Source organism: Homarus americanus, unplaced genomic scaffold (genome assembly GCF_018991925.1).
Source record: "Homarus americanus isolate GMGI-L3 unplaced genomic scaffold, GMGI_Hamer_2.0 scaffold74, whole genome shotgun sequence".
Classification (NCBI taxonomy): Eukaryota; Metazoa; Arthropoda; class Malacostraca; order Decapoda; family Nephropidae; genus Homarus; species Homarus americanus.
This window is the reverse complement of record NW_024716951.1, coordinates 3059702-3197201: the sequence shown is the minus strand read 5'-3', so window position 1 is coordinate 3197201 and position 137500 is coordinate 3059702. Positions and strand designations below refer to the sequence as shown.

Here is a 137500-nt window from a genome sequence, read left to right as displayed (position 1 = left end):
TCACAGCTGGTGGATGGCTGGTGTGGAAATTTCTCTCTCTCTCTCTCTCTCTCTCTCTCTCTCTCTCTCTCTCTCTCTCTCTCTCTCATCTTGTTTACGAGTTTCAAGAGGCAGGAGGCTGAGTGTGTGTTAAACTCGAGTGTATGTGTGTCGGTGTTAGTGTGTATGTGTGTGTGTGTGTTGGGGTGGGGGGTGGGGGTGTTGGTCCTTTGTTAAAGTATAGGGTAGCGTGTGTAGGGGGGAGGTCTTGTGAGTGTGTGTGGGGGGAATGAATATTGTATCTATATCTCCGTGGTTATGTAAGTAAGTGTGTGTGTGTGTGGTAGAAACATTCACACGGTCCCTCCGGTCTTGCTAACCCTCGACAAGCCAACCTTTCTTCCCCCTTCCTCACGAATGCTCAATGAGTAGTCAGTCACCATTACGCTAAAGATTTTTTTATTTTAACAAACTCTAGCCGTAGTACACTTGACCTTGTGGTAGAAGTGAAATGTTAGTTACGCAAGGGTATGAGTGTGTGTGTGTGTGTGTGTGTGTGTGTGTGTGTGTGTGTGTGTGTGTGTGTGTGTGTGTGTGTGTGTGTGTGTGTGTGTGTGTGTGTGTGTGTGTGTGTGTGGTGTGTGTGTGGTGAGTGTTGTAGATATGACTTGGACGAGTTGGTTCCTGCTTCGTCCGGCTGTGTGGTGGTGGTGATGATGTGGTGGTGAGGGATGGTGGTGGTGGTGGTGATGGTGTTGGCTGTGATGATTTGACTAGTGACTCCCCAGGTTCGTGATGGTGATAATGGTGATGATGGTGGTAGTAATGGTGGTGGTGGTAGTGGCGGTGACAGGTGTACTAATAACCTCGTTGTGGTAAATGGCCAGCAGGTGTCCAGGTGTTCTATCTTGACACGGCAGAGTTTATGAGTTGTGACATGAATTTAGATGATGTATTCCTCAACACAATGCGGTACAATGAAAAAATACAATGAAAGACAAAATACAATGCGATACAAGGAAAAATACAGTGCAGTACAATGAAAAACAAAATACAATGAAGTGAAAATGAATAATGAAACGGTATTATTATCATGATTTATCCCCTCGCCTCCCCTCACTAAACTTAAATAAATTACCTTGATGTTTAATAATTGTAGTGTATGATAATGAAGCGACATGACCTGATATATGATGTATTTGACGTATAATGACCTTCAGCTATAATGACACCAATGGATAATGAATCTAACGTTAATGAATTGTGACTTATGATCGATGTCTGAATGTTTGTTGACGGTTCATCATATGCGAGTATAATGTTATGTTATTAGTCTGGTAGTCATTATAAGCTAATTATTTCCAGTGACATTTATAAAAATATCTTAACTGAAGTAATAAAGGTTAGGAGGTTTTACCAAATTTTGGAAGGTAACAGTATTTGCGAAATTTATGGATTTTTAGTAGTAAATTTGTCTTGTGCAGCACGTGACACACACACACACACACACACACACACACACACACACACACACACTTGAAGGAACTAAAAATAATCTTTGTTCAAGGTCTACACGAGAGTCTTATCACACACGCCTACCACAGTCCTTTGATAATGAAGAAATAAAAATGAAACGGGAATCCATTTTTTTCTTGTATAAATAGAAAAATAATAACGAAATGATAAATATGATACAATAACGTGTTTTTACAATCAATAATATTTTTTTATTTCTACATGGTTATTAAATTGATAGATAATGAGAGAAGTTAACCATCCTTAATTATAAATGATAAACAGTATTTTCTTACTTAATCAAAATACGAAGGAAAAATATTGATACTTTTGATATAATTCGTGAGCCTATCAGTTTACTGCGATAAATAATAACAACATTAAATAATTATCTAGTGTATCACCTAACTTGTTTATATCATGTTAAATAGGGATAATTCTTCAAGCTTAACTATAACATGTTTACATAATAGGGAGAACTTTTTTGTTTTAAGTTAATGAAAACCAGCTCATAGTTTGGGGCCTGATGTGACGGTAGGGTTAAGATTATCGTCAACTAATATCATGAACTAATATCATGAACTAATATCGTCAACTATTATCGTCAACTAATATCATCAACTAATATCGTCAACTAATATCATCAACTAATATCGTCAACTAATATAGTCAACTAATATCGTCAACTAATATCGTCAACTAATATCGTCAACTAATATCGTCAACTAATATCGTCAACTAATATCGTCAACTAATATCGTCAACTGCTCCTTCAGAATAATTGTATACGTCTTTCTCATACAAACACCACCACAGGAAACAAGTGTGGTAAGTGAGAGAGATAGTGGAGTCTGGTTAGGGTTCCCACGGCAGGATATTGGTCGAGGTGGTTTGAATGTTGCTGGTTGTTGAGACTACTTAACGACCCTGTATTAATGACGTTATTGAAAGTGTGATTATGACACCAATAAAAAGTGTACGGTTTCTCTCACACACACACACACACACACACACACACACACAGGTAGAACTGCAGACCCTCACCTTGATATAGATTTTCCCAGGTGTAATTAAGGCACCTGGAACCATAATCTTCGTTCTGGTAGCATGACAAGGTTACGACTCGAAGGAGGTGGTGGAGGAGGAGGTGGTGGAGAAGGAGGTGGTGGAGAAGGTGGTGGTGGTGGAGGAGGAGATGGTGGTGGTGGTGGAGGAGGAGATGGTGGAGGAGGAGGCTGGAGGTGGTGATGGAGGAGGAGAAGGAGTTGGAGAAGGTGTTGGAGGATTTGTTGGAGGAGGAGGAGGTAGTGGTGGAAAAGGTGGTTAATATTACGTCCGTGTTGTCATTAGGTTAGGTTAGGATACGTTAGGTTAGGTTAGGTTAGGTTAGGTTAGGTTGGGTTAGGTTAGGTGTTATTTTTTACTAAGTTAATATTAGGTGCGTGTTGTCAAGGTTACCTGTCTACTATTTTACTCTGCGTGAAGATTTACAAGCCAGAGTTACTGTATTTTCCTGCTATCTCCCAGGTGTCTAATTTACCCTTGTACTTGACCCTTTCCCCTGTTATGTAAAGATATTTACCTGTGTGTAGTTGTGACCTTAACCTAACCTGTGTTTAGTTGTGACCTTAACCTAACTCAACCTAAGATAACCTAACTTTAACGTAATCTTACCATAACCAACCCAACCCAAACTAACCTAACGTAACCTAACTTAAACCTTACCATAACCTAACCCAACTTATCACTGGGGCGTCTTAATTTACACCTGTACATAACCCTTCCCGTGTTATGTGATTATTACCTGTGCGTAGTTTCAAAGATTATGTACCGTGGTTTATTATGTACCGTGGTCGTCTTTAAGGTTACCTGTGCTCATAGTGAGGCCTTGTGGGTAGTTTGTTAGGTATTTACATGAACGGTATCTAAGAATACTCCGTGGAGCACCTGAAGATTAGACACCCTAGCTTATTTCACCATAAGATTAAGTATTTTAATGTTAACATGACTTAACCTAACCTAATTTAACCTAAACTAATCTAACCTCACCTCCTAGATAACGTAAAGGTGTGTAATCAACAGGAGAAGAAATAAACTAAGGTGTTATGTTATGTACTGACTTTATAACACTCGTCGTTATAGACACATTACTGACCTAATAATCATCATAAACATTACGTCATAATAGTAATATGAACCAGTAATTACCACGTCGGAAGTTAACTGTCCTCGTAATTATGTTGTTATCATTCTCTTATTCTTGTTAATGATAAAAATAATTGTTAGTGGAATGTCCAGTTTTCGCGATCATTCATAATATGGGTCTAGGTTAGGTTAGGTTTGGTTAGGTTAGGTTAGGTTAGGTTAGGTTAGGTTAGGTTAGGTTAGGTTAGGTTAGGTTAGGTTAGGTTAGGTTAGGTTAGGTTAGGTGGCAAAAAGGTTGAATCAATTAAGCAGGTTTCTCTAATTAACAAAAAAAAGTGACAGCGGATCCGAACTACACGAACAAAAACACAAACATTGGCGCGACGAACAGTGTGGGAGCCAAGAAATATATAATTATCATTCATTACTGTATCTATCCTTCTAACGTGTATAATCTTCTATCATGGTAAAAGTGTATAATCTTCTGTTCGTATTTTATTTCATATTTTCCGGTTTTTCCTTAAGTTATCGCTAATTTGGATTCGTCTTGGTATCCTGATCGGTTTAATACCATTGCGGTCATTTGTAAATAAAGACATGAAAATAATATATAACCACAAAATATTACAAAATCCAGAAACAAACATGACTGTGGTAGCGGAACACGATATGAACACGAACCAGACCCGTATTGTTCATGTGTATAGCTGATAACACAAGTACATTAAGCCTGACTCGTTAAATCCTACACGAGTGACTGCCTTTCCTCACTAACCTAACCAAGAATACGTGAGTTTGATAAAGCATTGTGTTGGCCTTGTGTCTGTATATGTAATTTGGATTAAACACGTGAAGACAGTAAATTTCAAAGCATCGGTGTAGAGAAGAGGCATATTGCTACATTCCTGTGTGTGTGTGTGTGTGTTAATGATCATTTCTCAAGGATAATATCGTCGCTGGAATTTCATAGTTTGTAGGCGAGTGAGTGATACGGGGGACTGGTATTGATGTTTTTAAATACGTTCAAATCCTAAAGGAAAAAGTACGACCACTGAGTCAAGATTTACCTTAGATAATTAACGAAGAAACGAACAGACTTACCCAGTTTCTGTTCATTGTAGTGACGAATGAATGAGTTTTCGTGTCTTGGGACGATAGACGGACGAAAAACCCTTTCTTACATCGACCTTGGAGGAGTAGACGAATATATGAAATACTTTGTTACTCTAGGCTACGCTACTCTCTCTCTCTCTCTCTCTCTCTCTGGGACACCACCTCCTCCTCTCCTCTCCCTACACCACAGGTTCCCCACCTCTCTCCCCACACACCCACAAAAAACACACATTTAGACACCCAATTTATCAGGTAATTTCCTTTGTGGTCACGTAACTAAACAGAGAAGAAAAAAAAATCTTGATTGTTGGGCAAGAAATAGCTACATGAGACACTATACTCCCTCCTACTGTCTATTTTAATCTATCTCGGAAAAATATCTCCCCCCCAGGTAGTTGATCTCGTCAACAGAAATAGCCCGGCTGCCTATGTTGGCGCGTTCAGGATTACTGAGGTTGGCGTGTTTGGCCTCAAGAATGGCGTGGGGGTGATGGTCAGTCTTCAGGTCACGGGCGAACCAGTTTTCTTTCTCCCCCTCGGTGTTTTTGTTTTCTTTATTCTTCCCTAATGGGAGGAGGGGTGGGAGGTGGAGGAGGGGCATGGAGGTGGAGGAGGGGCGGAGGTGGAGGAGGGGGAGGTGGAGGAGGGCATGAGGTGGAGGAGGGGTGGAGGGGAGGAGGGCGTGCAGGAGAGGCGGGTGGGAGAGGGGGGGTGGAAGAATGATTGTCCCGCTGCGGTAGGGATGCGCAGAGCTGAGCCAGCAGACCAGACATCAAAGTTCCCGATGTTTATAATATTTGTTTTGGGGTAAAATTCTATAAATCGCTTGAAAATATAACACAAGATTATCGTTTCATCTCGTGTTGGCTTTATATTTTTCTTATTTTACTTCACTATTAACGAAATTTTAACAAAATCAACAAAAATGCGATGTCGTTTAAGATCCGGGCAAGATATTATCGTTTTTACTAGAATTACCTTTTATTTATTTTTTCTTATTATTCTTTCTTTATCATTATCGTATTTATTTTACAGGCTGCAGGCTGCTGCTTCTATCACCGTTATCAAAACACCAATCACTATGCATCAATTAATAGAAGCACCAATTAAAACCATTAGAACGGAGGAGAAAGATCTTATCGTTGTTCTTCCCAAAAAAAATTACTAACTCTCAAAAACAACATTAACGAACATCTGGCAACAGGATAAACACATGATAATAATATATGAACAAATTATTATATTATAAGTTTGATGGAAGTTTTGTTAATTTTGATTTTATAAATTAAACCACCACATATAGAGATTATGGGAAGAAATGGGGAACTTTAACAGGTTGGGACTCTCTGTCTCTCTCTAACATAAAACACACACACAACACACACATCCTGTAAAAACCTGTAGTGTTACTCTACTAAATCACAAGCAGTTCCCATATATTACAACAAACACCATCTTTAACACACATTAACTTAACACCATTGACTGTCATCACCAGGTACCAGTGTTATTCATGGATACAAGTGTCACCCCACCTACCCTATAATGCTTGTAAAAATGTGGAAACTGGACGTGTTTTGGTTTTGTTTTAGTATTTTATTTTTCTTCGTGTTTATAGTCTTTTATTTTCATTTTTATACATAGACAATTGTGTTTTGTTTTATAGCGTGAGTTAAATTTTAATCCAATCTTGTGTATTAATAATGTTAATAATGTTGAATTTCTGTCATAATGTTTACTGAATAATATAACGACGGTGTTAAGAATATATTATGTTGACTTGGCGTTAATTAATAAATAAATTATGTTTTATTACAATGTTGCCAAGACGTGACTTGGGTCATTTTGTAACTAATTTTGTTGTAGTGAAGATCTGACATTATTACTTATATATATATTTTAGACACTTATTGATACCCGTTACATCACATATATCTAAGTCAGAATTATCCTAAGAAATGACAACTTATTTTCTAGGAATTTTCGTGTATAATTACAATAGACGAAGGAAAATATTATAGTTTCCCTATTAATTAAACGGATTATTTTTTTCCCTCGTCCATTTTCTGTGACTAAAGACGGGCTGGGGTAGGGGGGGACTATTAAGTGCTCCTCCTCCGCTCCTCTTCCTCCCTGTCCTCCTGGTCTTCCTCCTCCTCACTCCTGGGGCAATTTATGACTACCGCACTAATAAGCGTTGAATATGCTACACCTTTTTTTAGTCCCACCGCCTCGCCTCTCCTCACCACGTTAAATTTAGGTTCACATTCATCACCACAGCAGGATATTTCAAGGACTCATGATGACCAAGTATTAAATATCCTAACTCTTCCTGAAGGTCTTAGGTTATGTTAGCTTCAGGTTAGGTTAGGTTAGGTTAGGTTATGTTCGCATTAGGATGGTTAATCTTAAGGTGAGATAATATGTAAGGGATAATAGCTTAATCAAATATAATAAAACCAACTAATTTTATAAACAAAGAAGACAAAACAAAACAACTCTTTATAATTGATTACATTAAGGTAAACTTTGGTATAATATAACTATAAATCTTTCCCTATAATAAATGTAACTATTATGCTTATATATTATACCTGATCACAAGATATAAGGCAGTTTATTGAGGTCAGTCAATTGGAATCAGTAGAGGGTTGAGGTAACATCAATAACATAACACGGAAAGGGGAAGACTCTCTCTGGGGGGTGAGAGGGGAGGGGGTCACAGGGTCAAAGACACTATTATATATATAAAAAATAATATGTTAGAGTTAATCCTTACAGATATAATGTTAGTTTATAAAATGTTTGGGTTCGTAAGTTTGAGTTACTGGATGTTTAAAGCACAGTTGGATTATTTACATTCATACTTTGTGAGACTTTGAGGGAAGCTAAAGAAGAACACAGTTGGTTATTTACGTCCATAATTTCAGAGACTTTTTTGTTGTGTGTTCTAGCCAGTGTTATTATCTACAGCTTTAGAAAGATATTAGGAATGGCTTCTTGTTGTCTCTCTCTCTCTCTTTATATCTGTCTGTCTGCCTGTCTCTTTAATTACGTCTAACATTTCATTATCTTTGTTCACGAGGAGATTTTGCTTTCACTCAGTAGCCTGACCAATGATTTAAATGCAGTCATTCTTGCTATTATACACACGTAAGACAACCAAAACAATTCTTACTGCTGACAATTAGGAGATTCTTGGTTGTGGAAAAGAATTTACATTATTCAGTCACCTAACTAAACCTATACCACGCGAGGCCACCAGGATTTTTGGGGGAAGTAATTCTTGTCATTATTGATATTTATAACAAGAAGGAATTTTTGAATGTCATTTACAAGTTGGATTAAAATTGTGACGAGCTAAAACTACACTCAGGTGTATGCTAATATAGGCTCGAGTAGTGGTAATATATGTATAGATGGGTTGGGGGGGGTCAGAGGGACAGGTGAGAGGACTGATGGGGTGAGGGACAGGTGATTGGAGGGGAACAGGTGAGAGGACAGGTGATTTGTGAGGGGAACAGGTGAGATGACAGGTGAGTTGTGAGAGGAACAGGTGAGATGTAAGGAATACAGGTGCGGTGTGCCTCATTAACCCATATATCAACACCTGGGCTTCTATCAGTCATTAGTAGTCTACCTGACTGATCACAAGTAGAACCCCATGTACACGAGTCAACCCTCAGTCAGTAACCAGTCCAGTCAGTTGCCATCCTAAAAAACAGTCAGCTAGTCGGTCATATCCAGGTGAGGTACTTAACCAGTCAGTTAAAAGCTCGAGCATGAGACTCAGTCAAGTTAGCCAGTCTGTCAGTCCACACCACACAGTCTGTCAATCTGAGACTAGTCATGAACAAAAAACAAACTGTACTGCGTGTGTGTGTGTGTGTGTGTGTCGGAGGTGGCGTAACTGACCTATGCTGCTTCTGATGAGAGGTCAGGTGAGTCAGACTACGCCAGCATAATACTGATAATAGGTGGACAAACCCAGGCTTTAATCGCCCGCTGACACGACATGTGGCTTTATACATCGGCCTAATTGACCCGTCCTGTGTGTGTGTGCGCGCGCTTCATTTTGTCGGTATGTGTGTGTATATGTGAGGGTAGATAGATGAGGTGTGAGGGCGGGAGTGAGGAGAGAGAAGTGAGGTGTTATGAAGGTAGAGATGAGAAGGGAGAAATATGACACACGAGTAAAGGAGATTAAAGATAACGAAGAAGTGTAAGGAAGAAGAAGATAATGAACGAAGACCTTGTAAATCCCCCTAAAACACGCCTCTTGTCTCTACACATTAAGACGTAAATCATAATTGACCTTAATGAGAATTCCCTGACTATTACCTTCAGCCTCGTCTAAACGTTAGCCAACACGTACAAGGTAGAGAGCTAGAGTCAACCTTCACGTACAGAGCTCAACTAGAGTCTATAGAGCTCCTACTATACGTCAGTCCTCACGAACAAGACACAAGTAGCCCCTTAGAGTTTCCATCACTACACCAGGAGAGACAAAGAGCCATTGAGCCCCCCAGAGCGTGTTCCACCGGCGTATAAAAGAGAGGGGCAATAGAATGTTGGTGGTGTTTACTGTGTGCTCCTCCTCCTCCCTAAGTCTGGCAGCGACCTGGAGTAACATGCGAGGTGTAGAACGTCACGTCATGACTCCTGCTGTGCTCTGTGCCTGCTGCTGTGCTCTGTGCCTCCTTCTGCTGTTTCTCCTGCTTTACCTTATGCTTCTGTACTTCACGTCTCATCCTGCTGCCCTACCACACACCTTACCTAACATAAAGACGTCTGAATCATATACAATATATATAACCTGAGCCATAAAACACCAAATGCAACCTATAGTCGGCTTATAGAACCACCACTCCCTATACGTATAAATAATATATAAGGCACAGTAAAGGAGACGGTGGCATAATATTGGAAGGTCTTTTAGGGTGCCGCGTGACCTAGTATTGGGGGGGAGGGCATAAGACTTTGTTGTTTCCTGGATCTTGTGGTATTAGCACGTAATCCTGGGGCTGGTGACCTCTGGGCTAACCTTAGGGACTTTTGTTATTTGACCTTTATGACCTCTTAACCCCAAGGCCAATAAACACTGAATTCATTGACCCCGGTTTGCTTGACAATATTTAATCATCTGGTGATATAATCTGGGGGCGCTAATCTTCAGGTGAACCCTAATGGTGTTTGTTTTACTTATGTAGGTCGTGTTGGGGGGTGACGTCAACATAACCCACTGAAACATTAATTATTTTTACACCTACACGCACACGTCCACAAGAGTAATACCATCAAGGAATTAATTTAACCTTAACCCCAAATGCCTGAAGCCATCAAGCACAAAGAAAACTTCGAAATAATAGTGTTGTTTACGTTTTCATAATCCATTGGTGTTCGTGAGCGGGAGTCGGATTCTAATGAGTAATGGCGAACGAAAACAAACGTCAGAAAAAAAAACAACAATGAATCGTAAGACCAAAGATAATATTTGCTATTATGTTCTTGCATGAGTTATTACATTATAAAAAAAAACCCCACGCTACGGGGTAAATCACTCACTAGAAATGTTCATGTGATTTAATAGCAATTTGGAATATTTGCTTGACGTGTCCTTGAAAGAATTAACAAAAAGATGTGATAAGATAGATTTTTTATTTTATTATTATTATATTTTTTCATAGTGTTTGAAAGGATTTGATTAACTTCGAAGGCATCTGTTGAGACACGCAGACGGGAGGGGTGGAAGTCACACGATTCCCTCAGGTCTGTAGTCTTGTGCGGTAATGTACAAAATAGCAGTAACCTTGTCCTTGACTACAGTAAAAAAATGACCTTGACCGCAGTAACATAATTTAACCTTAACCGCAGTAACAAATAATATAACCTTGACCGCAAAGTAACAGATAATTAAACCTTGACCGTAAACAGATAATTTAACCCTGACCGCACAGTAACAGATAATTTAACCTTGACCGCACAGTAACAGATTATTTAACCTTGACCGTAATAGAGAGCCTTATCCCACTGACCGTATAATAACAGTTTACACCCTGACCGTACATAATAACAGAAGTTTTAATTCCTTTACCGCATAATAACAGTAGTTGCCTCTGGTATAAAAATGGTACAAAACAGATGATTTGTTCCTTAACTGTATATGAACGGAAGATTGACTCGTTTGATCTGTTAATAACTCTTCCTCATTTCGTGAACAAACCTTGGACACATCCCTAACATCAAGAACATCCCCTGAACACATCCCTAACACCAAGAACATCCCCTGAACACATCCCTAACACCAAGAACATCCCCTGAACACATCCCTAACATCAAGAACATCCCCTGAACACATCCCTAACACCAAGAACATCCCTTGAACACATCCTTGAACAACAAGAAACATCCTGAACACATCCTAACATCAAGAACATCCTCGAACACATCCCCAACATCAAGAAACACATCCCCTGAACACATCCCTAACATCAAGAACATCCCCTGAACACATCCCTAACACCAAGAACATCCCCTGAACACATCCCTAACACCAAGAACATCCCCTGAACACATCCCTAACATCAAGAACATCCCCTGAACACATCCCTAACACCAAGAACATCCCTTGAACACATCCCTAACTTCAACAACCTCCAAACACACAGAAAATATTTAATGAAGGTGTGGACGAGCTTCCCCAATGTGCATGAGACCAAGTGGTTCTATCACATGGAGGTAAACGAGAAACAACCAGGTATTTCCGCATTCTTTACGAAATGAGGTCAGAGGTCAAAGTGTGTGTGTGTGTGTGTGTGTGTGTGTGTGTGTGTGTGTGTGTATGTGTGTCAGCCCCTCTAGGATGCAACAGCGGGACGATATACTGTGTACTTTAAACACATATTCTACGTTATTAAATGCAATATTCGACCATTAAAAATAAAGCAAAATTCCATCTCAAGATCGTAAATACAATTTGGTTAGATATGTCGTGGATTCTAGTCACAAACTGCTACTGTATACACTCTGCGCATGAGTATTAAGACGGGCTCATACTCTTGCGTGCGTAAGTTGTTTATTTTGTTTAGTGGATATAAGGCGTATCAGATTCTCCCGCGCAAAAAATGAGAAACGGACCGGAGTGTGTGGCCTCTCTCTCTCTCTCTCTCAGAATCTGTTTATTACTTTTTATGAGAGTACGGCCACAGGATGCAAATTTATGTATCATTCATTCTCATATTTATTCATTGATTTTAGCTTATTCACTCTACATCTTATCTAGAATGTGGTTATATAAGAGAGAGAGAGAGAGAGAGAGAGAGAGAGAGAGACGCCATTTCATTTCCGCAGTAGAAATAGGAAGCAAAGCGCCTTAAAGTTGAACACACACACACACACACACACACACACACACAGACGTCATCTTCGCGTGTGGGAACTGAGAACACAAAACATCTCTTACCGCTCCACACTTTATTTCAACCGCAAGGGATTATCTTTTTTGGTGTGTGTGTGTGTGTGTGTGTGTGTGTGTGTGTGTGTGTGTGTGTGTCGCCATCAGTCTGCGGTCGTTCGTAATAAACACAATTATTTCCCAAATCATTCCCAATTAAGCGATAACTAACAAGGTTTCAGGGGGGGGGGGAGGTAAAATCGTGCCCATTAATCAGCTAATAGGGACGTAAATAAGGTCGAAGTCTGTATTTATGTCGAGTAAATATATCTATAAACTTTCACTGATAAACGTTCCCGAAGTTAACATAAAGATCACTGAGTAAAAACAACGATTTGGATTTTTTATATTAACTAGATAGAATGTAATGGTATAGCTAATTTATGTCTCTAAATGTAATGGTATAGCTAATTTATGTCTCTAAATGTAATGGTATAGCTAATTTATGTCTCTGAATGTAATGGTATAGCTAATTTATGTCTCTGAATGTAATGGTATAGCTAATTTATGTCTCTGAATGTAATGGTATAGCTAATTTATGTCTCTGAATGTAATGGTTAGCTAATTTATGTCTGAATGTAATGTTAGCTAATTATGTTCCCCTGAATGTATGGTAATAATTTATGTTCCTGGAATGTAATGGTATAGCTAATTATGTCTCTGAATGTAATGGTTAGCTAATTTATGTCTCTGAATGTAATGGCATAGCTAATTTATGTCTCTGTAATGGTATAGCTAATTTATGTCTCTAAATGCATGTTAGGTGAAGATAGGAGAACGGGAGCTCCAGGTAAAAACTCAGGTGCTGTTCACGCCTACTGTGAGGTGGTACCTGCTTGTGGGAGACTTGTTACTCTCATCTTGCATACCTGTGGGTTACCTGATCTGTACACCTGTGGGTTACCTCATCTGTACACCTGTGGGTTACCTCATCTGTACACCTGTGGTTATCTTATCTGTACACCTGTGGGTTACCTCATCTGTACACCTGTGGGTTACCTCATCTGTACACCTGTGAGTTACCTGTGTGTTGGGCAGATGGCATTCCTCGGACTTGTCTTCATGACGTCAATGACTTCGTTATACAGTGCCGTGGATAACGAAGTAAATTTTTAATACGAGTTTTAGTACAGATTTTAATTCAGTTTTAATACAGATTTTAATTCCAATTTGAATTCAAATCTAATAGCAATAACATCCTTTTTATATCATTCATACAGACAGATTATATAGAGACCAATAGTATTTCCCAGGTATATCGTCTATTATATTTCACTAATAACAGCACGACAAGTAACATAAAATATTTCATTCCTTTTAGAGTTTTAATATTAACGATTTACGTGAAACTTAATCTATAATAAATTCGTGTGTGGAGTCATTCTTTAGTGTAACAAAAATACCTGCCTGGAATCCTGTACTAATCTGCATAATGTGTGTGAGTGTGCGTGTGTGAATCTACGTTTATTTGTGTGTATGTGAATCTGTGAATGCGTTTATGTGTGTGAATCTGCGTTTGTGTGTGTGTGTGTGTGTGGTGCTAGTCAACCTGTCATTGCCGGTCACATAACACCTGTATTTATGTGAATCCGTGGCGTCACTGGGCTGGGATAAACCTCGGCAGTGGTGAGAGGAGACACGCAGTCCCAGCTCTTCTTAGTTTGGTGGCATAAAATTATATTATTTAGTTATTTTTTAAGTATTTGTAATAGGAAGCAAAAAGGTCACATGAAAATTAGACACCCTAGCCTGTTGCAACTGATGATTAAATACTCTAACCTAATGTAGCTTAACCTGACCTAATCTAGCTTAACCTAACCTAATCTAGCTTAACCTAACCTAATCTAGCTTAACCTAACTTACCTGACCTAATCTCTCATGTCATCCCATTTTTAATCAGAACAAAAAAAAGAGAAAAATAATTAATTGGTTCAAATAGTCATAATAATAATCATACACCTGGATAGTAATCAACTCACCTTATGGGCTTACCTGTGTGAAGTCCACGAGGAAAAAAAATTAAGGTGACAAAGTAATATTAAATGTAAATCAGGTGAATCCAATTAGTATTACCTGCACATTAATAACCTAGGTCTATTAAGTAACTGTATTGTAGGTTAGTACATAGGCCTTTACCAATCATCAGTAATTTAATATTTATGAGGGGGGGTTGGGTATAAAAGCAAGGAGGGGGTAGGCAGAAAAGCAACACTCACCACGATCACTGAAGACTAAAGCGATGGGCGAGGTCGATGCTCTCACTCACGAGTTAGGTAACTGACTGAGAGAGTTAGGGACGTCACTTGGGGTTTTGTGGAAATGGGGCGGAGCGTAATGCCAGCTAGGGGGAGGAGCCAATGTGCGTGGAGCTGACCAAGGTGTAGAACAACAACAACAACAACAACAACAACAACACACACACACACACACACACACACACACACACACACACACACTTAGAAATATTAGTGAATCTTCATAAACACTATTTCGTTCTTGTTAACAGTGTGAGGGAATTCAGGGCAGGATATCGTTCACAGTACAGGGGATTAATTAGTTCAAGACACACAGGTAATTATAGTGATTAATATACGATTACATAGACCAGTTTATTACTCAGACAAAGACAAACAAAAGTTACTCGTGTGTGTGTGTGTGTGTGTGTGTGTGTGTGTGTGTGTGTGTGTGTGTGTGTATATTGTGTCAGTCTTTCCTCGTATGTCAGGTCCTTGAGTATGTATAACTGTATACTTGATCGCGTGTATGCCTTCCCTCCCTTCCTTCTCCCTTCCCTTTCTTTTCTTCCTTCCTTCCCCTCCCTCCCCTCTTTTTTGTTCGCCTCCTTCCTTCCTTCCTTCCTTCCTTCCCCCTGTGTGTATGATGACTTGTATGCAGTATGTTGGTCTTTGTGTATGCAGCCTGTATTAATGACCTCATGTCTCCCTCTATACTATCTGGTGAATACTCCCCCCCTTTGCGCTATACAACCCCGTGTGTGTGTGTATGCTTTCTCCCGTGTATATGTGTATCTGTCTGTATACTAGATCCATGTGTGTATGCTGCCCTGTGTATGCTGCCCTGTGTATGCTGCCCTGTGTATGCTGCCCTGTGTATGATGCCCTGTGTATGTGCCTTAGTTGGTAGAGCACAGGAATACAGATGGACTAAGGTTATTACGAAGGTGTTTTTCTTAAATGTTTCTACGGTAATAAGAGAGACGTAGATTACTTGATGGATGAAAGAGAGGTGGATGAAAGAGAGATGGATGAAGAGTGTTGGATGAAAGAGAGATGGATGAAAGAGAGATGGATGAAGAGGTGGATGAAAGAGAGATGGATGAAGAGAGAAAATAATTATGGGAAGTGTAATGATGACGTGATTATCCACCTGTTAATTAGGCCGTAAATCACACCTGAATTTTTTGATAATATAGAATTTTTTTTTTCAATCAAACAAACAAACAAACAAAAAACAAGTATACAGAGCCCGCGTGTGTGTTTGTGGTGTGAAGACAAACCAACAAACTTATTATGACGTATGAATCAGATTAGTTGTAAACATGTGTGTTGCCAGAGACCACGAAGAGAGTTAGGCATGACAGGAGCCCAAGGTCGGCATTGAAAATCACATTAGTGTCATGCAGAGTCTGTCAGCCATTCTCCCCTACTCGTGGTTGGGGGGTGAGTAGGGGAGGTGGAGGTGGGGGAGGAGGAGGTAGAAGGTGGGTATATTTTATATCTTCCCCAATTTTTCATGCTCACGACACGAGGATAATTTGTGCATCACCTGTCCACGTAAGAATCTTGATGCTGTCACACACACACACACACACACTGCGATGATCTGGTTTTGTTACTTCCGTGTTAATTGTATTTTTGGGGGCTGGAAGCACTTTTTATCTTCAACTATGATATTATCGTGATTAATGACATGAGTAAATGCAGAATAACATGTAAGGTGGTGGTGAATATTCATGTTATATATTTAAAGTCCGCAGATATTATTATTATTATTATTATAGTGAGGATGGAATAAGGTAGATGATATATAGCAGACGAGATTGGATAAATATTCACAATTATAATGCCAACATTATTAATAAGGATAGATAAGGCCCGCTGTTCCTCCCTTATCATGTGAATTAAGACCTCTACCTACCTGTGTCTTTCACCTGTTCACCCAGAGTATAAGGTGTTAATTAAAAAAAACACAGGTGTAGTGAACGAAGGTAAAATAAGAGCAACAAAAGCTGGGCCAGAATATTGTTTAATTATACTGGAATTTCCTTCACAAAGGAGTGTTTCAAATATCGATAAAAGTTAAGTGAAAAAAAAAATTGAAATAAAAATGTTACAACGAGGGAAGATTACCTGAGTTATTCTGTTATTAAATCTAGATTAACATTTTTTGCTGAGGCGTCACGTTGAGGTGGGGTGAGTTTTCTTTCCTCTAATTTTAATCTAATTTACTCTACTTTACTCTACTCTACTCTGGTTTACTCTACTGTACTTTATTCTCCTCTCCTCTCCTCTCTACCACACCTCACACACCCTACCCTCACCGCCTTTGTCCATCCAACAAGGAACTAGTGTCAGGTGTACTTCTGGGAACAAGAGACAACTGCCTTGGGTATATGGGATTTCCTGGAACAAACAATTACTTCCCTTAAAAAAAAAAAACACACGAATTTTATTTTCCAAGAAGCTAAAATTTCTGCATTGTATCAACCGAGTGTAACTTGTGTAGAGGGTTATTAGTAGTGTTATTAGTAGAGTGTTATGGCTTTCAAGGTTAATTACTCTGTTGTTATGAAAGAATGTTATTGGTCACAGCTCTGATGGGGCTGGGTGACAGGTAAGAAGATTAATAGTCACACAAACCTGGTCCATTACTGAGTCTATTTACGATTTATCATCAATAATAGAGGAGTTGATCGGTATATTATTTTCTATATAGTGTGGGATATCTGACCCTGACCTCTACCCCCACCCGCCCCCCCTGACCCACCCGCCCCCCCTGACCCACCTGACTTCCTCGGAAACACTCTGTTGCTCCTGTGACAATAACATTCTTTTTTTTTTCTTAGGATCATCTGCAGTTTAGACACCCTACCCTATTTTTCTATCCTTCAATAACTAACTAACTAATGTCTATACAGGAATTCTGAGTATCTCCATTACTTGATATAATAATTGCTTAAATATGAGGAATGTAGCTTTATATCATGAAGAACTATGGTATGTTAATAATACACACACACACACACACACACACACACACACACACACACACACACCCACCCACACACACACACACACACACACACACACACACACACACACACACACACACACCCTTCCTTAAAGTTTCCCTTACGTGGTCAGAATGAAATACCTCATCTCAATACCTGTTATGAGACGAAGGTAACGAACACCTGTGCTTTGAGTAGTCGCCGAGTGCCCCTTGGAGTAGACAGGTGCCCCTCTCATTTTCCTTCACACAGACGGTAATAAAATACCATTGTAACTTTCTTATGGCTGGGTGGGTGGGTGAAGGAGTTAGATGGATATATCACATAAATTCAGTAAGTATTTTATTATAGTGTTTTACTGTATATATGAGGTCAAGTGTGTCTATTGGGCAAGTACGACAAATTTCTTCAGGTGTTTTCCTTGTTAAGTCATGATAGATTATTCACAAGACGATAAGGATGTGCTTATTAAATTTTAAGTTGGTTTAAGGAGTGGTTTAGGATACGTGGTTTAAGGGAGACAAGGTTCACTGACTCTGTTTCTATGTTTTAGTTATGACTGAGCGGCCAAACAAGTTTTTATCGCTTGGTAGGGACACTCAGGGAGCAGGGGCGGATCCCGGGGGGGTTCCTGGGGGTCCGGAACCCCTTATCATCAGAAAAATCCATTACTTTTTCTTTATTGCAGTATTGTACTCAGGTATTTTTGTATAGTAAAAAGTAATTACTATTGACCTCAGAATATCCCCTAATCTCAAGTCCACATAGCTTCAAAATGGCCTTAAAATGCCCAAGATTTTGATCAGATTTCAAAAAAACATTCTGGTTGGGGGGGATGGGGAGGGGAAACCTCCCCAACCCCCAGCTGGGTGGGGTTCGCCTTGTTCCCCCCACCCAAAACTTCTTGCCCTCCCTCCCCTTTTGATATTCCTGGATCCGCCCTTAATTGGGGAGACTCAATCATATTATCGAAGAAATCAATCAATTCCTTGTGTTTTCTCAGTACAGTAAAATATCCTATATATTTAGTATTGCAGTCGTGGTTAGGTTAGGTTAGGTTATAAAACAGAATCATCCTAAAAGTTGTATTATATAATTAAAATACAACACTAGTGGATGTATTCTCTCCCATAATGATGAACTGACTGACTGACACTGACTGACCTCTACACCAGATCAATAGACAGACAAGGTTACACACAGGTAGCATGATGAATCTCTGTAAGGGAGGGATGAATAACTCGGTGTTGTGAACCAGGTGTGTTGTTATGAATCAGGTGTGTTGTTATGAACCAGGTGTGTTGTTGTGAACCAGGTGTGTTGTTATGAACCAGGTGTGCTGTTATGAACCAGGTGTGCTGTTATTACTCAGATATTCAGTGATTACCTTTCGTTAAGTCAAGGTCAAAGCCACACACGGACTGTAGATACGCGGAAATATACATTGACTTATGATAAACGTCACGAATGTTCACGGAATCTCGGGGGGGGGGTAGAGGTGGGAGTCATCAGTTCTGGTATAAGACTCGTTCATGTCTCGATATATTGTGAGTAATGACCGTGTGTTATTATAAGCTCAGTGTCATATATCAAGGTTTTTGTAATGATGGATGTGCTGTGATGGGCAATTAGTTTGGTTCATTCATGCTGTAGGGGTCAACGCTAATGTAAGGTGGTAGATTTAGTTTCTTTTGTCATCATCATCATCATCATCATCATCATCATCATCATCATCGTCATATTATTATTATTTTCTTTAACTTAGGACTGTGATCTCTAGCGACGTGGCCATCTTGAATTCGCCAAGTTCCTATTTACACTGGCTTTAATTAACGATCTTAAATTCCATCAGGTAAACCCTTACTTATTCCCTATGGCTCAAAAGTAATTACAACCATAAAAAAACAAAAAAACAAAAATAAAATCCCTCCGCAAGCAAGATAAACAGCGTGCATTTATCAAGAGACGAAATCAATGCCGACGGCCCACATCAGCACTGACAGGGAACTATTACTTGGGTGTAAAGCACAGTCTCCTCACACGCAGTGCCCCCACACCGTAACAAATGTCGCTGGTCATTGTGGCAAATCTTTTTACCGTAAGTCTTCCTCACTCGTTGTGTCGCCTCGTTTTTATCAGAACATACATACAGTACATACATACATACATACACGTTATGTTTTAGTGTTTTATCTGATGATTAAACTCCTTAATATTAACTAGGGAGTTTTCCTGAGAAGCTGCTGTGTGTGTGTGTGTGTGTGTGTGTGTGTGTGTGTGTGTGTGTGTGTGTGTGTGTGTGTGTGTGTGTGTGTGTGTGTGTGTGTGTGTGTGTGTGTGTGTGTGTGTGTGTGTGTGAGAGAGAGAGAGAGAGGTCACCACCAGGAGGTCAGTGATCCCTCCTCTGTGTGGATCAGGTCACCCCACATACTGATGATTAGAATTTTTAATCTTTCGTAAAAACTAATCTTCCTGTCCTCTCACCTGAGCCAAGACAGTCAACACACACATCGTAAACTATTCCTCTGATTTATTCCCCAAGTTTAATATTTGTTTTGAGTATTATTATAGAGTATTATTATATAAGGGTTTTTTACCTGTGATGCGTAATTAATATTTGACAAACTGGTATTATTTATATACTGATAAATTACCTTTAGTTGTGTTGTTAGGTGAGTCGTGTCTATTTTCGGAAAGGTACCTAACCTAACCTAACCTAACCTAACCTGACTTAACCTGACTTAACCTGCATGGGAGGGTTAATCTCCAGGTGATCCCTCTCCCCAAAAAACTTTTCAGAATCGTTATACCTGAATTTGATTTGACCAATCTTCAATGATTTTGTAATTAAAGGTCATTTTGTTATCATATCATGGCGGTGTAGAGACTAGGAAGTTTTCTGTGACAATATCTAAGTCATTATGTCATTATCTTCATCAATTACCGAACACAGGACAGCAAAGGTGGAATTGTTATTAGTATAGAGGCAAAGTTCGTCCATCCGTGACAAATAAGGTATGTTTATACTTTACACCTTATTCATAGCTTCTTTTCTGTCATCGTCATCATCATTATCATCATCATCTACCCTATTCCTCCTTCCTCCCGTTTTTCTTCCCATTCTTTCTTCTTCCTCATTTCCTCTCCTTTAACCTTGCTTCCCTCTCATTTTCATTCCTTCACTTTCCGTCTTTCCATTTCTTCTTCTTCTCTCCCCTTCTGTCTTTCTTTCTTCCCCTTCTTCTTGTCACTCTTTGTCTAATCCCTCCTGTCTCTTATTCTTTCTCTCCTTCCCCTCCTTCTCCTCTTACACTACCTACACCTGCTCGTACTCTCTCTCTCTCTCTCTACCAAGGCTTTTGTGGCGTGTTGAGGGCAAATATTTCACCAGGGCGACCCAAGATGGACTAAACTATACTAAACCTTTGCACTGCGTCATCACAATCAAATCTCTTCTCCCTTCCCTTTCTCCCTCCCTCACCTCCCTCTCCCTCCCTCACCTCCCTCCCTACCACGCCAACCTCGCAAATAACACAAACCTAATTCGTTCGTTACCTAATTGACCTTTTTTTTTTGTCATTAGCGAAATCATCCATCGACGTAATTTTTTTTTCTCACTGTTAACGATGATATTTCACAGTCGGGGTGATAATGTTAAAAGCACGGCAATTTATCCGTGTTATTGTACGATGTTAATTGTTGTGTGTGTGGGGGAGGGAGGGGGGAAGAACAAGGTCGGCAGGGTGACTGGGTACGATAATTATCAAGCTATCTGTGTTAAATGTGCGTACGGTATCTCTCTCTCTTTAGGTATAATAATAATAATAATAATAATAACAATAATAATAGATAAGGACATTTTTGTTGACAGACAGACAGACGACAGACGACAGACAGACAGACAGACAGACAGACACTTTTATTTAGTAAGATGATTTCAGTCTATTACGTAACGGTAGAATTTTGAGTTTTTCTTTAATTATTTTTTCCGTGACGTGTTTTAAGCCCCGATAACACGATGGGGCGGTGAGGGAGGTGAGGTGAGGGAGGTGAGGGAGGGAGGCGAGGTAAGGGAGGGAGGGAGGTGAGGGAGGGAGGTGAGGGAAGGTAGGAAAGTTGTGGGAAGGTGAGGTGAGGTAGGAAGGGTTTGTATCAGTCATCTACTCCGATCATGTGAACAAGGCGATGGTGGTATAGTGGTGAGCATAGCTGCCTTCCAAGCAGTTGACCCGGGTTCGATTCCCGGCCATCGCAATCAGTGTTCATTTTTTTCCCTCGACTCGTGAGAAACTTGAGTTATATTCTAAGATCATTGACGTTCTTTATCTTTCTCTCCTCTAACTCTCCCTCATTCCCCTAACTCTCTCTCATTCCCCTAACTCTCTTTCTTTCTATAACTCTCTCTCACTAGTGCTGCCCAGGGATTTGAGTTAGGTTAGGTAAAGTTTGAGCGTGTGTAGGAGAGGTGAGACCCTGCCCCCTCTCCCGCCCCAGTCTACAGTATCTATCTTGTCTACAGCAGTTTGTACACAGACACAGTAACTCTTTGTCTTATACTGTGTGTGTGTGTGTGTCACGTTACTTCACGCCAACAACATGATACATGACCCGCGCATCAGTCTGTTAACTTTCGTGTTATTTACAGAATAAAGAAATAACATTCCTCGACACGACAACAGCCAGTGACCGCCACGCGAGACCTCTAACTGACTCCGAGTTTACTAATATGACACGTGATTCACAAAGGTTAGGTTAGGTTAGGTTAGGTTAGCTTAATCTCCAGGTTAAGCTTCAGATGACCCGCTTAGTCTTTATATTGGTTTCTAGAAAAATAATTCAAGGTTTGATATATGACGGTGTTTCCCAGTAGAGGTTGACTCACCTGGTGGGCCGCTACCTGTGATGAGAGACGCAGTATTACACCTTAGTTCGGAATTTCAAAACTGTTAAGAAATGTTTAATATATGTAGTGCAGCCCCCCTCACACATAACACACGTAGGTACACATATAATCCTCTAACACACACACACACACACACACACACACGCACACACACACACACACACACAACAAAGACACGACAACCCGGAAGTCAGAGCCATTGAAGAACTGCTCCCTACCCCCGTCCCTCCCTACCTCCCTTCCTCCTGCTCCCTTTCTTCTCCCCTCCATCCCGCATTCAAACTCTACCCCCTCCTTCTTGTAACCTTCCCCCTCTCCCACCATCCTTCCCTCCTCCCTCCTCCCTCCTACCCCTCCCTCCTACCCCTCCCTCCTACCCCTCCCTCCTACCTCTCCCTCCTACCCCTCCCTACTGGTGGATTGAAGCATTTTTTTCTCTCGGCTTATCTGACCTAAACACGAGATGCTGCCGGGATTTAGGTGAGGTTGCAGACGTTAAAGAATGTTGCAGGATATTGAAGGATATTGCAGAGGTTGAAGAATGTTGCAGGGGTTAAGTTAGGCTGTAGGATGTTGAAGGATATTGCAAGAATTGTTGGATGTTGCAAGGGTATGAGGGAGGTCAGGGGTTGAATAATTATTGCAAGGGTTAATGATTGTTGCAGGAGGTGTTAGCAGGTGTTGAAAGCTAAGAGATAATTGATTGTATTTTCATGACACACACACACACACACACACACACACACACACACACACTAGTTAACTCAATAAGCGTGTCTGCCTCTCTTTGCTTTAATGCGCCAGATTAATGATATGTAATTATTGTGTAATTAACATCATGCGATGGTTTGTTGTGGCCTCTCCTCTGTCTCACTCACTCACCTCCCACCACCAATCATCACTACACCTGCTCACACCTGTAATAATTTCACCTTAGTATAATTAATATTGATATTGTTTTCTATACAGTAAATCTTGATTCTCGTTTTACCAATTGAGTCAAGATTATTTTTGTATGATTTTTTGTTGTGAAAGTTTGATTACTGTAGGTTAGGTTAGGTAAGGTCAGGTCAGGTTAGGTTATGACTGGTTTGGTTAGGTTAGGTCAGGTCAGGTCAGGTTAGGTTATGACTGGTTTGGTTAGGTTAGGTCAGGTTAGGTCAGGTCAGGTTAGGTTAGATTATGACTGGTTTGGTTAGGTTAGGTTATGACTGGTTTGGTTAGGTTAGGTTATAAATGACGTGATTGTATTGTGATATATTGTAATTGCTGTAGCTGTTTGGATGACCACGATTGTAAACACGGACCTTCACTCACCAAAACAAACATCAATTATTCCATTTTGTTTATATTACTGCCGTAGTTAAACCGTAGTTGATAATGGTTGGATATGTATAGAACTAAATAAAAAATAAATGGTTAACTACGACAGCCTTCATTGTCACCCAAGTGTTCCCTCACACACACACACACACACACACACACACACACACACACACACACACATACACATAATAACAATGGTCTTGGGAAGTAACTTATGAGTAATTTTTATTTATTTTTGGCTTTATATGAGTGCGTTAAGAGTATTATAAGTGCGTGGGTTAGTTGTGGCTTACGTGTGTTCAAAGAGTGTAAAGTGTGTTATAAGTGCGTTCATACAGAAGGAAAATCTAAGTACAAATCAGTGAAAATCTCCTAAGAGCGTCCACTGACCTTGGAGTTCGTGATATAGCTCGGGAATAGTGTGGCGTGAATGGTGTGGTCTGGATGGTGTGGCCTGGATGGTGTGGCCTGGATGGTGTGGCGTGAATGGTGTGGCCTGGATGGTGTGGCCTGGATGGTGTGGCCTGGATGGTGTGGCGTGGATGGTCTGGATGGTGGATGGTGTGGCCTGGATGGTGTGGTCTGGATGGTGTGGCGTGGATGGTGTGGCCTGGATGGTGTGGCGTGGATGGTGTGGCCTGGATGGTGTGGCCTGGATGGTGTGGCGTGGCAGCTGCTGGTAAACTCCTTCACTGTCCTTGGGGTTCTATTTAATTACGACAATGGTATCTTAGGGGGTAGTCTCTAGTCCAACGGTCCTCTACTGTTTCTTTTTCCTTGGCTCATGGGAGGGGGAGGGAGGAGAGGGAGGAAGAGGGGAGGAGAGGAAGGGAAGAGGGTAGAGGGAGAGGGTGGGGGGAAGAAGAGAGGGAGAAGAGTTATGTTCGTCTACTATCTTGCCTTCCGCCTCTCTATCAATGCGTCGTACATCAGCAAGGTCAGGAGAGGTCGTATGGGGCGGTTGTATTCCATCGCCTAAACTATTGTTTTTTTCCGGGACTTATAGGGAAGAAATGTTGTTCCTTATCACGAGAAAACTATGAATCCAACCTAGTAGTTGTAATTGACCTTTTTTGCCCTTTTTTTTTCTTTTTTGCTGTTTTTTCTGTTATTTCTCTTTTTATGTTTTTGCCTCTGTTTTTTTTTATTTATTTTTTTACTTTTTTTTCCTTCCCGAGACGTCTTAGGTAAAGGCGGCCATGTTGGGGTGGTCGTTGTGTTGGTCAGGTCGCCAGTGAATCATGATCTTGTCTCTTGTAACTAAAACTGCTAAAACGTAATGATTACATAACGTCAACGGGAACTAAGGTAGATGAGTGGATAGACTTATTAATAAATTGTCTCCTCAGTTTATATGATCCAGTATCAAAAGGTTTGCATTATTTCATTAACTTTTTCCGCCACTCAGCGTTTTGGTCATAATGAAACATCCTACACTGAACTGAAATACATAAAGGAACTACTCTTTAACAATGGTTTCCCTAAGAGATTTACAGATACTGCTCTCATATAGACCAAACCCTTAACAGGATTATTTGGTCCCTCACAGCCTCACCGTTCCTAATATTCTATCTATTTCACCATCCCGTACACTGGCCCACTCAGTTTCACCCTTAGAAACAAACTTAAGAAGCTTCTCAATAAATTCTATCCACAAATTTCTCTTACACTAGTCTTCAAAACCCAGAGTTGTATCAATATAAAGTAAAGCCATCCATTTGTGTTATGGTTTCCTGTGAATTGTGGTGTTTTTCTCACTAAGGCTCGTCTAAATTAAGGTATTACCTCCTGTATATTTTAGTTTTTTTCGGATTTTAGTTTTGTACGTAGGTTTGTCGTCAGTTTTATTGGTTTTAAATTATAATGATCTTTTTTTAAATTTGGCGGAAGGTAAATTGTAGAATAATGTTCCGTTTTTATTGTATATTACCTGTAATTTTTTTTAAGTTCTTGTTTGTTTTCTTCATTAGGCTCTGATGATGGTAAATGATTTTAAACGTTAGTAATTAGAGAAACCCAACTGTAGTCAAGATGTTTGTGTTTTCTCTGGTTCTCATCTTCGTTACGAAAATACGCTTTCCACGTAACAAGTCCATTGCTAATAGATAGATAGATGGATGGATATTCAGTAAAATAACCATACGTATTTACAAATTATCTAACATGTAAATAGTCAATTAACACAGGTATACAGTGAACCGGCTATAACGAAAGATAACGTGACGGAATTTGTATGGTTAGCCTCGGCGGAAAGTGAGCCATATATTTAATCTGCAGTAGTATGCCATAAAATTATTGTTCAAAGAAAATAGATGAATTTATACCAAACATAGAAAACGGGCGCATCCTAGGATAAACTAATGTTGTCTTTTGTCTTGTGCCTTATAAATACAAATATTTCTACAGTATTTTCTTTTCTGCGGTTACATACAGAATAATATAACATTAATTATATAAATATTACATAAATTTTCCTATTGTTTTGGTTTATGGGAAAATTGAGTTAAGATGCTCACCCTCGTGTGGATATATCGTGTTGGAAGTCCACTCTTCACTCCGGCAAGACACACTCCTAAGATTAAACCAAAATAATAATGATAGACTAAAACTAATAAATAAAATATACAAGAATGCATCAATATTCATAGATTCTTGTCAGCTGGTCGTTGGTAGGAATAAAATCAGAGTTAATGATAGAGAACATAAATTAAAAATATTGAAACACCCACACGTCCATTCCACAACACACACGTTATTTTGCTCTCGTGTGATAGATTACTGATTAATATTTGATATATTTTTTCGTAATATATATGAAAAATATGTTAGTTAATGAGATACTTGAGTAAATAGTCGTGAATTTATAAGAGTGTTGATAAAAAGTCGACCTTGTGAATCGTACTCTGACCTTCGCTGTGAGTTGAACCAAAACACCAATAACTGAAAGGTTTTGGTGGTGAGTAAGATTGTCAATTGATTGGTGAGGTCAGTGTGAGGTGGACGTATGATGGAAGGTGTGGGTTATTAGTCTCTTACCCGTGGCTAATGGGGAGTAGGGAAGGGAGTGGGTGGAGGGAAGGAAGTGGAAGAACCTTGTAGGGGAGAGGAGTGGAGTGGAGGGAAGGGGTGGAGTGGAGGGAAGGGATTGAGTGGAGGGAAGGAAGTGGAGGAACCTTGTGGGGGAGAGGAGTGGAGTGGAGGGAAGGGGTGGAGTGGAGGGAAGGGATTGAGTGGAGAGAAGGGATGGAGTGGAGGAAGGAAGTGGAGGGAACCTTGTGGGGAGAGGGTGGGTGGAGGGAAGGGGGTGGAGTGGAGGGGAAGGATTGAGGTGGAGGGAAGGATGGAGTGGAGGAAGAGTGGAGGGAACCTTGGGAGAGAGGAGTGGGTGGGGAGGGAAGGTGGAGTGGAGGGATTGAGTGGAGGAAGTAAAGGGGGTGAGTGAAGAAAAGTGATGGAGTAGAGTGGTGGAGTAAGAGGTGGAGTGGATGGAGTGATGAGGTCAGTGAATCTGAGTACGTTCAGAATCACCAATAATGAACAGGAGGTTGTGTACAGGGTTCGAGTGAAGGAAGTGGGTAGGAGGAGGGGTATTGTAGGGAGGGTGAGGGGTGTGAAAATGGGAACTACAGACACCGCCACCACCATCTCTCACCCCCCTCCAACATCCCAGGATTCCACCACAATCCTCTTCCCCACTTTATATTCCTCTCCTGAAATTCCTCCCCATCTCCCCTCCCTCGTACCCCTCCCCCTTCACCCCCATCACCCCATCCACCCCTCCCTATCACCCCCTATCACCCCCTCCTCATTACCCCCATCACCCCCATCACCCCCTCCCCATCCCCCTCCCTATACCCCCTCCCCATCACCCCTTCCCCCCATCACCCCTCCCCCCATCACCCCCTCCCCATCACCCCCTCCCCCCATCCCACCCCCTCCCTCATTACCCCATCACCCCCCTCCCCCCATCCCCCCCCTCCCCCTCATTACCCCCGTCACCCCCATCACCCCCCTCCCCCCTCCCCATCACCCCTCCCATCTCCCTCCCCATCACCCCCCCTCCCCCATCACCCCCTCCCCTCATTACCCCTCACTCACTCGTTGCCAAAACAGACATCCTAGTTACCATACAGTACACCGTAAATCATTTTATAGCCAGAAATGTATACTAAAGCCGATTTATTTGGCGGATTATTTAAAGTTTGGCTAGGTTAGGTTAGGTTAGGTTAGGTTAGAATTTAGGTGTTTAATCCTCAGGTAAAAGGGTTCCTAACATTCGTAAGATCAAAACAGCTCTATATCATATCACTAATGCCACAATGAAAGCGTCAAGGAGCATTTTATTGTACTGGAACATTTTTTAAAAATTCTCTGACATGAAAGAAATTTACAAGTGTTCGTTGACACAATAGAAGCTTTTAAAATACCGCTTTGTTAATGTCCACCCACACATACCCAGGGTAGCAAGTCACAGTCTGGATATCTAAAATAGTAGTAAATATTAACATACATAACTTAAGGAAGCCGAGAACAACAATATAGAACAATATTATGTAAGGTTATGTTAATTAAATATCACCAATATGACCTGACTTTAATAACAATAAGAAAGTGATAAGACTAATGGTGGTTGTATTATGTCACAGTGGCGAAGAATTAAGAAAATAATTCCCCAATTTGTGTCATTAAGGAGAACAAGAAAGAACAAACAAACAAACAAACAAACAGAGTGTTTTTACATTACCTGTACCGTGGGAATTCCACCTGTGTGGCCATGATGACGTCACTATCCACTGCCGCTTTTCACAATATTTTTTTCGTTTCTCTACAACTTATCATTCACTAATATATCGACTTTCTCAGTTTGATAATAGACTTTAGTCCTGACAGCTACTTTCTTATATAAAGTCGTTAGGGGGGCGTAAACCCCCCCCCATGAAGTATATATATATATAATTAGCTGTATTACTGTTGATTCAAATAACAATAACTAATATATTGGTCCAGATTTATTAATAAGTCACGGAGCTTAAATAAAAATAGTTATGGTAAGGAGGAAAATGTAAACAGAAAATTAGTCTTCAATATTAGTATAGCGGCTGAACACACTCAAGTATACACAGACTCCTGGCGTTAATATACCACGGGGAGGAATGTTAATGTAGTCAAGTGTGATGTCATTCTACCCTATGTATCCATCACTCGTTTAATATATAACATTGACACTGCCCTAGAGTATTCCCCCTCCCTCCCCCCCCCTAAAAAATATCGTTCTTTCACGTTAAAAAATAGTTAATAAAATAAATTACAACAGTTTAGTTATAAGTCTGAATAAATATGATAATGTAACACTGATTAAATAAACGTTTGATGTCTTCAGTGTGTGGGGGGCGGGGGGTAACTAAGGCAAAAATATTAAAACACTTTAGTCAATAATTAATTCACTTTCTTTTATTATATTTATTCTTCTTTATCGTAGTTATTATTATTTATCTCAGAATATATAATACGATTTATTTTTTATTTGTATACTTTATTTTCACTTTACACTTTACACACTTCATTGTAGTATTATTGCACACACTCGTTCTGGTTTCTATAAAGTCATTGTCGTTTTCCAGTGACTTATATCGTAATAATAAATATCTAATCCAGCTTCACTCTAACACTGTATCATAGAGAATTTTTTTTATATTTGTGGGAGATAATATACGTTATTTTGACCGTCCAGTGTGGAGAGCGGTAAGTGAGTGTTCCTGTTGTATCAGTTCCTCAATGGTCACTGTTACTCACGCTACTTACAGAGGTGGTGTTGTGAGCGTTGCTAGTGAACCAGACCATTCGAGTATTTCACGTTTTCTCTCTTCAAACACTAATTCTCTTTCCTCTTTTATCAATTACATTTATCAACACCGTGAAAAATATGAATACATGAATGTGAAAAATTATGGAAATATTTCTCTGGTATATTATGAAGTATTTATTTTTTGTGACGACTGAAAGACTGGGTAAGGTAGTCATTTCTTCACTGTTGTGTTCTCGTTACCAAGGATATATTTATCGTCGTCTTCAGTCAGCTTGTATGCGCTACAGGTATCACGTGATTTGCCGTGTACAGTTTTTACGACTTAATGGTTCTAGTAATAACAAAGACCTTTTATTAATCTTATTTTTTATGCTCCTAACTGAGATTCCATGAGAGGAGGGGGTGGGGATAATTTGCTTTCGTCTGTATATTTGTTTGTCTTTACACACGTTATTCGTTTGTAGAGAAAATGTATCTAGCGTAAAGTAATTCTATGCTATTTATCCTAGAGTTTATGGAGTCTTATATAATCCTCCGAGCTGTCGTGTTTACTTAAAAAAAAAATATCTATACAAAATTGTGTTGAAAAATATGACACAACAGATGAAGGATTTTGACAACCCTACCGAGACAACAGGAGTCACAGTGTTCATTCTGACATCCATCGATCACCCCAGGTACAGATAGTTTTTAAGTGACCGAGAACTGAAGAAAGTCTCCACATGTATGAACAGACAGACAGACAGACAGACAGACAGGTACTCCTATAGTTTCCTGCTTTGTAACGAAATATTGGTACTGTATATATATTTTTTTTTTTTATAACAAGTTGAACATCGTGGTAAGCCGTGTGTTTATCTACTGAGCCTATGTGGGGTGATGGGTCATGCCTGAGCTTCCTGGCTTGCGAGGCGGGGACAACCTTGCTTACAGTACATGACAACTTAATCTTCAATCCTACCACTATTTATTTATTTATTTTCATTCGGTAGATAACGGAATGTAAACAAATGGTTTGAGATTATTCGTACTCTTATCTCGCCCTCAAATTTGTATTAAAATCCTCACCACAAACACCATAACTATTAAACATGTAAAGTGATATTTGGCAACAGTGTCTGGTATATGTGGATGGGAGGACAGAATCTTACCACGTTGGCCTTGGGACTGGTGTTGGGGGAAGCTTGGTCGCCGCTGCCAGTTAATCCTGGACGTGGCTCTGGTTGCAGCGAGATGCGGGTGCTGTCGCTCACACACACGCTGTTGCTGCTGTCGTTAGTCGCCTCCACGACCACTCGGCGTCGTCACTTATTCTCTGGACCACAAGATAGACCGAGAGATGGACAGACACTATTTTCTGTGAGTAATATTCTGCCCGACGGGAATGAGACGAGACCGCCAAGCGCGGATACTCGTACAATTATAGTGGCTAAGTGTCGTATGCAAAATTGTTTTATATCCGACGGGAAAGGCGGCTGTATAAAGACCTGGTGCTACACTGATATTCGACGGTAGGACGTACTCCGCCTGAGGACATCACCTGTGGACATCACTACATGTAGACATCACCACCTGAGGTCATCACCACCTGAGGACATCACCACCTGAGGACATCACCACCTGAGGACCCCACCACCTGAGGACCCCACCACCACCTGAGGACCCCACCACCTCCTGAGGACCCCACCACCTGAGGACCCCACCACCACCTGAGGACCCCACCACCTCCTGAGGACCCCACCACCTGAGGACACCACCACATAATGTACATGTGCTAATACTTAATACTTGACATTTTGGTATATTTTGTTGTTTTTATTTACACCACATGTCTGGGATCTCGAAGTACTGTACTAGCCAAAAGGAGTTGAGTACTATCACCCATGAGAGTACTATCATCGGGCGAAATGTACTTTTTTCCCCTCCAGTCTATGTACATGGAGTACTACCATGTACTGTACACACTGGTACTGTACACACGTAGTTTTTCCTGCTTGTACTTTAATACAAGGTCACGTGAATGTTGACGCGATGTAGGTGAATGTTGAATGACCAGGTGTGAGAGTGACCAGGTAATCATTAAAAGGAAATATTTAGGATAATAATAAAGTAACCAGAAAATACTCCTAAAGGGATAAATGGATTATTATTAGTAATAGTAGTAGTAGTAGTAATAATGTCCTAAAACTGGTTATTAAGGAGCTAAGATAATCTGGACACTAACCAAAATGATCAAAGTCTAACGCTGCCATCATGAGATTTTGTTTAAGTTACCCCATAAGAGAGTGGCGTTTTCTTTTATAATACACCCAGTGAAAGTTGAAGGTAAACTATAGTATTGGTCACCTCACTAGCTAGGTATAGTTCTCTGTGTAAAGTTGTCCTAGCCCAGCCCAGCCCAGCCCCGCCCAGCCCAGCCCAGCCCAGCCCAGCCCCGCCCAGCCCAGCCCCCTGTTAGGTGCAGAGAGGGTGTGTGGGAATACCATTAGCTGAACGATGCTTCCTGTAATTTAGTTAATTCAGTTCCTGGCCATCACAACTAATGGTGGCCATGTTAGAGGGGAGAGGAGGCAGTCGATGGCCATGTTGGAGAGGGAGAGAAGGCGGTCGATGGTCATGTTGGAGGGAAGGAAGAGGAGGTCACTGGCCATGTTGGAGAGGGAGAGGAGGAGGTCGATGGCCATGTTGAAAAGGAGGTTTACAGGAGAGGGGGAGATCGGTGGCCATGTTGTAGGGAAAGAAGATGAGGTTGATGGCCATATTGGAGGGGAGAGGAGGAGACTGATAGCCATATTGGAAAGGGGGAGAAATAGGAGGAGGTTTCGACTTAAAACACACAATAAAACATAATAAAACAATAAAACACACAATAAAACACAATAAAAACACCACTAAAACAGGGAGTTCCATAGTCTTCCATGACCCGGGGTGTGAAATAGGTTTTGGATGGCACTGTATTGTCGCCCCCCTTTCACCATAGGTTTAAAAGGTGTTAATTAAGGTAGTTGTTACACCATCACACAGGTAGACACTTAACCAGGGTCAATTGAATCTTCACTACTACTTTACTACCTCCTTAATGGCTGTTATACCTAGGGAAGTCTTCTTAGGATTTGGGCCTGTTGGGATTCGTGGACTGTTGGGACTGTTAGGACTGTTGGGACTCCTGTGATTCTGGGACATTTAATCAGCAGCTTCCGTGAGTTGACGCTTTATGATGAATGAAAGATGAGAACAACTGGAGCCTTAGTCAAGAAATCGTCCCATGTGCAGTAAGTAGACCTCCTCGTCTATGTTATCGGATCACCAGGCCATTAGAGCTCATTTACATAGATTACCGGACCCGTGTCTTTTCATCAGCAGATTTCGGATCCAACAATGCCACCTCTCCCCCGACTCCCCTCTCCCCCCTTCCCCTCCCTCTCCCCCCTTCCCCTCATCGTCCTTTGTGTGTGTGTGTGAGATCATCTACATATTCATCAACTTTGGATTTGCATCGCAGAGCCTTGGAGGTCCGACGGTCATACATTTTTGTTTCTCTTTATCAGGGTAACTCCTAAGAGAGAGAGAGAGAGAGAGAGGGGGAGGGGTGTAAATTGGGTTCTACCTGTGTTGTTAGAATGGGATTAATTTAGTGGAGGACTGCGCAAACACATACACAAACACACACATTTATACACATACACAAACAGACATACACACATGAATTGAATAACAAATTCATAATAACACTACCAAACTATGTGTGTCGTGGAAGAGGGGGAGGGGTAGGTTAGGGTGGAGGGTCTATGTGTGTCGTGGAAGAGGAGGTGGGTTAGGGTGGAGGGTCTATGGTCGTGGAAGAGGAGGGAGGGTGGGATTAGGGTGGAGGGGGTCTATGGTCGTGGAAGAGGAGGGGGTGGGTTAGGTGGAGGGGTCTATAGTCGTGGAAGAGGTAGGTTAGAATTGGAGGGTCTATGGTCGTGGAAGAGGAGGGTAGGTTAGGGTGGAGAGAGTCTATGGTCGTGGAAGGGGAGGGTAGGTTAGGGGTGGAGGGTCTGTGGTCGTGGAAGAGGAGGGGTAGGTTAGGGTGGAGGTCTATGGTCGTGGAAGGGGAGGGTAGGTTAGGTGGAGGGAGTGAGTTAGGGTGGAGGGGTCTATGGTCGTGGTAGGAAGAGGAAGAAGAAGAGCGAGGGGCCGGGGGGGTGGGGGGAGTCACAGCCAGAGTCAACCCCCAAAGAAACTTTTTCATCTGGATAATCCTAAGAGCAGCACACAGGGGAGGGAGGGGCAGCAACTCCTTCATACACTTCTTTTTCTTTTAACCTCTTCTTTTCCATCTTTTTTTTAGGGTTATTATCTGTGTTTAATATTTCACAAGGGGGGAGGAGGTCGGGAGGTGGTGGGGGGGGAGTAAGGGAAATATTTAATAACAAAGGCTTATTTTCCCCCCAGTGTTCATTCATTCAAAGGAGAAACAAGAGGATTAGAAAAAATATCATCGTACGTTATCATTTATTCCTTCAGCCTGAGCTAGTTAGGACAATGTTCAAAATCTGCCGTCCATGTTCCGTCCATGTTCCGTCCGTGTTTGAGTGAAGGGAACACGGACAGCGTATCACCTCCCTCGCGAATGACTGGAGCTGTTATTGTTAGTCGGAATGTGTTTACGTGTGAGCCAGAGTTGTTAACGATGCTTAACACGGTCTCCTTCTACCACTTACACACACACACAGACACACACACAGACACCCTTCGTCAGGTCAGGTTAGCTTAGATTAGGTCAGTTTAGGTTAGGTCAGTTCAGTTCAGGTCAGGTTAGATTAGGTCAGTTCAGGTTAGGTCAGGTCAGGTTAGCTTAGATTAGGTCAGTTTAGGTTAGGTCAGTTCAGTTCAGGTCAGGTTAGATTAGGTCAGTTCAGGTTAGGTCAGGTTTTGGTCTCTCCTTCATCCATCAAAATCGTCTCTCACCATCCTCCTTCCTCTCTCTTATCCCTACCTCCCTTCTCCTCCCCAACCTTCACCTGCGTTCCCTCCCCACCTTCAGCCTGCCCTCCTCCCACCCCAGCCTGCCCCCTTCCCTCCCACCTACACAGCCTGCCCCCTCTCCCCACCCACAGGCCTGCCCCCCTTCCTCCCCCACCCATGAAGCCTGCCCCCCTTCCTCCCCACCCACAGCCTGCCCCCCCTCCTTCCTCCCCACCCACAGCCTGCCCCTCCTCCCCCACCCACAGCTCACAGCTCCCCCCTTCCTCCCCACCTCCACAGCCTGCCCCCTTCCTCCCCACCCACAGCCTGCCCCCTCCTCCCCCACTGCCAGCCCAACCCCACTCCCAGCCTGCCCTCCTCCCCACCTACAGCCTGCCCCCCTTCCTCCCCACCTACAGCCTGCCCCCCTTCCTCCCCTACATCTCCTATGCCACCTCAGCTCTTTAGGTCTTATCCCTCCCACGCCTCAGTGATCCATATTAACCCTCCCCCTCTCCCCCTTCCCTCTGTCCCCCTGAGTTACAAAGATTCCCCACCTTCCCTACGTTTAATCCCGCCCTCCCATCGACTAGTGCAGGGGTTGTCGAGCATTTTCCAGCGCCACCTCGTCTAGTACTGTCACCTATCCAGTGCGACCCCAAGTTATTACATATGCTGTATATACGAGGATCCTTATAGTAAATACGTACATATTAATATACTTATCTATATATATAATGTATTACATAATTGAGAAGTGTAAAAGTAAACACAGGCTTCAACTCTGTCATGTTTATTATGTGATATATAATTTAATGTTCTATACCTGGGGATATAATTACACGGTTAAACAACGCAACATACAATTTTCTGAGTTACATCTCTATACGTATTTCGTATGTGACTTGTTGCCATTTTCTGCTGCATAAGGTGTCATCAGAGTTCGCCTTCCCTAGACTGACCTGACATGACACAAGGAGAGTAACTGTCTTATTCCCTTGACTATAATTTACTGTCCCGACTTAACGAGACATCAGCTGGGCCACGTCCTTCAGTCCTTGACACCTGGACTCTGAGCTCTATAGGACCCCATCGACCCCGTGACCTCTATGCGACCCCTTATATTGTATCTTGTCGCGACCCCGTGTTTGGGGACGCGTTTACTACTTGTTTTAACTGTTCGTTTTGCTCTTTCATTTTTAATCTTCTCTCTTATCTACACTACTCTCTCTCTCTCTCTCTCTCTCTCTCTCTCTCTCTCTCTCTCTCTCTGTGCATAGACGTGGTTAACTAGTTCTCGTTATCAGCGTTAGATACAGGATTATGAACGTTACCGGATGTGAGTTAATGACGTCATATTCGCTGGTAAGTTTAAACAAATATATTAAGTTTTATGTAATTATAATGATTCTTTTGTCTCTACGTACTTTTTGTGGTATGTTGTCCGTAAGGTTGAAATTACTCTGCTTTACTACCACTGACATTTTAAAGTGAGATGAAGTGTTGTTTGGGGTCACTTGTATGAGAAAGATGGTAGTTTATCCTGTGGTGATTAAACTCATCAACAGGTATGGTGTAGTACGGACCGCGCTTACCTGTCTGAATCGTTAACACCATACACCTGGCAGTGACGTACGAGCGAGGTTAGGTTAGGTTAGGTTAGGTTAGGTTAGGTTAGGTTAAGTTAGGTTAGGTTAGGTTAGGTTAGGTTAGGTTAGGTTAGGTTAGGTAAGGTAAGGTTAGGTTAGGTTAAGTTAAGTAAGACGGATATAGGACTAACTACGCAATCAATAATTTAACTTTGAATCTTTTATAATATCCGAAATCCTGTGGTATTTTAGTGTTGCTAATGCCACGTTAACTCACCCCAAGAGCTGCAGTGTTGCCAGAGGCGGTGGTTGACGGCCTGCCAAAACATTATTGATGACACCACAAACTTTAATGGGGGTAATTTCTTCTGGAGAGCTTCCGCAAATTCACAGAAAATTACCCAAAATAACTGATTAATGAGATTGCAGTAATTTTATGTGCTTATTATTTTTAAATCCGGGACTCAAGCGTGTGTTGTAATAAGTGTTTACCTACGAGAGAATTTGGTCCTTGAAACATTTATAGAATCCGATCCCACGCGGAGAGGATTGGATTACTTACACTCTGACATCATAGGGTATCGAATCCCCTTGTTGTTGTCCTATTAAAAATAAAAGGACAAATATTAGGTTTATTTATTGAATAGTTGTCATGTATACTTAAATAATGAGAATAATAGTACTGTAATTTAAGAGGACATATTATCGAAGAGTTCTGTATTGGAGCGATTCTGTTTACTGTGTGTGTGTGTGTGTGTGTGCTTAATTAGGGTTAATTTTAATTTAAAGTGTATCTCGAGACCTCAATATCAGGGTCATCCGGCTCTGAACAACCCCCTAACCCACCCCCCACCCACCCCCCCACCCACCCTCTAATATCACCACCTTAAGTTTTGATTAAATTCTGACCAAGCACAAGAGATGCGGTTAATGGCAGGTAGTCAAGGAACAAATCTCAAAGGAGACGTTATATCAACAGTCTTCCTTAACCTTATTATACACAAAGTTATGTTACAGCGTTGGTCTGAGACATCTTGATACAACAGCTTTTTGTTCCGGTAACTTAGATGAATTAGTTATAGATGTGTTCTTTCGTGTGTGTGAAGGGGGAGGAGGTGTGGAGGGAGGTGTGTGTGGAGGGGAGGAGGTAGGGGAGGAGGTGTGGAGGTGCGGATTAGTGTGTGTGGTGAGGTGTGTGGATAAGTGTCTACAGGAGTAAGGTTTGAGTGTGTTTTCTTTGTTTTACGGTGTTTGTATATATGTCTATCTGTATCTGTGTCTTTAGTCAACTGCAATATCTATAATCCTCAAGGATTCATAAATTTTTCCATTATTTTAAATATTTCTGGAATATAAAAGAAAAATCAACCTACCACACAACCAGAAAATAATAACTCCTAAGACTGTATTCTGGCCTGAGACCTGCCCCTCTGACCTTCACGCAAAAGATTACAGAGATCCGCTCAAGATTCTCTCGCTTAAATCCGTCGCTAGGGGGTGGGGGTGGTGGTGGGTGGGGGTGGGGGTGGGTGGTGGGGAGTCTCCTTCCTGGTCGTCTCATCTTAAAGCATCATCCAGGAGTGGGTATTATTGGCCTCGACTATGAGAGACTTACCTGTACGTATCCTATCTCTCTACTAATCTATCTGTTTATCTCTCTATCTACCTAGCTATCTGTCTATATATCTATCTAGATATCTGTGTATCTATCATCCATCTGTCTGTCTGTCTGCCTGCCTGTCTGTATGTCTGTCTGTCTGTATATCAGTTCTTTGCATGTATTTATTTTTCCCCCCTCAACTAAACCTCTTTTATTTACCCTCCTCACACTTCATTAGTCTACAACAGCACCTTACCCTCTCTTACTTTTAGCTTCGCAGACACTGGTGGTTTTACGCCCCTCATTTACCCCGAGCAGACTTCACGTTTGCCCCTCACGTTGAGTTTTGCTGAAAGTCGAGACATCCAGGTTCCTTTAGGACATTTTTTGTCTTACTTTGGTCAGTCTTGTTTTGTCTTTATTACACTCACTTATACTTCATTACACCCATGTACAGTTTATTACACCCATGTATACTTCATTACACCCATGTATACTTCGTTACAATCATGTATATATACACCCATGTATACTTCTATTACCCATTATACTTCCATGTATACTTCATTACACCCATGTATACTTCATTACACCCATGTATACTTCGTACACCCATGTATACTTTATTACACTCACTTATACTTCATTACACCCATGTACAGTTTATTACATACATACGTTTCTCTAAGGATATTCACTACTCCCATATGTAAAGAAAAAAACATAAAAGTCCTGTAACGCCACAAGCCAGGATTAAAGAAGGGAGGGGAAGAGGGAGGGAGGGAGGAAGGGAGGGAGGGAGGGAGGGAGGGAGGGAGGGTCAGTCATCAATTACGCCCTGTCGCGAAGTGTCAGGTGCTTCAGGGGAAAAAAGTCAAAATCATTTCGTTTTTCTAAAGATGATAAAAAAAAAGACAGCCAGGGAAAAGATTGAATTGGGTGAATGCAAATGTAGCCACCGGTCAATACAGACCCTGAAATGAGTAATTTTATGTAAAGGAAACATGGGGGGAGGGGGGGAGGGTCAGTGGAGAGGGGGAGATATCTACGGCTATTTCCAGATTTGTTTTGATATGGTAGTTTTTAAATATGGTAAATATTGACATAAATAAAGATATATTTTGGTGATGTTCCTGTTGACGTCACTTATCGGGTATTAGTGTTAAGGACAGACATGACTCGGAAAAGTTGACGTCATTGAGAAAATATCTATTACATTTATCGTAACTTTTTGGTGTGATAATAAAAATTCAACTTGTGGCTATGTATTATGGCGGTTCTGGAGAGGTCTTTGTATTGTTGCAGACCACCATTCTAAAACCGGACGATCCAGTTGATGGGGTCGACTGAGAGGCACTTGTGGTTGATGTGTCTGGGGGTGCAGGCTGCGACGCTCACCATCAGTATAATGGTTTAGTTGAGTTAGGGGTAAACGACACCATTCATAGAAAACGAGAATTTCTGCCCAGTCCATTTTTATTTTGGCGTCTTTGGACATTACACACACACCAGACACACAGACACATACATACACACACAGCCACACACACACACACACACACACACACACACACACGGGATCCGAAAAATACGATTTAAAAGTAAATATTTTTTAAATAGTTATAAAATACACAATTTTTGTTTAGCATTTAACGACCAGTTACAGTGATGTGCATTAAACACTTATTAATGAAAAGTATTGCCATTTAAGGTTGGGAAAATAGATAGAGTTAAACTGCACCAACACAGGAATATATATAAATGAATATGCAAAAGCGTTGTCCCACACTTAGGAAGAAAACTCTCTTTGTTGTCTTGTGAAGTAATGTTTGGTGTTTGCCTTCCACCATTTCGGGTTACAATTTCTGAGCACCATTACTGTGCTCAGAACACTCTTAGTAATACTGAGTTTTCCTGCAACACCCGCGGCTACACCTTGAATCATTACTACAACTGGTGCCGGCCGTGATACTGATCCCTGACACAGGACAACACTGATGAAACGCTATACACATAACACTGAAGGGAAATGTGTTAGAGTGTGAAGAGCCTGGTGCCCTCCTCACAGCCACTCACCTCAAGGGCACACTTACATGTTGGGTTGATCATCATCTCAGGTATTTGTTGTTGGTATTTGACAAAACTTTTATAAACGTAACATGCAAATGACAGGTACAGTAGTCAGGCTTTATAGAGGAAATTGTAGGTCGGGGCGTCGGCTGCATGATGAGTGTGGTAGGTGGGGGCGTTGACTTCATGTCGGGGCGTTGGCTTCATGTCGGGGCGATGGCTTCATGTCGGGGCGATGGCTTCATGTCGGGGCGTCGGCTGCATGTCGGGGCGTCGGCTGCATGGCAAGTATAGTAGGTCGGGGCTTCGGTTTCATAATAAGAGTGGACTTCACTGCTGTACCCCGAGATATGGGCTTTGGTGGACCCTCTGGGACCAGTTTCAAAATTCGTTGTATAAAACTCCTGACTTTTCGTTCGCTAATAACCAAACTTTGTTGTGACCTTCCCTGCTTCCGTCCCCGTAGAGCCGAGACCACAGAGGAGGAGGAAGAGGAGGAGAAGGAGGAGGAGGAGGAAGAGGAGGAGAAGGACATGAGTTAAAATGTTAGTTGGTGTTTTAGAGAACAATATTATCCTCCTATGTTGTCATATCTGTCTTCATAACGATGCCGGTGAGCATGGTACAGAGTATCGTACTGTACACAAACTTAAAACGTTCATTATAGATCATATTTATCATCATAGTTGTGGCATGGCGAGTCTTAAATAATAACGGAATCCAACAGTTAAGAGCTTGTATAGTATGTACGTTAGGTTAGGTTAGGTTTGGTAGTCTCGGAAGTTGGTGAAAAAACTCGCGCCAAGAACCCGGATGAGGAGTGAGGAGTCGCGCCAGATTTCAGTGAAGTAAGCGACCGCTGAGACAAAGGATGGCGGCAGGGAAGACAAACTTTACTGCCGCCTGTAGTCGCTAAGCTCAGCACGGGAGACAAAGCACACTTAATATATTACAACGCATGCATATATATCCTCTTTTTCGTATATGTGAGCTAAACAGTAAAGAGAAAATTGCACCGTACCAAGCAAACATATATTTCCATATTATCAAGTTCTTCCGATTTGTTTTAGACTGCGAGATATACGTTAGCAGGATACAGTGAGGCCAATGCTCGACTAGTTCCCCTTATCTTCACTACTTATTGACTTCCGAGTTCAGTTGATTAAGAGAAATACAACATTGAACCATATCTGACTCAGCAGGAACGGACCACTGAAATTCGACAGTACTCAGTGGTTCCTTCCTGCTTAAATCAGACATACTTCACTGATTTTCTTCTTTAATGTTTAATATCTGGTAATGTTTGTGACAGGAATTTATTCACTATTTTTTGCAAGAATTCGTCCACTTTACCTTAAGTTTTAGTGATCTTCTGAATTGTGGTCGCAGGACGAATCTGGGACGAATATTTTGAGCTGTTTATGATATCTTGAACTGTGTACGATATCTTGAGTACGATATCTTGACGAGCTGTGTACGATATCTTGAGTACGATATCTTGACGAGCTCTGTACGATATCTTGATTACGATATCTTGACGAGCTGTGTACGATATCTTGAGTACGATATCTTGACGAGCTGTGTACGATATCTTGAGTACGATATCTTGACGAGCTGTGTACGATATCTTGAGTACGATATCTTGACGAGCTGTGTACGATATCTTGACGAGCTGTGTACGATATCTTGAGCTGCGAACGATATCTTGAGCTGTGAACGATATCTTGACGAGCTGTAGACGATAATCCCGACGAGATTTACACAGTGTTTTGTGAGTAAATTTAGCGATACTTTTGCATAGGTATTGAAGCGGTGGTACATCTGGCCCATTTAGCGATATATTTTACGTCCTATAAATTTAGCTATTTTCTTGTTACAAATTTGACACCGATGCGAATTTCGCGGATTTATACACGTTTTGCATATGTATTTTAGGGGGATTTTTTCGGTATTTGTAGTTATAATATATTTGTGTATTTCAACGATAGAAATTCTTTAATAATTTGTATTTTCTTATTTTCTTTCTTTCTTTCTTTCCACCCACTAAAAATTCTCTCTCTCTCTCTCTAGACTAACAAATTAGCATCGGCACACCTCCACCTGTCTTCATTAATCACCAGGTAGTCAAGGTGCAATACAGGTGATAAATTATAAACAAGTAAACACAAAGAATCAAGCACCAGGGTAGGAACAACACAGACAGACAGACAGACAGACAAGTGGAAATCAATATGCCTCTTTGTATTCAGTGTGTGAAGGGGGGCTTCAAGCAATAGGTATAATGTTGTTTAAAATAGTTGTGGGTGTGATTAAATAACTGAATAATAATGATAATAATAATAATAATAATAATAATATAATAATAATAATAATAATACACTATTGTGGTGTGTGTGTGTGTGTATGTGTGTGTGTGTGTGTGTGTGTGTGTGTGTGTGTGTGTGTGTGTGTGTGTGTGGGGTGTGTGTGTGTGGGGTGTGTGTGTGTGTGTGTGTGTGTGTGTGTGTGTGTGTGTGTGTGTGTGTGTGTGTGTGTGTATGTGAGACTGTGTGTGTGTGTGTGTGTGTGTGTGTGTGTGTGTGTGTGTGTGTGTGTGTGTGTGTGTGTGTGTGTGTGTGGGTGTGTGTGTGTGTGGGGTGTGTGTGTGTGGTGTGTGTGTGTGTGTGTGTGTGTGTGTGTGTGTATGTGAGACTGTGTGTGTGTGTGTGTGTTTGTAGGTGAGTGTGTTGGTGGGTGAGTGTGTTTGTGAGTGAATGTGCTTGTGTGTTTGTGTGTGTGTGATGGTGGGTTCGTTTGTTTATGGGATCGACTGTATGTTTGTGGGTTCCTGTGGTTTTGGAACTCGTAAAACTCTTAACTCTACTATTGTGAAACTTGACCACTTTTCTATGGTTCCGGCACAAACTCTTCACGTCTGGTACGGGAAGAGGAGACACTAGGCTAACAATAGTGGCTGGTAGTTGTGAATGGTAACCGTAGAGAAAGTATATTATAAGTTTTAATGGATAATAAACATAGAATTTAGTTTTTCCTTCTCTTATGTTTTTTTAGTGAGTTTGTGGTTAGTGTTGAGTGTATTGTTAACACACTGGTGAGGGAAAATGAACGTTGGCTAGTGAAAAATTCTTCCCCTTGGTCGTCACCCCAGAATCAATATGTCGGCTTCTATCCTTCCACTATTGATACGATTAAATCCACTGTGAATTATCTTAATTTTATAATAGGTATTAATTTAAAGGGAATATATCTTAAACATGGGGCGAATGTATCAGCAACAAGAATTATTAGTGTATTTGTGAGTGACTGTCGCGGGTGTAGTGTCGGTCATCGTCCCTCTGGCAGTGAGGGCCCAGCGTGCCTGCCTGGCTGCCTCTGAGTCAGTTCAATGTTTATTGTTGTTAAGTGAGGAAGGGTTGTTAGTACTCGTCCATGGCATAGACCTCAGTGGCTTAAGATCATGGACTCTTGTGATGAGTCCCTAGTAAGGTCTAATACGAAAGAACGGGCGTTAATTAAACCCTCTTTTGTACTATAGTGTCAAGCGGAGCCAGGACAACACTCGCTGACAGCCAACCCCTATGTCGGGTGGTGTGGCCGCGTGCTGGACTCCGGCTAATATTACCGTAGAGTTTATTCATAACCTCCTCTCCCACGGCTACCCTATAGAGGTCAGCGCATCTCCCCTTCACCAGGACAGGGCACATCTCTAGCCACTGAGGAGAGAGAGAGAACTGTACCTAGGAAGTGTGTTAATGGTCCAGGTAAGCGAAGCCACAAGCCAGAAGACATGTGAAGGCACTGAGACACCCCACCTAACCACTGTTTTTTTTTTTACTTTTAATTATCAAATTGTAATTGACATTCAGATTACAATTTAATAAAAAAGTTTCCCAGAGAGATTAATAGAAAAGGACATACGAGATAAATATAACGATTGATTGATAGAGACGAGACAGTTATTAATGTAGATGAAATATATTGGATTAAAGGAGAAAATATGATGTAACACAAATGGTTGATAGTGAATCATTTTCTTTGTCTGAAAAATTACCGACTGACACATGTAAACAAAGACCCGTCCACAATAAAAGGAAATAATAGTGGAATTAATAACAAAAGCTAATACTTATATATACACCTAAAGATCACATAGATAAAATATAACTAACTAAAAATATAAGCAAAAGGTAGATTATAGAAAAAATATATAGATAGTGTATCAAAAAATTATTCAGAAATATAATATCAACGGAAGATTAATGAATAACAGAATATAGAAAAGATAGCATAAAATAGATTAAGTGAATAGAGAAAAAAATGAATGTGAATAATAATGAGATGAGAGGCATACACTGAGGGTTATTCATATACACTATGTGAGGTGAGAGGAGGTCATTAGAGGTCAAACAACACTTCTGCCTCGTCTGTTTCCTGTGTACCTCCGTCGTCATGGTACAGGTGAGTGTGTGTGTAACGAATGGTGCTATAGAGATAGGAAGTAACATGTGGTGCCATTTAATGTAATCTGCATGGGGTGTGGGCACGAACTCATAGTGTGTGTGTGTAATAATAATAATTAACGGTTTATTGAATATGTTCTGCAGCCCGAAGGCTCAAAATATACATTAGAGAAATGTAAAGGAACATACAGTGAACATACAGATGTGTGTGTGTGTGTGTGTGTGTGTGTATGTTTTGACTGACATTTCAACTGATTATGCTGGCTCAGGAGGATACGCAGTGTGAAATATACAGGAAGCACTGATTGTCGACGTGGCTGACGCTGTGTGACGTAACGCATAGTGTGAGGGTGGCTCATAGTGTTGTACTATAAACAGACACAGAAAGTTATATTACTCCTTTGTAATTCTGTTAAATAACCCCCTTACTCCCTCCCCCCCCCTTTTGCTTCAACCTTCTACTCCTCTTGTCCCCCTTTCCACCCCCCATTGTCTCTTCCACCCCTCTTATCTCCCTTCCCTTCCATCCCTCTGCCCTTTCCCCCCTCTTGTCTCCCTTCCACCCCTTTGCTCCTCCTCCCTGTGTTAACACGAGGAGCGACACAGACACAAGGCGGAGTGTCGCGTGACCACACCTAATTTACTAAAGACACCACCAATTGTACCCTCCTCACCTCACTCTCCATGTATCCCTCCTCCACCCTTAGTCACCCCTATCACCCACATATCCTCCACCCTCCCACTTCCCCCCCCTCCCTCACCCACATACCCCGTTCCCCCTCGTAACCCCTCCCTTCCCACCCACATACCCCCCCTTCCCCCTCGTAACCCCCTCCCCATAACTCTCATTTCCTGGATGTGTTTATATTCACCTCCCACCACCAAGCTTCACTCCTCCATTATCAACTACAGTACGGTGTTCCTCAAGGCAGAGTTCTGGGTCCTGTCTTCTTTCTCATTCATATACAATACTAAATAAAACTCAGAGTAGACGGTGTAGTATATTAAGTTGTCTGTATGTGTGGTTTAGTTATTAATGTCTCGATTTTCATGTTTTATTTGTTTGATTTTTATATGTGTGGCGTAGAGATTGTGTGGTGGTTGTGGTCGATTATTGGTGTTTTGTTTATAATGAAGCCGATTGCTGTATGAAGGTTGTGGACCCCAGCTTTAGTAGATGGTAAGATGGGGTGACTCCTTGTTTGTCTTAGTTTGGGGGTGGCTATGCGTCGGTCCAGGGGGATGGAGATGGGGAGAAAGGAGAAGAGAAGGGAAGGAAGGAATGAAGAAAGAAAAGAAGGAAGAGGATAATGCAGGAGAGGAAGAAGGAATAGTTAATGAATGTGGAGAAGACAAAAAAAGGAGGAGGTGGAAGAAAGGAGGAGAAAGAGAGAGAGTATATTATTTGCTTTATAAAAGACTTAATAACACTTCTGGTCTAGTTTAAGTCTTTCTCCTATATAATTATTATACTCCAACTTGGCCTTATATAAATCATTAATACGTAAATGATTCTCTATATAATTTTTTCCCTCTGGTACACCCAAACAAGATTAATTAATATTGCCTCAATGTCAAGGAATTTCAAATAACCCGCGCAACACGACGCCATTACCCACACCCGCCTGAAGCGACCAATCACAGGCTTTGTTATTGTGGATCAGCTGATGATGTATCGGAGTGGAAAATATTCTTGCGATTGATGATGCTTATTAAACCCGTACTGTCAGGCTAGTTAGGGGTGGAACACTAAATAGACGAGGGGATAGGTGGGTTGGATAGATAGGGATGGAAGTGCTGGCTTGGCAAGAACAACAGCGCAAGGACAGGGTTCCAATTTAGGCCGTAGATTAATAATTCACAGTTGGGCGAAGACGCGACCTTACCCTCCTTTCTCTCCCCCCTCCCCCCTCCCCCCCTCCCTCCGACCCCCCCTCACCCACTCACTAATTCCAAGGTTGTGACTGACATTAATTTATCTATTTATATTAACTAATTAACTTATTTAATCACGTTTACTAATTTAGTAATAATAATTGTTTCACATTTTTACACCTGGAACACACCTGGAAAAGTTTTAGATTGCTCATAGATTAAAAAAAAAAGTAGTCTCGAATTTTACGTTGGGGATTAAAGTGTACAGAAAATATTGAGTGATATTGAATGCTGCTTCCTCGTGTCTATGTGTTGGTCATGTATGGGAATGTTTCTGAAAAAAGTTTATTGTTGAGCCGGACGAAACTTGCCGGGTATTGGCTGGGATTCGAACCCGAGTCTTGATACCTAACTCGAAAATTACAACACACGGGTTATGAGGAAATACCTTTGGATATTGGACATGGTAGTGGATGTTTTAGAGTTACGTAAGACATGCCTGGACACTGCTAGAGGCATAGGACATGGGAGTGAGGTGTGTGTTGTGGAAATGGTTTTTTAAGACATATCTGGAAATAGTTAAGACATGGGTCGAGGCTTGAAGGCTATTAAGACATGTATTGAAATGGGTGACACGTAGCATAAGTGGTTGGTAATGATGGTGACTGGTGGTAATAGTGGTGATGGTGGTAGAATGTTGGTGGTAGTGGTGTGAGCTCAAGATAGAAAGTCGGGCAAGAAATATTGGATGTGAGTTATTTTAGATATGATATATTGATCCATCTGAAGGAGGGAGTGTCTGGTGGTGGCAGTGTGGGGAGGATTGGGAACTGCAGGTAATAAAGAGAGTGAAGAAGGTGGGGGTGGGGGGAGGGGTTGTTAGGGGTGTTGGAGGAAGGGGTAAAAAAAGAAGGGTTATTGAGGGAGGGGGAGGAAGAGGGTGTGTTTGAGAAAAGATATGTAAGGTTTTGTGGGTGTAAGCAGAATATGAAGGCTGAATGAAAGGAATCTCGATATTTGGGGGGTTTTGTGTGAAATGAAGGTTAGGTCAGGTTAGGTTTGCTCGGGGACAGGTGAGAGGCGTAAAGTCAGGAGATGTTTTAGAGAGTAGGAGTCATGAGTTCTGGTGCTACATTATGGTAATTATATATCAAGACGTTATGCCATTATCAGGAACAATTAAAGGTAGATAGGTTATAATTTTAAACAATACACAAGTTTGAAGGAATATAAGACCTCATTATTATCATCATCATCATTATTATTATCATCATCATCATCATTATTATTATCATCATAGTAGCAATATTAATTTATAAATGAAGTTCTCACAGGTGTTAATGATGTAGTGAGGATTTCAATTATAGTTTATACCTATTGAGTGTTTACCTGTGAATTATGATCACTCGAGAGTTTGTTTATATATGAGTAGCAACAGAAGAGAAGGTTTGATAATGTGGATCCTAAAAGAGTCGTAATGTGTTCAGGAGTGTAGATCTTTCCCCCCGTTTCTCTCTCGGTCTTGTCCCTGAAGTTCAAGTCTAAAGAAGAAAAAAAATAAAAACTGAGAATTAAAAGTATGAAATAAATAAATTCATGTCGTTTGTTGTAAAAAAAATGGAGGGGAAGAAATTGTGTTTATTAAAAGAATAAATTAAAACATGAATTAAACCCTTGAGATCTAATGTCTTGAGTCCATTATTTTTTAACTGAATGTTATTGTAGTCAAGAATGTTGTGTCTTTTACCTGTCTGTCTCTGTCTGTCTCTGTCTGTCTTGTCTGTCAGAAATAGGAGTATTTTTTAAGACAGTCCTTTGATAGTGCAGTCCTATACATAGTCTGGCGTTATTTATAGGGCAGCCCTTTAATACAGTCTGACGTTATTTATAGGGCAGCCCTTTAATATAATACCGCATCTCATTACCTGGAAGACATTCATTAACTCGTTGCAGGTAATTACTGATAAGCATTATATAACTATCATACGAGTGTGATTAACCCAGGTAAGTGGCTCAAGGTAGTTAATTAGGTCTGGGTCTTGTGTAACGATCATAATAAGGTTGTTAGCTTAGGTAATTAGGTCACCTGGATCTGAGTGTTAGGAGGGGGGGGGGTGTCTGATCACCTGAAAATTAGCCCCCCTGATTTAATTAACTTTATCAGGTGATTTAATACCTTAATACTTCCTGGGTTAGGTTAGTGTTAAGTTAGGTTAGTTAGATTAGTGTTAGCTTAGTGTTAAGTTAGGTTAGGTCAGTTAAATTAGTGTTAGGTTACGTTAGGTTAGAGTTATGATAGGTTAGGTTAGGTTAGAGTTATTAGTGTTAGCTTAGTGTTAAGTTAGGTTAGGTCAGTTAAATTAGTGTTAGGTTACGTTAGGTTAGAGTTATGATAGGTTAGGTTAGGTTAGAGTTATGATAGGTTAGATTAGCGTTAGTGTTGTGCTTTAAATCAAGGTGTCGTCTGGCATCTGTATTTACGAGTTATGTTCACAGTACGACCCGTGGAGAATAAGTCTCTCGTGGGCTGATAATTGTTTACGTCCGAGTGCCGACCATGACGCTAATCACTGTACTGGAGAGGTCCAACACGAGAGTCATCTATTGAACGTCACCGATACTAATTATTGACGGCTTGAAGCACCAGGTTTTCAAACTCTGTTGGTATAGTCTGATGTAGCCATTACTGCACCTTGCAACAATCCTGGCCCCTGGTCCTTGCAACACTCGTGGACCTTGCAACACTCCTACCCTTGCCCCCCCCCCCCACGCTCCCTCAACATCGAAACACATGCTCCTACCTTTATCATTCAAGTAATTTAAGGTGATATGAACTCAGGTATAACCCAGTCCATGAATAATAATAAGCCAGGTTTTAGTGACATCTATTGAGTGTGAGCGGAACTAATCACCAACCTAACTCCCGTCTCTTTCATCCTCAACTGCACTAACACTTGTTTCATGTCTGGGCTACAACACTTATTATGCTTTTATAATTCAGTGACAGAAGCATTGTTATCTTTGATGTTTGTAAAGGATTTTTTTTGGGGGGTACTGGTTGTAAAAGGTAATACGAACTAGCTGATGTTATGAGTGTGTGTCTCGGCCGAGTTACAGTGCCTTTTTGTTATAGTTTAATGTATACCAGTCCTACACGCATACACTTTAACATACTATCATACATTCATATACTGTCACTCACTTTCATATGTTCCCACACACTATCACACACTTCGTAAACAACAACAAAAAATCGCATATTTTTTTTACGGTTCTTTTTTTTCTTAATAATTTTACCTTCATAAATAATAATGTCACGCGTCGCTTCCTATAACTTGGCGGTATTTTTTGTATTTATTTTTTCTTATGCTGATGTTATGAGGTAAATAACGTTATTAGTTTAGGCCGCTACTGGATTATAATAAATATTGTCTTATAGTTTGAAGACCAGCGGAGGAATTAATATCAGGTGTCTGGGGGTTTCTTCCTTCCTCCTGTGCTTCTACCTCTTTCTTTTATTTCTTCTTATTCTTCTTCTTTGTATCTTCCTTCATTCTCTCTTCCTTATTCCTGTTCTCCTATCTCCTCCTTCTCTTGTTCTTCCTCTTATTCTTATTCTCCCTCTCTTCCTTCCTCGTATCTCCTATCTCCTCCTCCTCTTGGCTGGCTGGAGCTTCACATATACTGCCATACACTAGCATACATTCATACACTCAATTAATGTCATATATTGTCATACATTGTCATACACTGTCATACACTCAATACAATCATCAATGACTCACTATTCTTTCAAAGGACAAAAATCAAAATATTATTGTCAGGATTTAATTATTTTTCCTTTAAAATACACGTATGGATGTTAGACTCGTGTGTACATAAGGGTGAACGACACACCCATCACTCACTAAACACCGTCCATGACTGTATCTTTAGTCCGTCACGATATAACTCAATATACCTAACTATATTATAACTTAAATTGAAAATCTATTGATAATATTTCAGTTATTTTTATTATATTATCTGTTGGGAATTTTTTCTAGTGTAAAATTTTATCAAAGTAAAAATTAGAAACAATATATATATTTTTTTTGTCCATCGTCTTTACGGAAAGTTTTGTTCCAGGTGGAGCTAACAGGTAAACAGAGATCACAGCTTAAAGACGCTTCAGTTACCCCTCCCCTCCCCAAGCAAGATGCATTTCTAATACGTATATGGTTAAGCTTAAGCGTTTGTTTGTTTGTTTGTTTGTGTGTTTGGTTGTTTGTATTATTAGTGTGTGTGTGTGTGTGTGTGTGTGTGTGTGTGTGTGTGTGTGTGTTTAATAACGACCACTTAATATGTGTATTGCCGCCTCTCACATGTATACAGTCCAACATGTACACTGACAATGTATACAGCTCAGCATGTATGTCAGTTTTGATGTAATACTTTGTTCTCAGGTAAAAATACGACTTATTAAATATTTTGTTTACTGTAGGATGGAGTTAGGAAGATAAATATTGAGTAAAGTTGTCATACAAGGTAATGAATGATTCAGTATGTGTATAGATAATTCAGATATACAGTCCAGCATTTATAGAAACAACTAATACACAGAGTTTATACCAGTAATAACAATGTAATGGACTACTTGAATTATACATGATTCATACTGCGTAGTATATACAGTACTCCATAATATCAAACTACATTATTATTATATACTACATAATACATAATACATAACACATGCCACATCATATTTACAACATACACATCCTTCTATAAAACACTATGTATAAAGTATCAAAGGTTTTATTAATTCACGCCATAAAAAGATGAAACCATTGGGTCAGCCATGAGTCACGGCGAGTGAGCAAACACCACTTGGGCTCCCGAGAAGGTTTATGGCGCACATGAGTTAAACCTAACCTGACCTAGCCTGACCTGACGTGACCTTACCTGACCTGACGTGACCTTACCTGACCTGACCTGACCTGACCTAACCTGACCTGACCTGACCTGACCTGACCTTACCTGACCTGTACTGTTATGTCTTGCTAGTAATACTTCCTCTAGTGTTTTTATTTGTCTATTTCTTGTATTATTGCTAGTTTTTAATAGTGTATTTTCTTATCTCTTTACAGGTAAGCGAGTGTATAGGTGAGAACAGAACTCACCTGGGGGATTAATTATCTCAATATAATCCTTCACAAAGGTAAAGTGTAAGTAACTTTGTCACTTAAACGATTCCAATACTTTTTTTTATATTTATTGATACAGTAAAACCTCCACATAACGGACTTCTCTTACAATCCGTTAGATGGGAAGTTTCATATCTAACGGACCCTCGATATAACGGACTTTCATTTCTATATAGTTCGTTAGATGGGAAGTTTCATATCTAACGGACCCTCGATATAACGGACTTTCATTTCTATATAGTTCGTTAGATGGGAAGCTTCATATCTAACGGACCCTTGATATAATGGACTTTCATCTCTGTATAGTTCGTTAGATGGGAAGTTTCATATCTAACGGACCCTCGATATAACGGACTTTCATCTCTGTATATTCCATTTTATAGAAGTTTGACCATAGTATTTATTCCATTGCTTTTTGCTTTTTGACTGATAATGTATCTTATTTATTTATTTATTTATTTAGGATGAGTGGATAGGTAAATTATGATAAGGTAATTAATATTATCCTTATGTCTTTTTTGATCGTTTGTTGGCGTCCGTGATGTGAAGCCGGATTAGTGGTTGTTGACGTCCGTGATGTGAAGTCGGATTAGTGGTTGTTGACGTTCGTGATGTGAAGTCGGATTAGTGGTTGTTGACGTTCGTGATGTGAAGCCGGATTAGTGGTTGTTGACGTCCGTGATGTGAAGTCGGATTAGTGGTTGTTGACGTTCGTGATGTGAAGTCGGATTAGTGGTTGTTGGCGTCCGTGATGTGAAGTCGGATTAGTGGTTGTTGACGTCCGTGATGTGAAGTCGGGTTGGGAGCTATTGACCTTTGTTTGAATGTAAATATTGACTCTTGAGGATTATCTTCGACAAGTAAACAATAGTGTGTCCTTGTTATGTACCAATTATGTTTTTGTTTACTTGTCTGAATTTGTTTATGGAGTTTTATTGTTTGTGTGGTTGTTTTCTTTGTTTGATTGTTTGTATGTGATAGATTCAGTTGTTTTTTGTTTATATGTTTGGTTGTTTCATTTGTTTTATTGTTTGTCTCATTGTTTCTCTACCCACCACAGCCAGCACCTCCCAACCCACACCTACCCCTCCTAACCCACATCCAGCACCTCCCAACCCACATCCTGCCAGACCCATCACAAGGGGCTCGCCAATAAAAGGATGCTGGCCCTTTTAAGTCTTATCGTCAGCAGGTTGGTCGACGGTACTTGATAGAACAGTAACTGACAGCTGAGAGTGAAGTGAGTTGGTGGGCTGACGGTGAAGCCTGACACAAGTTCCCCCCGACGAGAGAGAGAGAGAGAGAGAGAGAGAGAGAGAGAGAGAGAGAGAGAGAGAGAGAGAGAGAGTATATTATCTGGGGCTTGACTTTTGTGAGTTAAGTTTGTTTTAATATTTTTAGTTAGGAGTGTGACCAACCTACTGTAACACACACACACACACACACACACACACACACACACACACATACACACATACAGTATTAACTTCTAATGGGTGTCTCCCTCTAGTGTAGTGATAATGAACATATAATTTGACCCCAATTTATACTGTGTGTGTGTGTGTGTGTTTCTACAGTAAATCGTGGGCGAGGTATCTTAGGTGGCAGAAGGTGAAGGAATAACTTTGTCCAAGAGTGACGGTTGGGATCAATATAATTGGAGAGAATTGAGAGAGTCAGTGTACTGAGGTCCTCTTATTGGGGAGTATATGTAGAGTGGGGAGGGTTGGGGAGGTGGTGGGGGGGGAGGGTAGGGGGGGTTAAGGCAGTGTCCCGTTCTCGTATGTAAATATTGACCTCTTGAACTTGTAGTCTTAATAAGTGCGACCTTGTAATTACCTGCAACAGTAATATTTGATGTGTGTGTGTGTGTGTGTGTGTGTGTGTTCTTGTCGACGTTCATTTATTTTCTTTTATTTATGTTTTTTGTGAGTATTTTTTTATGTCGCACTGTACAGTAATTGGACAGAGGTTTTTTTTATAATGCCATGTCTCTTTGTGCGTCAGTTTCTCTACCTGTATACCTGTCCGTATTTCTGTCTGTCTATCTGTCTCATTCACCTTCCTATCTGTCTGTCTGTCTGTCTCATCCGGGTCACTGCGTCATACAGTATATGTAACTCATTGTCTCTGCCTCGGGTTTGACGCAACTTGACTGATGTTGTGTTTTTGTGTAGGGTGATGACGTCATACATCCGGGACTGTGAGTGATGGTGTTTGTGAAGGAGGAGAGGAGGGGAGGGGAGGTGGTGGGGGAAGGGAGGGGGGGATGGTGAGTTATGTATAGGAGGATTTTTGGCAACGATGGTGGTGGTAGTGGTGGTGGTAGAGGGAGGTAGGGGAGGGAAGTAGGGGAAGGAGATAGGTGGGGGTGACAGTGACGGATAGGAGCTAGTTAAATGCGGGGCCGTGAAACCTTAGGAGTTTGACGAGACGACGACGACGAGAGAGAGAGAGAGAGAGAGAGAGAGAGGAGAGAGAGAGAGAGAGAGAGAGAGAGCTGCTTATCGGAGCGAACTGTTGTGGCTTTTATACATAATGGCAGACATACAGACACAGACAGACTTAAAATAAACAGATAGACAGACGGACAGACAGACAAATGTTTCATTTTCCTATACACAGACAAGGGGTCGAGGGGAAGGAGGCAATAGAGAAAAAAAAAAGATTTATTGGAACCAGTAACTGTCTGGCTGTGTCGGTGTGGCTGTGTGGTTAGCTATGTGAGGGAGACTGGGTAGGGGGGCAGGGAGGAGGGGTCAGGGAGGAGAGAGAGAGAGAGAGTATTCCCTATTTTCTGTAAGTGTTAGAGGGTGGGGAGTGGGATGGAGGGGAGGTAAAGGGGGGAAGGTGTGATGAGCAGCAATATTTGACAAGTGCTTGAGTCGTGTACTTAACCTGACTGGCTCACCTGTCTTGAACAACACCTCTTTAGTGAGTCAGTTTTGGTTCCTACCCTCCCCCCCACCCCCCCTCTCTCTCTCTCTGATCAGCAAAGGTAATTATCATCAACAATTTAACAGGTGAGATACATGACTAATTTAATATTAATTACAATTTCCACCTTACCTGGTCCCAGATTTTCCCAAAGGTTAGACAGGTATAATTGGTTACCTGCCTAACTGGTCAGGTGAAAACACGGCTAATTAAGTGATTAGTTTTTGTTTAACTTATGACACCGACCAAGTTACTGAAGTGAGTTGTAATTACCCAGGTGTTAAGATGTAATAATGATGGACTTGTTGGGGTAGATTGTGGTAGACGCATTGTGGTAGACTCTTGGTGGTTTGTGGTAAGCTCGTTGTGGTAGATTCGCTGCTCCTCCTCCTCCTCTTCCTCCTCCGTGGTCAAGTTAGGTGAAGGGAAAAGTTAGGTCAGTATAGGTTAGTCTAAGTCCGGCAAGGTTAGGTTAGGTTAGGTTAGGTTAGACGAGGTGAGGCGAGGTGAGGTGTCGTGCTTCTTCCTCATGGTCGATATATACTGTCTGTCTCTGTCTGTCTCTGTCTGTCTGTCTGTCTGTCTGTCTCTCACTGTTTTATATATTGTGTGGCTTTTGTCTTCCAATGCGATTTACATAACGCTTTTCAGAGTGTGGGGTATTGTCTGGCGTTAAATAAGTGCTTCAGTGACAATGTCTCTCTCTCTTCACACTACTGCCCCTTTCATTCCTCCTCCCTTCCTCCTCCCCCTCCCTCCCTTCCTCCCTCCACCTCTTATATGTTGTCTAAAGTGCTATAATAAGAAGCTGAATTATATAGGAATTAAATCTACGTCTTCTTCATCTCGGGGTTTGTTTACACGAATCAGCTGACGATCTCCCTCCAATGTCTGGCGGCTTTGTTGACAATGAGTAGCTTCATTTCCTTCTCCCCCTCTTCTCTTTCTCCCTCCACCCCTCTCCCCTCTACTAAACATTCCACCTTACTCCCCCACCCCTCTCCCCCAATCTCCTTAAGTGGAAAGGTGAGAATGCATACTAACAAGCTTGTAAACTACGACACAAAGGTAGACTATCAGAGAGGGCCCCTGTATTCTATTTCCATTCTTAACTGGAGGCGTAAACCGAGGCGGCGTGTATCTCTCTCTCTCTCTCTCTCTCTCTCTCTCTCTCTCTCTCCAGCGGCCATGATTGTATCTATGGAATTCATCATAGGAGGCAAGACAGGAGGGGGGAGGAGGAGAAGAGAGGAAGGGGAGACAGAAGAGAGGAAGGTACGGTGAAGAGGTTGAAGGTAAGAAGGGAGACGGAACAATGAAGGCGGAGGAGGAGGAGGAGATAAAGGAGGAAGAGGAGGAGGAGAAAGGGAGAGATGTGCTTTTTATCGAAGGATTGGATGAGGTAAGAGTGTGGGAAGAGATGGGAAGAAGAAGAAGAAAGAAAAGGAGGATGGAGGAAGGAAGAGGAGGGGAGGGGAGGGAGAGAAAGAGAGAGAGAGAGAGAGAGACATGCATCAAAACTTCTCTCACAAGACCTACTTCCTTGTATCGATGTGTGGTAGGAACCTAGACCACCCCCCTGCCCCTAATACCTACCACTATCTCCCAGTAACAACCACTATTACTACTACTACCACTACTACACTACACTACTACTACTACTACTACTAGCAGCTTTAGTAAGAGCAATGGTGTGACCTTTTGCTGATAAAGAACCGCGTGAACATTATTGATGGTGGTCGTGTCGGAATGAAGGTCACACACACACACACACACACACACACACACACACACACACCGAGAAATAAGCTACTTTACATGGGCATTGATTGGTCAGAAAGTTCTCTCAGTGAGTGAGTGAGTGAGTAAGTGAGTGAGTGAGTGAGTGAGTGAGTAAATTGCGTTGACCACATCAGTCAGTCAGGATTGGTACTTATAGAGCTGACAGATGCTGCTGAAAGAATAATTGGAAATCGTGTTTTGAGAGAGAGAGAGAGAGAGAGAGAGAGAGAGAGAGACCATCTGTTAGCCCTTCTCTGTTGATCTCTTGGTCTGTTATATAGGGAGGATCGTCTGTTGTGGTTCAATTAACGGAAGGAAAAAACATCGCATTTAATTATCTTGTATAGAGAATAATCCTCCTCTCTTCTTCCTCCTCTTCTTCCTCCTCTTCTTCCCTCCTCCTCCTCCTCCTCCTCCTCCTCCTCTTCCCCAGTAATCCTTTATTTTCTAATATCAGTTATCCCTCCTCCCTTCCTCACCCTTTTTCCTCTCTCCCTCCTCCCTCCTCCCTCCCCTCCCACTATTCTAGGGTATCTCACCTTCAAGATTGACTCCCTCTCCTCCTCCCTCCTCCCTCCTCCTCCTCCTCCCTCCCTCCCCTCCCTCTAATCCCACTTCAAGGTCTCACCTCCCAAATCGTCATTCTTTCACCAGAATTCTCCTCCCAAGTGACCTCGAACTCCTCCTCCTCCCTCCTCCTCCCTCTGAACCCTCCTACTCCACCCCCCACCCCTCCACCCCCACCTCCACCCCACCCCACACCCACCACCACCACCCACACCCCCCACCCTCCCCACACCCCCCACCTCCCACCCCCTCCCCACCCCACCCTCCCACCCCCCTCCCACACCTCCCACCCCACCACCACCCCACCCCACCCCTCCCCACCTACACCCTGTTAATATTATAGTATTTAATTTCTGGTGAAAATTCTTTAATAAAAATTCTGGTAAAATTGACAATAAATTAGATTTTATATTTTTTTTATTTTTATATAATTTTTTTTATATACTTTTAGGTCGAGTTAATGCCGGTGTAGAATTTTAATTAATATTGGCCTTACCTGTATTTTATTCTATTTAATTAAGGAATATTTTATTTTTATTTTTATATATACGAGTGACATGATATTATACTCGTGATTTTTTATTTTTTCATGTTTTTTTTTAATTATTATTGACATTGATTTATTAATGATTGAAAAAATATGAGCACCATTTGTGATTTTTTTGGGGGTGTGTATTTTAGTGACGAAATTTTCAAGTGTTTGGGGGTAGGGGTAGGGGGGTAGGGGTAAGTTTTTCTATTTAAGAAGAAGAAACGAAGAGAAGAAGGTGATGATTATTGGGAGTAAAGAGAGAGAGAGAGAGAGTAAGTAGTAGTAAATATAAAGAGGGGAGAGAGAGAGAGAGAGAAGTAAGATAGAGAGAGGGAGAGAGGAAGGAAAGGGAAGAGGGAGGAGAGGGAGGATGGTCTAACAGTAATGCCAACATAACATTGTATCTGAAATTTATTGAACCATCCACCACAATTTCTACATCCTGCAGGGCTGCCAACACTCTCCAGGGCTGCCAACAATAACATTAATGCTACCCAGGGCTGCCAACACTCTCCAGGGCTGCCAACAATAACATTAATGCTACCCAGGGCTGCCAACACTCTCCAGGGCTGCCAACAATAACATTAATGCTACCCAGGCTGCCAACACTCTGGGCCAACAATAACATTAATGCTACCCAGGGCTGCCAACACTCTCCAGGGCTGCCAACAATAACATTAATGCTACCCAGGGCTGCCAACACTCTGTGCCAACAATAACATTAATGCTACCCAGGGCTGCCAACACTTCCAGGGCTGCCAACAATAACAAGCTACCCAGGGCTGCCAACAATAACATTAATGCTACCCAGGGCTGCCAACACCTCCAGGGCTGCCAACAATAACATTAATGCTACCAGGGCTGCCAACAATAACATTAATGCTACCCAGGGCTGCCAACACTCTCCAAGGCTGCCAACAATAACATTAATGCTACCCAGGGCTGCCAACACTCTCCAGGGCTGCCAACAATAACATTAATGCTACCCAGGGCTGCCAACACCTCCAGGGCTGCCAACACAAAATGCTACCCAGGGCTGCCAACACTCTCCAGGCTGCCAACAATAACATTAATGCTACCCAGGGCTGCCAACACTCTCCAGGGCTGCCAACAATAACATTAATGCTACCCAGGGCTGCCAACACTCTCCAGGCTGCCAACAATAACATTAATGCTACCCAGGGCTGCCAACACTCTCCAGGGCTGCCAACAATAACATTAATGCTACCCAGGCTGCCAACACCTCCAAGGCTGCCAACACATTAATGCTACCCAGGGCTGCCAACACTCTCCAGGGCTGCCAACAAAACATTAATGCTACCCAGGCTGCCAACTCTCCAGGGCTGCCAACAATAACATTAATGCTACCCAGGGCTGCCAACACTCTCCAGGGCTGCCAACAATAACATTAATGCTACCCAGGGCTGCCAACACTCTCCAGGGCTGCCAACAGTCTCCACCTGGTACTGTGACACCACTTGACCAAACCAAACCTTACCCAGATCCACTTAGCATTGGCCGTGTCCTTTGATGTGAGATTAAGCGGGTCTGCCACACCACACCTGTCCTGACACCTGCCCTGACACCTGCGATAACTCACACTAAAATCATTAAGCAAAACTGTTCATGTAGGTAATCAACATTAACCTAGATATTGGACGTTCGAGTGTTGTGAAAATAATGACCTTTCCTGAACCTAATGTGAATTGTTGTTTATTTTCGCCCGATTATCAGCAATATATCGGCTATCGTATTTTTATTTAATTATTTACCATTGGAAGTTCATATATAAACTGACAATTATCGTGTATATGATAATTTTGATAACGTACAGTGAAAGAATTTGTTGTGTTATTATTGGGGTCGGGGGAATTTGGCAGGGGAAATAAAACTGTCTGCTGATTGGTTGACTCGCCAGCAGTACCCTCTGTCTTGATTGGTTGACTCGATAGTGACGGAATACATCACCATGGCAACCTGCAAGACTCTATGGCTGCAAGTAACGCAACATCCGGAACAAATACAAGTTCCTAATTTAAGTAAAAGTATCATTTCCTCCTCAAACTTTTACTTTAATAGATATAAAAGTAGCAGAAAGTTTAAATACTCAATGATATATCCTGAAAAGTATCTACGAAAGTAACTATATATATATTTCCCCTTTACTGAACACACTAAAAGTAACAATAAATAAAGATATTTACATAAACCAACACTACGTAACAGTAAGTAGCTACGTTAACATACTAATGACGAGTATTATTGTCCCATTAACACTGATGACAAAACTAGAATGTCAGAATATATCATGTCATTGAGGTATTCTACGAGTTGGCAATAATGACAAGTATGGCAGCGAGCCGTGGGTAGTTTATCGTTGGGGTAGTGTGGGTATGTGTGGGTATGTGTGGGTAGTGTGGGTATGTGTGGGTAGTGTGGGTATGTGTGGGTATGTGTGTTTGTTTGAACTGTTTATACCCAATAGGGGATAAAATAATGTGTTGTTAGTGACTTTTAAAACCAGGTGATGGGTAAACAAACGCACAGGTAAACCAGATTAATTGGTTTTAATGTTTTTTTTTTATATGAGGTGAGGTGAGTTAGTGGTGCCAATGTCAGTTTTATGGTTAGCAGTGTTGCCAATGTTAGCTTTATGGTTGCAAGGGGTGACAGTAGCAAGGTTTTTATGTTGAGTTGGACACACACACACACACACACACACACACACACACACACACACACACACACACACACACAGGACCACAGTAAAACACACCACACGAGGCACCAATAAAAACAGGGGAGCCACAAACAGTCATTTACTTCCTCCTTTTTAAACTATGTCATTATTATTACCCTCCACTGGCCTTTGGTGATCGATGTGTCTGTCTGTCCTGTTTGGCTGGTTGTACTGTATGTCTGACTATCTGCTGTGTGTGTGTGTGTGTGTGTGTGTGTGTGTGTGTGTGTGTGTGTGTGTGTAATTCATTGTATAGCATAATCTTGTATTTTTTTTGACAGTTTTGTAGTTTAAGTAATAGTCAATCATGTTCTGCAACAGCCATCATGTTCTGCAATAGTCTATCATGTTCTGCAATAGTCTATCATGTTCTGCAATAGTCTATCATGTTCTGCAATAGTCTATCATGTTCTGCAATAGTCTATCATGTTCTGCAATAGTCTATCATGTTCTATAATATCCTATCATGTTATTGGACTGTATGTATTGTTCTTATAACCTAAAAGTCATATAATTATTTTTACCATAACGGACAAGGGTCAGAGCAGAGGGATGATAATGGAAAGGGAAGAGGAGAGGGAGAGAGAAGAGGGAGGAGAGGGAAAATGGAGGAGAGAGAGAGAGAGAGGGTGGAAGGGGACACTGAAGATAATATGGCTTTTGAAGAGGAGACGAAGAGAGAGAGAGAGAGAGCTTGCCAGCCTCTCTCTCTCTCTCTCTCTCTCTCTCTCTCTCTCTCTCTCTCATTAGCGCCTCAATGATCCAATCAGGATTAACACGCCCGAGGTGATTACAATCGGATTAACCGGATTAGCGTCTAGATTATCATAGAGCAGATTAACCGGATTAGCGATAATTTCGAGTTGGATTTAACCGGACGTTGGATAATTAGTCCGGTTTAAATGGCCACTATAGATTACGGATAGTATGACCCGGTTCTAAACACGATTAAATCAACCGATGTTCATAATGACGTCATAACTGAACACACACACACACACACACACACACACACACACACACACACACACACACACACACACACACTCAGACAGACAGACAGACAGAAAAATAGACAGACAGATGGGCGGACAGTGTTTGGCGCGTTCCCAGTAAACAGAGGAGAGGAGGAGGAGGAGGAGGAGGGAGGAGGAAGAGGAGGAGGAGGAGAGAAGAGGGGGGAAGAGGAAGGTAGAGGGAGGTAGTTATTCTTAAGATCCGATACACATACTCTCTCGTTTATTTTACTCTCACTTTTTCTGTCTTTCATTCTGTCTTTTCCTTTCTTTCTATCTTTCACTCTCTCAGATACACATAGAGAGAGAGAGAGAGAGAGAGACGTGGAACTCTGCCGTTTGCCACCGCCGTACCAAGATTCAATTTTCAACTCTGAGAATCGAATCACCAACACCCTTTGCGCTACCTCCTCCTCTTCTTCTTCTTGCTCCTCCTCCTCCTCCTTCTTCTTCTTGCTCCTCCTCATCCTGCTCATTATTCATCATACTTTCGCTTTTCCTCTTCTCTTTTCCCTTCTCCTCCTCCTGCCCTGTCTCAGTAATCCGTATTCACTTGCGGGAAGCTCTGTCAGGAGGAGATCACCTGAAAAAGATGGTAATTAGTGTAGAACTGTGTTAAATCTGCTTCTGTTGTCTGTCTGTCTGTCTGTCTGTGCCTGCTCCCTTCTCTCTCCTCTCCCTTCCTCACCCTCGTCCTCTCTCCTCTCCCCTTCTACCTCCCTCCTCCCTGTGTGTGTGTGTGTGTGTGTGTGTGTGTGTGTGTGTGTGTGTGACCCCTCCCTCTCTGTCGATAAATCACGTAAAACGCCTCAATTATCATTCCACCTTGGCCCCAAAATTACCTCTGTATCCTGTTAGACAAGGGGCTGACGTTAGGTTGGGGAGCTGACATGAGGTCGTGGGCTGACATTGGTTGGGAGCGGTTAGGTTGGCTGACATGGTCGGATGACGTTAGGTGGGAAGCGACGAGCCCGGGCTGACGTGTTGGGAGCTGACATGAGTCGGCAGACGTAGACATGGTCGGGGCTGACGTTAGTTGGCTGAGTTGCGGCGTAGGTTGGGAGCTGACGTTGCCGCGGGCTGACGTTAGGTTGGGGAGCTAACATGGTCGTGGGAGCTGACATTAAAGTGATTGAGAACTGATAGAAGTCGGGGTGGGGCTGACATCGGTGGGGGGGATGAGAGCTGACCGTTACTTTATTTCTTAACTACATCACATTGGCTGCCTTTTCCATCCCTCCTACACCCCTCCCCCGCCCCCCGTCGTAAATATGCCAGCTACACCCAAGAAGTTTACTTGCATATTGTCTTCACTAATGAACTATCAGGGTGCCGATTCGAACCTGGAGCTTGTTTAGTGCTGTTCATTATTACCACGGTGCTCCCCCTTCCCTCCTCTCCCTTCCTTCACCCCTCCCTCTCATTACAGCGTGTGTAACCGGTTGCTCATATAAGATCATAACAAGTTAGGTTATCAGGTTAGGTCAGGTCAGGTCAGGTTAGGTCAGGTCAGGTTAGGTTAGGTTAGGTTTAATGTAAAGGGTTTAAAACTAGCACTATCCACACACACACACACACCTCCGCTCATTATACCAGATTGCTTCAAGAGCTTAAGCCAGCTGTTTTTAATCAGTTGAATGGAATATACTGAGGCAATTAACTCACCAATGTTATATTAGAGTTATTTAGGGAACCGCAGCCTGTTATGGGTAGTCCTCACAGCCTACACGAGGAACCTTCTGTAGACCCACCTGACAGAGACAGTTTTGTTTAAGTTCCTCACACAGACGCCGGGTCCTCAGAAGCTCCTGAGATTCGCGAACGCCTTTGCATGCATTATTGCAAATGGCGAATTTCATTAGACAAACTTTCCTCTGAATTTTGGGGAATATGCTCCCAACAATCGCCATTTCTATTATTCAAATTATGTCCGTTGTTCTCACAGTCGCGAAATTCCAATGGAAATTTATTTCAAAGTTCCAATTTATGTCTTTGCGAATTTCCAAATCATATCTACTTCAATAATCAAAATGCAGTCGGTACATTGTTGTGAGTCGCGATTTATTGCAAATATTAAATGATATCAACAGTCGCCAGTTCTGTTACTTGTATTATGGCGAAATGTGAATTCCATTTTCATTATTATTGGGGAGCAGATGGAGGGAGGGAAGTAGGGAGAGAAACAGGGAGACAGGCAAGGAGGGAGGGAGGAGGAAGAGAACAGGGAGACAGGCAAGGAGGGAGGGAGGGAGGGAAAGACACAAACAGATAGGAAGAAAGGTAGAGAAGGAGGGGGGAGATGCCACCAGGTGTGTTACGGTAAACCAGGTACTTCATTAAGGATTATCACAACACATAACAACAGGTGACGCCTCAACACTAGTCCTTCATTATGTAAAGATCTAATGTTTACCGACACAACGACCAAGTCCATCACGTGTTATGAACTAGGCTCTCTCTCTCTCTCTCTCTCTCTCTCTCTCTCTCTCGCCGAAGCTGTGACCTTTGACCTTGATTGACCTGTCACTAAGCAAACACACACACACAAACCGCTGGAGTAATCGTCTCTATGTATTTTTATGCAAATTAGGACCATTATAGGTCTTTTATATTCAACAGTCAGGGCGTTGAACAAACATAAAAGTGTAAACGGCAGCAATTACTGTAGGGGTAATTATCGTAAATCACAGGTAATTTACGAGGAACTTGTAAATTACATCTGTAAATAGTAAGTCGTTCCTCAACAGTTGTAAATGTCACTGTATTGACTCGTATGTTGTAACACAGGGAAGCAGTAGTCTTGCCAGCCACCACCACTAGCCACCACTAGCTACCACCACCACAGCCACCACCACCAGTAGCTACCACCACCAGTAGCCACCGCCACCAGTAGCCACCACCACTAGCTACCACCACCAATAGCCGCCACCGATAGCCACCACCTGCCACCACTAGCCACCACCAGCCAACGTTGGAAATCGCGAATAATATCTCAAACGATCGCCAATTTCATTCCTTCGCATTTGGGCAAATCGCGAAACCCTTTACGTTTATTACCTGAGGGAGAGATGGCATGCAGGCAGACAGGTAGGTGGGGGAGGAGGTAGGTAGGTGGGGAGGAAGGTAGGTGGGTGGGGGAGGAAGGAGGTGGGGTGGGGAGGAAGGTAGGTGAGTGGGGAGGAAGAGTGGGTGGGGAGGAAGGTAGGTAGGTGGGTGGGGAGGAAGGAGGTAGGTGGGTGGGGAGGAAGGTAGGTGGGTGGGAGAGGTAGGTAGGTGGGGGAAGGTAGGTAGGTGGGTGGGAAGGTGGTAGGTGGGTGGGGAGGAAGGTAGGTGGGTGGGGAGGAAGTGGAGGTGGTGGGGAGGAAGGGGTAGGTGGGGTGGGAGGAAGGTAGGTAGGTGGGTGGGGAGGAAGGTAGGTAGGTGGGTGGGGAGGAAGGTAGGTGGTGGGTGGGGAGGAAGGTAGGTGGGTGGGGAGGAAGAGGTAGGTGGGTGGGAGGAAGGTAGGTAGGTAAGAGGTAGATGAAAGGAGGGAGAGGAGGAAGGGAAGGTAGGGAGAAGAGGTAAGGTAGGGAGGGAAGGTAGGGGAGGGTAGGTAAGGGAGGTAGGGAGATATGGAGGTAGGGAAGGTAGTAGAGGAAGTTTGCTGCTGCCATCACAATTTCATATGAGATTATTGTTATGGTGACGTCATCAACACCGGGCTGTTCTTGTTATGGTTATTGTGAGAGAGGGAGGGTGGGGGTGGAGGGAGGAAGTGGGGGAGGAGGAAAAGGAAGAGATGAGGAAGAACAGAGGGGGGAAGGAGGAAGGCTTGAGAAGAAAACAGACAAACAAAGAGACCACCTACCTCACCCCTCCCCTCCCCCACACACCTAAAGTAATATATCAAGGTACAGTCTCACAGCACTTCCTCCGCCATCTTTACTCGTCGTCTTAAAGAATCGTTCCCTGTAAAGTAGTGAAGATATATGTCCCCACATTACCAATTAAACGAATTAAAATGGAGTTGACGGTAAAACTTGGAGATTTCTGTCACCTGGATTTATGGGGAATTACAGACAGGAGGAGGGACAGGGAGCAGACGGGAGAGTAAGGGAGATAGTTTAGACAGAAGGGAGGGAGGTAGAGAGGGAGACAGTTTAGACAGATGGGAGGGAGGCAGAGAGGGAGACAGTTTAGACAGAAGGGAGGGAGGTAGAGAGGTAGACAGTTTAGACAGAAGGGAGGGAGGAATATATTTTAGATAGACGGAACGGGAGGAAAGACAGTGTTGCCAACCGCCCTGATGAGGTGCCTCGCTGAATTGGTAAGAGAAGTGCCATTGTAAGTGGGCGTTTGGAGGAGGGTGCCAGCATCGTCCAGTGCCATGTGGTTTTGGTGGCGGAGCTGGTGCCAGATAGATAGATAGATAGAAACAGTAGATAGATACAATCGATAGACAGATAGATAGTCCTAGTAGTGAAAATAGATAGTCATATTACGAGCAGCTGACACGTCGGGTTTGTCCAATCACTGTCAAGATGCTTCTCAACTCGGCCAATCATAATCAAGATGCTTATGTTCTCAACCAATCATAATCTGGGAGCTCAAGTCCACATATATAATCCACTAGAGAAGCTCACCTCACCTCACCTTCTCAGCCAATCACAGCTAAGATATATGCAAGCACAGCCCCAATCAGAGGCATTAAGGCACATGCTCAGCCAATCGCAATCAAGGTGTTCTATACTACCCTTCCCTCCTCCCAACCAATCAGCTCTTACAACTGATAGCCAATTAAAAGAAAGAATCCTGGTTAACCGATTCTTGATTAGTTAATGGAATCTAAACCCTTATTCAGTACAGGTAATTCATGGGGGGGGACGTTCAGCAAATGTTACCTGAATGCGGTACAGGTGTGCCGCCTGGACCACCTGATGATTAGACACCTGGTAATATAAATGCAGCTCTTTAGCGCGAACCTAACTTAACTTTACTTTACTTAACTTTACTTAACTTTACTTTACTTTACTTTACTTTACTTTACCTTACCTTACCTTACCTTACCTTACCTCACCTCACCTCACCTCACCTCACCTTACCTCACCTCCCCTCACCTCACCTTACCTCACCTTACCTCACCTCACCTCACCTTACCTTACCTTACCTTACCTTACCTTACCTTACCTTACCTTACCTTACCTAAACGCCGCCTCGTATAATACACTAAATACAAGTTATATACAAGAAATTCACTACATTACAGCAAGGTTACATAAAGGAGATGATAATAACTGTAATACTGTAATGACTTTAAGACTGTATGTGTGTTTAGTCTTTTGAAATAGATTAAGAGAATTTAATGACTAAGATTTAAAAGAGGATTTGAGTGTGAAGTATATGGGATACTCTCTCTCTCTCTCTCTCTCTCTCTCTCTCTCTCTCCAGCAGATTATCAACCCCGTCTCTTCTGGTTTACATATTTTCATATAAATTATATACATTCCTGCAGGCTGACGTAACCATTAGATATACATCGAAAATATAAACCACCCATCGCGTTTCTCATTATTATCCCAAGTTCGTTTGTATTAACTTAGGACATTTTCCCGTAAAGTATCGTACGAGGGATTACGAATTGTCGTTTCTCTCCGGCCCAGGGATTAGATATATTGGTTTTGTTTGATATAAATACTTCTGTTTGTATTGTATTTTCATTGTTTTTCATTATTTTTCATTATAAAACGATTAATATTGGAAGAAACTAGTATACAAAGTCACTATACAGTACATCGTTCAGTTAAATCTCGGGGTTTGTTTACAAAATTGCGCGCCATTTATTTCGGAAAGGATCGTATACCACTGATGAAGTTGTCGTTTTGATCCAAGGGAGACTGCTATTATTTCCTTTATTCATTGTTTATTTTTATTTTGTTTCGTTCGTTGGTCTTTGAGGCATGTACCGAGTTAATTAAAGTTTGGGTAAATTTCTTGTGCTTGTAGATACGAGTGTTTATAAATATTCACCGTCCAAGGTTTATTTGTGGTGTTTTCGTGGTTTAGTATTTTAGTTTTCGGTATTTTATAAGCTCGAAAAAATTTACTGTGTTGGTGCATGAAAGAATCCTGAGGTGATGAGGTATTTAAAACGTTCACACACACACACACACACACACACACACACACACACACACACAGTAAATGATCGTTGAGAGTGCAGCGGGGCTTAAAAGGGGGTCATAGCGTATATCAGGTTGAGGTTGTTTGAGAGGACTACAAATAGCCAGTTAACGGGTCAGTATTTACTGCTGCTGACCTCAGTGTTGTAGGTTACGAGTCGTGTTTTATTCCTGTCTTGTTTATCGTGTGGCTGCTTCGTGCGTCTGGTCTTGGAGGAACCGTTTTATACATACACTTCCAGGCAGTAAACCACTTCCTGTCAACTACACAATCCAACCGATCGAGTCAGTTCCAAGAGAGAGAAAGAATACAGTCATTTTTTATGGTAACAATGATGCTTTTAGGAAAGTCAGGTTCAGTCTAACCGTCCATCAGGATCCAGCTAATTCCAGTCAGTTCCAGAAACCAGGAATCCACTCATTTAGGAACAGTCGAGGTTGCTATTTTATTCCAAGCATCGATCAGTTAATTCCAAAAGGCAGGAATCTTGTCGTTTGAGAAAAAAATGTATTCCAGGATTCCAGTTCTTTCCAGACCTCGATCTGCCTTTAGTTAATTCCAGAAGGCAAGAATTCGGTCATATGAGGAAACTCTGCTCTCCAGGATTCCAGTCCATTCCAGCCATCGATTACTTAACTCCAGAAGGCAAGAATCCGGTCATCTGGGAACAGTCCAGGATTCCAGTCCATTCCCGGCGTCCATCAGCTTGTTCCAGGCAGGACGGGAGAGAAGCCGTTCACCGGAATAGGCGTCTATTAGACAGGAAATCGGCCCGTAATGGACCAGCGCAACTCGTGAGGAAACTGGAAGCTGTTATGGGCTCCTGCAAGACATTCACCACAGCCGATCCACCTACCACAGGGGGGGAGGTTGTGGGGGAAGTGTTGTGAGGGGGGTAGAAGGGAAGGGGGTGTTGTCTAGTTTCTGGTATAACTGATCCATCTAACACAGGAGGTAGGTAGGGTAGGTTAGGGGGGAGATAGGGAGAGGTTAGTGGGATGATAGGGGAGGGTAGGGGGAGGGTTGTGGGGGGTAGGGGGGAGTTGTCTAGTGTGTGGTACCATTTTTTCACCTACCATTAGATAAGATACACAGTAGAGAAAGATCCTGCGACTGAGGTAATGAAGTTTTATAAATCCTAGCAATATAATCCCGTCAGACAGGTTCTAGCGGTAAAACAAATCCCATTAAGCTGTTTCCATTACCCCAAAAAATCCCTTCATATAGTTTCTAGTGTGATATAAATCCCATCAAACAGTTTTCAGTTGTACAAAATCCTCTTGTATGAAATCCCAACTGTAAATAAAACCCTCCACTTTGGCGATAATGTGGGCGAGTTTACGTTGACCTTTTGTTAGTTTTATGGTGGGATTTTGTCGTGTGGGGGGACCTTTTTTTTGTTTATCCCTTGACCTGCCCGCCCACAAGGGAGGGTCAGCCTCGGTGTGGCGGTGATCACCCCTAGGTAGCTGCTCTTTTCCCGCCAACAGTGTCAGCTATCGACAAAAGCCACGGTTTTGGCGCGAAAATATGGACGCGTTTGCAACTCCCCCGATTGGGAATCAGGTGCGTTTGGGTGGAAGTCCATTTATTTTGTGAGAGTTTCTCTTGTCGTAAAAAGGAAATGGTTTTGTGAATTATTCTACCCTGTGAACGAAGGTTATTTTGACTTCAGGTGATAAAACGGTGGATGGAATCTGGAACACCAGCGTGTCAGGACCAGCTTAAAGGTTTTGGCGGGAAAACTGAGGCGTATTTTAGCGGGAAAAGTCTGTTTATATTTTTTGAGGTATTTTTTATCCCGTGGGAAAGCTAGAGTGTTTGCTGGGAAAGAAAGGTGGAAGGTTTTTGAGGGATGAGTTGAGAAAGTTTTAGCGAGAAAGTTGAAAGAGTTTTGTTTTTGCTTAAAACAAACTCCCTAAACCATAGCCTGTGTGTTGTAAGTCAACCGGAAAATCTGGCTTCCTTCCCTTCCCTCCTGCTCTCCTTCCCTCCCTCCCCTTCCCACCTTCCATCCCTCCATCCTCCCCTTCTCCCTCCTGCCCTTCTACCTGACGGAAAACTCACAACTTCCCCCCTTTCCAACTCTCTCTCTCTCTCTCTCTCTCTCACGTCTTCCTCCCGTCCTTCCAAACCACCAAGAGAGAGAGAGAGAGAGAGTTTGGACAGTTTTCCTTCAGGCAGGAAGGGGAGGAGGAAGAGGAAGGGAAGGCAGGAAGGGGGAGGGAGACAGGGAGAGGTAGGGAGGGAGAGATTCAGCTACTAACGGGAGGAACTAGTGTCGTTATCTCCCTAAACGGTGAACAATTATACAGGATTATCGAATAATTTTTCCGTTGTATCTCACTGGCCTTGTGAGGGAGGATAGGGAGAGAGGACGGGGAAAAAGGGAGAGAGGATGGGAGAGAGAGGGAAGAGGGAAGGCAAGAGAGAGGATAAAATGTTCTAAGAGACGACATGTTTGTTTTGAAAAATAAAAAGTTGGAAGAGTTTTATATAAAAAAATATCTATCTCCAATAAAGAAGATAAGGAAGATGGTGAGGAAGAAAGACGTTCACCACACACTCCTGTTGGAAGGTCTGTGTGTTGATCTGTTGTGTGATGGATGGTTGAGTGTTTTTAAGTCGCTAGATCATATGGGATTTACGACCTTAATAAAGTTTAGATGACATTATCATAATCTGACGCCATCATCACTTCATGGTATCTGGGAGGTAAAAAAAAGCTGTATTAGGTCTATTTTTTTACGAATATATATTTTTTGTAGTATATTATAAGGTATTACCTGAAGATTTAGCACCCTAGCTTAATTCACCTGATGATTAAACACCCTAACGCTACCTGGGGGGGGGGTGTGTGGTTAGGTTAGGTTAAATTAGATGAGGTTAGATTAGATTAGGTTTGGTTAGGTTACGTTAGATGGCACTAACTTGTTTAATCTTAAGGTGAAATAATCTTGGGAAACTAATCTTCAGGTGACAATTTATAAGTACAATTTCATCCTGTATAGTGACGCTACAGGTATGATGCAGGTATAACAGGTAGGCTACTGGTATAACAGGTAGGCTACTAGTATTACAGGTAGGCTACTGGTATTACAGGTAGGCTACTGGTATTACAGGTAGGCTACTAGTATTACAGGTAGGCTACTGGTATTACAGGTAGGCTACTGGTATTACTGGTAGGCTACCGGTATTACTGGTAAGCTACTGGTATTACAGGTAGGCTACTGGTATTACAGGTAGGCTACCGGTATTACAGGTAGGCTACTGGTATTACAGGTAGGCTACCGGTATTACAGGTAGGCTACTGGTATTACAGGTAGGCTACTGGTATGTTGTGTTGTCCAAAGGCTTAATATCTCATTAATTCACAACACGACAATTTACACCCAGGTGAAAAGATCCATTAATTAATATTTTATACCTGGGGACTTTACCTTTTTATTTCACCCTTTTTTTTAATTCACCTGATCACCCTGGTAGTTCAATTAAATGATTTCTAGTAAACAATGGCTTGGGGGGGGGGGGTTGTGGTGGTCAATTGGTTCAGCCTTGTGTTGTGAGTGAGATTATATTTATTAAAAAAATTGTGTTTAAAATTTGTAGCTGAAATTTAGGGTTTTTATATTTTTTTTAGGTCTGTTTTGAGTTATGAGTAAAATTGGAGGATTACCTAAGGATTAATTACCTTAATTTAATCTAATCTTACTTAATTTTACCTTACCTTACCTTACCTTACCTTACCTTACCTTACCTTACCTTACCTTACCTTACCTTTACTTAATGTAGGCTTAAAAAACACCTATCACTACATACATACATACATACATACATACATACATACATACATACATACATACATACATAGAACTTTATTGGACTGTTCTTGTTATTGTAAGTCGTCTGTGTTGCTATAGACCTTCGTTGACTCTCATAATGTTGTTAACGAGAGTAAATCAGTAATGTAATTTGCATACAATTTGCATAATACTTGTTGATGTTTACCCCGGCATTACTGTTGCTCTCTGGTCTGTCTGTCTGTCTGTATCTGTCAATCTATCTATCTATGTATCTGTCTGTTTGTGAATCTGTCTGTCTGTCTGTCTGTCTATCTATCACTGTTTGTTTGTGAGTCTGTCTGTCTATCTATCACTGTTTGTCTGTCTGTCTGTCTGCCTGTCTATCTGCCTGTCTGTCTATCTGTCTGTTCGTTCGTCTGTCTGTCTCTATCTATCTATCACTGTTTGTCTGTCTGTCTGTCTGCCTGTCTGTCTGTCTGTCTGTCTATCTGTCTGTCTGTCTGTCTGTCTGTCTGTCTGTCTGTCTGTCTGTCTGTCTGTCTGTCTGTCTGTCTGTCTGTCTGTCTGTCTGTCTGTCTGTCTGTCTTATCTCTGGCCATTCATCTTCTCAAGGGAAATAATTACAGACAGACACAGACCAATTACTGGACGGCGCCACGAGCATAACAAATAAATACCCCACTACAGTTCTAGATAGATAGATAGATAGATAGATATATAGATAGATAGATAGACATAAAAGAGAGAGGATAGGTAGACGGGTAGATAGATTGATATATGAGAGAGAGAGAGAGAGAGAGAGAGAGAGTGTATTATAGGGCGTTGCAGGATAATGTACTACAGGTGTGTGTGTGTGTGCGTGTGTGTGTGTGTGTGTGTTTACCGATCTCTTCATATAGTTATTTCTCTTGTCAAACTCTTGTCTCAGCCTAAAGTGACACAACCAATTCTTCTTGAAACTTAGAATCCGTCTCGCCTAAAAGAGTTGTGTGTGTGGGTGTCCTCTTCCTCTTGTTTCTCTTCTTCTTCTTTCTCTCCCTGGTCTTCTTCCTCCTCTTCCTCCTCCTCCTCTTCCTCGTCCTCCTTCTTCCTCCTCTTAGTTGTTATTTACGCAATTCACCTAACCTAACCTAACCTAACCTAACCTAACCTAACCAAAAAGTTTTCAACAAGAACTTAAGCGCTTGAATTTAAATTACAACTGAGTGCCTAAAGAACGAAGCTGCGAATGGTGACGCAAGAAGAGAACCCATTTAGGTGTGGGAGGAGGAAGAGGAAGGGGGAGAAGATGAGGGGGGAGGAGGAAGAGGAAGGGAGAGAAGAGGAGGGGGGAGGAAGGGGGGAGAAGAGGAGGAAGAGTGAAGGAGAGAAGAGGAGGGGGGAGGCATGTTTATGAAGGGAGAGAAGAGGAGGGGGGAGAAGAGGAGGAAGAGGGAAGGGAGAGAAGAGGAGGGGGAGGAGGAAGAGGAAGGGAGAGAAGAGGAGGGGTGAGAAGAGGAGGAAGAGGAAGGGAGAGAAGAGGAGGGGGGAGGAGGAAGAAGAGGAGAGAAGAGAGGGGTAAGTGTGGCATGAGGAGGAAGAGGAAGGGAGAGAAGAGAGGGAGAGCACAAGGGAAGGGAGAGGCCAGTGAGTGGGGGAGGAAGGGGGTGAGAAGAGGAGGAAGAGGAAGGGAGAGAAGAGGAGGGGGGAGGAGGAAGAAGAGGAGTAGGAGAAGGAAGAAGGATAAGAGGAAGAACTCAACTCTGAAATCACAAGTCGCTGGGAGTTCTGAGAGTTTTAACAGCTGTGAACTCCTGAGCCACAGTAGCGATCGTTTTTCCTGAAGTTCACTGAAAGAGTGGGAACTACAGTGACATGGGTGGGAACTATGGATGGAGGGGTACAAACATGTCTGATATAGTCTGTAGTGACTGTCAGGAGTTGTGTGGTGACTGTCAGGAGGTGTGTAGTGACTGTCAGGAGGTGTGCAGTGACTGTCAGGAGGTGTGTGGTGACTGTCAGGAGGTGTGTGGTGACTGTCAGGAGGTGTGTGGTGACTCAATCTGAAAATTATACGTCACTTTTAATCACTTGCTGTTGGTTATAATCGACATCAGTAACTTTTTTTTTGTATTTGTATTTTATTTTCTTTCACCCATTTTCACGGAGATTAGAACGTTCGTATTTTTTTTTTTACGTAGTGGGACGGACGCTTGCCATTCCGCTTCCCCTGCCAAAAACGTAAACATAAAAAAAATGAATGTCTATGTCCTCGACTCAGTCAATTCAACTGACCAGCCTACTTCTCTCTCTTTAAGAATATTCCGATGACGAAAACCTGTCAGAACGTCAGTCTTTTGTCGGCAGAGGAAGACATGAGGAAGTTAATGGCCGTAGGTTGGTGAGAGAGGTATGGTGGGCGGGGTGGGTGGAGAAGAGGTGGCGGGGTGTATGATGCTTGCCTCCTTATATATTCATGAGGAGATGTACTTGGGGGGGTAGTGGGGATGGTGGTTGTTGTAGAGGGGTGGTGGTGAGAAGGGTGAGGGTGGTGGTAGAAGGGGTGAGGGTGGTGGTAGAAGGGCAGTGGTGGTGGTAGAAGGGTGAGGGTGGTGGTAGAAGTGGTGAGGGTGGTGGTAGAAGGGGTGAGGGGTGGTGGTAGAAGGTGAGGGTTGTGGGTGGTGAGGTGGTGGGTAGAAGGTGAGGTGGTGGTAGAAGGGGTGAGGGTGGTGGTAGAAGGTGAGGTGGTGGTAGAAGGGGTGAGGGTGGTGGAGGGTGGTGGTAGAAGGGGTGAGGGTGGTGGTAGAAGGTGAGGGTGGTGAGGGTAGGTAGAAGGGGTGAGGGTGGTGAGGGTGGTGGTAGAAGTGGTGGTAGTGATGATAGTAGTAATCCTATTAATCTGTAAGTCTTTGTAATATGATTAATCGATTAATTTAAAAAAAATTCAATTAACTTTTATTTAAATTGTATTATTTGTCTTTCGTAATCGGAAACCAATTTTGAAATCCGAGAAGCAAATGTCATATGTCATCGGGGAAGGCGCGGGCTGCTGACATCGGGGTGCTGTCATCGGGGTGCTGTCATCGGGGTGCTGTCATCGGCATATGTTTCTGATATTCGTTGTTCATGTCATCGGATTTTTATTTTTAAATTTTTTTGAGAGGGAAAGAGTCAATTTAAGAGTGTGACGTCACACAGAGACACACACACACACACACTCACACACACACACACACACACACACACACACACACACACACACACACACACACACACACACACACACACACACACACACACACTCCACCTTATATTCCAGTCCTATTAATGTTTTTTTTATTAATAATTATCTTACTATATTTTTTCTCACTGGAGTTTTCTGACTTTTATCTCAAGTTTCTGTTTTGATCACGAGGCAAAACATTACGTGAGGTGTTTAACTCACCAGTATGTCTCTCCTTGTCTCTCCTCTTCGTCTTCTCTTCGTTGTCTCCTCCTTGTCTCTCCTCATCTCCTCTTCTTCGTCTCCTTCTCCTCGTCTCCTCTTCGTCTCCTCCTCCTGTCCTCTCTGTCCTCCTCCACCTCCCCAGACAGGGTAGGCAGGAGATGGGGGGGAGATGGGTAGGTCCCAGGTCCTGAGTAGGGCCTTTTGTCTGGTCGTTTGGAGAATTTTTTTTTTTTAATTGTGTTATTTTGTACAAGGAGAGGGGTGGGGTGTGAGGGGTGGGGGTGTGGGAGGGGGGGGTGTGAGGGGGTGGGAGGTGTGTGAGGGGTGTGGGTGTGTGTGTGGGAGGGGTGGGGGGTGTGTGTGAGGGGTGTGGTGTGTGTGTGAGGGGTGGGGGTGAGTGGGTGGGGGTGTGGAGTGGGGTGGGGTGTGTGAGGGTGGGGGAGGTGTGTGGAGGGGTGTGTGTGGAGGGTGGGGGGAGGGGAATTTTAAGGGTGGGGATTGGTGGGTGGGGGGGGGTTAAGAGGGTAGAGGAGGTGGTTTACTGTAGGTTAATGGGTCTTGAGGATGTGTTGGAGGATGAGAGGGAGGGAATAGGGAGGAAGGGGGGAGAGGGGAAGTTTATAAGATTTTTTTTAAGAGGTTAAAGGTAGGTGATGAGAGTTTTATGAAGCGAAGGAAGGACATGATTTCGATAGGCTTCCATTCCTCCCTCTTCTCCTCCTCTCTCTTGCTCTTCTCCTCCTCCATCTCTTTCTTCTTCCTCCCTCTTCCACCTCCTTGTCCTCTCTGCTGCTGGCCAGACGAAGCCAATTCAAAACTGTTTAGTCCTCAGAACTGTTTCTGCCTCTTGTGTGTGTGTGTGTGTGTGTGTGTGTGTGTGTGTGTGTGTGTGTGTGTGTGTGTGTGTGTGTGTGTGTGTGTGTGTGTGTGTGTGTGTGTGTGTGTGTGTGTGTGTGTGTGTGTGTGTGTGTGTGTACCGTACTAACTCCCCCTGTGTCTCGTTACAGATGCTGTGCAAGGTGTGGGGTGTGGGTATGTTCAGCATCGTCGCCCTCACCACCAGCAACATCCTCCTCACCCTGCGTCTCATGCATGGGCGTGAGGACGTGGGCGTGGGCGGCGGGGGATGCGGGGGCGTGGTCATCCCAGAGGCCGTCCCTCACTCCTGGACGTCGGCTCTCTCCTCCACCAATCACACAGAGTACCTCGCCTTCCTCCGGACGGCAGCCATCAACACGGAGACTACCGCGCGCCCTGACGGAGGCACCGAAGGGAAACAACAGAAGAACATCTCTCCTCCCGGCGTGGTAGTAGGCTCAGGGTTCGTAGTGGACGAGGCGATGGGACGGTGGGACGCCAAAAGACGGTACAAGACTCATGACCACGTGTTCACGGGGCCTCAGTACGCTCGCCTCACCAGGATCTACCCCGTCTGCCTCGCCACCCAGACCTCTGTAGACAGGCTCTTCTGGCTCACGCAGGTGGGTACAACGTGTGGGTGTTGGCTAGTGAATTGTGCAGCTATAGGTGGTACAGTAGGTGGGTAGATGACTGGCAGATGGGTCGGGTAACAACAATACCCGACCGGGGCCAGAGGTGTGCGAATTCGACCCGAGAGAAAGACAGACAGATTAAAAAAACCTTCGACTATTGGGGTGGGCGGGCGTCACTGCTGAGATGATCTGAGGGGGGTGGGGTTTATGGCAGCCGTTAAGTAGTGCGTAAAGTAAAAAGTGCTCTTAAAGTGTGGTAGTAGGCCTGTAAGGTGACTGCTGGACACATAGATGGATTTACTGCCTTCAGTGTGTGTGTGTGTGTGTGTGTGTGTGTGTGTGTGTGTGTGTGTGTGTGTGTGTGTGTGTGTGTGTGTGTGTGTGTGTGTGTGTGTGTGTGTCGTTTTGTTGGTGTTTTAAATATGACCATGTTTGGGTGTAGGATCACCTGAAGATTAAGCACCTCAGGCTTAAATTCTGATGATTAAAAACACCTCAAGGTTAGGTTAGGTTAGGTTAGGTTAGGTTAGGTGGGTAGGGTTGGTTTGGTTAGGGTAAGTTAGGTTAGGTGTCAGCGCAATTTGAAAGCCATCCAGAGTGCCAATTTTGTGTCGTAACTAAATAAGGAGGTGTAGGGGCCTTCTGACGTCATCAGTTTAGGGGGGGGGAACCTTTCACCATTCAGAGTATCGTCGTAAAAATGCCTTAATAGTTGGTTACATAGGGAGTAAAATCCTTTATCATGAGGAACACACACACACACACACACACACACACACACACACACACACACACACACATGGACGACCTCTATATCTATAACCCCGTGTATGAGTAGCGAGGATAATAATAACAAGAAGAGACAAATTACAAAATCAACCTTATGGTAGTGATACATAAGATACAAAATCCTATATTATATTTTATACTTTTATTTCCCTATAACAAGTAAGTAGTTTGAATTATATGGCCCCAATTATTACTGTTATCCACGTTATTATAGACCGAGGCGTATAATCCCCTCTGGTTTAGTTGTTTGATGTTATATAATGTAAAGTTAAATATTTTGTTTATTTTTGTTTCACTTGTTTATGATTGTTGTTTAGTTACTGTAGTATTTTGTTGAAGGAAATTGTTAGATAAAGTATTAGTTTTAGTAGTAGTATTATTAGTAGTAGTGGTAGTAGTAGTAGTAGTAGTAGTAATAGTACAGTAAAACTTCCATATAACGAACTTCTCTCTCCATATAGTCCGTTAATAGAGGTTTTACTATTGTTGTTAAGCGGAGTATATAGCATATAATTAACTCAGGATGTCTAAATACCACACCTGTTGTACCTGAACGCGAGAAAATATTTAGGGAGTTTCGTGTATTGAGGAGAAGAACGGGTATTTGACCTGTACTGTACAGCCACAACACAACCACCGGCTGTTAACACTAATTAGTTCATCATTATTAATTAGGTCAACAGTATGTATTAATTAGCTCAACGGTATGTATAAATTAGCTCAACACACATTAATTATCTCATTATTGGAGAAAAAGTAATTGACTCATGAAGGTAATAATTATCCCACCAACACAAGTTAATTACCTCATTAACCTGTGTTTATTTAGTAGTGATAAATAGATTTTTTAATTGGCAATATAACAGTTTGGACAGGTAAGGCGATAATTACCATACATTAAGCCTTAATACACCTGTATACTCGTTAGATTACTGTATTCTCGCGTCTAGTCCCGTAACTTGAGTATACTGTATAACCTGTGTTCAGTATACCCTCATGTATACTGTATTATAACTCTAGTATAATGTATATGAAATTATATACATTAAAAAATATATATTAATCAGAAACTCTAATTTAAGGTGATAATCGTCCATTAATCGCTCTAATAATTCGCTAATTTTTTTTAGATATTATCGTAAATTTGTAAATATAATTCCTCTTCATTAATAAGACTTGGGAGAGGACAGGTACACCCTCACGGTCACCTGGCTGTAATTAAAACTTCGAAATATACCGTATTATTTCCCACTAATATAAATATACTTAACCTTGTAAATAAAGCCTAATGGTTAAATATTTATATACCGTGTAAATATCAAACTAATTTACATATAACTTGTAAAAGAAAGATATTGAAGTATATTTAAAAGAACTCAAATATATGCAAAACAATTTATTTTTTATATTAGTTAAATAGTCGTAAAATCACACAATTAGTCTATTAAAGTTATTCAGTTTTGTTTTTCGAAAGTTACAAAAGAAAGGCTGAACCCAGGAGGAGTCGAGAGTTGCCAGTGTTAAGTTTTAAAGTCTTCCACTAGGACGTCTTGAGGGAAAAACTGGTGAAGCAGGGATGGCTAAGGAGACACTCGAACGCTGACGGTGTATGTATGAGGGTGGGTTTATGTACGTGTTACTGAGAAGGTTACATAGAAAACACACACACACACACACACACACACACACACACACACACACACACACACACACACACACACACACCGTGGAGATAAAAGGGCCTCACTAAAAGATTAATTACATTGTTTTCATGGGTGAGGCGGGAAGAAGCTCCTCCGAGTCATCAGGAGTCTTGAGGTATCCTATCAGAGTCTGGAAGGATTTGATCAAGGATTAGGACAAGGCCGCTAGGAACGTGTGAAGGCTCTCACCAGGATCAAGGGAGTGGTGTAGGACTCTTGTGTCTGTGTGTTTGTTCGTCTGAGTCTTTTTAAAGTGTTTGTGTTTTGTTGTGGTTCGAGGTGTGTGTGTGTGTGTGTGTGTGTCAAGGCTGTCACACACACACACACACACACACACACACACACACACACACACACGTCAGTCAGCCAGCTCTGTTAATCACTTTATCACATCACTACCAGGTCACTAACTCCACCAGGTAATGTTATTGCTAATTACCTGCGTGTATCTGATTGTCTTAACTACCTTTACGAGGTCGGTGTTATCTCTGACATTACAAGCAGCTTATAAACTGTATTTCCATATGCTTAGTGATAAAACAGTACACTTATTTACAGAGAGGTCCACACTCATTTACTGAAATAAATAAAGAAAGGCGGAAAGAAAGAGAGAGAGAAAGTGACAGAGAGAGAGAGAGAGAGAGAGAGAGAGCCTTACATCCGGCTGGTGCAGTGATGATGGTCGTTGATCGCCACTGTACACACTCGGACAAAAACATTAACAGCGGTGGCGTCTGGCAGGAGCTGTGCGTTATGTTCCTGCCAGCGGTGCATTGTGTTGTGTCGTGTTGTAATTTGATACCGTGGTTTCTTTTCACTGACCCTTCTTCCTCTTCCTTCCCTCCCCCACTTCTTCCCCCTCCCATCTTTCCCCCCCCTTCCATTCCTTTCCCCCCTCCCCTCCTTCTTTCACCTCCTTCTTCTTCCCCACTCTTCTCCCCTCCCTGCCCCTTCCCACTTCTCCCCTCCCTGCCCCACTTCCCCCGTCCCTCCATCCCATCCCATCCCCTACGCCCTTCCCTCCGAGCTATCTTAACGCATTATTATTATTATTATTATTATTATTATTATTATTATTATTATTTGGGGGGGGGGTGAGCATTTATCTTCATCTTACGTTTATTCCACACACGCATTAGACGCACTACGACACATGCTTTGATTTTTTAACGCATTCTGACGCACCATATCACGCCTCGACACACACACAGTCTCTCCTGCAGTGATGTATTGATAGAAATATTTTTAGAGGCGTCTCGCTGTTATTTTAGGGAGGAAATTCCTTTATGACTCCTGGAAGTGCCCGAGTGTTGAGAGAGAGAGAGAGAGAGAGAGAGAGAGAGAGAGAGAGAGAGAGAGAGAGAGAGAGAGAGAGAGAGAGAGACTTATATACTCTCTCTCTCTCTCTCCTGTTATGAGATTTTTGTTGATTTGTTTTCTTTTCTCTTCCTCCTTCCTCTCTTTCTTATCATCCTCCATCTCTCTATTCCTCCCTTCCTCTACACCAGGTCACCATCACAGGTCACTATCGACGGGATCTGATGACTCCCTAATCTAATTCTATCACTTGGCCTTCAAGAACTTTGTGGGAATTTCTTTCTTTTCTTTCGCGGGCTGATTTTAACACTGTGTGTGTGTGTGTGTGTGTGTGTGTGTGTGTGTGTGTGTGTGTGTGTGTGTGTGTGTGTGTGTGTGCGTGCGCTAATGTCTGTATTATTTTCTTACACGCCTTAAAATTCTTCCCTTCCTCCTCCTCCCTCCTTCTTCTCTCCCTTCCTCCGTCCTCCTTCTCCCTTCCTCCTCCTTCCCCCTCCCCTTCCCTCCCCTCCACCCACACGTCCCTCCCGACATTGTAAGGATCAATCAGGGTAAAGGCCAGCCAATTTAGACTCTAATTAGGGGGTAATTCATTCAAATTCAAATTACAAGAATCTCTGTTCACTCAGGATCACAATTTATTTTAAAGATTCTGTCGTAATTGGGGAGGTGGAAAAGGCGACATGGCAACGACCTTCATGGTGGTTGACGGCAGGAGAGAGAGAGAGAGAGAGAGAGAGAGAGAGAGAGAGGTTGGGTCAATGGGTCAGGTTGGGTTGATCTCTCTCTCTCTCTCTCTCTCTCTCTCTTCTTTCTTTCACACCTCCCGTAGAGATTTCTCATTAACATCCATACAGCACCTGGAATGGGAGGGAGGGGGGGGGGGTGCTACCTGCAAGGCCCTGGGCATTATTATAATGATGTGATCAAGTAACTACACCTGTGATGGTAGTTGTGGTTGTGGTAGTAGTGGTGGATGTGGTAGATTGTGGTAGGTAGTGGTGGTGGTTGTGGTGGTGGTTGTGGTGGTAGTAGTAGTAGTAGTAGTAGTAGTAGTAGTAGTGATAATAGTGATACCTGGCCTATTTCTCACCTGTCCTGTCAACACCTAATTAACCTGGCCGTTTCTGGAAGGTATCTCAGGCCATTGTTTACTTCTGGTTAAATCATCACACTCAATGGCTCAAGCTTCATCACATTGCGCCTCCTCCGTGTTGGGTTATGCCATATGTCTGTCTTAGAATATATGTCTCACAATATGTCTCACAATATGTCTCACAATATGTCTTCCTTCTTTACACAACTTCTCAAGAGAGGTTTTGAAAAATTATCTCCTTTATTATGAAAAATTCTCGACAGTATTTCAAGCGGGTTTAAAATACTGTAATTAATGATATTCTTGTGTAATACTGAAGGTCATATGAAGTAATGGTTTAGTCTCCCTGAAATTACGTGTTAATTTACCCTTTTGGAATATTATCTTCTATGTGCTAATTCCCAAGTGCTGCTAAAAATATTTCTCAATGATAATATATTCAAATATTTCTCAAAGGCATTACAGGTTCAAGAAATATCCCTCCTACATACTACAAACTCTACTAATATTCCTCAATGATAATATAACCCTGTAATATTTCTCATTAGATATTCTCAAATGCCTAGAATCTTACTCATTTTTCTCAACAGGTAGCGAGGTACTGGAAAGCGCCTATGTCAGTGGCCGTGTTTACACCTGATGTGGAGTACGCCATTGCTCGAGCCTACCTGTCTTACCTGGTGACCTGCTTCCCCTTCCTTGGTGAAAAGATGACCGTCCACTTCACCTACCCTCGGGAACACCTGCCTCGTCACCTGCCCCTCGTTATCGACCACCTGGAAGATAAATGTGACCAACCACTATCCGTTCTCAAGGAGTTACTCAAGCAGAGGAATTCAAAGGTGAGTGATCAGGGTTACGTTATCAAGGGAGAGGGGAGGTTTGATCAGGGTTATGTAGTGGTGAGGGGAGAGGGTTTGATTAGGGTTGTGTAGTGGTGAGGGGGGAGGTTTGATCAGGTTTGTGTAGTGGTGATGATGGAAGAGTGTTTGGTCGTGTAATGATGATGGGCGGTTTGGTCAGGGTTACGTAGTGGTAAGGTGAGAGTGCTAGTTCAGTGTCGTGTAATGGTGATGGAGGAGGGTTTGGGTCCGGCTCGTGTTGTGGTGATGGGCGGTCTGGTCAGATTTATATAGTGGAGTGGTGAGAAGGTAGATACGAGTTGTGTAGTGGTGGTGAAAGGGTTTAAACAATAGAGATGAAAACAAAAACTTGATCCATATTGTATATTGGTGTTGAAAGCCTTTATCCGGGTTGTATTGTGGCGGGTGGGACGTTTCATACGGGTTATATATTGGCGATGATATTTTTGTTTTTTTATTTAGAGAGTCTGTTTGTGCTGAAGCCAGTTATTGGTTGTGGAGGCTCTAGGTACGGTTTGTGTAACGATGAGGAAGATCTATCTATCTATCTATCTATCTATCTATCTATCTATCTATCTATCTATCTCTATCAGTACATCAATTTACATCCTTGTGTCTCCAGCCTCCTGATTGGCTGAAAATAACAAGACGACGTCCAATAGCGTAGGGGGTACAAGCTGTCGTGAGAGAGGGAAGAGGTTGTGGAGGGATTCTCGACCTTATGACAAGAGGGCCATAGAGACGATAATATCACGTGTTGTTATCTTGTTATATATATTATTGGGACGTTCGATAAAGACTTTGCCAATATATTACTTGTGGGGGAGGGGAGAGAGGGGTAGGGGGGGAGAGAGGGGAGAGGGTAGGGGGAGAGAGGGGAGGAGGGGGGAGGAAAGAGAGGGAAGGGGAGAGGGGGAGGGGAGGGGGCTTTTTTGTTTTTGTTTTTTCTTTTTCTCTTCCTTCTGCATATTTTTTTTTTTTTTTCTTCTTTCTTCCCTTCATTGTTTTCCTCTCTTCATTCCTTTCTTTCCTAACCTCCTTCTCTTCCCTTCTTTCTTCCCTCCTTTTTCTCCCTCCCTCCCTCCCTCCCTCCCACACACACACAGAGGATGCCAGTCACCCTCTTGGCACTGTTCTACGGAGGTGGCACTGTGCCTACTTCATCAAGGACTTTACATGAACATTACCATATTAGATTACAACCATTCAGAGGGTAATTAGCGTGTGTAATTACCCCCTTCAAGTGGATGTATTGAGATGGACAAGGTGATTAGCCTGATAGAAGGTAGTGATTTGTTAATAGTGAGTGTTATTACTGTTATTATGAGTGTTATGAAGGTTATGTTATTAGCGTTATTATGTTGTGAGTTTTGTTATGTTATGAGTTTTATTAAATTACTGTATGAGTGTAATTGAGTTATAAGCATTAATAAATTATTTACGCCTACATATAACACGCCCATACACTTACACGCCCACATATTACACGCCCATGCACTTACACGCCCACATATTACACGCCTATGCACTTACACGCCCACATATTACACGCCCATGCACTTACACGCCCACATATTACACGCCCATACACTTACACGCCCACATATAACACGCCCATACACTTGCACGCCCACAATTCTGATTTATAATTAAAGTTTGGCGGCGTTAGTGGAGCATCGCCTTTTTTTTCCAAGTTCAAAGGTTCACTTAAGTGGTTACTGGTGAAAAATCCACAAACTTTTGAAATATGTTACTTGGTAAAAGGTGTAAGGAGGGGGAGGATAAGATAGGTGGGAGGGAAGGAGTAAGGGAGGAGGAAGGAAGGAAGAAGATGAGGGTGAGGAGAAGGTTGAAGAGGAGGGGGGGAAAGGAAGAATAAGGGGAGGACATGAGATTCAGGGGGTCAACTTTTAGTAGTCAAATATATGCGGCAGGAGAGGTGCAGGGAAGGAAGGTAAGGAGGAGGAGGAGGAGGAGGAGCAGCAGCAGGAGGAGGAGGTTGAAGGGAGGGAGGGAGGATGGTAGCGTGATGGCATGGTCAACTTCCAACAAGTGTAAAAAAAATAAAAATGGCTTAAAAATATTACACGAAAGTTATGTTGAGACTAACCAAATGACGCTGAGATCTGTGAGGAGGAGGGAGGAGGAGGAAGAGTAGGAGGAGGGAGGGAGGAAGAGTAGGAGGAGGGAGGAGGGAGGAGGAGGAGGAGGAAGTAGGGAGGAGGAGGAGAAGGAGGGAGTGTATGGAAGAATAGTATTGATGATGTCAGGTTTCTTCTTCTTCTTCTTCTTCTTCTTCTTCTTCTTCTTCTTCTTTTTCTTCTTCTTCTTCTTCTTCTTCTTCTTTCTTCTTCTTCTTCTTCTTCTTCTTCTTCTTCTAGTATAACGAAACACTACGAAACATTTAATAAAACAATGGAATTCACGATACGAACGAACAAATGTGAAAAAAAAAGAGTAATAGTGGAAATAACTCAGAAAAAAACCCGAAGTATTGAATAAACCTTTATTGTTCGCTGTTTTGAAATATTGGGAATCTTTGTTATTTCACTGTTTTGAAGTTTTGAGTGAACCTTTTTTGATTCAGTGTCTTAAACGAACGAATATGAAGCAGAATAGGAAGAGAAGAGAATGGTAACTGCTTCGTTTGTATTAGTTGTTGTACTCTACATTATGAACAATATTTGAAGCATCGAAACCAAATTATGAACCCAGAAATAGAACTATGTATAACTATAACGAATCACTGCTGTTATCGAACGGACCCAAACCAGTTTAACGAGACGAACGAAATACTCCAATGATTCAATGTGTTTCTCTTCAATGAACCACTAATCCTAACCAGCGAGACAGCGAATTAAACCTGAATTTAACCCTCATAGAAACACTAAAATGGTTCACTGTTTCGCCTCTATGAACCACAGATCCGAACCACCGAGACAGCGAATCGAAGCATCTTATTATGTGATTTGCTGATAAACCACTATATTTATTCAGTGCTTTTGAACGAAGGTATCTGGACCAACTGGGAAGGAAGGAAGGCGGAGAAACGAAACATTATGAAGCAGTGAGATGAAGCAATATAAACCAGTGTTGTTTGCTGAGCTCCTCGATATGAAGAGGGCGAGAAATATACGCTCGAATTCTGAATATTACTCCCAAATGCTGGCTATGTTCTCAGGCAGGGGAGGAGGGGGGGGGGCGTGAGGGAGATGGGAGAGGAGAATAAATGGGAAGGGGAAGAGATGGAGGATGAGGGAGTAGATGGGAAGAGGAGGTGGAGGAGTGAGAAGGGAAGAAAATAGGATGGGAGGGGGGAAGGGTAAGGAAATGAAGGGTGGAGAGAAGATGGGAGGGAGGAGGTGGAGGAGTGAAAAGTGAAGAGGAGAGGTGAGGTGGAAGAGTGAGGGAAGAGGGAAGGGTGAGGGCAGGGAGTGGAAGTTTACAGGGCATGTAAAGGTTTATCGTCGACAATCCTTTTAAATTTTTGTCTGTATGAATACAGTATATATAGATATGTATGTATGTATGTATGTATGTATGTATGTATGTATGTATGTATGTATGTATGTGTGTATGTATGTATGTATGTATGTATGTATGTATGTATGTATGTATGTGTGTGTGTGTGTGTGTGTCCTAAGATGTAAATTATCCCGAAGTTTATCAATTCTCTTATTTTCTTTTATTTGTGTTTTTGTTGTTGCTGGACCCCAAATGTCGTCTAGTGCAAAAAGTTTCCTCTGGTGTTTTTTATCTGTTTGTCCTGTTTGTTTTTTTTCTCTTGTTGAAATTAACTTCTGCTATTAGGAGTGTAAAGGTGTTTTGCATGGTAGGGTTTGTTTGTTTGGATTTAGTTGTTTGGTTTGCTTGCTTGTCTTTTGGTTGGTTGGAATATACACACACACACACACACACACACACAACTCCCCCTCTCTTACCACACACACACACTTCCCCCACCTGCCCACCCACACACACACACACACTTCCCACACCTGCCCACCCACACACACACACACTTTCCCACCTGCCCCACCCACACACTTTCCCACACCTGCTACCCACACACACTTCCCACCTGCCCACCCACACACACACTTCCCCACACCTGCCCACCCACACACTTCCCACCTGCCCACCCCACCACCACTTCCCACCTGCCCACCCACACACCCACCTCCCCCACACCCCACCTACCCCACATCAGTATGCACGTCACTTCTCGCTATTTAAGACTTAATTACTGAGTTGTAAGATTATTAGAATATTTTTGGTTGGGTAATTCTGGATCCCCCCTCCCCTCTACCCCCCTCCCTCCCCTCCCCCCCACCCCCCTCCACCCCCACCTTCCTCCCCCACCCCTCTCTGCTCCCTCAATCCCCATCATTCTCCCTCCACCCCTATTCCTTCCTCCTCCCATTCCTATTCCTCCTGTCACCCCCCTCCCCCTCCCCCTCCCCTTCCCCCTTCCCCCTACCCATTAATAACCACAATTCTTTATAACAAATATATTACCTCATTTATCAGGTCTTTTGATATTGAATCTTTTTTTTTTTTTTACTTTTTTCCACCATTAAATTATTTTGCCGGAAACCTTTTGAAATGTTAATATATTTGTACTAGTAAATGGCTCTTATGTTAATAGTGTAAATTGTTCTATCTAATAAAACTTGTAGGTAAATTTGACGTAGATCCAATTTTTGTGTCTATTTTGATATCGGGGTTTTCCTCTGATATCGGTTTTTTCTCTGATATCGGTTTTTTTTCGCTGATATCGGGGTTTTTCCTCTGATATCGGGAGGGTTAGATAGGTGAGGTTAAATGACTGACAGACTATATATATGCTTGACTATTTCTCTCATTTAGGAGATAATAGAGTAGTTAGGTCATTTATACAGGCAGTTAGAAGTATCATTAAGAGACTGATATTAAACGCTACAGTAATCTTGTTGTGGGTCATGACGTCACTGGTTGCTTATATCGCCATAATGGACGTTTATTGGTCGGCGCGTTGACGTCACTGCCGCAGTATTGTGTTGTTGTCATCTTTCCTCCGCCGCCATGTAGAATTGTACCATGACGCCACGGTCTGATTATTACCACCTAACCTAACCTAACCTAACCTAACCTAACCTAACCTAACCTAACCTAACCTAACCTAACCATTATCAATCTGTGTTTACTTAATTGTGAATAGAACTCATAATAAAACCACTTTGATTTGACATGAAAGGGGAGATTTTTGACTGTTAATACGGCAGTGCAGTCCACCAACAGAATAGGTGGTGGTGGTGTGGTGGCAGGGCGGGCGGCAGGATAGTGTGTAGGTGGTGGTGGTGTGTGGCGGTGGTGGTGGTGTGGTGGTGGCGGTGTGTGGTGGGTAGTGGTGTGGGTGTAGTGGTGTGTGGCGGTGGTGGTAGAAAGGCAGGCAGCAGGATAGTGGTAGTGGTGGTGGTGGCGGTGGTGGTGGTGGCGGTGGTGTGGCAGGTGGTGTGGTGGCAGTGGGTGGTGGTGGTGGTGGCGGTGGCGGCGGCGTGGCAGGATGGTGGTGGTGGTATAGTGGGTAGGTGGTGGTGGTGTGGTGTATCAGCGTCTTGAGCAAACTGTAAATATTTGTCCCAGCTTAATTAAATGAGGGTGTTTCCAACCGAAATTTGTGATAAGGGAAGAGGGGAGAGAGAGAGAGAGAGAGAGAGAGAGAGAGAGAGAGAGAGAGAGAGACAATATTAATTATCGTTTCCTGGGAAATAAAAATGTGTTAGATACCGGAAGGACATGTGTCACCATGTCATTAGTGCACACCTGTCATCCACCTGTCACACACCTGTCATCCACCTGTCACACACCTTTCACACAACTGTCACACACCTCTCACATAACTGTCACACCTCTCACACATCTCACACACCTATCACCATGGCCAGTACTGCACTCGACCATCTTCACTTCCCAAACGGTAAAGTCATGGTACCCATTCTCAGATAGGTCGACCAGGAGTGCCCCCCCCCACCGTGAACCAAGGACCCTTTAGGACACAAAATGAGCGTTCTATTCACTCAGCCACCGCACCTCTTACATAACCTTGTTCTAGGTATTAATATTTATACCCGGAGTGAGGTTGACAGGAAGACGTCAAGCAGGATGGTCGATAATGACATGTCAAGAAAGCTAAAAAAATCACCTTTGTTGTAACCTGTGGCTTAGCACCCTCTTAGCCCCACTAACATTATCATAGGTCAAGATGGGTGATTATTATGTTTTTGTTTTTATTATTGTTTTTGTTCGTGTTTTTACTTATGGTGTTGATGTTTGTTCTCTGTAGTTGATGTTCTCTCTCTCTCTCTCTCTCTCACCCTCGAGGGGCCATGCCCAGGGGTGGGGGGGAGGGGGGGAGGGGGTGGACAATACCTCATTATCTCCCCCTCTTTCCCTTAAGTTGCCTTTCCCTCTCATTTTTTTTCTCTCCCTTTCCTCCTCTTCACTCTCCCCTCTCCCCCTTTTATTTTTCTCTCTCTCTGTTTTACCATTCCTCTCTTATTCCCCCTATCTTACTTGCTTCTCTCCTTCTCTTCTATTACTCTCTGTTTTTCTCCTTTCTCTCTCCCTCTCTTTCTCTCTTTCTCTCTCTCTCTTCTCCTCTCTAAAAAAAAACACAAACAAAACAAAAAAAACAAAAAAAAAAAACAAAACAAAACAAAAAAAAAAAAAAAAAAAAACAAAAAAAAGGAGGGAGAAGGGGGAGGAAGGGGGGAGGAGGGGGAAGGGGGAGGAGAAGAGGGAGGAGGGAAGGGGGTGGGGAGGGAAGGGGGGGGGAGGGGGGGTGGGGGGAGAGGTGGGAAGGGGGGAGGGGAAGGGGGGGGAGAGGGGGGGGGAAGGGGGGGGGGGGGTGGAGGAGGAAGGGGGGGAAGAGGGGTGGGGAGGAGAAGGGGGGAGAGGGTGAGGAGGGGAGAAGAAGAGTGGGTGGGGGAAAGGGTGGGGAGGGGGAAGAGGGGAGGAGGGAGAAGAAGGTGGGTGAGGGAAGAGGGTGGGGTGAGGGGAAGAGGGGGGAGGAGAAGGGGGGACAGGAGGAAACAACCACGTCCAACCATCAACCCACCCCAACCCACAACCCACGTCCAACCCTTCAACCCACGTCCAACCGTCCAACCCACGTCAACCTCCACGTCCCAACCTCCAACCCACGTCCCAACCCTGTCCAACCCACGTCCAACCCAGTCCAACCCACGTCCTAACCCACGTCCCAACCCACGTCCACCACGTCCCAACCCATGTCCAACCCATCAACCCATGTCAACCCACGTCCAACCCATGTCCAACCCACGTCCTAACCCACGTCCAACCCTGTCCAACCCACGTCCTAACCCTGTCCAACCCACGTCCTAACCATGTCCAACCCATGTCCCAACGTCCTAACCCTGTCAAACCCACGCCTAACCCACTTCCGCCCTACCTGTCCACCACAAAAAAGTGCCCATTTCCAGCCATCAATCTGGGTCAACCTGGACACCCCCCTCCTCTCTCTCTCTCTCTCTCTCTCTCACACAAAACCGTTTTTTCCTGTCTCCTTCCCCTTCCTCTCTTTCTCCTCTCCCTCCTCTTTCTCTCTCCCATTTTCTTCCTTCGTCTTTTTTATAACATGTTTTTTCCCTCATCAATCATTCTCTCTCTCTATCCTTCATTCCTTCATTGTCTCACCTCTTCTTCCACCCTCCACAAACGAGAAAAATACAAATTAAACAAGATCACGTCCCCCTCCTCACCCCCTCCTTCATCCTCCTCCCCTCCCTCCCCCTCACCCTCCTTCACCCTCCCCTCTCACCTCCCTCCACCTCCCTTCCCACCCCTCCTCCTTCACCTCCTCCTCACCCCCTCTCACCCTCCTCACCCCCCTTCCCCTCACCCTCCTTCACCCCCTCCTTCCCCCTCACCCTCCTTCCCCCTCCTTCACCCCCCTCCCTCCCCCTTTCACCCCTTCCCCCCCCTCCTTCACCTCCCTTCCCCACCCCCCTCCTTCACCCCCTCCCCTTCCCCTCACCCCCTCCTTCACCCCTCCCTTCCTCACTCCCTCCTTCACCCTCCCTTCCCCTCACCCCTCCTCCCCCTCCTTCACCCCCCCCTTCCTCACCTCCCTCCTTCACCCCTCCTTCACCCCCCTCCCTCACCTCCTCCTTCACCCTCCTTCCACCCTCCTCCCTGATTGATATTGACAGGGGGTGACCGGAAATCAGCCATTGGTTATACATACAAAGGCTCGACGTTGCCAGTCTAGGGTGGAAGATATCGTACTGCTTAATGAATAGATATATTATTTTTAAATATTTCTATCGACGACGCAAATGAAACTCAGTGATGTTAATAAATTCAAAATTGTTGGGATGTTAGTTTATATTGGTGATTTAAAATTGACTGTATATTAATGTTACTGAAAACTCGTGTACTGAGGACAATCGTTTATTGGCTCGATTATCAAAACCAGGAAGTAGAACAGTACTCTTAGACGGTTTCTGATTGGACGAATCCATCACATGAGCCACCAATCACAAGGTTCATCTGGACGTGAGCACCAATGATAAGGCTCGTTAATGATGAGCTGCCAATTAGTACTGGTCTTTTGACGATTTGGTGGTGTTGATGCTTTAAGGTGTGTGTGTGTGTGTGTGTGTGTGTGTGTGTGTGTGTGTGTGTGTGAGGGAATAATGAAGAAGGGAAACAAGAAGAAATTGATGATGATAGGTGGAATTAAAGCAATGTTGAGATATTACGAAAGAGGAATAATGATGATGAAGAAGAAGGGGAAGAAACAAATGGTGATGATGATAAAGAAAGAAAGAAGTTAAGTAATCAGTAATAACGCCAGAAGAAGACGGTGAAAATTGATATAATGAAAGAGGGAGAAGATGAAATTGACGATAATGAAGGAAGAGGAGAAAGAAGAAAGAAAGAAAACAAGAAAAATAACAATAAAAATGGAAGAAAAGAAGAAAAAATTAAAAAAAAGGGAAAATAAGAAGACAAGAAAAACAACAACAATAACGAAAGAGGAGAAACAAAAAAGACCAAGAAACACACAAGAAAGTGATAAAAAAGCGATAAAGTGAGAGAGAGAGAGAGAGAGAGAGAGAGAGAGAGAGAGAGAGAGAGAGAGCAAAATTAATCTTTACCATAAATCCACACAATGGTTTTTATTTTTATTATTATTATTGTTGTTTTTTACTTATTTTTGTTCCATTTCTTGATTTTGTTTGCTTTCTTTGTTCCTTTGTTTTGCTTTTGTTGTTGTTCTGTTGTTGTTTTAGTCTCTGATTTTTTTTTACACCAACTAATCTTCAAATATCCAAGTATCCACATCCAACAAACTGCTGATATCCACACATTCACATCCAACTAACCGCAAGCATCCCCAACATTCTTATCCATTAATATCCACACTATCACATCCACTACTCTTATTATCCACACACGATCACCTGAAAACTTATTAATATCCACATTCCAAAATTACTAATATCCACACATTCGTTCTTCCATCCAGATGTTGATGTGGCGGGAGCGGATGCCGTATCCACAGAACGTTTTGCGGAATGTGGCCCGTAAGAATTGTGGCACGGAGTGGGTATTCCTCGCCGATGTGGATATTGTACCTATACCTGGCCTCTCTGATAACCTGGCAGCCTTCCTCGTCTCCAACACAGCCACCAGGTGTAAGAAGTAAGTGTCGTGTAGTCTGTCTGTCTCTCTGTCTGTCTGTCTTTCTGTATCTGTCTGTCTGTCTGTCTGTCTGTCTCTCTGTCTGTCTCTCTGTCTGTCTGTATCTGTCTGTCTGTGTAGAAGAAAAGCAGATACAACTCTCGCCTCTTATCTCAAAGGTACACTGGTTCGAGCCCCCGAGACACGCCTAATAAACCCAACTCATAATAGGTACCTGATTTTACAGTTGGGGGAAGAAGATGCTATACAGTGCAGTGTCTTATATACATTATGCCCATGGGAGTCACTATCACTAGGAGGAAGAAGGAAGTGTCTCATTATAACAGCCAGTGACCTCATTACCCCAATCTGCTAATGCCTGATAATCGGCCCTCAAGGACAAATCACTTTATGGAGCAGTCTCTAATAAAACTACTTCAGTGGCGAATAAAAATTGTGCAAGAATTGTGTGTCGTGTTTTTTTTCAGTAATGTTGAAATGGGGAGGAGGTTAACGCCATCCCTGTGTGTGTGTGTGTGTGTGTGTGTGTGCGTGTGTGTGTGAGTGTGAGTGTGTGTGTGTGTGTGTGTGAGTGAACATTGGGGTGTCATAGTTGTCATATCAGCTGTAGTTCTTTAACGTGACGTCAAAGGATCCAGTGCCACTATTTACTAGGTCACGAGGAGGGGAGGAAGGAGGGTGGTAGTAGGTCAGTTGAGGTTAATCTGAAGAAAAAAAGTTAATTAATATTATTTCACCTGGTGGGAGGTCAATACAGGTCATTTATCATAACTATGGGGTCAAAGTTATGGTCAGTCACTGAGGCTATAGGCACGAGGTCAATTACAGGTCAATTAGGTTAGATTAAGTGAGGTTAAGTTGGTTAATCTCTAGGTGAAACAAGCTTGAGTGTCTTATCTTCATGTGATCTAGAGAGAGAGAGAGAGAGAGAGAGAGAGAGAGAGAGAGAGAGAGAGAGAGAGAATTAAGTGAAAAGTTTAGAAATTTCAAAAACAAAAATCAAAAAATCCTGGAATTGCCTCACATGGCCGAGTACAAGTGCCTTATTGCGTACACTTGTTCAGTGTGGCGTAGAGTCAATGAGGTGTGTACGGAGAGTTGTGGTGTGGTGAAGGTACACATACACACTCAACATACATGCATACACACAGTACACACACACCTATACACTCACATACATACACTACACTCGCCTATACTCGCATACACGTGTGTTTGGGTCGATAAATATGTACCTCATGGGTGTTTTCTCTCGATCAGTATGCCTTTGTGTGTGTCTGTGTCTGTGTGTGTCTGTGTCTGTGTGTGTGTGTGTGTCTGTATATATATCTGTGTCTGTTTGTTTCTGTCCGTGTCTGAAAGTCTGTGTTTTATTTTATCGTCATTTTTCTGTTCGTCTATCGCGTGTACTGAAGCCATTTGGTCACACAGGTAATTAACTAGTATATACACCTGGTAGATGCATGTTATTAATGCACCTGGTACCACAGCTTAATTTACACCACCTTAATTAATGTATACGGGTGATGTTTACCCGTGTGGTGGTACAGGTGTTAAAACAAACCTTAATTAACATGTACAGGTGTTATTATATAGACCTTAATTAACATGCCCAGGTGTTATAAGCTCGTGGGGTTCTACAGGTGTGCGTTCGTGGTACCAACTTATGAGGTGGATGAGAGGGCGCCACTTCCACACAACCGCTCCACCCTCCTCCACCTGGCTGGTAAGGGCAGAGCCAGGCCATTCCACCAGAAGGTCTTCGTTCACAACCAACACGCAACCAACTTCTCCAGGTGAGTTCCCTTTACCTGTCTGTGTTATGAAGTAAGGTTACGGTATGGTGGGCGGGGTTAGGTTGGTTGATGTGTACTGTAAATAGATCTGTTTTTTACACGTACACATGCACACACACACACACACACACACACTCTCTCACTCACACACTCTCTCTCTCTCTCTCTCTCTCTCTCTCTCTCTCTCCAACAAGAAATCTCGCTAAACCTTCTCCCTCCTCCTTCTCCTCTCCGTGTCATTCAACGAGCTAACAGCCAATTACGAGCCAACTACGTAATTACCATAATCACAATACCACTCCAGGGGACATCGTCGAAGGTTCGTACCCAATCCCCTTCTCCACTATCCACTTAACACCTTTATGGACTTGTTACATAAGGGTGAATTTCTCCTTGACGGGGTGGCAGGTGACTTAGGTCCTTCTTACGCCTGGTGGTTAAGATGTTAACGATTGTATTGTCCCGCGTCGTAAGTGGGGTTTATGGCAGGTATTCACAAGGGGATGGGTATTAATCGCTCGTCTTGAGAAGATTTTTAAAAGGTTAATGATTTGAATTTTTAGTGAAGAAATTTGTCTTAGAAATATGAATTGAATTTATATTTTTTTTTATTCTGATGAAGTGAATTATTTATATTATCTGTGTTAATTAGTCTTTATTAATTGTATTTAACTTGAGTACGATAACTTAACCCCTTGAGTATGATGACTTAAGTGCCGTTAGTTATAGTGCTCAAGGGATTACTCATAAAATATTGTTAGGTTAAGTTAGGCTAGGTCAGGTCAGGTTAGGTTAAGTTAAGTTAGGTCAGGATAGGTAAGGTTAGGTTAGTTCAGGTTAGGTCGGGTCAGGTTAGGTCGGGTCAGGTTAGGTTAGGTCAGGGTCGGGTCAAGTCAGGTTTGGTCAGGTTAGGTAAGGTCAGGTTTGGTTAGGTTAGTTTTATTGGAATTATATGCAGCAGGATGACGGTATTAACATATATTGTATAGATATTAGTAAGAGAGACTCCATTATGATATGATGTACTTGACTTTGTTTGTTTGTTTGTTTATTTATTATGTGTTCATTATAGCAATAACATAATGAAGTGCAATGATACATTAAAACATAAACACACACACACACACACACACACACACACACACACACACAGTGACTACCGATGTTAACTAAATGTTTGTATTAGTGAGGCAGCTAATTGAATATTTTTCTTGTTAGGACTTGTCTGTGGTTTCATTTTTGTTGTTTTATTAATTTTTTGGATGGATTTTATTTGCTTTCTGTGTGTGTGTGTGTGTGTGTGTGTGTGTGTGTGTGTGTGTGTGTGTGTGTGTGTGTGTGTGTGTTTGTGTGTGTGACGTCACTCTTCATGGATCCCCCACTCACACGTCTTCACTAACTCCCTAAGAGCTTCAAGATGCCAGCATGAATCATTTCTCTATCTTCTCCCGTGAAATTATGATACTCGTAAAATGTTTGAACCTGTGTTAAAGATGTTATCATTTTCGTAGTTGTGTTGTGTTGGGATTTATGAGGGCGTAAATATCTGGGGAGGGACTGCAAGCGTAATTGGGTCGAGATAAATAAATATAAAAGTCCGTGGAATTTCAAGTAACATTCAGCCTCTGTGACCTGCCAGGGGCCACCCAGTCAGCGTAATGCTTCCCACACATCCATAATTGAGTTTCCATTCAGACCAACTTTTAAATATTGGTATTCTGGATGTGCTAAAAAAAAAAAAACGCCGAGAGAGATAAAAAAAAGTGATTTATTTTTTTTCCCAGCAGTGACATGTTGTAAAAGTCATTTCAGGATTAGTTTGGCAGTTTTGTTGACACGTTAAGTTGAGTGAGTGGGAGCAGCAGCATTACTGGACCAGAGGCGGGCTAGTCTCCCTGGCGCCTGCTGAGTCTCCCGCCATCATCTGCAAGTCTCTCCAACAGTTTTGTGATGTTAAATCAGTTTTATTAACCATATGGGCCTCTGACTTGACCTTTTAATATCTGGAGAAAAAATTATCAGATGTACATTATTTTTTTCGCAGTTATCATAAAAAAAAATTCTTATACGTTATTGAACCTTTAATTTTACCAGTGATAGTCTTATACAATTCAATATAAACAAAAACATATATATTATCATTTACTTGTTGTTATTGACGGATGGGGGATTAAAGAAGTATCATTGAGTGGAATAATAAGTCCAAAACAATAAGATTATTTATAAAGTATATTTAAAGTGATAAATTAAAATTGACTAGATGTAAACGCTCCCATAAGGTTCTCTGGTTATCTCCTGAGGCACTCCTGGTTGACCCACTTGTGAACGGGTGCCACCAGACTGAATGGTCGTTAAAGGGAAGGTAGTTAGGGGATGAAGGGAAGGTACTTAGGTGTAGTACTGAGCCGTAGTGTACAGTAATGAGCACCACTGAACCGTTATCCCATGTGGTTAGTGATGTATTGGTCAATTAAGTATATTGCCTCTCTAATGGGCCAATTATAGAGCTAAACGGAATATTAAGGGCATCGTTAATTAGGATCACGTGAAGATTAGACACCCCAGCGTATTTCACCTACTAATTAAAACACCCATACCCTAACCTAACCTGACCTGACCTGACCTGAGCTGACCTGACTTAACCTAACCTAACCTTACCCAACCTAACCTTATCTGACCCAACCTAACTAACCTAACCTAACCTAAGACAAGAAGAAAGAAAAGAAATACAGTTAAAAAGTAATTTACATAATATATGACACCGGCGGGAAATTTAAGTGTCCCATGAATACTTTGTAAATATTAATAAATTAAAAACATAAGATATTGTTGTAGAATTTTTTGCATAACTTTATACACAATGAAGAACATTTAAAGTTATTTGTTATTTTGTTATTGTGATGTTATAATATGTTACTGCGCCTCGCCTCACCTCACCTCACCTCGCCTCACCTCACCTCACCTCACCTCGCCCCGCCCCCCAGGTAACGTTAGAGTGTTTAATCATCAGGTGAAATAAGCTGGGGGGAATGGGTGGAGGTAGGAAGTGGGTGGAGGGGATGGGTGGAGGAGTAGGGGTTGGTGAAGGATGGGTGGAGGAGGGGTGGGTGGAGGAGGGGTGGGTGAGGGAGGGATGGGTGAAGGAGGGGATGGGTGTGAGGAAGTATCATGACCCGTATAAATTGAGAAAGTTATTTGCATAATTTATTTATTTTTGTTATATATTTACTTCCTCCAGTAACTCATTTTTTTTGCTGTTCGTTAAGTGAAGCCGACAGGTGCATTGTCTCTTCCCCAGGTAAGATTAAAACTAATTAATCGTGGGGAAATTTTTTTTTGGGGGGGGGGAATTAAGGTCATATTTTTGTGTCCGTCATAGTTAAGTGAATCCGTTTCAGGGGAATTTTTAGGAGTGTCAAGGTTGGTGGGGAAATATTGAATCACGTGTGGCTGTGTGAGAATTCGTGATGGCGCTTATGTTTGGGGAAATTCTTCGTGTTTTAGGATTATGTTTAGGGAAATTCTTCGTGTTTTAGGATTATGTTTGGGGAAATTCTTCGTGTTATAGGATTATGTTTGGGGAAATTCTTCGTGTTTGTACCCTAACTTTGGGGAAACTCAAGCTTGTCCCTTAACTGATTCCACTTAAAAATATTCTCACATTAATTAAAAAAAAAAACTCTTTATTCCCTAGGATTAAATTAAGAAAAAGGAACCATACACTTTTCCCGGATACACTTGTGATCTTAAGTGTATCAGGATTTTTATATTAAGTTTATCGCGGTAAGATTATCCAACGTCTCGAGGCGATGTTAAACTCCTCTTAAAGATATTTTAGAAGATCTTGAAGATTTTCGGGAATCTTATGGCCTCGAAGGATGTGTTTCAGTAATATTTTCCCGTGTGGCTCAGATGGACGGGTTAGGTTAGGTTAGTGTAGTAAAATTTTTGTTATATATTTTTACTTATTTTACTTTTTCTTTCATATGATTTTTTTTAATATTGTTATAATTCGGGAATTTATTATATTTAGGGAGATTTTGTTAAATTTTAGGGACATTTTTCAATAATTAGGACAAATTTGGATATAAAATAGAGAACTATTTATATAATTAGGGAAATATTTTACTATTACGGAGATTTTTATATAATATCTAGGAAGTTGGAGGAAGGGAGGGAGGGGGGGGGAGGGGAGAGGCAAGAGGGGAGCAAAGTGAAGTGCAGTGAAGGTTGATGACGTAGTATTTATCTGAGAGGGAAGGAGGAAAGGAGGGAAGAAGGGGGGTGGAGGGAAGAAGGGGAAAAGAAAAGAGCGGAATGAAGGGAAAGGTGGAGAAGTGGGAGAGGAAGGGAAGGGTAGAGAGGAAGGAGAGGAGGTGAAGGTGAGGGAAGGGCTGGAGAAGAAGGAAGGGGTAATGGGAAGGAAGTCACACTCAGCCGTCAGGGTTAAAAGTCCTGAGAAAAGTTTAGACATATTTAAGGAAGAAAAAAATAAGAAGGAAAGGGAGGAGTAGGGAGGAAAGGGGGGAGAGGAAGGAGATGGAGGAGGAGAAAGAGTGGGGAGGAAGGGGGAAGAGGAGAAAGGAGGAGGGGGGAAGAGGAGGAGGAAGAAGAAGAATGGTAGTAAAGAGAGAGAGAGAGAGAGAGAGAGAGAGAGAGAGAGAGAGAGAGAGAGAGAGAGAGACAGGTGATAATGAGATCTTAATGACAGTGTATGGAAGGTGAGTGTGTTTGGCAGGTGAGGGGAAGAGGGTAAGTGTCTAGGCGAGCAGGTAAGACACACACACACACACACACACACACACACACACACACACACATACACACACACAGAACTTGATATTTTACGTGTCATGGTGTTGTGTGCCTTGAGGGAGACCATCTGCTGATATGGCGGAATTATTTTACTGTACCTTTGTTGTTTTTCCCTGTGTGTGTGTGTGTGTGTGTGTTCTTGGTCGTGTGTGTAGGTGGGTGTTATGTGGGGAGGTGTATGTATGTATGTATGTATGTATGTATGTTCCACTCACCAGCCAGACATCCTTCCATCTTTTACTTACATTTACAACAAATTTTTTACCCTACAATACAGACGTGAGATAATAACTAAATCACTACACTTAAACCCGTAACGACGCTGTTAAGGTAAATTCTCAAAGACTCGTGTAATCAACTTCTTCCCCTTGTAGGTAGGTGAAGGTCTTAACCCATACTGTACCACCAATGGCTACTATAACCCACTGTGCATCACATTTACACCCATAGCACCCACATTTCCCTCTCATATACTCTTTCCAAGCCTCCCTCCCTTTCCCACTCACCCTACCTCCCACTCTCTCTCCCTCTCACCACCTGGTCTTGCCACCCTTTCATCATCAACTTTCTGATGACGTGATCCCTTCCCACAATACGTCAATTTCCACCCTCTTTCCCCTCCTTCCTTCCTCCCTCTCTTTCCTTCCCTTCCCACCTCCCCCCCCCATCTCTCTCTCTCTCTTCCCCTCCCCTTCCCCACTCCCTCTCTTTCCCTCCCACTCTCTTATTGGAAGGGAGGTTTACTGAGGAAGGAGGAAGTGAAGGAAGAAGGAAGGAATGGGCGTAGGAATGGAAAACAGAGGAAACAGAAAGGAGGAAGGAGTGGGAAAAAAGCAGGAAGGAGGGGAAAGAAGGAAGGAGAACTATGTTGGCAGGGAGAGGAGGTAGCTGAGAGAGGGATAAACTTGAGGAAGGGAACTGAAAAAAAATGAGGAAAGGGTAGAGAGAGAGAGAGAGAGAGAGAGAGAGAGAGAGAGAGAGAGAGAGAGAGAGAGAGAGAGAGAGAGAGAGAGAGAGAGAGAGAGAGAGAGAGATCCCAACACGAAGGCATGAGTTCCCTCCTCATATTCAAAACACGGAGAGATTTCTGGTTGGTCTCTTCCTCCTGCACCTTATCGTCGACAACTGCACGAGAAAACACAAGGAACTCCTCATCTTATAGACTCCGGATGCTGTAGCTGGAAGGGAAGACTTGACATATCACCACAGACACATCTTCATCTCAGAGTCTGGACGCAAGAGGACCTGACATATCACCACAGACACATCTTCATCTCGGAGTCTGGACGCAAGAGGACCTGACACATCACCACAGACACGTCCTCATCTCAAGAGTCTGGACGCAAGAGAAGCTCACATATCAACACAGACATCAGGGGGACGCTTGAGTGGGTGGCTTTTCCTGTCTTCTTCAGGGTTGAGATACTACTGCCGGGTTTCTCACTTGACACCACCTCGGGGGACGACCTGAAGAGTCTCACAAGACGACTAGGTGACGCGAGAACGACCAGAAGATGACCACAAGATAACCAGGTGACGCAAGGACGACTACAAAACAACCAGACGAGAGACGACCACAAGACCTATAGAAAACGACCATGGTTTTACATCACACATAGATTGAGGCAATTCAGTGAGTTAACCAGCTGCAACGTCTCACTCACAGATGGTTGAAGGGCTTAGCTCACAGATGGCCGCAGCTGGAGTCTTTATTAACCATAAGTGTCCAATAGGGTAAGACATTAAAACAAACTGAGTGGGGATAACAATAGCGAGAGGCGAGGATATTGGAGGTAGAGACAGACAGACAGACAGACAGACAGTGGTAATGAGAGGAGAAAGACAAAGGAAGGAGAGAGAGAGTGTATGAAGGAGAGAAAGGGAAGGAAATGCGAAAGGAGGGAGAGAGGAAGACTGGAGAGGGTAAAGGTGAAGGGGGGGGGAGAGGCTAGAGAGAGGGCGAGAGATAGGGAGGGAGGAAGGGCAAGAGATAAGGAGGGAGGAAGGGCGAGAGATAAGGAGGGAGGAAGCGCAAGCGGGAGGAAGGGCAAGAGGGAGGAAGGGCAAGAGGGAGGAAGGGCAAGAGGGAGGGAGGAAGAAAGGGGAAGCTTCACCACCATCCTGTATCACAGTTTTATAGGCTGGCACGATCTTATCACCATGATCCTTCGCCTCCCTTCTTGGTTAGGATTTTCAAAGGATCCACAGCAAAAAAAAAATAATAATCCTTCTAACTTATGATATTGGGGACCCGTTCATCTGCCGTCACCTCAGCTCCACCATGATAGATTCTTAAACCCCATAACAGGATATAATAGAAAACATGTAGTTGCGGTTGAGTCTCGGTTCAATATCATGTTTTATCGTAGTCTGTGAGGTTCGTTCACACATCCATCTCTGAGCAGGCGTTTAAGTGAGATTGATGGTTTTATATTTTTACAACCACGAGAAAAGAATATCAACGTATATAGCCTACGAGAAAACATGGTGGTGGTGGTGTGGTGTTGGTGAGTTACGAGATGTTATGGTGTAAGAAATGGTGTTAATCTAGTGTTAATATCGAAACAAAGAAAGTAAGATCAATTGTTTGGGTGGTAGGAAGGTCGTGTATGGCACCACAATACAATTAATGGCGCGGAATGGCGTCCTTTGGGAGGAAGAAAAGAGAAAAAATTATCTTCCACCTGGATGAGTGAGGCTCAGGGACCCCTCGTATAAGAAAAACAAGAACGCAGCGAACCATAACAAACCCACTATTTTTTCCTCCAACTAAAACTGATAGACATTCATCCTCAACATTACTTATAAAAAAATAAAATAAAAAAAATAAATAAATAAATAAAAAAGTAAGATATTTATTTGTATACGAAGAAATACTCGGTTTAATAAGTAATTTTATCATTATTGAAGGCGGTGACATCACGATTCAAGATGGTGGCACGTACAGAAAAACATCTCACCACAACAAACTCGAAGCTCTTAATCCTAACCTAACCTAACCTAACCTAACCTAACACTCTCTAGCCACCAATACTATATAAAAAAAAGCAGTATTAACTATTTCACATATTTATATATCTAGGTAGGCCTATATATATGAACGAGGAGATATAAGTCGATTATATATATTTTGCTGTGATATAGGTGAAGGGAGCATTCACAAGGGGGGAGGAGGGGTCGGTGTAGAGGAGGGGAGGGGATGGCGAGGAGGGAGGGATGGTGAGAGGAGGGGGAGGAGGAGGGAGGGATGGTGCGGAGGAGGGATGAGCCTGGCTTAGGGGGGAGGGGGAGAGGGGGGAGCTTACAACACAAACAAAAGCGCAGCGTACCATAGGGGATTCAGAACACACACACATACACACACGCACACATACACACACGCACATACATACACACACATACACGCACACAGTAGGGGGTGTCTGTAAGGTCCTCTACACCGCCACATCATTATAACACAATACCCGCCTTTGAGCAGTGGATGATGATGGTGGTGGATGATGGTGGTGGTGGATGATGATGATGGTGGTGGATGATGATGGTGGGGGTGTGGATGATGATGGTAGGCTGGTGGATGTGGATGATGAGTGGTGGATGATGTGGTGGTGGATGATGATGGTGGTGGATGATGATGGTGGGGGTGTGGATGATGATGGTAGGCTGGTGGATGTGGATGATGATGTAAAAGATGAAATTGAGAAAATGAATAAATCATGATTAGACATAAAGAGAGAGAGAGAGCGAGATATAATTACATACTCACTCCTTAACTTTCCTCGTTCCATTTTTCTCAATTTTTCTCTCGTTTCTTATCTCCTTTCTCTTCTTTTATCTCCCATCTTTCTTTCTACACTATTTTCTACTTTATCTCACTTTCCTCACCTCTCTCTCTCTCTCTCTCTCTCTCTCTCTCTCTCTCTCTCTCTCTCTCTTATAACACCTATAGGATGCCACTATTACCTATCCACAGAATATATAGGAATTTGGCCCTTTTTTTACATATGCTATAAAGGTATTTTTTCCACGACGTGTATAGGGGAAAATTTAATTAAGAAAACGTGTTGAAATATATAGGAAATTGACCTTTTTCGACAGGTGCTATAAAGGTGTTTTTTCCCTTGACGTGTATGGTGGGAAAATTTAAATTAAAAAAAGAGAATTTCGACCTATTTGACACCGTGTATAAGAGCGTTTTTTCCACTGTAAATAAAGGCATATCTCTCGTTATAATGACACTAATATACAGGGAGATCATGAATTTAACCCTTATGGACGCAGGGTATAAGAGTCAATTCTCACATGATTAAGGTTTGGTGGAAAATTGGGTTAAAAAAAGTTGAGAATTTGACCCTTATTGACAGAGTATATAAAGGCTTTTTTAGCGATTAGGTTGAGATGTATTTCGTATTCTTGTCACTTTCTTGTATGGAGATGTTATTAAGAGGGAGAGGAGGAGGAGGAGGCGAGGGTGTGAAGGAAGAAGGAGAGGAGAAGGAGGAGGAGGAGAGGATATAGTAAAGGAGGAAGAAGGGGAGGCGGAGGAGGAAGAGGAAAGACGTGACGATAATAAATACATAAAAAGAAAAAGAAAAAACAACACTAATATTTGAGGATAGATAATGTCGCTGTTGGCAACACTGTATGATGGTGTTTTGACTCTTCTTGGTGAACTGGTAACACTGATTTACAACTTTATTGGTATTTTATTCCTTATTTACTTCTTTCGTTCTCTGTTTCCTTCCTTTCTTTCTTTCTTTCTTTCTTTCTTCTATCTTTCTTTCCCTCCCTGGCCCCTCCCTCCCTCCCTCCCTCCCTCCTCCCTCCCTCCCTCCCTCCCTCCTCCCACACAACACCAGTATAGGGCACACCAGCATCAAAGTATTACCATAAGATGACCCATAAATCCGGCTTACGTACCGACCCAGTAAATGACCTCTTCTTAGACTAGATGGGGCGACCAGCTCACCCATCCTTATAGCTAGATGGAGTCTCTCTCTCTAGATGGAGAGAACCTGTCCTTCTCTAGCCATACCCCCATCACTATATATATATCTAGATGGCAGAATATCATTAACAGGATGGAAGGATAATTTTAGTATAAGAAAACATAATCAAATCACATTAATTATAAACTTCTTAAAAAAATATATATATATATATTCAAAAAATCACATTATTTAAAGAAGGGAAAAATTTTTGTTTCCCTAAAAAAAAAGTTTGAAAGGGTCACTACTATCGACGTGCATTATGACTCTGATTTACATAATGGAGGTCATCAAATAGGAGAAGCGTGGACATTAATCAGAAGAAAAAGAGATACTGAATTTACATAAGTCTGTCATCGAAGAGTTTTATAGTAGAAAATATGAAAGAATGTAGAAAATGTTGTGGGGGGAGTAGAGATATGTGGAATGGATGTTGGTTTGTATGCTCTCTCTCTCTCTCTCTCTCTCTCTCTCTCTCGATCAAGGAGAAGGGTGGCAGAGGGCCAAGAGGTAATGACCACTTGGCCCAGCCTCCAGGTTATTTTAGGTCATCCCAGGTCAATTCAGGTCACTCACAGGTAAACATAGGTCACTCCTGAGCAACATAGATCATCCCAGGTCATCTTAGTTCATCCCAAGTTAACTCCAGGTCATCCCAAGTTACATAAGGTCACTTCAAGTCACACCCAAATCAATTCAGGTCAATCCAGGGCATCTCAGGTTAACGTAGGTCATCTCAGGTCGTTCCAGGTCGCTTTAGTTCTCCCTCACTCGAACCTGAGTGACGGGTGAGATGGATGGATGGATGGCAAGGCTGATATTGATCTTGATGGATGAGAGGGTAATGGAGAGGAGAATAATGGTGATAGTTAGATAGATAGATAGATAGTTGGATAGATAGATAGATAGGTAGGTAGGTAGATAGATAGATAGATGGATCGATGGATAATATAGATAGATAGATTGATAGAAATGTGGGTTAATATATAGAAGGATAGATAGATAGAGAAAAAAAACATTTTAAGCAACATTTTCGATCTTGCAAAACTCTACGGTGTTTGCTACCCACGTTTAACTATCTTTGTAATTTATTATTATTATTATTATTATTATTATTATTATTATTATTATTATTATTATTATTATTATTATTATTATTATTATTATTATTATTATTATCATTATTATTATTATTGTGGTTACTATTATTATTATTATTATTATTATTATTATTATTATTATTGTGGTTACTATTATTGTTATTGTTATTATTATTGTTGTTTTATTTGTCTGTTTTTGTTGTATTTGTATTTTTTTCAGTCTCATCTCATAGGAGTTGTTCAGTTAATGAATTGAGTGTGTTTAAGTACCGTATTATAGAGTCTGTCTGTCTGTCTGTCTGTCTGTCTGTCTGTCTGTCTGTCTGTCTGATGACGTAGTTTTTGTCGGTGTTACTTGCAAGTTTTACGACTGTCCTTTGCTAACTTCAAGCAGTCTCTCTCTCTCTCTCTCTCTCTCTCTCTCTCTCTCTCTCTCTCTCTCGTTTTGCAACTTTTCACCAAATGGTCGACGGAAGAGTTAACGACAGGGCGACGAATCTGTTTGAGGAGCGGGTAACGAGTTGACGAGTGGATTAACGAGTTGACGAGTGGATTAACGAGTTGACGAGTGGATTAACGAGTTGACGAATGGATTAACGAGTTGACGAGTGGATTAACGAGTTGACGAGTGATTAACGAGTTGTCGAGTGGATTAACGAGTTGACGAATGGATTAACGAGTTGACGAGTGGGTTAACGAGTGTCCGAGAGACTTAACGAATAAGGAATTGGTTAGCGATTTGATGTGCGCTTAACGATTTGACGTATGGTTAACGAGTCTGGGTAGATTGACTTTAGGGTGTATTTAACGAGAGGTTAACGAGAAGAAGAGAGCCACACTGAGTCATTAAACGAGGCGACCCAACTGGAGAGTGTTATGGAGAGCCAAGGTACTGGTGTGTGTGTGTGTGGGGCGGGCCAGGAAGGAGAGAGGCAGTTCTTGGTGTGTGTCTGTTGTGAGCTGTTGTGTATAACTGAATATGGAGATAGAGAGAGAGAGAGAGAGAGAGAGAGAGAGACTACTGGGACGCTTGAGATTACCCCCCTCCCCCCTCCTCCCCTTTCCCCGATTTACCTCAAGGGATTCATGTAATGGCCCTAAGAAAACCAATCCCTAATCATCCCCCAAATGGGCTGCCGTAGGACCTTAAGGGATTCTTCTCCTGATTCCCATAAACGATTCTTAGCGGGAGAGAATCTTTGCACGACGGAGCTATGAATACTTAAGTGGATATGTTTTACAATGTGTCGCATAGTGGAGATACCAGCTAGGTACGTGGGAATGGGTACTGATCTTTGTGGGGGTGTGGGAGGTGTGTGGGTGGGGGAGTAGGGGGTAGGTGGGTGTGTGTGTCAGAGAATACAGAGAGAGAGAGAGAGAGAGAGACAGGAGGAGAGGAGGGAGGGGGAGAGGGAGAGGGAGAGAGGAGAACAATGGTTACAACAATAACTCTCCTCCTCCCCACCTATAGAGAATATAGCTGAGTGGGGTGAGGGCCTTCTGACTTATTGGTCGTGTCCCACTCCACCACTCGAAATGGATAAGGGGGGCGGGGGTAGAGAGAGGGGTGGAAGGGGGTGAAGTAGGGGATTGTAGAGGGTGAGAGGGGGTGAGGTAGAGGGGAGAGGGATGAGAGGGATAAGGGGAGGGGGAGAGGTAGAGGGGGATAAAAGGGGAACTATAATGAAAAGGAGGCAGACACAGACAGACAGACAGACAGACAGGCAGACAGACAGACAGACAGACAGACAGACAGACAGACAAAAACTTCATCATTCAGTCCAAAATTTCATCTTCGAGTTGTTTGTTTATCCTTAAAGATTGACTTGAAACTTCACTACACAAGCAAGAGTTTTGACGTTCCTTTGATATGTATAAATGTCTATCTATCTCTGTCTGTCTGTCTGTCTGTCTGTCTATCTATCTGGCAACTCTTCACAGTATCGGTAAGAAGGCTCTAGTTGGCCATAATCCTACGGTGACGTCACAGGCGGAGAGGATTGTGTGTGGTGGAGTCGTCTTACCTCAGGCGTTGAAGGACGTAATTGGTGGAAAGCTTTGGTGACGTCACAAGCAGGGACGTCTGTAATTGGTCGTAATCCTACCAGACGTCACTCCCCTCAAAGGAGGATGTGATTTCACGCACTCAATATAATTTCACGCACTCAATATAATTTCACGCACTCAATATAATTTTAATAACTATTTTTTTAGTGTTATTTTGGTATTTGATAATTCTTTAGTTAGATAGATTCTCATATAATTTCTTGAGATGAAACTTTGACACACTGACGGAAACACTAAAAACTTTGACGCTCTAGTACTGACATTCTGAAACGTTGGTACTCTTAAACCTTGGCACTCTGGCACTAGCTTTCTGAAACTGACACCGGTAGCTCTGAAACTCTTAGAACTTTGACACACCGGCACTCTGCAACTCTGGTACTCTTAAACTTTGACTCTGGCACTCTGAAAGACGCCATTAACATAGCTTTAGTGCACCGATAATTAAATAATAATCAACTGGTCCGGGTAATTTAGTTTCTGTCGTGACGCCTAAATGAATTTTTCTTGTACGGTGTTATTTAGTCGACATTAATTTCGCTGCGGTGATTTGGGTGTGTGTGTGTGTGTGTGTGTGTGTGTGTGTGTGTGTGTGAGAGAGAGAGAGAGAGAGAGAGAGAGAGAGAAGCTTGATGGGGGGATGAAGGAAGGGATGAAGTGGAAGGAAGAGGCGAAGAGGGAGGAAGAGGAAGGACAGAAAGGGTGGGAACAGGATGGAAGGAGGAAGATGGGTGAGTGGGGGGGTTGGTATGAAGCCAAACAATAACACTAAGGAAAACACAGTTTAATTAGTGTGTGTGTGTGTGTGTGTGTGTGTGTGTGTGTGTGTGGTGTGTGTACTGGCACTAGAGATATATTACTGCTATATAAAGGGTTTTTTTTAGGGTCCTTGTAAATCGTTTGTGTTGTGGCATTCCTAAAGCCAGAGAGGGGGGTGTGGGGAGGGGGGTGGGGGTGATGGATAGTGGAGGGGTGGGGTGGGGTGATGGATAGGGAGGGATGGGGTGATGGGGAGGGAGGTGGGGTGATGGATAGGGGAGGGGTGGGGTGGATGGGGAGGGGAGGAGGGGTGGGGTGATGGGTAGGGAGGAATGGGTGGGGTGATGGGGAGGGAGGGAGGGTGGGGTGGATGGTAGGGAGGAATGGGTGGGTGATGGGAGGAGGGAGGGGAATAGAGATGGAAGTGGAGGGGTTAATGAACGAGGAGTGGAAAGGGGCGATGGAGGAGGAGGAGGAAGGAAGGGAGGAAGGAGGTGGAGGGTGGCCTTGTCTCGCTAGATGATATATTTTCACTTGGCAACAAAGAAAGATTTTATTTTTGATATTTTTTTTCAGTTTATGAGTCTCTGTTTTGTACATATTTTGTATTACTTTTTGGTGATAATCCAACTTCTCATTTATCCTTAGTTATTGAGCGAGTACATTTTAGGACAAACAGACAGACAGACAGACAGACAGACAGACAGACAGGCAGACAGACAGACAGACAGGCAGGCACAGACAGACAGGCAGACAGACAGACAGACGACAGGCAGACAGACAGACAGACACAGGCAGACAGACAGACAGACAGACAGACAGACAGACAGGCAGACAGACAGACAGACAGAGCAGACAGACAGACAGACAGACAGACAGACAGACAGGCAGACAGACAGACAGACAGACAGACAGACAAGGAAAAAAAGGCAGTTCTTCACACCCTGGACAACTAAAGGGGCCTATCACACCAGGGGGCCCATCAGTCCACCTAGCCCCCATCAGTCCACCTAGCCCCCATCCACTGGGAACACCACCTCGCCTCTCACAAACTAATACATCACCTATTCATTACACAACTCTATTCATTATTATTCAGTATTATTTCCTATTTTTTTTATCGTATTTATAGCATTTATTTTACAACCTGTGGTGATGGGTGTGTTAAGTACAGGCCATTTTGTTGGTGGGTTTAATTTTGTGTTTTATTTCATCTTTTGCTTTTTGTTTTTTTATTTTTGTTTTACTTTGATAATTTATTTTCTTATTAAACCTTTTATTTTAAGTTAATTCGCAATTTTTGTTTTTTCATTCTAGTATTTTTTATTTATTTTTCCTTGTTATGTGTACTTGTATAATTCCACCTGGCAACCATGAATACCTCTAGTGGTTTAACGTGGTCAGAATTCTGGTAATTATCCCCACTAACGACCGTACTGCCTCAGTTTAACCACCCGTTAGTCCTCATTAGTGTCTGTCTCAGGGCTGACGGTAACCAGCTCGGGATTAATGTAGTTACAAGGATGTAAAGGATTTAAATTCCCGTTTTCTATGACTAATCCAATTTTTGACCTGATGTCCGTTTTCTATGACTCGACATCTATTTTTTTATAATCCACTTCAGTTTTTTGGACAAAGTTCCTATTTTCTTATAGTCAGCCACATTTATTTTTGTAATATTAGATAAAAATTTACCATATCCTATAATCCAATTACCCATTTCATATAATTCACTACCCTATGTCCTATAAATCATCCCCATTCCATGTACCTATTACTCCTATTTCCTCTAACCCATCCCTATTTCACATAAACCCATCCCTATTTCACATAAACCCATCCCTATTTCATAAACCCATCCCTATTTCACATAACCCATCCCTATTTCCACATAAACCCATCCCTATTTCACATAAACCCATCCCTATTTCATATAACCTATTTCATACACCACATAACTTGTTCCCCATTGGCTCGGCACCATAACTTGTTCCCCATTGGCTCGGCACCATAACTTGTTCCCTATTGGCTCGGCACCTTGTCAACAACTCGACCCAGTTCGTCTTAGCGTCTTGGCCAACAGGTAATTAGCCTATGTCAACACGTGGCTATGCTAGGTCAACCCCTCCTATGTTGACCTAGCTAATTAGATTCACCTAATCGATCAGGGGAAGACAATCAGGTGAGGTATGGACGCCACACTTATCACCTGTCTTGAGTGTTAGGTTAAGTTAGGTTAGGTTAGGTCAGGGTTGGTCTTCTGGTTCTTTAGAGTTTAAGTTTGTTTTTGTTTTTTTGTTATCTAGGTGACATACATACATACATACATACATACATACATACATACATACATACATACATACATACATACATACAATTACCTAAGGCTTGCTTTATCATACACAACCAACGACTATTATTTCAAGATGTCATGATTATAATGACAATACAAATCATTATTATCATTATTATTATTATTATTATTATTATTATTATTATTATTATTATTATTATTATTATTATTAGTAGTAGTAGTAGTAGTAGTAGTAGTAGTAGTAGTAGTAATAGTAGTAGTAGCAGTATATTAAAGAAAAAATATTACAGGCATATTTGTCTATTTCCAGGTAAGTAAACAATTTACCTGGAGGTGAAAGAGGTGAGGCCTTCAACAGACTGGCTGATGGAAGGTGATAGTGAGGTCAGGTCTTATAATCCAGGTCACTTTGTTTACGTTTCATAATTCCAATGTAAAAATTTATCCCAAAATGAATGAAGAGCCAGTGACAACATCTATTATGACGTCATTAGGGCAGTTACCTGTAGTAGTAGTAGTAGTAGTAGTAGTAGTAGTAGTAGTAGTAGTAGTAGTAGTACTAAATAAGAAACAGGTGAAACAGGTTTACTAGTTTCTTTACTTTTACAGGTAGAAATCTTGTCCAACAGGATTATTGAGGGAGAGAGACTGTAATGAGGAGACACAATAAATAAGGAAGAGAGAGAGACAATAAATAAGGAAGAGAGAGAGAGACAATAAATAAGGAAGAGAGAGAGACAATAAATAAGGGAATATAATGCTAAGAAACACCAATTATTATTATTATTATTTATTTTATTTTTTTCATTCATAAAAAAAATAAATATTATACATGTATAATTCTCTAAAAATATAAACTGTATATATGGTATAATTTTACGTATTTTGGAGGGTAAATAATAAAATATGCAGATTGAAGTAATTTGCATATCAGAAAAGAATTCGTTACAATAAAGTTAAATTAGCAGTCGTGTTTATTGAAAAAAAATGCCTATGTGATTTTTACTGATTTTTGGTCGATATTGTTTTTAAAGTTACGCTGTTATTTTATTGGTTATTGTTGTTATTGTAGTTATTGTTGTTGTTATTGTTATTTATATTTTATTATTTTTGTTATTCTTATTGTTATTTTGATTTTGTTATTGTTATTATTGTTGGTATTGTTGTTGTTATTGTTTAGAGGTGTGACTGAGAACTGTACAGGTAATTGACTTAAGGTAAATTTAAATGTTTTCTTCCACCTGTTCCACCTACTTCTCCACCTACTCCACCCACACTACTTCTCCACCCTACACTCCTCCTCTCCTCCACCCTCTCTCCATTCTCCCCTCCCCCTCACTCTCGCCTGCTCTCCTCCCCTCTCCACCCCACTCCACCCTCCTCCACCCCACTCCACCCTCTCAACAGAACCCACAATAGAATCCATTACCACTTCTTCCGCCCTCTTTCCGCACCTTCTTCCGCCCTCCTTCACCCTTCTTTCGCTCTTCTTCCGCCCTCCGCTCTTCTTAACACAAAGGATCGTTAAAACACACACAGAGCTTAAGTTCATTGTCGTAATATTCAAGGTTTAAGTCTCTTGGTCAGTGCACGAGTCTCTCTCTCTCTCTCTCTCTCTCCTATAATTCGACAAATTTATCAACGAAAAAATTTACTAACTGGGGGAAATGTCTCCTATTTATGTTAACGTAAGATATATATATTAACCAAAACATATTCTAAACAACTCGGCCAAATTACAACTTTTTTTAAACTTTTTTCTACACGAGTGACTTTTGGAAAATTCACACCCCTGGAAAATCTAGTTGGCAGCTCATGTACTAAAACCCACATACTGTCAACAGATCCCAACTACCGACCAAACTGTTCTGAACATTTTTTTTTTTAACTTTGAACAACGTAAAGTAATTGTGAATTTTGAACACGATGTAATATTAGCAATAGTGTAGTAATTATGAATATAGCCCCCCCCCCCCCTCTCTCTCTCTCTCTCTCTCTCTCTCTCTCTCTCTCTCTCCCTATATATGTATCTATATAACGTTGCATGATTGTCTTTCTGGCTTTCCATATTGTTAAATTTCGGAAAGAAAGAAAGATAAAAAAGTGAGAGAGAGAGAGAACTCCAAAAAGTCTCGCTGGCAACTCACACATGTAAACAAAACTGTGAAACTCCCGCCAGATTTCATCTCCTTTATACTACGTGTGACCTGAAATTAAATCCTTTTAAATCTGACCCCAAAATTTAAGTACTATAAAATCTGACCCAATTATTGAAGTACTTTAAAATCTGTCCCGGAGTGATATAAGCTATTTTAAAATCTGTCCAAATTATGAAAATAGGTTAAAATCTGATGCAAAGTCCAAATCCTTTTTTATTCTGGTTTATTAGCCAGAATAAAAGAGAACCAGATTTAAGATTAGTCTATGCCTCTATTTCCGATTTATTATTATTATTGTTATTATTAGTTTTATACCTCGTAAATTGATGGACTGTCAAATACACAGGTGGACAGATACACAGGTAGACAGATACACAGGTAGACAGATACACAGGTAGACAGATACACAGGTAGACAGATACACAGGTAGACAGATACACAGGTAGACAGATACACAGGTAGACAGATACACAGGGTGGACAGATACACAGGTAGACAGATACAGGTGATAACACAGGTGACAGATACACAGGTAGACAGATACACGGTAGACAGATACACAGGTAGACAGATACACAGGTAGACAGATAGGTAGACAGATACACAGGTAGACAGATACACAGGTAAACAGATACACAGGTAGACAGATACACGTGGACAGATACACAGGTAGACAGATACAGGTAGACAGATACAGGTAGACAGATACAGGTAGACAGATACACAGGTAGACAGATACACGGTGAGACAGATACAGGTAGACAAGTCACAGGTGAACAGATACACAGGTAGACAGATACAAGGTGGACAGATACACAGGTAGACAGATAAGGTGGACAGATACACAGGTGAGCAGATACACAGGTGAACAGATACACAGGTGGACAGATACACAGGTGAACAGATACACAGGTGGACAGATACACAGGTAGACAGATACACAGGTAGACAGATACACAGGTAGACAGATACACAGGTAGACAGATACACAGGTAGACAGATACACAGGTAGACAGATACACAGGTAGACAGATACACAGGTAGACAGATACACAGGTAGACAGATACACAGGTAGACAGATACACAGGTAGACAGATACAGGTGGACAGATACAGGTAGACAGATACACAGGTAGACAGATACACAGGTAGACAGATACACAGGTAGACAGATACACAGGTAGACAGATACACAGGTAGACAGAATCCATTACCAGCCTCTAACACTCTCCTCACTTTGTCTTTGATCTTGAGGCTGTCAGATGCTGTGTGGGGATTCTCTCTCTCTCTAGTGTTCATAAGTTCTGAATGTAAGGAGATGGAGGTGAGAGAGAGAGAGAGAGAGAGAGTATTTCATCTGCATACTGGGATGTGGGAGTAATTCAATCAGCCCCTCGTGTGTGTGGGGTGTGGGTGGGAAGGGGTATCTTTCCACACACACACACACAAAAAGGATCAACCAATACCCTAAGTCATTTCTCAACTATACAAACGATACGAACTATGTCACTGTCGGGTTTGTATCGAAGCACCAGTGTTTATAAGTGAAATAACGAACACTTCCTCCACATCTTATCACTAAATTAGAAACTGTGTTCAGAACAAATGCAACACATGACCCTTTATTGATGATAGTGTTAGGAAGGAAGTTTATCGTGTTTTAATTATCTCTCTATATGAAACAGCCAAACCTCATCACTTGTACAGTAATGAATCTTTTTGAGGTGTTTGATGGTCGGGTTGAATTGACTCACTTTATCAATGTTGGTTTACTTACACTCGGTTTACATTCTCTGTTATTCTTGCTTCGTCTATACACGGTCTATGTATATCTAAATACACTGTTTATACCTCCCATGGTGTATAATGTATGCATGTATTATCTATGTACATTGTATATATACTTTATGTTTATATTTGGAACTTTACTGAGGAGAAGGTGCAGGAAATTTGACTGTCAGGAGTTGGTAAAAGTGTTTGTATTAATGTGTGTGTGTGTGTGTGTGTGTGTGTGTGTGTGTGTGTGTGTGTTGTGGGAGGACCTGGTGGGGCACTAGAGGTCTCATATTCTCCAGTATTTGTACGCGAGAATTTATTTTCCTTCAATGGATAAATCGATGAGTGTGCTGTTTTATGGTCGAGTCTTTAATACAATGTAGGTCTTTGTTTACAGGTCTTTGAGGGTCTTTGTTGATAGGTTTACAGGCCTGATCTAACCTAACCTAGAGAGCGTTTAGGTGTTTAATCATCAGACGAAATGAGCTTGGGGGGGGAGCTATTCTTCATATGATCTGGAAAACGATAACACGTCTAGACTCTATTTAACAGGATGCATTTTTCGTGGATATTTTTCTCTGTTATGTTTGAACTGTTGTTGATGGGTTGTGTTTGAAGTGAGATAGACTTGATTTCTTTTGGGGGGGCGTTGGGGCATCCACTGTGAAAAACAAAAATAACAACGGGGTTTGATATCACTTTAACGGGGCCACGTCATTATAGCCAAAAAAAAGGAAAACACGCCCCGATTCACGCCAAAATGTCGCCTCACTACTACACACATTCGCTAGAATCTGAGACCTAATATTACCTGGGTTAGGTTATCCTCGTCTCTCCCAGAGTATGATGGTATACCTGATATTATTAACACCCTTTGAGGACGAAATGGTTAAAATATTGTCTTCAAAGGGTTAAACCATCATCATCAAAGGGTTAACCAGTCACCTTCAAAGGGTTAAACCATTACATCAAAGGGTTAAATACACCTGAACTCGTACCTGTGGTCTTTAACCTCCCCACTGTTGTTTTCACACCTGTCTCTAGCACCACACGTCACACCTGTCTCTAGCACCACACGTCACACCTGTCTCTAGCACCACACGTCACACCTGTCTCTAGCACCACACGTCACACCTGTCTCTAGCACCACACGTCACACCTGTCTCTAGCACCACACGTCACTTAAAGATGGAGTAGAGTCATTTTTGTGATCTGGGAATAAGGATTTTATTGACCAGGGTTAAGATGACTGAGTGGGGATGTTGTTCGTAGGAGAGATTTATTTAACAGGTGGAGGGTATGTAGTGTTGTAGTGTTCAGTGTGTTGTGTTGTGTTGTATCTGTCATGCTGTACTGGGTGTTGTGTTGTATGTTGTTTTGTGTTTTGTTATGGTGTGTTATGTTGTGTTCTAATACATCACTTGCACCACTAACTCACGTCCCCAGCACCACTAACTCATCTCCCCAGCACCACTAACTCCACCTCCCAGCACCACTAACTCATCTCCAGACCCGCACACAACCCTCACACCTACCATCCCCAGCACACTAACTCCCCCAGCACCACTAACGCCACTACTCTCCGGCAGGTGGGAGGCACGAGAGAGGGAGTACCCGGGAGAAGGTCAGGTCACCATAAGCCACCCAGTCAGTAACTTTGAGTTCTTCTACGAACCATTCTATGTGGCCCATGACGACGTTCCTCCACACGACGAACGCTTCCTCGGCTACGGCTTCACTCGCAACACCCAGGTGAGTGTAAGAGGGTGTAGGGTGGGTGTAAGAGGGTATAGGTGAGTGTAGGAGGGTGTAGGGTGGGTGTGAAGGGCAAAAGGTAAACGCAGGTGGATATATGGGTGGAGAAGAGGTACAACAGGGTGTAGGGAGGTGTACCTTGTGGGGAGGGGGAACCCGGGTGTAATGTGTATATACCAAAAGTAAGTAAGTGTACTGGATTTAAGGTTATTACTATAAATATACATGGCAGAAACTCTCTCTCTCTCTCTCTCTCTCTCTCTCTCTCATGCATGAGTAACAACAATAAGTCTTTAAACCACGACAAACGTGAGTATTTAAGGTGAACGGGTTTTTTTTCCCGAGGACCTAGAAGATGTATTTATAGAACTGTGGAGGAGGAGGAAGGATTGAGGGGGAGGAAGACGGAGCAGTATATACTACACTATACTACACCTTACACTATACTACACTATACTACACTGTACACTATAAGAGACAGGATTAGAAAGCATGGTTACTAATCTTTATAAAAATTGGCGGCCTTATTGAGTGAATCCTTCATTTAGCGGACTATATGGAGGGGGGTGTATAGGTCCGGTATATTATGAACCCTCTATTTAGCGGACTATATGGAGGGGGTATAGGTCCGGTATATTATGAACCCTCTATTTAGCGAACTCTATCCCTTAGATGATGGAATTGACTGCTGTAAAAGAAATAGTTGAATTACTACCATATACAATATATTAACGTTAGCACCGTGCTGACAGGTGTATGAGGGTGGCCTGACAGTCAGCAACGTCAGCAGTATCAAGGGGAAAAGGGCGAGATAACACACGTCTATCATCATCACTCATTATCTCTCTCTCTCTCCTTTATTGCCTCTCTCTCTCTCTCTCTCTCCCCCCCCTCTTCATCGACCCTCACCTCTCCTCCACCACACTCATCTCTCTCAGAGCATCTACTAGATCACTCCACCTCAAGGGTTCCATACGAGAGTTTTGGCTCCTGGTGACAAGTTAGGGGCTGTGCGGATACAGTACACTGCACACGGTGTACACAAGGGGGCTCTATGGCCGACACTACACTCGACCACCATCACTTCCCCAACTGAGAAAAAAGTGTATTAAACTTTTTTTGTTATTCGATTTAAGTTTTATTTTCCCCTTAGTTCTTTATCTATATTTGGAATTAGTATATAGTATATTTATATCTAAATTGATTATTTTTGTTTAAATGATCTGTAATGAAATAAAACTTGTGTTACTGTCGATGGCAGCCCAGACTCGTCCCTATGACTCCAGAATTACACTAAGATTGTTGTAACTAATGTGTTGTGTTATCTCCAGTTAGGAAGACTAGATGATTCTGATGTACAGCCTATAACCGACCTCAGGCAGGATGACTCGTGATAATTATATTGGTGGCTCTGGAGACAGGCACCCTCCTCCTCCCCTTCCTTCTCCTCCTCCCTAAAGAGCTTCAGGAATTAAGATGAAATTAAAATCTTCTCTGTATCTGGGAAATATCTGAAGGTGGAAGATATAAACAAAAATTCAAGACATCTATATATTTACCTTCATCCACAATTCTACATCCAACTTAAATCCCGTTCAAGTGTAGTAATACATCATAAAGCCAACATAACTTAGCACTGAGATGGTAGACTCCCATAACAGAGCGGTTGTAGTCCAGGAAAATCCCACTAAAACTTTTTCTCCAACTCTCAGTAAGATAAGTCACCATCCATTCTTCTCCTTCCCTCGCTGGTATAATTGAGTTACTCGGAGGTATAGTACTGGCGGCGGGTCAGTACACTTAACTAACAATCTTATGTCTTTGTTGATATGGCAGTCCAGGTCACCAATGGTCTGGCTGGTGGTTTATCTTTGCATTACCAGGTGGAGTGTTTAGTGGCTATGAGGCGCATGTTAGGGTGGTCTTAGGGATACAAGATCAGTCGTGGGGCTTACTGAAGTGATCTCTGGCTGCTGGGGGCGGTGAGGGGTGTGTGAAATATTATAGATGCTTGGTAGTGGCGCCGCGAGACAACATTAGTGAGGTATTGTTTGGTCGGTCGAGCAGAGGGACATTACTACTGTTGGTATAAAATAAAGGAGCTAACCCATATACTGTCTTGATCCCTGAAAGAAAATCCCCCTCGTCATCTCTGGTTCTCCCTAACGCAACACGATGGAGGTCTAGTGGAAGATCCCGAAGAGATTAAAAGGCAATTATTTCTCTCATTGAAGGTAAAGGTAGAAAACACCTGAGATATTATACAAGTACCTCTGATTCTATTACGTTAGGTTATAAACTGAACAGGTCACCAATTCTATCTTTATAAATCACCTTCCTGCCTCACTTAGTTCTTTTTTGGTGAGTTAGTGGCAGGTGTTTTTACCCCGAGTACAACAATTACCGGGAGTCTGGTACAAGAAGCCCCACTAACCTTGAGAGTTTGAGCCAGTCTGTTCTCCAACAATGTGTGTTTACCTTGCCACAACTAGGGGAGTTAGACCCATTGTTGCTGCCAAGTTGAGACACATCTTTAGGTTTATTGTTGGTTCTTCTTGATGTCCTGTTTCTCTCACCTGAGGATAATAATTCAATGAAATTGCACCAGGTAGTAGATTACCTGGTCTCGTTCTTATTCATCCCATTTCTTCTCTATTTTCATCCTTCCTTCCCTTCCTTCCTTCCTTCCTTCCTTCCTTCCTTCCTTCCTTCCTTCCTTCCTTCCTTCCTTCCTTCCTTCCTTCCTTCCTTACAATTCCATCCCATCTCTCCTTCCTTTCGACTCCTTGTCTTTCGCATTTATCCTTTTCTCTCTACTAATCTTTATTCCATCTCACCTCTCACCATTTTTACAGTTTCTTCTTCCTCCATCCTCGCCTCTTCCTTATCCACCTATACTCCTCCTCAATCCCCCCTCTTTCTCTCCCACTTCTTCCTTCTCCTCCTCTTTCCTCCTTCTCCACCTCCCTCTTCCCCCCACCACCACCTTTGTCCTCCTCCTCCTCCTTCCTCCTTCTCCAACAGCTTTCCTCCTTCTTCCTCCTCCCTACCTCTTCCACCCTCCTTCATCCTCCTTCCTTCTCCTCCTTTCTCCAATCCCCCATCCGCCTCCACCCATCCTCTTCCACCTTCCCTCTCTCCCATTCTAACAATTCTTACCTTCCTCACTTGTGTCGCTCTCCATCTCTCTCACAGGTTTACGAGATGCACGTGTCAGGCTACACCTTCCACGTCCTCTCGCCGATCTTCACTCTCCACTGGGGGATGCAGGTGAAGCGGAGTCGCCCAGCATGGAGGGAGAAACAGAACAATGCCAATCGTCGGCTCTTCGAAGGATTTAAGAAGGAAGTGTTCGCGCGCTACGGCAAGGACCCACTCAACATGATGGCTACCAAGAAACCACGTAAGGCGTAGCGCACAGTCTACCAGACTATCAAGTAAAGCCGAGTATGGCGTAGCACGGTACACCTGTCCACCGGAAATCATAATGGTGTATAAAATAACTCAAGTAAGGTGTCATCCACATTTTTCCACCAACACAGTTTTATTAGGATTCTATGTACAGCATTATTCTTCCCTTTGGTGCAAACATTTATTAGCTCTCACTCCTAAGGATTTCAGTCAAGTCAGGTGATAAGAAGAAGAGAAAAGACGAGATAATGCAAGAGAAAGGGATGGAAGATAGTGGAAGAGAGAAGGTGTATTGATACTTGGCATTAATGAAGACAGTTTTCTCTGATGGGTTAGAGAAAATGACGCTCCTTATGGGGTATCCTTAACTATTCCCAGTGCAAGACTGTCCAAACGTAGAAACTTTGGGGTAAATGTAACTACTTCAACTGGATAACTTAAACTCTTCCAGCTGAGAAAATGAGAAAACAGCAATAGAACTGAGCAATAAACCTGGCAATATCTGTAGTGCTGTAAGAGTGGACGAAAATTAAAATATTAAGACCAGCTGTGTACAATGTGGAGTATAACAAGTGGTGTTACCGGCCATACTCAGAGCCCAATACATGTACGTATTATACTAATGTTAGTTTAATACCATTTTATGTAGATGGATATTCAGTACAGTATGATTAACAACTGCGTGTGAGGAGGAAAATGCAATCACTCCCTGTGTAGGCTGCCTGGACACATTGTTTATTTCATACTACTACATATGGTTTAATTTTTAGATCATGATTTCTGTAGAGCAGTTTTTGTCAATATAGTTTAGACATTCCAAACTTTTTATGTTACTTTGAAAACACAGCACGAGTATTGTGTTTGACCTCAGTAAACTAACATATGAAATTAATATCCTTTGCCCAAAACAACTTTCAACCATGATTTGACAACAACTAATATCTTAAAGTGCATTTGAGAACATGATTGAGTATAAGAATCAGTTTAGCGAATAGTAAGCAATATGTTAATATACAATGATTAATATTTGAAACCAGAAAGATTAATAGATATTTAGGTATACGTTGATTAGGTCAATATAATTAAGACACTACATCTAAATAGTAATTGGAATTGGACTAAGAATAAATTAAGTTATGAAATAATTACAGAATATAAACTTGATTATTATGGAACTTGGTGATAAATATAAAAACTTCAGGGAAAAAATTACGTTCCCAGATAAATAGATGACAGATAATGGAACAGTGTCCCCCGAAAATTATGTGAATTCCCTTTCAAATGGCCTTCATCATAAGCAAATTACCTGGTCAATTAGCAGTCATACAGGAATGTGCATCTTGTCGGTTCCTCCCAAAATAACATCCTAATGGAATAGTAGAGAAGGGTCGTTATTAATACTGTATTATGTAAACGTGCATCTGACTGGGTATTAATTATTTTATTCTATTTGTTTTATTATATAGTACGTAAATAATAATGTTTTACAGTTTATCGAGATGTTATGTTCTTTATATTATTTTAGCTTTTTTCCCCATAGGTTGTTATTATGTTTATGGTAACTCTATTGAAACAAGGCCACAGAATCTGTCAATTTAACTTAATAGACATAACATAAATTCAGGTAAAAGAAGTTAGGTAAATTCAGCCACTAGATAGTCTTTATCCGCCTCGGTGACCGGATTATAAAGATTTCGTAACTTTTTGCCAATAAGTGAAATTGAACAACGTATTAAAAATCCTAACCTAATTTTCCGGAATCCTTGTACTGTATAATATAACTGAATATCCGGAATATTAACGTAACTCTCTAAAATTTAACCTTTATCTTATGGAATCGTAATGAACGTATCTCGATTATCCGGAATCCTACCATAACCAAACCCAATTATCCGGAAATCTAGCATCAATAACGTAATATCCCAGTATGGGTGCATAACTTAACCACTTCTAACTAAACTTTCTGGGATTCCCTATAGGTGCTCCTGTACCCACTGACCTCACTCTTATAACACAGGCAAATACTGTCGCCATATCCACTTATGTTTTGTTTATTTTTTGGGGGAGGGTGGCGGCATCTGTTTACAGTTCGGTGTGATGCACTTTCCTCTTGTGTTTGAGTTCACATACTGTTTGGGTCTGAAGGTTGATAAATATATAAATACATATATATATATATATATATAGAACGTATGTAGTTTGCCAAATAATATGAGCTGTGTGTGTGTGTGTGTGTGTGTGTGTGTGTGTGTGTGTGTGTGTGGCATGCATGTGTGTGCTTGTGTGTGTGTGTGTGTGTGTTAATGAAGAGTTCAGCTAACTGGGCATCTGATATAATATTAATACTGTTTATCTTTCATCAGTTATGACTTAAATGGTCTCCTTTGAGGTCTAGTTAAGGCCGTCCCCCATGGATCGTGTTAGTTAGAACATGAGAAAACTAAAATACCAGGAGAAGACCCACCATGTTTGGTAATGTCTCACTGATTGACACTCTTATCACATTTGAACCAAGTGCGAAGTTAACCCAGAACGCTGTAGTGAGAGGTAAGTGTGCTACCAGTATCACTGTAGTAATGTACCACCAATTTGGAAAATGTTTGACATTTCATATATCACATATACAGTAATTAAAATTTATAAAAATATTAAGTACTACTGGTGATAAATGTGTTCGTGGCACCAATTTTTTGGGGTCAAACAAACGACTAACGTAACCCAAACAAAATTACCTTTAGATGAAATATAATATTAAATTTAGCCGTTCGTCTTATGTGTCCATCCCCAGTACATCTTATATAAGGGTCTTTATGCAATATTGACTCCATTTTAGCAATCAAGTTTATCCTAAGGTGCTCCACTTAATACTTGTTCTCATAGTTACAGTTCATATAAAATCTAATCATATAAACTTTAAAGAATTTAAGACCTAAATAATAGTGCTTCAACATCTGTCAATTTGAACCCATGATGTGAGTTTCTCCAGCCACCCGTGAAGAGTGTTTGAATATGTGTGGGTGTACTGTACATGTGTCAGATTTCAGATTCAGATTTGCCCCCGAGGGGGCTAGTTTATTGGGCACCCCCTTATATCCTGTGCAAGGTGAAGCGCAGAAGCGTTTACAGCGCCCAACAGGGAAGTATGAAAAGTTCATACTTGCCTTTATGACTCGTACATTAAGGGCGTAAAAGCCTGAAGGGTCATAGGTTCTGTCAAGTTACATAAAGTGAGAGAATGATGAGTGTGTGGGGGAAAGTTCCCGGTACATTTCATCTGTTTATGGCAAAGCATGGCAGGTCCCTAATAATGTCAAGTGCCAGGCCTGTGACTAGGAGCTGTACATGTGTGTGGTGTTCATGTTGTACATGTGTGTAGTGTACATGTATGTGGTGTATATGTGTGGAATAGATGTATGTATGATGTATGTATGCAAAGGTCAGTTGTCTTCTATAAATGAACACTGACAGTGTAGCATGTCTGGTCAAATTAAACAACCAATTGTTTATAAAAAAAACTTATTTTCATTGGTTAAAACCCTCAATCACGACTCTTGTGTAATAAGGTGAAACTGTGGTCAATATATTCACCAATGAAAATTAAGTTTTTGAGAGATAAGTCCGCGTGAATGGATTCCAAGTTTCCCGGATTCTCAAACGGTCTTCACGGCTAATTTCCCTTCCCGTACTTTCACAAAAATGCATCTAACTGACTTACTTTAAAAAGCACATGTTGTTCAGGATGCCAATAGACCTCAGCTATGTTCAGCACCTTTCAATGCCAGGAGCCCCGAATGGGTTAATAATCTATGATAATCAGTGTTGAAGTTGCTGTAAAATTCAATCATAAATAGTTGCATTATTGATCCTAAAAATTCGGGAAAGAATAAATGTTTGAATCTTGGAGAATCCTGCCCTAGATGATGTTAAACCAAGTCTGCTTGATGAATGATAATCACTGATGTAATTCACACAAAACAAAAGACATGTAAAAAAAAGTATTGTACAATGACCAATCACTTACTATTTATTACTTCTGTAACCGACACAGTGTAAATATAAGTGAATATTTTTTCAGTATTGTGTTTCACTTCAACCTTTAGATACTTCTGAACAACAGAGTGATAAGTGACGAAGAGGATAAGTAAGTAAGACTACAAACTGCATAATGTAGTAACAGTGACACAGTACCAGGGTCTTATAATACACTTCTTTAGTTGGATATATTAAAACTTTCTTCTCCAAAATTTCATCAGTTCAGTTATCATGTAGAGCAGGCATGGGCAACCTTTCCTCAGTCATGGGCAACCTTTCCTCAGGCATGGGCAACCTTTCCTCAGTCATGGGCAACCTTTCCTCAGGCATGGGCAACCTTTCCTCAGTCATGGGCAACCTTTCCTCAGGCATGGGCAACCTTTCCTCAGTCATGGGCAACCTTTCCTCAGTCATGGGTAACCTTTCCTCAGTCATGGGCCGCATTGCGATTTAGGTATTTTCCTGCGGGCAACCCACCAAAATTTCTATCCTACCTAACCCAAAAGTACTGTTAATATTGTATTAGCATGGATAGTGAAGCAGTTTATCCTCACGTCCATATTACGATATTTTTCCCACAAATCCATCATAATAATTTTTTGGGTAATCTGTTTAAGTTTATTGGTATTTAACAGAAGATGAGGTAAATTGTCTGCGAATACGTTGATTTTTCCTACAATTACAGCATTTTTATTACTTATGCGACACACCCACCCAATTAATGGTCCACGATTCGATTGCAGGGTAATTAGTGGCTGTAGTGATGCTTGGAAGATATTAATTACATTATTTCAACCCTAATTTCTTGCCAACTCTGGGTTTCTGAGGTGCAATTTAGGATTTTTTTTTATTCTGGAAGTACTTAATTAGTTAAGCCCTGTGTGACCACCCCTCATGACCCCACCTGGACTTACCCAATCACCTGTTAATTCTCAAGTGACCCATTGCCATATAGCAGCTTATCCATCAAACAGACCGTGCTGAACTAGGCCCGTAAACTCACACTATATATACTTATTTCAATGTTACATTTTCGTAGTTACTTATTCTTAGGTGATGAAACAGTAACGAATTGTGTGTGAAGATTATTCTTTTAATAAATATTGCTTTACTCACCATAAACTGGTTACATCTACCTGGACTGCGGCTTTGAGAGAGTCGTCTCGTTGCGGAAATCTCTCATTCCCGGAAATTCTCTGCACCAATTGTTCCGGCTAACGGGGATATCACTGTATATCCTTAACATTTAATATCCCATTTGTTATTTATAAACAAATGAATATTTAGCCTCAGGAACTGCTTGAGTCAACAAACATGGCTGGAAACGGAACACTTTGATGTTTTGGCTATCTGTGTGTCGGGTGTGATGGCAGGAGTGACAGGAAGCAACTGTACAAGGTGAGTAAAGAGAGACTGTAGACTGGTAGTGATATATGACTTGTATAATGGATTGCCCTCGATTCCTAGATAAAGTTAACGTGAAGATATACTATAACTGACTAGTGACCAAGTCTAAGCAAAGGACCCTACTGGACATAAGGTCTCTAGTAGCTTTAGTATTGGCTATTATTGGTCATATTGCTTTATTGTTTACTATTATTGTCTAGGTAAAATTGAATACCTGCACTATCTGTACTTTTTATTTTAATTTATTTCACATTGTGTACTTATAATATCTATACAGAGTATATGTGCCTAGCATATTAGAAACTAATATGATTATTATACTGAATAAATTGTATTATTACAGAGCATTATTCAGTTGGTGTGATGGCGTGTGACTGTGACCACTGACCACTGCACTGGTGTCATGCAAGAACTGTGCGTATATTGTGGGGTTTTTGTACGTTTAATAATTGTTTATTAAGAGCTTCATGTTAACCCTCATGTTCATATGTAAAATAATTAATTACTAGATTATGGTTCAAGTTTAGTACTGTACTGAATTTTTGTCATCTATAAATTATCCTTTGAAACTTTTTTTTAGTAGTTCTTGCTATATGACTATTAATTACTACTTATGTGAATATATATGAACCATTTGTCTGTACATACAACAACTTTAGTTTGTACTGTATTGCACATAAGACAAGAACACATGTAAGTCTTTCCATTTTAATGATGTCTTTTTTAATATTTTGGAGACGTACAATATGAGGGGCAGTGATTGCTTGGTATGCACACTTAAGGAAAAAACCCTATTGGTCCTCCATCCCATCCATGAACCCTGAGACTCATGAATTTGTGAATCCGAGACATCACACAGTGTTGGGCCCATAGATGACGCACTGTGTGATGTCTTAAGATTCTGGGTTCATCAGTCACAGGGTTCATGAACAGGATGGAGGATCACTAGGACTTTTTCCGTGACGATACGAGGATGACCAACATGGTATCAAATGAATTGCCATATGCAGTAATTTTTATTTTGATAACATGTGCTTGAAAGGAATATAGTGTGTGCCTTATGTTAGCATGGTGCAGGTTATATATCATTACCGTCACTATCGCTAATTACCGACCTATTTGAAGCCACATTAACCCAACAACTACTTAAATAGAGTGTAACTGCGAAATATACTGTACATCATATGGTGAAATTATTATTTTTATTATCATTATTATTATCATTATTATTATTATTATTATGAATTATTATTATTATTACAGTATGTTTTTTAAATTTGGTGTCAAATTGTGACTTTCATAGCTACATGATTTGGTGACTCACTCATGCTTGCCCCCTCACGCACTTCTCTCACCACCCTAAATGTCCTCAGTATCAGTTGAGTCATCATGATGAGTAGCTATACGTGACAGCCACACTATGTAAAGTACAGTGTGGTAATTTGTAAATATGTATACAGTGTACTTTTACAATAGGCACACAGTAGAAATTTGTAATTCATGGAAAGGTTCTCTGCCACAACTCTCTCTCACCTGCCTGACCCAAGATGCTCAACTTCATTACTTCACCATGGCTAAACTAAGGCAAGGGTACGTCGGGGATTCATATTTGTTTAGTTTTCCATACTTCTGCATGCAATTTTTATTTCTATACTGTAAAATTTGCTTTCGAGATTTTTTCAATGTGTGTTTTGTGCATGATTGTATGTGGCCGAGAAACCTACTTGTGCAGCTGTTGGATTAAAGGGTAAATTATTGCTAAATAGAAGCAAGAACAACACTGATGGATGTAAACAAACTCCGCAGGACCACTTGCAACAAGGATGCCACCTTCGCCAAGCAGTTTCACCACGGCAACCAATCATGACGACTGCAGAAGTTGCCAGACCACAAGGTGCTGGATTACAGCTTTTCAACCTGTACAGTTACTTCTATTTATAACAGGTACAGTGGCTGGCGTGTTTTGTGGCACCATCGCCCACCAGACAACAGATAAGAGCCAATGGCATTCTACATGGTAATCTATATTAACACTATAACCATGCAGGAAGTACATGCATGAAGGGAACTACTTATTGTGCATCCTTGGTCTGGTTACTATACCACATCCACCATCATCACTATCACCATCAACACCATCACCACAACATCCACCATCACCACCACCACCACCACAACATCCACCATCACCACCACATCCACCATCACCACCACATCCACCATCACCTCCAACAACACTACTGTCACAACACCACCACTAACACTACCATCACATCACCACTACCACGATCAATATCATCACCACCACTAACACCACCATGTCTTGCCTACTACACTCTCTCCTTGTACAGAGGAATCTGACACAGGAATGGAAAAGATTTGGCACAGGGTTTATCAGCAAGTTTTGAGTTGGGTTGTCCAAACAGGCGCGCACAGTCTTCGGGAAGCCCATCGGGTTCGTTAAGATTCCATTCCGAAGCCAGGACAGGCCGCCCATCTACCCACTTCCGCGCCTTCACCCCCACCCATAATTCTGGGGAAGATATTAATGATCCTTCATGCTCATGTAAATAACAATATAAGTGAAGGAAAATAGAAACAAAAGGAATTGATATTTATAGTGACACTTTCTCAAAATTAAAACATAATTTGTTTACCATTAACGTCGGTGATGTAGTTGTCTATGGCTGTGAAGTCTGTAAAAGCAAGATCAGCCCCGAGCTTCCCACCATTTCCTTGCATCGCAAAAAGTCATTGACACTTTGTTTAAGTAGACACACCCAAGACCAGCATCCTCAGTGAAAGGCGAAGGGCATGTTGTTGCTGTAAATTACATCATATGAAATATATTGTACCAAATTACTGTATTAGTGAGTATAATATTCAGGATGTCTATGTACATTCATGTTACTTTTCAAAATATAACTCCATACACAACTGAGGAATGTGATAGAGTTAGGACAGGGTTACAAACAGTGAAAAGTGTCAGTAATGGCTCAACAAAAGAACTCTATCAAAAGAGATTGAAAAAGAAATTACCCCAGAACAAGAAAGCAGTGAGAGATGGTACTGGCAGGGCCCACAAGGTCTGGGATTTGTTGCTCCTGCCATTACCTAAGAGGACTTGGAAACTTGGTTGCACATATTAGTCCATACTGAATGATGTACTTAACTATATCTTTGGTAGGGAGGTGTATATTCAGCACAGAAACCCTGTATATTAGTATACATGTATCCCCCTCCATATACTTGCTCAAGGTCGACGCTAATTCTTCTTGTTGACGAATTTTTTGGGTGATCCCTCAAATGACTCAATTATCGCCTCAATTTTTATCTACCTTAATAGTTTCCTGGCGGTTCCAACATCTGTTTGATCTCCATAATCTGCCCATACCAATTTTATACTCAGTGTACAGTATTGTTTAACATGTATGGCATGCAACTTTGTGAAATTTGATACTTATTCTTCTTTATTTACTAACGTTTTGGTTATTGAAGCACATTTAAGAATAAACAATAGAAGACTGTAAATGAACTCGTGTGCTTCAAGAATGGTTGCCCCTTACACTTTAACTTCATTGTGTATTCTTATAACTGTTCATAACTGTTCTTAACTTCACTGGTCAACATCTCTTTAAGTTCATCATTGGATAAGGTCATTTGAATTTATTTGATTAGTTTGAAAGCTATTGTTATTTTCTATAGATTGTTGTGATGATGATGACTGCAATAACCAAAACGTTAGTAAATAAAGAATAAGTGTGAAGACATTCATCTTTGTCCCAGCCTTGGCATTACTATGAATTATTAAACTATGCTTCACAGGTGATGTTTCCATTGCTGATACAGTATACTGTATATCAGAAAAGTGAGCCACACATAGAGGAGGAGAGTAAGGGAGACAAATAGAAAAGGAGACAATGAAGAACTACGTGTAAGGTAAGAGAATTTTACGAGAAGGGAAAGAAGGATTTATCACTGGGAAATGAAGTCACACAGTTGCTCTGGTACAAGGTGTAAGGAGTGTACCTTTCATAATGTTGCCGACGGTACCGCGGTCACAGAAGTAGTAACCACACGTGTCCTCCAACGATTCCCCATCAGCGTAGGTGTAGCCGTTGGTTCTACACACTGAAACATGTTACATCTTCATACTGTAAAACATTTTTCCGCCCTAATTTCTTACCAGAGTTTGGGGTCAAGGGAGAAACACTTTCTTCTTTATAGCTGTAACGGACAGGAACAAGTTACCTGACCACATTAATGGAGATATGGATATTTTAGTCTCCAGCACTTACTTTCCAAGGTAAGTTGAGTCTATTGCAGGTGTCCCTGCAATACATTAATTCCTCTCATCACATGAAAAAAGTCCACAATCAACCCACAACTCAAGTGACTTTAAAGCAAGTGGACAGCTTCTCACCACTATACATCAACCAATTCTACATGCAAATGAATTCTAGCATTGTAAAATGATCTCTGGGAGTATTATTGACTTCCTAATTAAATAACAAGTGTACTGGCTTCATCAGAAGCTATAGCAGTGAGAAAAATTTAGCCCCAATGTATTTAGCGTTGCTTTAATAAAGCTGAATTTCAGTATTAGCAAAAATCCGACAGTTGGCTCCGTGGCTACCATCAAAACTCAGCTCTTTCATTGCCCAATCAACGCCAATTCTGCATTTTTCATTAAAATGAAAATCTAAATCAGCCATAGGATCTCATTTTAAATGTGTTCATCGATTTGATCGTACACCTACACATTTTTTTGTGCTAAGAATGAATTTCAGCATTATTAGAGTAATATTAATTTGGGCATCTAGGTGACCAAGCACTCACAATACTTTAAAGTGAACTTTTAATTGTCTTATAAGACCAGAAAACTCGTAGGTGTGTCCCTTGAATGTCATGGAACATTTTCTCATATTTTTAGAGTTAATGAAATTTATCTTATTTATATAGTATAATATACATGCAGTAGTACAGTACACTTTATACAGTACTAACATCCCTTTCTTTAACTAAACAATTTAATAAGTTATGAAAAAGGAATGAACATATAGAGTGAAGGATGATTGAAGGTGTTGATTAAGGCAGTGTTCTAGTGCAGTGGGTGAAGGAGGGTGACTCTCTCCTTCAGAAGTCTTACCATACATGTGCCGGGTATGGCAGGCGATGGTCGGGCCTAGGTCAGAGTCATTCAGGTATTTACCGACCCTCATGTCAGAGAGAGAGCAGACGCCGTCCTTGAAGACGAACAAGTGGCTCCATGAAATCTCGGTAGCCAACATTGCACACCGAATTAATGATCCTAACTGGGTGCTACTCATTGATGTCACCCTTTCGACGGAGACCTCAGACGCATGCCAGAATTGGTTCTCGATGGCAAGGTGGACTGTGGCCACTGACAGGGTAAGAAGAAACAATAGGGACCACATTGTTGACGACCGTTCCTAGTGGCTGTCACGTCAAGACTGGGGCTGCCTAATGTTGAGGAACCTTCATGTGAGGGGCGGGGCATCACTTACACGAGTTGCTGGTCAAGTTTTCATTGGCGTGAGAACCAATACATTTGGTGTAAACGCTGTACTGTATACATAATACAGTATAGAGAAAAATATCTTGGATTGTATGCTGACAGACTCTGATAACATGTGACCCTTAGGAGAATGATAACATTAGTCACACTCGACAGACAGACAGACCGCCCCCCCCCCCTCCAAGCGGTTGTACAAGAGCGGGAGGCTTGGCCCTGGGGGGATCTGACCACCACTCCTCTCCTCCCTCTCTCCCCTCACCACCTCAGTCTCCTCACCCTCTCCCACCAGTTCACCTCCTCCTATACACTCCGTTTAATATAATATGTTTAGTACAGTACGTAAAGATAAGAGAAAAAGACATCTTAACAATCAGAATTAAATTTTTGGGGCCACAGAAACTTAGTCTGTGCGTCAAAAACTTCTTACCCTGTACTAAAATTTCGAAAAAAATAAAAATTTCAGCCCCAAAAATGCTACAATTAATCAGGTAAATTAATTATACAAATTTCAAACGCGTGACTTAGAACAAATAATTATCAGAATTACATATTTTAGTCTCATATTCTCAAGCAAAATGTTACTTGACATGAACAATTTTATTTCCTGACAAATGGCATTTACTTCTGACCTATTTATGGTTTCCTGTTTTATCTTGACCTAAGCATATCTAACCTAACATCACCTGTCTAATGCCTCCTGACCACTCTAATTGTCTATATTGACCTCTTTTAACTTAACCTATCCCTACCCTTGTGGAGAGTAATAATAGTTAAGACACTATGTTATATAGAGGAGTACAGCCGACCATCTCTTATTGAACCTTCACTCCTCACACGTAGACTAAACATGTAATATAATCTTTGGTTCCTTGGTCATTAACGACTTGAATATATAACACTGACCTCACCTAAGCAATGCCTTCTGACCACTCCTGACCGCTTATACTGATATGTTTTGACCTATTCTATCGGTTTCACCTAGTTTGATCTATCCCTACCTATCCTGGCGTATCCTAACCTAACCTAACAACTCCCAAAGCACATTCGTGACAGTGCTCCACGATCAATAAGTTAACTGTTTAAGTACTTCCAGAATAACGCAAAAACACAAACAAAAAATTCCCGCAAAACCAAAGTTGGCGATTAATTGGCGTTGAAAAAGCCATTATAAATTTCCAAATTGTCAATAGCACCACTAATTACCCCACTATATATATTTTTTTTTACCATAGATTCTTAATTAGCATGCTCAAGAGTACTGAGCTTTTGAAGATTAATTTTTCGGCCTAAAATAACTACTAGAGGTTTCATGGATCGAAAAATATATTTAGCTCAAATTTTCAGTACATAGGTAGTTCTGGACATTCTGAATAAGAATCTGTGGTCGTTTGATCTATAATAATTTTTCTAATATCCCTTAGAATTCGAAATTTTCATAATTATTTGCCCTTATTAACTACAAGGCCTTAGTGGTCATAAGCTGATAAACACCTTTTCTCTTTGAGTTGGAAATTAAAGATTTTTTATTTATTTATTTTTAATTTCATTCGTCCAGAATAACTAAACCACCAACAATTTCCATTAAAAAATCTTAGGTGGTGAGTAATTACGATTGCAAAATTAATTAAAAACTTTGCAAGAGTCATTAAGACAAGTTATTTCACGTAAAAGTTGTAGAAATGAAAGATGAAGCTTAATTATTATACTTCTATAAATAAAAGGAGTTCTAAAAATTATTCTTTTCTTGTTGGTTTTATTATCACACAAAGCATTATAATAAGGTACAAGTTTATCATTATAATAATATTGTGGATCAATTAAATGATCTCTTTCAATGAAACCTCAGGGCAGACCGTGGGTCAGGTGATGACCTATAGTATACAGTAGATATTGAGTTTATCTAGAATAAAAAAATTGAAATTAGTAAATTTGGTGAAATTACATGACGGACATGTTACGTTATATATAACAAGTCAAACAAGCGTCTTCGTGTTTATCTCCTTGACAACGAAGGGCACTGGCGTCGACCTGTGACATTCCATCAATAGCAAGTCTACGGACCTGGCGCACCCTCATTCAACTACTACAAATCAAACACTTGTTTACTGTGTGGTCTGTTTGTTAAGGTTGAGAATAGTTTACACAATCTCGTTCTCCCTCACACGAAGCTTCCAACACTCACTAACCCACAGAGTTACTCACAACCGTGTAGTCAATAATTATACAGCTAGTGTAACATTATACTTCAATTCAGAGCTGCCACCCGTGCGGGGATGAATAGAGCTTTGCTAATACTAGAATGAACAGCACCTTGTGCGTGTTCACGTCTTGGCTTCGTCTTTGTTATGATCTCGGTGTGTTGTCACGTTGTGGATTATCTAGGTTGGGTTCCATTAGCTGTTGAACGAGGAAGAAGAGATCATTTTAAAAGAAACTTTACACGCGTCACGCGGTGTAACGGGACTGTTCTCCTGTTTTGTTCGTCCTTCATACAAAAATGGTCTGACGAGCATAAAAATAATTCCATCCATTCGGTCAAAGAAGTATTGAATATATACCAATTATCTTTGAGGTGAAAGACCATTCATGTTCTGTTGTCAAATATTCGCTTTAAGTGCTCAATTGTCCCAAAATTTAAGCACGCCCAAATGGCTGAATAGTTACTAAACTTACTGTAGTTTTGGTTTGTTAAACAGATTTTACACACACACACACACACACATATATATATATATATATATATATATATATATATATATATATATATATATATATATATATATATATATATATATATATATATATATATATATATATATATACAAGTATAAATAAATATATAAATGTATAAGCAGACAATCATGTATGTTTATCAATGGCCGCTAAGAATGAAAATGTATATGGCTTATGACAGGAGTCTACGCTAAAGACAAGCTCAGTCTCCAGACAACAACACGTTTTCTATGATAAACTTTATGGTTAAATTAAATCGAGAGATGGCGCAGCAGTCAGGGGCTAAACGTTAATTGAATGTAGTACAAGTTTCTCGATATATTCCTTCCTTGTTATAACACACCATTGTGACGTCACCATCAAGCCATTTGCCTGAGTGAGCCGTGAGGAAGGACGTGTGGTGACGAGCTGTTATGTGGTGACCAAATGTTTAGTATTTTTATATTAAGTTATTTAAACACAAGTTTATGTTGCTACTGTCCTCTGTGGTGAGTAAATTGTTGGTATTTTTATTTTCATAATTAAGTGACATGTGATGTTAGAGTTGGTTAACCACCATGGCCCATGGTAGTTTGTCAACCCAACAAGTAGTTATTGAGAGTTTTATTCCGCCATCAAGCGGAAATTTAGGTGAAGATGTTTTATGAAAAGTTATTTCAAAGATAAACTCCGACATTTTATATATTATGCTGCCTTGGTATTGTTGTAGTTTACATTGGTGTTTGTAGTAAGAAATAATTCGTTACCGTCGACGATTTGGTGAATTTAAAAAAAATAATAGGGTTAATATTCGTTTTTATCCAAATAGGTATTTCAGATTTTTGGTTAATATATAGGACTAACCGCCAGGGCTGCATAGCGCCGATGAGGCCGTATCATCTCACGTCCAGAAAAATTCATCAAATTTCACCATATTATAGTAAATTCTTTCTGTTTAATATACCGGGAAGTTAGGTAAAGGTTGGTAGGTTTGTTTGATTTGGTTGGTTGGTTAGGTCTGTTCTTCTTAACCACAAATATTAAGTAGCGTTTATTTTAAAAATATTTATTTTAACATTTTCACAAACTACAGCATGTCCACTATAATACCCTAACCTAACCTAACCAAAATATACCAGAAAAATATCTTATACCAATTGGGATAAAAACGAATTTAACCATTAATAGTGAGCTGAGTGAAGGTTTATACCAGAAATAATTTATGGAATTGAACCAAAATTTCTGGAGATAATATTTATATGATACCGAACACGAAAATGGAAGTGAGAATGCACATAACCAATTAGAACCTGACCTGACCTAACCTACCTTTCAAACCTGTGCATTGTCGTTTAAATTTACGTTAATACTGCAGCAGGCAGGTAACACCAGAAGGAGTTGTTCGGTTTTGTTTTTCCTTAGAAGATCTTTGAATGATAGTAAGTAATAAAACCATACAAGAACTTTTTATGGTGCTACCTAAACCTAACCTGACCTAATATAACCCAACCAAACCCGACCTAATCCAACCTAACCCAACATGACCTATTCTAACCCTACCTAACCTAGCCTAAACATCTTGTAACCCTTTTTATTTTAATTATAAGTACATTGTTTATATTTTAGTTTTTCTCTACAATAATAAATCACCTGTAGTGTGCAGGGCATGAAGGGTGAGGAAATTGCAGGGTAAAGTGATATCTGATCATTTAACACTACAATGATGTCTGTACATGCTTTGTACGTGAAGAAATTAATTATTTACTGTAAATAAGCCACAGAAAAATCTGCTTTGGGTGCCTGTTGTCATCTGCTCCTTGTTTCAGTGCAGCACCCGATCTGCTCTTCTTTGCTTTTATCCTCTTCGCCACTGATTGGCTCGTTAGCTGCTTGGACGGTCGGTCACGTCTCTGTTATGCACTGTTGGCTAGTACTGGGCATGCACTTGCTCGAATATATCGGAACCTGCTCCAGTGATGGTCAAGTCTGGTCTTGAATGATCTCAAACTCGGTGCCCATGCTCTGGCAGATTGCTCCAAGAGTTCACAATTCTCACTCCCCAAAAGTTCGCCCTCACAGTTTTCTGGCTTCTTCAGCCTTGGCTGTGACCCCTTGTGGGGTGGATGTTTGCCAGCTCCAGGTATGTACAGTTGACTGAGTAGGTCGCCCCTTGCCCGTCTGTAGTATAAGAACATAAGAACATAAGAAAATAAGGAGTCTGCAATAGGCCGGTTGGCCTGTGCATGGCAGCTCCTGTCGAGAGTTACTACCACTCTCTATCATCCATGAATCTATCTAGCCTCCTTTTGAAACTTTCAGAGTTCCCGCACTTACTACAAAGCTGCTAAGCTTGTTCACTCGTCCACCCCTATTTGTGAACCAGTTTCTTCCATCTCCCACCTAAACTTATCCAACAGATCCGTTGCTCCGAGTCCTACCCTGTTCGGATATTATAAGAACTTTATCTATGTCCCTTTATTGATTCCTTTCACCCACTTAAATACTTCTTTTCATATCCTCCCGCACTCTTCATCTTTCTAGGGAATGCAAGTTAAGTTTCTTTAACCTATCCTGATATGGAAGGTTTCTAAGTCCCGGAATCATTTTTGTCATTCTTCGCTGCACCGACTCGAGTGAATTTATATCCATTCTATAATAGGGCACCAGAACTGAACCGTGAGGTGCGGCCTGACTAGCCAAAGTATAGTTGCAATAAGATCTCTGCACTCTTGTTACTTACACTTCTAGATATAAAACCCAATACTCTGTTTGCCTTATTTCGAACATTAACGCACTGTTTTCTAGGCCGTAGGTCCGGGCTTACAAGTACCCTAGGTCTCTCACAAGTCGACTTCTCTAGGTTGATGTTGTTAAGGCTGTATACATTATAAGTATTTGTTCTTCCAATATTAAGTACGCTGCGCTTGCTGCTGTTGAATTTCATTTGCCATTTTCAGACCACCCTGCAGTTTATTTAGATCCTCCTGTAATGCATTTGCATCCTGCCTGAATTAATTTGCCGCCCTATTTTGGTGTCATCCGCAAACTTGCTTATGTCACTGCTGATCCCAGTATCTAGATCGTTTATGTAGATTATGAACAAAAGTGGGCCTAGTACTGACCCCTGGGGAACCCCACTGGTTACAAGGCCCACTCAGATTTAACACCATCTACGCTGACCCTCTGCGTTCTATCGGTGAGCCATGATTTTATCCAATTTAAAACTTTCCCTCGATACCGCAGGCCTTAATTTATCTCAGAAGCCTCTGATGCGGTACTCTGTCGCTTTGTAAAAGTCTAAGTAAATAACATCGTAATTTTCGTCATTATCTACTACCTCGAAGACTTTCCTAAAAAACGTTAGCAGATTTGTTAGACAAGATTTTCCTTTGTAAACCCATGTTGAGAGTCGTAGATTAATTTGCTTTTCTCTAGATGCGATCGGATGCTATCTATAATTGATTCAAGAAATTTCCCTATTACTGACGTCAAACTGATCGGCCGGTAATTTGACGCTGATGCTCTGTCTCCTTTTTGAATATGGGTACTACATTTGCCTGTTTCCACAAGTCCTAGGTAGTTGCAGGCATTCTAATCTCTCTGGGTAACTGAGGTTCCATAGAGTAGGCACCAGTCTGGTCGCCCTCCTTTATACATTTTCAATCAATTGACAGTCTCGAGCATACCTCCAGACGGGGAAGCACCTCCTCTTGAAGATCGTGACAAGCGATGGACCATCCAGATATCTAAATGACCTCCTTATTAGACACTAGTTTTGTTGCCTGTTTCACCTTCTTTTCACAATGGCCTGAGAACTTAAGTCCATTGTCGACCTCACTACCAGGTCCTTTTCACATTCGGTCTCAATTAATGCAGTCTCTACAGTTCGAGCATACTCTCAGGTCCACAAAAAATGCACTTACGCCAATGCCGCTTTAAGAAAGTTGCTCATTAGTACCACATATTAAAATAAGTACTTTCGGTTTGATATGAGAGGGTCCGGATAGAAAGTTCTTAAAAAAAAAGTAAGATGTTTCTTAATGGCCTACACACAAGTCAGCTGCTGGACTATCTACAAAATTTTTGAATCATTGCTCCTCTTTTCAACATTTTCCCATGTTGCTAACACTACATATACTGTGACTCAGCTTGTGATGATATAAAATTGGTCAGCCAAAAGTCCAGTTTTGGTTTCATCAGTACCTTGTTCTGTGTACTGCCTTATAAGGATCCACACCTGCCCTGCCACAACTGAACCATAACAATATACATACAATGTGTTTATTTTATGAAATTACTACTCCCAGGGTGGATCCTTACAACTTTTCCAAACAGCTGTACACTAGTTTGTTAGTTATATTTTTTAGATTATGTTAATTAATCCTTTCGTGTATCCTCTCCTACCTTGCCCCGCCTCCAGAAGGTCCTTTCATTTTATAAGCCAACATTTATATCTTGTAAAAGTTTGCCCCCACTATTCTCTCTCATTAATCGAATTGTTGCAACTGTGTTAATATCATTGACCCCGTGAAATGTTCTGTAACCCTAGCTCCATTTTTATCATCTCAATCATTGCATTCTTTTGACTAACCAAAATTATTCTCATTGCTTCGTTTTGCAGGATATCAAGCTTCAGCAGCATTCCTTCATCAATACAAGAGGACAGGGCTGCCACGGGCAGCAGGATTTTCCAAAGGGAATGCGAGAAAGCAAGACAAGACCTGATATATCAGTTTATTCAAAACAGGTACATACATATACATCCATATAAAATTATGATAAATATTATAGTTACTTTCCAGTAATGTATAATCAGCAATATTTCTTATCAGTGTTATTAACAAGTTATTAATCACTGAAATTATATTAGGGTTGACCATAAGCATTAAAAACTAAAGAAAATAATTAATTTTAAACCATTAATCATAAAAATATACTGATGACTGTCTGTCACAATGGTGACTTGCTCAGAACATTAGCAGCATAATTTCAGTGGTTAAATAAATCCTTCAGGCTATGCTCATCAACTCCTAAATGATCAATCACATCTTCAATGAAGGCTTTCTTTTTATCAATAACTACTGGCGATGCACACTGAACATGTACAATTCAGACAGGCATTCAGTTGATACTGTTTATCGAAGCCATGTGTTGACACGTTACTGCCAAGCTTCAGCCTACCAATTTAGATTAATTTGAGGTGTACGAAATTATAAACATGGCCATTGAACAAATCAAAGAAATGCATAGTGATATGAAAGATTACTTTAGTATGTGGTTGACCAAGGCCTAGCTTGTTGAGAAGGTCTTGATGAAAATGGATTTTGCTGTGATATATATTATACCTTGAGGGTCTTGACGGAAGTAGTTTTGCTGTGATATATATTATACCTTGAGGGTCTTAGCTCTGCACGTTTAAAGATCCGTGGAAATTTAACCAACCAACACTTGACTAAATTGTTGTAAATTAGGTTCAATAGTTTTGGTTGGGTTGGTATACTTTGTCTGTTTTCAAAGAGCTACTTGGTACCACAGCTCTCATCAGGAAAAGGCCTATGATGATGACTATCAATTACCAATTACTGTGATGTTTGACTTTCAATTTCTTCACAGTATCAACTTCATATGAATCACCAGACAGCAGAGAGCAGCAGTGACCCTTGTACTGCTGTCACAATCACCACTCAGCGTCCTGAAGAGAATGTGGTGCTGGGAGACCC

At 41.7% G+C, this 137500-nt stretch overlaps 3 protein-coding genes and 1 non-coding gene across 5 annotated transcripts in view; 2 read left to right on the top strand and 2 right to left on the bottom strand.

The window, feature by feature from the left end:
* Nucleotides 1-28684, bottom strand: part of LOC121858558 (titin homolog) — a 43664-nt gene extending 14980 nt beyond the window's left edge. Inside the window, exon 1 of the mRNA XM_042355047.1 lies at nt 28430-28684. Within this exon, the coding sequence (XP_042210981.1) occupies nt 28430-28461 (32 nt within the window). The 5' untranslated portion in view covers nt 28462-28684. The remainder of the gene's footprint in view (nt 1-28429) is intronic.
* On the top strand, nt 21639-21710 carry Trnag-ucc. Its single transcript has one exon. It is a non-coding gene; the product is annotated as a tRNA-Gly (tRNA).
* Nucleotides 28685-75191: 46507 nt separating the features above from the next.
* Nucleotides 75192-121226, top strand: LOC121858631 (beta-1,4-glucuronyltransferase 1-like). The gene is made up of 6 exons (XM_042355154.1): nt 75192-75665; nt 81173-81424; nt 90981-91156; nt 92800-92952; nt 114514-114676; nt 117875-121226. The coding sequence occupies exons 1-6, from the start codon at nt 75192-75194 to the stop codon at nt 118091-118093; spliced, it is 1437 nt and encodes a 478-aa protein (XP_042211088.1). The 3' UTR covers nt 118094-121226.
* A 4560-nt stretch (nt 121227-125786) lies between these two features.
* LOC121858747 lies at nt 125787-129080 on the bottom strand. Of its 2 annotated transcripts, XR_006087504.1 has the most exons (4): nt 128679-129080; nt 127559-127660; nt 126187-126352; nt 125787-126062 (listed from the first exon to the last, which is right to left on the bottom strand). XR_006087504.1 is itself a non-coding variant. In XM_042355381.1 (3 exons), exons 1-3 carry the CDS (start codon nt 128965-128967, stop codon nt 126240-126242), a joined length of 504 nt encoding a protein of 167 aa, XP_042211315.1. In that variant the 5' UTR covers nt 128968-129080; the 3' UTR covers nt 125787-126239. The 2 variants fall into 2 exon arrangements, 1 of the variants encoding a protein (XP_042211315.1); XM_042355381.1 differs by having other exon boundaries at nt 125787-126352.
* Between the last annotated feature and the right edge of the window lie 8420 nt (nt 129081-137500).

What these genes read in the sequence shown, in the direction of transcription:
- LOC121858631 (XM_042355154.1), top strand. Translation starts at nt 75,192, where the DNA reads ATGCTGTGCAAGGTGTGGGGTGTGGGTATGTTCAGCATCGTCGCCCTC. An exon ending in GGCTCTTCTGGCTCACGCAG is followed by an intron (nt 75,666 to 81,172) that starts GTGGGTACAACG and finishes TTTTCTCAACAG; the next exon opens with GTAGCGAGGTACTGGAAAGC. An exon ending in GCTTCACTCGCAACACCCAG is followed by an intron (nt 114,677 to 117,874) that starts GTGAGTGTAAGA and finishes TCTCTCTCACAG; the next exon opens with GTTTACGAGATGCACGTGTC.
- LOC121858747 (XM_042355381.1), bottom strand. Translation starts at nt 128,967, where the DNA reads ATGTGGTCCCTATTGTTTCTTCTTACCCTGTCAGTGGCCACAGTCCAC. An exon ending in CCATACCCGGCACATGTATG is followed by an intron (nt 127,661 to 128,678) that starts GTAAGACTTCTG and finishes AACATGTTTCAG; the next exon opens with TGTGTAGAACCAACGGCTAC. An exon ending in CGTCGGCAACATTATGAAAG is followed by an intron (nt 126,353 to 127,558) that starts GTACACTCCTTA and finishes TGTAATTTACAG; the next exon opens with CAACAACATGCCCTTCGCCT.